Source organism: Crinia signifera, chromosome 9 (assembly GCF_055691185.1).
Source record: "Crinia signifera chromosome 9, ASM5569118v1, whole genome shotgun sequence".
Lineage (NCBI taxonomy): Eukaryota > Metazoa > Chordata > Amphibia > Anura > Myobatrachidae > Crinia > Crinia signifera.
Genome location: NC_139225.1, coordinates 54,341,681 through 54,485,859, shown reverse-complemented (window position 1 = coordinate 54,485,859; position 144,179 = coordinate 54,341,681). Strand labels below are relative to the sequence as shown.

General features: G+C 45.3%; 1 protein-coding gene across 2 annotated transcripts; it reads left to right on the top strand.

Annotated features, from left to right (window-relative positions):
- The first annotated feature begins 36,386 nt into the window (after positions 1 to 36,386).
- LOC146035561 (Krueppel-like factor 8) lies at positions 36,387 to 123,068 on the top strand. 2 transcript variants are annotated; one of them, XM_083159084.1, is made up of 6 exons: positions 36,387 to 36,902; positions 92,498 to 93,011; positions 105,584 to 105,697; positions 108,689 to 108,788; positions 118,524 to 118,666; positions 121,566 to 123,068. In XM_083159084.1, exons 1-6 carry the CDS (start codon positions 36,882 to 36,884, stop codon positions 121,745 to 121,747), a joined length of 1,074 nt encoding a protein of 357 aa, XP_083015210.1. In that variant the 5' UTR covers positions 36,387 to 36,881; the 3' UTR covers positions 121,748 to 123,068. The 2 variants fall into 2 exon arrangements, with proteins under 2 accessions (XP_083015210.1, XP_083015211.1); XM_083159085.1 differs by lacking the exon at positions 36,387 to 36,902 and adding an exon at positions 38,090 to 38,109.
- Positions 123,069 to 144,179: the final 21,111 nt, after the last annotated feature.

The window sequence follows — 144,179 nt, the reverse complement described above, 5'->3', positions numbered from 1 at the left end:
TACATCTATGCTACCATCTAGACCAGTGATTTTCAACCTTTTTACCTTGCGGCACACTAAATAAGATTTTAAAATTGCCAAGGCACACCATGAGATCCCCACAGGGCAAAACACAGTGGCCCCCACAGGAAAAATCCAAACCTATTTGCCTCCATATAAAAAAACAATCACACTGGTCCCCACAGGTAACAAAACTAAAATACATTGGCCCTTTACATGAAAAAAAGAGACCAGTAAATAACAGTTGAACTGGTGGTGGCTGTAAACTGGTCTGGGCACCTCTAGATCTGGGGGCACACTTGAGAGCAGCTGAAGGCACACTAGTGTGCCACGGCACAGTGGTTGAAAAACACTGATCTAGACCTATTTCTACCACGACAGGAGTTATGTCTCACCTTCAAATTCCTACTCCAGCTAAATTCAATGGGAACCCCAAGAATTGTAGGGGTATCATCAACCAATGTGAAATTCATTTCGAATTACAATCTTCATATTTTCCCACAGAGAGGTCCAAAGTGGCCTATGTGATATCCCTTCTTACTGGCTCCGCCCTTAATTGGGCATCTCCCTTATGGGAAAAATCAGATCCTCTGCTAGCAGACTATGCTCGGTTTATTTCAACTTTCAAAATTATTTTTGATGAACCTGGGCGTGTTAGTTCTGCCGCCACAGAAATTCTAAGACTACGTCAAGGATCCAGGACAGTGGGTCAATATGTAATTCAATTTAAAATCTTAGCAACTGAATTAGCGTGGAATGAGGAGGCCTTTCTAGCAGCATTCATGAACAGACTCTCAGATAAAATCAAAGATGAACTTGCTGCTAGGGATTTACCTTCTAAACTAGAGTATCTCATCTCTTTATGCACAAAAATTGATCTAAGGCTTCGAGAAAGGAACCACGAGAAAAGACTATCCGATCCAAAAACTTTTTTTCTTGTTAACAAGCCAACCTCTTTATCTACCGAAGAACCTATGCAGGTTAACCGTTCTAAAATGACTCCCGCTGAGCGTAAACGTCGCCAAGTTGAACACCTCTGTTTGTATTGTGCTGATCCCCAGCATTCTGTCGATTCCTGCCCTAAGAAGCCGGGAAACGCCAGAACCTGTGCTAGAGAGGGCAGGTTAAGGGTTGTTTGTACCTCTCTAAACCCCAAATATTGTATATTTCAAGTTGCCTTGCAGGTTAAACATCAACTCAGACATCTATCAGCTCTCCTTGATTCAGGAGCAGCTGAAAGCTTCATCACTGCTGATGTCGTCAAGCGTTGGCATTTGCCCACTACATCGCTGCATCGCCCTGTTTTCCTTACAGCAGTGGATGGAAGTCGTATTTTGGGAGAGACTGTTACCCACAAAACTCAACCTTTAACCCTGCAAATTGGGCTACATGCAGAAAAAATTCAATGCTTTGTGATTCCCAAGTCCTCATACCCATTGGTCCTGGGCCTTCCTTGGTTAAGGACCCATAATCCCAGTATCAATTGGGCAACTTCTCAAATTCAAGCATGGAGCACTCATTGCACGAATACCTGTCTCGACTCCTTAATACCTATTAGACAAATTTCTTTTAAAAAAACAGAAGAATTGTGTAATCAGAATCAGGGCTTATCTGAGGCTTTGTCGAAACAGGCCATCAAAGAACCACCTTCTCATAATTTACGGGACAATTCTATTAACTTAGTTCCAGCTAAAGTAGAAGCTATTCAGGCATGATCTCGCTCTCATACAAATCCTGGTGTTCACCAATTTCTCAAATTTGCAAAAAGTTAAAAACTGTTCATTAAAGACTTTTCTACTATCATTGCCCCATAACTGCTCTTACTCGCAAAGGTACAAAAAATCCCAAATGGGATATTGAAGCCTCTAATGCCTTTTCATTACTCAAGGAGAAACTCATCTCAGCACCGGTGTTGATTCAACCAGATGTCTCTCTACCCTTTACTCTTGAGGTTGATGCTTCTGCCATTGGTGCTGGTGCAGTTCTGTCCCAGGGGAGAGCTGATGGACAGTTGCATCCATGTTGATTCCTCTCTAAAGAATTCTCCCCAGACGAACAGAATTATACTGTAGGGGTTCAAGAATTATTGGCGATTAAAATGGGCTTAGAGGAATGGCAGTATCTGTTAGAGGGGGCAGTTCATGTGATTAAAATTGTTGTTGATCATAAAAAATTGTCATATTTAAAAAGTGCTCAATGTCTTAATCCCCGTCAAAATAGATGGGCAGTGTTCTTTTCAAAATTTGTTTTCAGATTCTCTGGATTTCCTGGAGAAAAAAATCGAAAAATGAATGCCTTGTCTAGATCGTGGGAGACTGAAGTGGAAACAAAGTTCTGTAGCGAAGGTCCACTTGTCGATCCAATGGTTCTTGCGGCAACCAAGGTGCGATTTTCAGTTTCACCAGGTAAAATGTTTGTCAAGGCCAAATTAAGACACCGGATTCTTCTTTGGATCCATGACTTTGCTGGCCATCCAGGGGTGCAGAAAACCTATAAATTCCTGTCACGCCTGTATTGGTGGCCAGATATGAGGAAGGATATTCAAGGCTATGTGGCTTCCTGTTCTCTTTGCAATCCATCCAAGGTTTCCAGTCATGCTCCAGTAGATCCATTGGGATCATTATCTGTTCCTAGAAAACTCTGGTCTCATCCATCAATGGACTTTGCACCTCTGCAAGGGTTTAATTCGGTTCCCAAATCAGCTGAATTATTCAGCAAAATTTTTTTTAGGATCCATGGATTACCTGAGGAGATTATATTCGATCAAGGTGTAATATTTGTAATAAAATTATTGCAAACTCTATGTAAGGTTCTCAAAGTACATTGTAAACTCAGTAAAGCACATTTCTCTCAGTCCAATGGTCTAACGGAGTAGGTCAAGCAGGATGTACAGACTTTCCTTTGTCTACATGTCTCTTCCTTCCAAGATTATTGGGTGGAGGAATTGCCATATGTCGAGTTCTGGTACAATGACCAATACCATTTGTCTTCTTCTTCAAATCCTTTCTTTGTTATTTGTGGCTCCCATCCTAGGATTCCTGAGTTCCAGCAAGTACCTGTCACTTCTGTACCGGCAGTAACTTTATCTCTTCAGCAGCTTAGACAGCATTGGAGAAGAAACAGGAACTCGTTGATAAAAGCCTCACAAAGGTATAAAAGGGTTGCTGATTGGAGAGGAAGACCTCCTTCCACTTTGAAAGGAGGTAACAAGGTATGGCTGTCCACCAGAAGTTCTCGTCTACGTGTTCCTTCAGTGAAGTTTGCATCTTGTTTCATTTGGTTATTCCTGATAACTCAAATTCTCAACTCAACAGTTATCTGCAAAGTAAAATCATCAAGTTATCTACGGATTCCTAATTATTTTCATATGTCATTATTAAAATCATGTATGCTAAACAAATCCTCTCATGCCATACCTGAATCTCTTGAAGTTTCTATCCATATGGGCATTAAGTACGAAGTGGATTACATCCTGGAATCTTACACCCGGTACAAAAACTTACAGTATTCTGTCTACTGGAGAAACTATGGACCGGAAAAAAGATCCTGGACTTATGCCTCTGAGGTACATGCTCTCAATGTGGTGAAAATTCTTAACAGGAAATTCTCAAGTAAGCCTAGAGACTGTCCTGGGGCCACTCGTAAAAGGTGGGGTACTGTCACATCCACCATGGCGTTTGCCCACAACCCCTGTGTAACGTTCAGCCCTGGATACTCTGGGTACACTAAAACGATGGCGCTCACCTCTGCTCAAGTCTCTGGCTTCACAGGGGTACATATGGTCGCGTTTGTGCCTGGCCAGCGTCTGTGTAAAGGCCGGTGCTTGCGCAGCTACGTATCATCAGGGCCGGCTAGAATCTGTCGCCCTCTCTGGCGGGCGCCATCTTCCTGGTTTCCCCAGCCACTCCCGCACAGCTCCGCCTCACTCCCTGATTGCCTGACCAATCCCGGCACAGCTCACCTGGTAGGTACTGACTGCTCAGGCTAGTTCGGCAGTCAGTACAATGATGTCCACCCTGCAGCATCATTGCTCCCATCTGCCTCTGTAGTACTCGCTACGCTCCTGAGCTTACTCACTCCAACCTGGCTCTGTAGTCCTCACTACAACCCGAGCATCTCCCGGAAGAGATCCTGCTGGCCGTTCACTGCTTCACGTACCATCGGACTCTGCTTACTGCCAATGTGGACATGCAAGGTCGGGCTCTCTAAGGGGTCTCACCTTGCTACACTCCCGACGGTTACTTCCACGGTTACCTCTGGCAGCAGCCACGGTCTCACTCAGCAAAGGACAACTCTTCTTCGTCATTCTTCATTTACCATCATTCTTCAAACAACCATCCAATCCTCCAACCATCCAATCCTCCAATCATCTAATCCTTCATTCTTCAAACAACCATCTAATCCTCCAACCATCCAATCCTCCGATCATCTAATTCTTCATTCTTCAAACAACCATCCAATCCTCCAATCATCTAATCCTTCATTCTTCAAACAACCATCCAATCCTCCAATCTTTCATTCTTCAAGCAACCATCCAATTCTCCAATCATCCAATCTCTCAATCTTCAACCAATCATCCAATCTCTCAATTCTCATCCAATCTCTCAATCTCCAACCAACCATCCAATATCTCAATCTTCAACCAATAATCCAACCTTCCAATCTGCAACCAACCATCCAATCTTTAATCCTTCTTCCAATCTTCCAATTTGCAATACAATCCTCATTCGTTCTCCAACCCATCCAATCTTCAATTCCTTCCACAAGCTAAAAGACTCTTTTTCAAGTTCCACTCCTCAATTATATTGCAATATTCTTCAAGGACCAAGCTTAATCATTTATTATAATAACTTACTGGACTATTGACTTTATATTTACATATCTGCCATATACCATTTTATATCATCATTATCACTGTTTGCAATATCTTCATTAAACCCGTTATATTTTACTCTTAGTGTTTTCTCTCTTCTGTCGTGGATGCAACCTCCATACGTCAAGGCACCCAGCTTAAGATATTCACCAGCTGGTGCTAGTCCAGACGTGACAATAATGAGTAATGGGCATCATGGTGTGTGGCTTAACATGTAAGGGGCATTCTGGTGTGCAAAATCAAGAATAGAATTGAGGAAAAGGTTTAAAAACATGAAAAAGTCGTGTAAAGGGGCGGGGCTGGGGACAGGTCAGTGGGAGGGTCAAGGGGCGGTCCACTGTCTGGGAATCTCTCAACAAAAAAGTGGTAACCCTAGTATACAGTGTAAGAAACTCTTTGGCAATAGTGCTAGACTTTATATTATGCATTGCCAGGGCTATTTTTCAGTAGGCTCCAGCAGGAACTGAGGCCCTTATTCTAGTTCACTCTTTCAGACAAAATATTTCTTAGATGGACAAAACCATGTGCACTGCAGGTGAGGCAGGTGTTTCTTGTGCAGAGATAATTAGATTTGGGTGGGGTTTTACACCTGTCTCACCTGCAGTGCACATGGTTTTGTCCATCTAAGAAATATTTTGTCAGAAAGAAAATAGCCCTGTGCATTGCCACATCCTCCAGTCAGCTGGCATAATCCCCTACCACAATTATATATTGATCAAGCAGATTTTTCCACCAGCCCCATCAGATCCATACCAATTCTCTCAAAAGGCACAGAAATTATGGGGAGCGGTACCAGGGGAGCACAGTACTCTGTCCGTGGTGCCATCTTTTGACTGGGCATTCCTGACAATACATTTTGACTGTGGTTTGAATGCCTGACTGAAAGAATCTCAATTGTATGCGTTGGAGAGTTTCCTCCTCCCCTAAATGGCTACCCCCACAGATGCATATGTGCAGCTCCAATACCAACTGCTTCAGTTTTTAATTGTTCTACTCTTTTCCCCTGTAAAGTGGTTACCGGGGTAGTAAATCATTTAGCAAAACAAAATAGGGTACACCCTCTGGTGGCAAAGCCTCAACCACTTTACCATTAACTACTTTCACATTGTCTAAGGCATGTTCCAGTTTCATATTCTTCCCCTGGTCTTGCCCAAAGTCCTGTAGGGAGACATTCTCACCCACACAGGGCTCAAGTGGGTTGGTTCCGTGGCTTCAGTAGCTCTCCCGGATGACAAACTTCCCGGATGACAAACATTGATATTCTCTGGCCATTTAATTAGCTCCGGCAATATGGAAAAGTCACGTCCCAGGATTAGTGGATATGATGGTCTGGTGGTGAAGCAGTTACCAACTTTATTTGCTAGGCTTGAATTATCATGGATAGATACACTGACATTGCCATGGATACATAAGACTCTGACTGTAGGCAGGACTCCCTGAGGAACCATGTTGGCAGACACAATGATAAGCTCACTGCCAGTGTCAATAAGTATGCAGATCTCTCAGCATTCCAGCTTTACCAGAAGATGGGACAGGGTTGACTCTGCTTAGGATATGCTTGTGGCAGCCCTGCGCTACATTCCATTGGCTCCACTTGTCTTGGGCAGTCCTGCCATACATGACCACGCTCACCATATTCAAAGCACACAGGGGTAGGCAGGGTCTTTGGCTTAACCACTGGAACCTGAGTTTTGGGCTTTGGTACTGGCACGAATCCTGACCTGTCTTTACTCAATTGCCCACCTTTGAAGGAGGTGCTTTGGTAGTCAGGGAAGTAGCAGGCTCCGTAGGTGGATGAAGATGATACTGCTACTGCGGGTTTCTTGAAAATGAACTCTAACAAACTGAGAGTGTCTATTGGGCAACTGAGGATAGCCCACCTGGAGAAATTACGTAACTGAAGATGGCCCACTTGGTGTGATAATGAAACTGAAGATTTGCCCACTTGGCATATTAATGTAACTGAAGATAATCTCCTTGGCGTGATAACGAAATTGGAGACTTGCCCACTTGGTGTGATAACGAAAGTGAAGATTTGCCCACTTGGTGTGATAACGAAACTGAAGACTTGCCCACTCAGCATGATAACGAAACTGAAGTGTTGCCCACTTGGCGTGATAGCAAAATGAAAAATGGGAACGTGAAAGCCCAGGAGACGCAGATAACCCTGAGGAGACGGGATCAGGGAATACTGAAGCCAGCTCTAGATCAGGATACACTGAAGTTGATCAAGCAACAGGAACCTCAGTGTCCTGGAATAAATCCCTCCTTAGGAACTGCCATTGGCCAGACCTTCGGCAGACGTCAGAAGAGAGCAGGGACTCAGCGCCTCCTAACCGGAAGCAAGATGGTGGCATCCACACCCGGAGCCAGCGACAGAGAGACTGGACCCACAGGGAAGCTGCCACCTATGCCTCCTTCCAGCCGGAGCAGTGCAGGGACTGAAGCCGTCAGACAGGTTTGTATGGCGGTGCTGTTCTGCGGGCCGTGACAGCACCTCCCCTTTTAGGAGTGGACTCTGGACACTTATCAGGATTTCTGAGGTGGATCATTCGACCAGAACAGGAGTGTGGACATCTACAGCATCCACCAAGACCTCTTCTCAGGACCGTACCACCCTCCAGTCCACCAGGTACTGAAGCCTACCACGGAGGTGCCTGGCATCCAGAATTTATTTAATCTCAAACTCCACACCCTGGGCAGTTTGCATATTAGGATGCTTGGGAGAAAGACTTTGAAATCAATAAAAAAATAAGGGTTTTTAAAAGAGAGACTTGAAAGGCATTAGAAATCTTCAATGAAGGTGGGAGTTTAAGACAAAGAATTACAGATTACCTACTTCAATAACCTGGAACACCGCAATTAAATGAGGAGCTAATTTCATGGTGGGAACCTTCAAATGAATATGTCGAGTGGATAACCAAACCCAATCCCCTACTTTGTACAATGGAGCAGCAACTCTTCTTCGATCTGCAGATGTCTTGTACCGATCAGAGGACCATTGTAGCGCTGACTGAATGTTTTCAAAATGTTGGTGAAAAAACATAAGGAGCTACTGACTGCTGGTAAATCAGTGGTTGGAAGTTTAGAAAACTCGGGCACTCGGGATGCAATCCATAAAATGTAAGGAATGGCGTAGACTAGCTGGAAGAATGGTAAGTGTTATTGTGGCCAAAATCTGCCCATGGTAGGAGATCGGACAAATTGTCCTGTAAGGAGGAAAGATAGAGTCTAAAAAATGTTTCTAAATCCTTATTTACCCTTTCCATCTGGCCATTTGTTTGGGAATGGTAGGCTGAAGAAAATTTAAGATTCACCTGGAGCATCACACATAATGCTCTCCAGAACCGGGCCACAAACTTGACCCCACAATTAAAGATGATTTCTAAGGGTAAACCGTGTAAACGAAAGATATGTGAAATAAAGAGTTGATCTAAAGAAGAAGCACTGGGTAATCCCTTGATAGGGACAAAGTGGACCATTTTAGAAAAATAATAGACCACAACCCAAATAGCATTATACCCATTAGAGTAGGAAAGATCCATATAGATCCAATAGACAAATGTGTCCATGGATGCGATGGAATGGGCAAGGGGCAGAGTGTTCCTACTGGAGACTGGCGAGGAGATTTGTGCTGCGCACAAATTGATCAGGAGAAAATAAAGGCCTGAACATCCTTCTTCATAGTTTGACAACTATAAGTCCTATGAAGAAATTCAAAGGTCTTCTTAACTCCTGGATGTCCAGAAAATGTAGAAAATGTGCCCACTGCGGAAGTTTCTTGCGAAAACTAGAGGGTCCAAAAATCTTGCCTAACAGAAGTGTGCAAACTTGTGTGGCCGAATATTGGTGGGGTTAAGTATTGGGTAAGAACGTTTCTCCTCCTCAATTGAGGAAAATGATTGTGATAATATACCAGTCTTGATGTTCCGGGAACCTAGACAAAAAGTTGAGAGAAAAACATTGGGCCAAACGGGGGTTCACGCCCTGGGCATTTTTTAAATATAATACTTTTTTATGATCAGTAAAGATTGTAATAGGAAACTGAGCTTCTTCTAGCAGGTATCGCCACTCTCCAAGTGCTAGTTTTATTGATAAAAGTTCCCCAATGGCATAGTTCTTTTCAGTAGGGAGAAACGTTCGTGAAAAGTATCCACACGGATGTATGGCTCCATCCTCGTATCGCTGTGACAGAATGGCTCCCACTGCTTCGGAAGAAGCATCTACTTCTAAAAGGAAAGGATGAGCGACGTCTGGTTGACGGAGGACAGGATCAGAAACAAATGTTTGTTTTAACAAAAGAAGTGCAGATAATGCCTCTGGTGGCCAATTTGCAGGGTTTGCTCCTTTCTTAGGGCCTTATTTTGGTTCATTCTTTCTGACAAAATCCTTCTTAGATGGACAAAACCATGTGCACTGCAGGGGGGGAAGATGTAACGTGCAGAGAGAATTAGATTTGAGTGAGTAATTTTGTTTCTGTGCAGGGTAAATACTGACTGCTTTATTTTTACACTGCAATATAGATCTCACTTTGAAGTAAACCCCCACCCAAATCTAATTCTCTCTGCACAAGTAACACCTGCCCCACCTGCAGTGCACATGGTTTTGCCCATCTAAGAAGGACGAGAACCCCCAAATAAATTTCCGGTAATAATTAGCGAACCCCAAGAATCGTTAAACTTCTTTTAACATTGTAGGACGAGACCAATTCAAGACGCCTTGAACTTTTTCGGGGTCCATTTGCAGTCCGTAATTTGATATCATATAGCCAATGAAGGGTACAGATTCCTTTTCAAAAATACATTTCTCAATTCTTACAATAAATTCGATTTTAACGTATTTCGAAGAGAACTTCTTGTACTTGAGCTTGATGAGAGGCCAGGTCCTTAGAAAAAAATTAAGATATTATCAACAAGATACTCCGAGATCTTCTGTATCGTTCAGTGGTTATGTATCTAACATAACCACTGAACGATACAGAAGATCTCGGAGTATCTTGTTTACAAAATTCTGCCCCTAACTCATTTATCCCGCTAACCGCCTATGCTCCCTGCTACCCGACTGTCCTTTTTTTTTTTTTTTTTTTTTGTAATTTGTTTTTATTGACACAATTCAAATAACAATACAACGTTCAATAAATGTTCGGCAAGCGGGGTGGCTTTCCAGTAATAAGCAATACTATATAAGTGCATATTCAGATGAATAAACCCTGCTTACTTCGAACCAACTGGTTTGTGTCCTTGTTTTTTACATTGGGATGGAGAAGAGGGGGGTAGGAGGAAAGGGGGGGGGGGGGCAAGGGGAAGGGAAGGAAAAAAAAAAAAAGGTAGGGTGTGACGGGTTGGGGGTGGTGGGGGGGTAGATGGGAAATCCACATATACTTCATTTAGAGCTTCTCTTGGCCTTCAACCGTTATTTTCTGCTGTGGGTGGTGCTAGATTGGAGATCTTGTATTTATAGTGGGTGGACTCCTTAAATTCAAGCCAGGGGAGCCAAGTTTCAGAGAATTCCATGGCTCTGCTCCTGGTCGAAAGTAGTATGTCCTCCATAGACATGTAGTGATCCAGCCTGGAAAACCACGACTGTATCGTCGGGGGAAGAGGGGATTTCCACAGTTTGGGGATAGTTGCTCGTGCCGCGTTTCCTAAATGCTTAATCAAGGACTTCTTGTATTTAGACAATGGGATGTCGGAGTGGTTAAGTAACCAGAACGCTGGGTCAGTGGGAATTTCGGAGGAGAGGATTATTTTAGAGATTGAAATCACTTCCTCCCAGAAAGGGCGAATGACAGGGCAGTCCCACCAAATGTGTGTTAGAGTCCCCACAGAGGAGGAGCACCTCCAACACCTATCTGATACAGCAGGGAACATAGCGTGTAAGAGGTGTGGGCTTCTATACCATCGCATCAGGATTTTATGTTGTGTTTCCCGGATTTGGATACAGGACGAGCTACACTTGGCTTTCAGATAAATGTTCTCCCACTCTTTATCTGTTAGTGTCGTCTGTAGCTCCCTCTCCCAAGCCAGTCTAAACGATGTAGGGGTATTCTTAGTGCCGGACTGGAGGAACCTGTACAGAGTAGCCACAACATGCGAGGTATCATTCTCAGAGATACATAGTTTCTCGAACTGTGTTAAGCTTCTAGAAGCTGAGGACAGGACAGGTTTTGAACTCACAAAGTGGCGTACCTGCAGGTATCTCCAGAAATCCGATGCCGGAACACCCCACTTGTCTGTAATCTCCGAGAATTGTTTTACTGTGGAGTGAGGTGAAACCAGTTGCCCTATTCTGAACAGACCCTCATTAGCCCACCTAGAAAAGTGTGGTAGTTGTAGGCCTGGTTGGAAACTTGGGTTAGTTAGAAAGGGGGTCAAGGGACCTACTTCGGAGGCTACATGTGTGAGTCTTCTCAAACGCTTCCAAGCCCTGAGAGTAGGGGAGATAGTTGGATGTTGTGGTGGTGGCTTAGGGAGGTTGGGGAGCCATGGGAATAACTCAGGATATTGCTGGAGACACACCCCCTCCAGTTCTACCCATTGTTTGGAGCGCCTGTTTCTCGTCCAGTCCAGTACTCTCCCTAGGACAATCGCCTGGTGGTATAGTTTAAGGTCTGGAAATTGGAAGCCTCCCTGATGGGGGGGTCTCACTAAAGTGGAATATTTAATTCTCGGGGGCTTTCTTGACCAGACGAATTGCTGCATCAACATCTTTACTGAGCGAAACCATGATTCCGGAATCGCGATGGGGAGGGCCTGGAGTGTGTACAGCAGTTTGGGTAGTGTATTCATTTTAACCACGCTCATTCTGCCGAGCCAGGAGAGTTGTCTATTTTGCCAGCTGTTATAATTTGAGCGCATGGCTTTGAGTAGGGGAGGGTAGTTTAATTCAAACAGTTTGGATGGGGTTTTTGTCAGCTTAATTCCTAGATATGTTATATGTGAGTCACTCCATGAAAAGTGGAAGGAGCTCTTAAGGCCAGATATGATGTGTGGGGGAGTCGAAACATTGAGGGCGCAAGATTTGGACATGTTGATCTTAAAATTGGAAAGGGTTCCAAAGGTCTCAAGTTCTTTAGTTAGATGCGGGAGAGAGGTAGTTGGGCTGGTCACTACCGCAAGAAGGTCGTCTGCGAAGAGGGCCAGTTTGTAATTCTCATCGCCTATATTAATGCCTAGGATATCGGGATTTGCACGGATTGCTCTAGCAAGAGCCTCTATACATAGTACAAAGAGCAGGGGGGACAGTGGGCACCCCTGCCTTGTACCATTTCTAATCTGAAAAGGCTCGGAGAGAGATCCATTTACTTTAACTCTAGCTGAGGGCTTGCTGTATAGCGCCATAATTCTCTGCAGGGCAGTTGGGCCTAAGCCGATATGTTCTAGTACTGTCTTCATAAATCCCCAGTCCACTCTGTCAAACGCCTTTTCAGCGTCCGTCGACAGGAGGATCGTGGGGATCTGCTTGGATGTCGCTAGGTGTAGAAGGCTTAGAATTTTGGTAGTATTGTCTTTTGCTTCCCGCCCTGGAACGAACCCCACTTGGTCGTTATGTATCAAGGAGGGGAGCAGCTTGTTGATCCTATTGGCCATGAGCTTGGCAAATAGCTTGAGGTCAACGTTCAGTAACGAAATAGGTCTATAGCTTGGGCAGGCTGATGGGTCTTTACCCGGTTTAGGTAGGACTGTGATATGGGCCTCTAGGGTTTTAGGGTTAAATGGGGTGGTGTCTGAGACAGAGTTAAAGGCGTCAAGAAGAATGGGGGAGAGGCTATCTTTGAAAGTTTTATAATAGGTAATGGTGAAGCCATCTGGGCCTGGGCTTTTACCTGCGGGGCTAGAAGCAATAGCCTGGTCAAGTTCTAGCTGGGAGAAGGGTAGGTCTAGGTGTTCTAAGTCTTCTCTAGGGAGTGTGGGGAACAAAGCCTTGGCCAGGTACGACTTTATCTGTTGCTTGTTTAGGAGGGCTTCCTTTTCTGATTGTGGCTGGCGCAGGTTGTATAAGGCTGAGTAAAATTCCCGGAAGCACGAGGCTATTTCTGGGGTTTGGAGGCAGCTAGTTCCCCGGGGATTTTTAACGCAGCTGATAAATGAGGCTGCCCTCTGGGCCCGCAGGGCGTTAGCAAGGAGGCGGCCGGGTTTATTTCCCCATTGGTAAAACTTACTTTTACACTTGCGCACTGAGGACTTAATTTGGGCAGAGGTCAACGCATTCAGACGGTTACGGGCCTCCAGTAGTTCTGTTGGGGGGGGGCCCTGTGGGGAGGACTTATGTAGGGCTTCTAAGCGGTGTATTTGTTGCAATAGGGAAGTTACTTGAGCTAGTCGCTGTTTCTTAAGGTATGTGCCTAATTGAATTATCTTCCCCCGAATTACACACTTATGTGCTTCCCAAAGTGTAAGTTTAGTAGTTGACCCGTTATCGTTGTCTTCTATGTATTCCCTGATTGTTTTCTCAATTTCCGCTTTGCAGAGGGGGTCATCTAGTAGAGATTCGTTGAGTCGCCAGGACCATTGCCCTTTTGATCTGTGAGGGACTTCAAGGGTAGATGTGATTGGGGCATGGTCAGACCACGTTATCGGACCTACAGATGCCTGTGAGAGTAACGGGAGGTGGTGATGGCTAACGAAAATGTAGTCTAGTCGTGTGTATGTCTGCCGGGGGTGGGAATAAAAGGAATAATCCCTCTCTGCCGGGTGGAGGGTTCTCCAAGAGTCAACCAACCTCAGGTCATAGAAAATCTTTCTGACCCGGCGGTGCTTGACTTCTGAGTACCGGGGGGAGGGATTTGAGGAGTCTATACTCGGGTTCATTATCCAGTTAAAGTCTCCCCCGATAACGACAATCCCATTCAGTAAATGGTCTAGTGTAGTGAGGTGACGTTTAAAAAAGATATGTTGATCCTGGTTGGGAGCGTAGACCACCCCGAGTGTGTATCGCTGGCTGAATATCGTGCAGTTCACTATGAGGATTCTCCCTGGGACTATTTTATGCGTTACCACTTCGGTTACAAGTAGCCTAGCCGAGAAGAGGATAGCTACCCCCTTGGTTTTACTATCTGGGTTGTTATTGTAGTATGCATGTGGGAATCTTACGTTTGTTAGCTTAGGTGCCCGAGGGCCAGCTCTAAAATGTGTCTCCTGGACAAGAACTATGTCGGCCCTTTCCGCCCACAGAGTCCTCAGAAGCGTAGATCGCTTCTCGGGGGTATTAAGACCCCTAGCATTTATGGATAGAAATTTAAGTGACTCCTGCATGGGTCTTGGGGGTTGTGTGAGCAAATGGTGGGGTGTCTGGCTTGGTGAGGGTATGTGGATTGGGGCAGGGGGGGGGGAGGTTGAGGGGAGGTGAGGGGGGGGGGAATGGTGGGTGTAGGTACAAAGAGAAATACAGATAGTCTACCCGTTTCTGGAGCCCTGGTGCCCTTAAAGGGGTCCCAGGCTACAGAAAACATAATGTAGTGTGCGGGTTGAGGGGTAGTTGGGGACCAAAGACATCGAGAAAAAAACATAACATCAAGTAACAGCATAAACAGTAAACTGAGCACTTGTAGGCAGTGCTTCTCAATAAGAAACAAACAATGGTAAAGTGAGTTATCGTTGGCAATAGGCCTGTTAGTCTCTAGTATCATAATACCGAGTGCCTGGCACATAGAGTTGCTAGGGGCAAACGAAACAAGGGGCAGGGGAAGGGTGGATGAAGCTAGCATTATGAGGACCTTAAGGGACACTCTACTTCAACACTGGTCCATGCTTAGTCCTCGGTTAATGCTTGACCATTTCCAGTCGGGTCTCTCCCCTGGAGTCTCCAAGATGGTTGTCGCCAGTCTCCTATCCCCACAGGAAGGACCAGTTGCCTGGTCCCAGGCCGGAGGGGCAAAGGGACTGCAAGGGAGCCGGTTGTGGGGGGAGGGGGGGGTCTTTAAGCTGTACAGAGTGGGAACTCAGTGTGTGGATTGGGCAATTGCAGAATGCTTAAAAGGTGACTGAAAAGGAAGAATTGGGGATACAAACAGAAGCAGTTTGAACGGGCAAAGAGTCTCACGTGAACCTGGAAGCAGTGTCCTCCGACTCCGGATCCTTACGTCTTCCTGATCTCGGGACTTTCTGCCAGGATTCAGGAGGTTTCTGAGGGATGGATGAGATAGCAGCCAATGTTGACTTCTGCCAGTCGGGTAGTTCAATGCTAGGCAGGCCCAGGGCGGAACAAAAGGAGGCGAGGTTTTCAGGCGAGTGGAGATTATGTGGTTTCCCGGCGTGGAGTACTTGGATATGGAATGGGAAGCCCCATCTGTATCTCAGCTGCCTCTTGCGTAGTTCATCCGTTAGAGGGCGAAGGGCTCTGCGCTGTTGTAGAGTGGAAAGTGATAGGTCTTGGTATAGCTGAACCACGGCTCCGTTAAAGTCGATTCCATCTAGCTGCCGGGCTTGCTTCATTATTTCCTCTTTTTGATGGTGGTAATGGAGTCTGCATATAACGTCTCTAGGTTTATCGGAAGGGGAACCTCGAGGTTTTAAGGCTCTGTGTGCCCGGTCAAACAAGATCTCTGCTTGGGGATCATTGCCCAGGATCTCGTTAAAAATTTTTGTTAGGGCATTAATTAGATCGGCATTTGTGACGTCTTCTGGTAGGCCTTTGATGCGTATATTATTCCTTCTTCCTCTGTTATCCAAATCCTCCAGTCTTGTTTGGAGAGATCGGAGTTCTGAGGCTTGAGCTGAGACCACTTCTATTAAGGATGTCACCCTCTTGTCTGTGAACGCTTGGCTCTCTTCCAACGATTCCATTTTGTTTGCAACTTCAGACAGATCCTGTTTGACGGAAGCCATCTCCTCCCTGATTGCAGAATGGAGGTCTTGCTTTGTGGGGAGCGTTTTAATGTATGATAGAATCTCCGCTATGTCGCTACCGAGCTTGGCGGGCTCCACCTGATGCGCGCCCTCAACCCTCGTGGGGCTGGAAGAAGCGGTGGAGGATTGCGGGGGTTCCATAGTATCTGCCGTATGGTCTGGTTCAGCGGGTGTGGGTAAGAGGAATGGTCTCAAGTTGGTCTGAGTAGCGTCAGTTCTGGGTAGGGAGGTGTCTTTCTTCTGGGCTGATTTGCCAGTTTTGCCCATAGTGGCCTGCCTGGTCGTTTGGAGTGGCTGTTTCGCTGAGAAGACTTTACATATAGGTCAAGTGGTCATCTGCGTAGGTCTTTCTCTAGTCAGTGGTCCCCATGGGTTGGCGGTCAATCATGCATCTCTATTGAGAGGTGCTGTGGGGAAGCTTGCGTTATAGCATTCTTGGGAGGGAAGATGGGAAAGTGGAATACTCCAGTGAGCGGGCAACCGGCTGGTTGTATAAAGGGGTATGCCCAGCTGCTGCCTGCGTGCCTGATGCTGATTTAACCTGATCTGAAGCAGGGCTGCCAGCAGTAGTCTGCAGAGGTATAGGGTGTCGCTTGGTATGGACAGGATAGAAGCAGCCCAGCAGCACAGGGAGACTCAAGGTCGACCGGCCCACCCGATGGTCTCTGCAGGCAGCCTACTGTGTCTGAATGGGTCTTAGAGCAGAGAGCAGGAATCCCACCTCTGGAGCTGCGCCTGGGCGGCTTATGTCTGTCGAAGGGGAGCTGCCTCCGGCAGTGTTCTAGTTGCAGGGGTGCAGATGGGAAGAGGGCCCTTAGAGTGCAGGGGCAGAGGCCGTAATGAGGCTGCTTTACTCACCCAGCTGTGTTAGGTGAGCTGGGGTCTGTCAGGCTCAGCCCCCCTGGTCGCCTGGGGCTGGTGTTGTTGTTGCCAGGGTGCTCCTTTGGGTGGTCAGGGCTTCACTGGGTGCGGTGATATGCAGGAGGGTGATCTCTTCTGCAGCTGTGCGGTAATCTCGTCAGCCGCGTTTCTGCCTAGATCTGGGCTCAGGTGACGCGGTGGACTGTGCTCGTCGGCGGGTTTTGGAGGCTGCCCGTGCCCGCTGCCGCTTCGGCGGGTTGGTCGCTCCCTCCGGGTCCCCCTTAGACTCCTGTGGGACGGGAGGGATGGTGGGGATTGCTCCCGGCGGTGTGGCGCGCGCCGTCCGGCGACGCGTCTAAATTGAGGCCCCGGCTTCCGGTCGCGGTAGGCCGCAATTCGCGGGAGCCCTAGGGAGGTCCCCCTGTTCCGCTGCCTCCGCGAATTAGTCACCGGGGGCCCCAGGGGTGATGAGGGTACAGGAGGAAAGGCTGGGGGATGCCTTGGGCAGTGGTTAAGGGTGTTTTCTCCAGGGTTTGCACCGGAGCTCCTGGATCTGCGACTTCTCCTGATGGCCGCCAAGCCACGCCCCCCTACCCGACTGTCCTTTGTTGCTGCTGTCCAGCCCCGTCACCTTGTTAATACATCCCGCCTGCTTTAGCCATGGAATTACAGATTCCACAATGCCATATCAACATTACCTAACACTGTAAACTCTCCCCTCCACCTAGACAACCATGACCCTATACCCACTCATTCACCCTACTAACCACCTATGTACTCTGCTACCTGACTATCTTAAGATGCTTCTGTCAGCCCTGTTACCCTGTTAATACAATGGAAGTGTCCACCTGCTTTATTCGTGAAACTACATGTGCTACAATGCACAATAGACATCCCCTAACACTGTATACACTCCAATCTACCTACATCCCGCCTGCTTTAGCCATGGAATTACAGGTTCCACATTTCACCTAACACTGTAAACTCTCCCCTCCACCTAGCCAACCTTGCTCCTATACTCACTCATTCACCCCACTAAACTACCCGATTATCCTTAAATGCAGCCGGCAGACCCATCACTCCTTTAATACAGCAGAGGTGGCCATTGACGGATTCAGGGGGGTTCTTTTGTAGCTGAGGATCAGGGCTTTCCAACGAGCCCAGCCCCATGTCTCTAGCTGCCTGGGAACCGGAGATATCGCCTGGCAAATCTGTAACGTTTTTCCCCATAGGATATTATGGGACCCATTAATTCCGACCCCCACCTGGTTCGGATGGCTGCCAGTTTCTCCCCTGGCATCACAGAAGCTTGTGGTTGATCTCATTCAATTCCAAATCACTGGGCCTTCAAAATTATACCATATGGTCCATATCGGTCAATAGGTTCCAGAGATATTGCGGATAAACCGATTTAAAAAAAAAATGTAATTTCATGGCTGTTCATGTTCTTTGAGGGCAGATTACTCTGGAACCAATCGTTCCAGTTTCACTGGACCAAAATCATTCAAAGCCCACTCAAAAGTGTCATGCACGTAAAAGCACCAGCTGTAGAATATCGTAAGCTGAGTGCTTTAACGTTTGAGGATGTATCCACAACAGAGTAGAGGAAACAATGAAGATAAAATATAATGAATTTAATAAAGATATTGCAAACAGTGATAATGATGGTATAACTGGGATATGGCAGGCATGCAAATATAAAGTCAAGTGTCCAGTAAGTTATTGTAATACATGATGAAGCTTGGTCCTTGAAGAATATTGCAATATACTTGAAGAGTGGAACTTGAATAAAAGTCTTTAGATTGTAGAAGGTTTGAAGATTGGATGGGTTGGAGAACAAATGAAGATTGTATTGCAAATTGGAAGATTGGATAAATGATTGAAGATTGAGAGATTGGATGATTGGTTGAAGATTGAGAGATTGGATGATTGGTTGAAGATTGAGAGATTGGATGATTGGAGGATTGGATGGTTGTTTGAAGAATGAAGGATTAGATGATTGGAGGATTGGATGGTTGGAGGATTAGATGGTTGTTTGAAGAATGAAGGATTAGATGATTGGAGGATTGAATGGTTAGAGGATTGGATGGTTGTTTGAAGAATAATGGTAAATGAAGAATGACGAAGAAGAGTTGTCCTTTGCTGAGTGAGACCGTGGCTGCTGCCAGAGGTAACCGTGGAAGTAACCGTCGGGAGTGTAGCAAGGTGAGACCCCTTAGAGAGCCTGACCTTGCATGTCCACATTGGCGGTAAGCAGAGTCCAATAGTACGTGAAGCAGTGAACGGCCAGCAGGATCTCTTCCGGGAGAAGCTCGGGTTGTAGTGAGGTCTACAGAGCCAGGTTGGAGCAAGTAAGCTCAGGAGTGTAGCGAGTACTACAGAGCCAGATGGGAGCAATGATGCTGCAGGGTGGACATCATTGTACCGACTGCCGGACTAGCCTGAGCAGTCAGTACTTACCAGGTGAGCTGTGCCGGGATTGGTCAGGCAATCAGGGAGTGAGGCGGAGCTGTGCAGGAGTGGCTGGGAAAACCAGGAAGATGGCGCCCGCCAGAGAGGGCGACAGATTCTAGCCGGCCCTGATGATACGCAGCTGCGCAAGCACCGGCCTTTACACAGACGCTGACCAGGCACACATGGCGGCATGCTATACATATCCTGCCTGGCACTGGAGCACAATACACCGGTGCCACTACGCGGTGACATCCCGGCCATATGTACCCCTGTGAAGCCAGAGACATGAGCAGAGGTCAGCACCATGGTTTTAGTGTACCCAGAGGGTCCAGGGCTAAGCATGACACAGGGGTCTTTGGGTAAACGCCATGGTGGATGTGACAGTACCCCCCCCCCCTTTTACGAGTGGCCCCAGGACAATCTCTAGGCCTATTTGGAAATCTCCTATGAAAGTTATTTACCATCCTGGGTGCATGTACCTCAGAGGCATTAGTCCAAGATCTTTCCTCTGGCCCGTAGCCTTTCCAGTCGATAAGATATTGTAACCTCTTGTACCGGATACGAGAGTCCAGGATGTGAGCCACTTCATACTCGATGCCCCTATGAGTGAAAACTTTAGGAGATTTAGGTAAGGCACGATGGAATTTGTTCAAAATTAATGGTTTTAATAAAGACACATGAAATGAATTAGGAATCTTCAGATAATTTGGCAATTTTAATTTGCAGGCAACTGGGTTGAGAATTTGTGTTATAGGAAATGGCCCAATGAAACGAGATTTCTGGTGGACAACCATACCTTATCGCCCACTTTCCAAGTAGGCGCAGGTCTTCTTTTTCGGTCCGCAAACTATATCTTTCTTTGCGAGGCTTTTAACAGTGAGTTCCTGACTTTTCTCCAATGCTGTCTAAGCTGCTGGAGTGACAAAGTTACTGATGGTACAGATGTCACAGGTAGAAGCCAGGGGTAGCTCCAGGTAAGCTGGCTCTCAGATGTTGTAAGCCATTATCATGTGGCCTTACACTGGGCTATTAAGCCCAGACATATATGTTATTGCTAATGGGATGGGTTTGGGAGTGTGGTGCCCCCTGTGTTGGTAGGGCTGGTCTGCTCCAGGTTAGCACACCCTAACACTTTATTAACACTTATTTTTTCCTATCACATTGTATATATTTTGTATTTTAATCACACCTTCACTTCCCTACATAGCACCTATGTGCTTCTTATTAACCCCTACTAATTTTCATTTGTGTGCTGCCCTGGAGTACTCAACCTGTGTCGGCATGTTGGGGCCCACACCCCAGACCCATACCCAGTATTAGGGACCCCCAGTGACAGAGATACCTTGACATACGGCCTGGGGGCTTAGCCCTATATCTGCAGATATACGCAACCAAAATCTCTGTGTTATCTGATTATTATGTAGATATCTCTCACTCAGTGTACAATTGGGATACAAAATGTTGTTTTCCTAACCAGAATTGCCCCTCCCTTTTGGCACCTGAGGGACAGACCTCTGATTGAGCAGCTTACCAACAAAAGTGTTGTGCAGTTGAGAGAGGCATAGATGGGTCAGCATTAGGAGGGATTGCTGACACTTGAGTGCCATTGGAGATGCCAGGGGTAGCTCCAGGTAAGCTGGCTCTCAGATGTTGTAAGCCATTATCATGTGGCCTTACACTGGGCTATTCAGCCCAGACATATATGTTATTGCTAATGGGATGGGTTTGGGAGTGTGGTGCCCCCTGTGTTGGTAGGGCTGGTCTGCTCCAGGTTAGCACACCCTAACACTTTATTAACACTTATTTTTTCCTATCATATTGTATATATTTCGTATTTTAATCACACCTTCACTTCCCTACATAGCACCTATCTATCTTATTAACCCCTACTAATTTATTATTATTATTATTATTAACCCCTACTAATTTTCATTTGTGTGCTGCCCTGGAGTACTCAGCCTGTGTCGGCATGTTGGGGGCCCACACCCCAGACCCATACCCAGTATTAGGGACCCCCAGTGACAGAGATGCCTTGACGTACGGCCTGGGGGCTTAGCCCTATATCTGCAGATATACGCAACCAAAATCTCTGTGTTATCTGATTATTATGTAGATATCTCTCACTCAGTGTGCAATTGGGATACAAAATGTTGTTTTCCTAACCAGAATTGCCCCTCCCTTTTGGCACCTGAGTGACAGACCTCTGATTGAGCAGCTTACCAACAAAAGTGTTGTGCAGTTGAGAGAGGCATAGATGGGTCAGCATTAGGAGGGATTGCTGTCACCTGAGTGCCATTGGAGAAGCCAGGGGTAGCTCCAGGTAAGCTGGCTCTCAGATGTTGTAAGCCATTATCATGTGGCCTTACACTGGGCTATTAAGCCAGACATATATGTTATTGCTAATGTGATGGGTTTGGGAGTGTGGTGCCCCCTGTGTTGGTAGGGCTGGTCTGCTCCAGGTTAGCACACCCTAACACTTTATTAACACTTATTTTTTCCTATCACATTGTATATATTTCGTATTTTAATCACACCTTCACTTCCCTACATAGCACCTATCTATCTTATTAACCCCTACTAATTTATTATTATTATTATTAACCCCTACTAATTTTCATTTGTGTGCTGCCCTGGAGTACTCAGCCTGTGTCGGCATGTTGGGGGCCCACACCCCAGACCCATACCCAGTATTAGGGACCCCCAGTGACAGAGATGCCTTGACGTACGGCCTGGGGGCTTAGCCCTATATCTGCAGATATACGCAACCAAAATCTCTGTGTTATCTGATTATTATGTAGATATCTCTCACTCAGTGTGCAATTGGGATACAAAATGTTGTTTTCCTAACCAGAATTGCCCCTCCCTTTTGGCACCTGAGTGACAGACCTCTGATTGAGCAGCTTACCAACAAAAGTGTTGTGCAGTTGAGAGAGGCATAGATGGGTCAGCATTAGGAGGGATTGCTGACACCTGAGTGCCATTGGAGAAGCAAGGGGTAGCTCCAGGTAAGCTGGCTCTCAGATGTTGTAAGCCATTATCATGTGGCCTTACACTGGGCTATTAAGCCCAGACATATATGTTATTGCTAATGGGATGGGTTTGGGAGTGTGGTGCCCCCTGTGTTGGTAGGGCTGGTCTGCTCCAGGTTAGCACACCCTAACATTTTATTAACACTTATTTTTCCTATCACATTGTATATATTTTGTATTTTAATCACACCTTCACTTCCCTACATAGCACCTATGTGCTTCTTATTAACCCCTACTAATTTTCATTTGTGTGCTGCCCTGGAGTACTCAGCCTGTGTCGGCATGTTGGGGGCCCACACCCCAGACCCATACCCAGTATTAGGGACCCCCAGTGACAGAGATGCCTTGACGTACGGCCTTGGGGCTTAGCCCTATATCTGCAGATATTTGCAACCAAAATCTCTGTGTTATCTGATTATTATGTAGATATCTCTCACTCAGTGTGCAATTGGGATACAAAATGTTGTTTTCCTAACCAGAATTGCCCCTCCCTTTTGGCACCTGAGTGACAGACATCTGATTGAGCAGCTTACCAACAAAAGTGTTGTTCAGATGTCACAGGTACTTGCTGGAACTCAGGAACCCTAGGATGGAAGCCATAATTAACAAAGAAAGGGGTAGAAGAAGAAGACGAATGGTATTGGTTATTATGCAAGAATGCGGCCCACGGTAATATTTTCACCCAGTCATCTTGGGAGGAAGAGACATGTAAATGAAGAAAAGTCTCCACGTCTTGATTGACCCTCTCCATTTTGCCATTGGACTGTGGATGGTATGCTGTACTGAAATTAAGCTGGATTTTGAGAACTTTACATAAAGCTCGCTGAAACTCGTCACACACGATCTCCTCTTATTGGACCCATGGATCCTAAAAATTTCTTTAATAAACAACTCAGCCAATTTGGGAGCTGACGGTAACCCTCGTAGAGGTATGAAATGAGCCATCTTAGAGAATCTATCTATGATGACCCAAATGGTATTATAACCCTCAGATGAAGGAAGATCAGTGATGAAGTCCATCGAGAGATGAGACCAGGGTTTTTTAGGAATAGATAATGGTCTTAATGGACCTACTGGAGCAAGATTGGAAGATTTGTGTTGGGCACAGTGAGGACAGGAAGCAACATAGTCTTGAATGTCTTTCTTCAGGCCTGGCCACCAATACTGACGTGACAGGAATTCATATGTTTTCTGAACCCCGGGGTGGCCAGAAAACTTAGAGTCATGGGCCCAACGAAGAATCTGTTGTCTTGAATTAGACTTGACAAAAGTTTTATCTGGTGGTACTGGAACTTGCACTGTTGTTATCGCAAACGCCAGTAGATCCACAATTGGACTTCCTTTATAGGATCTCACTTCCTCCTCCGTCTCCCACGATCTAGACAAAGCATCTGCCTTTCGATTTTTTGCTCCAGGAGAAAAAGACAATTTAAAATTAAATCTTGAAAAGAATAATGCCCATCTGGCTTGACGGGGATTAAGACAGTGAGCATTTTTCAAATACAGTAAATTCTTATGATCAGTAATGATACTAATAACATGAACCGCCCCCTCTAAAAGATACCGCCACTCTTCCAAGGCCATTTTAATTGCTAATAATTCTTGGTCCCCTATAGCATAATTTTGTCCAGCCGGGGAAAATTTTTTACAGAAGAAACCACACGGATGCAACTGTCCATCAGCTCTCACCTGGGACAGGACTGCACCCACACCAATGGCAGACGCATCAACCTCAAGAATAAAAGGCAAAGAGACATCTAGTTGAGTCAACACTTGTGCAGAAATGAATTTCTTTTTGAGCAACAAAAAGGCGTCAGCGGCTTCATCATCCCATTTGGAAGGTTTAGCATTTTTGCGAGTGAGAGCAGTTATTGGGGCAACAATGGTGGAAAAATCTGTAATAAATTTACTGTAGTAGTTTGCGAAACCCAGGAATCTTTAAATCCCTCGGAGAGTATGAGGACGAGGCCAGGCCTGAATGGCTTCCACTTTAGCTGGATCCATCTCTAGACCGGTCCCTGAAACAATTTAACCTAAAAAAGGTATGGATGACACTTCAAAAGTACATTTTTCCAATTTACAAAAAAGAAAATTTTCCCTAAGTCGGGAAAGCACCTCCTTGACAATCTCTCGATGCTTCTGTAAAGTGTTAGCAAATACTAGTATATCATCAAGGTAGACTACCACATGTTTGTAAAGTAAATCACGAAACAGCTCGTTCATATAGGACTGAAAAATGGCTGGGGCATTACTTAGCCCAAAAGGCATGACAAGGTATTCATAATGACCATTTCGTGTGTTAAATGCGGTTTTCCACTCATCTCCCTCGCGGATGCGGATGAGATTGTATGCACCACAAAGGTCCAATTTAGTGAAGATGGTAGCTCCCTTGATTCTATCGAAGAGTTCCGTTATGAGTGGTAATGGATATCTGTTTTTGATGGTGATTTCATTTAACCCCCTGTAGTCAATACAAGGGCGTAGTCCTCCATCTTTTTTCTTCACGAAAAAGAAACCCGCCCCTGCCGGAGAAGATGAAGGATGTATGAAACCTTTGGCCAAATTTTCTTTAATATATTCTGACATTGCCTGAGTTTCGGGTACAGACAAAGGATAGGTACGACCTTGTGGAGGCTTCTTCCCTGGTATTAACTCGATCACACAGTCCCATGAACGATGAGAAGGCAATTTATCAGTAGCTTGTTTAGAAAAGACATCAGAGAACTCTTGGTATTGAAGAGGTAACCCCTCTGGAATTTGAAGAGAGACTTGAGGGGTAGGTGCCCAAGTTTAAGACATGATGATGCACAATTAGTACTCCAATTTTGGATTTGAGAATTTACCCAATTGATACTAGGATTATGTATACGGAACCAAGGAAGTCCCAAAACAATTGTATATGAGGATTTGGGAATGACTGTATGTAAGCCAATTTGCAGAATTAAAGGTTGAGTTTTTTGGGTGACAGTCTCTTCCAAAATACGACTTCCATCCACTGCTGTGAGATATACTGGGCAGTGGAGTGGTGTAGTGGGTATCTGCCAACGTTTGACAACCTCAGCGGTGATGAAGTTTTCGACTGCTCCTGAATCAAGTAGAGCGGACAGCTGTCTGAAGTGATGTTTGACCTGCAAAGAAACTTGAATAATACAGTCTTCGGTGTTGAGAGAGGAAGTAAGAACCCCTAACCTGCCCTCTTCCTCACAGGTTAGGTTCTGGCGGTTTCCTGATTTCTTAGGACAGGTATCGACGGAATGCTGGGAATCAGCACAATACAAACAAAGGCATTTAACTTGACGACGTTGACGCTCGGCTGGTGTTAACTTAGAATGATGAACCTGTATAGGTTCTTCCTTTGATGAATGAGATGGCTTATTAACAAGAAAAACAGGTTTAGGTTCAGACCGATTTCTTTCTCGATCTCTTTCTCGGAACCTTAGATCAATTTTAGTGCATAAAGTGATTAAGTCTTCTAGCTTAGGAGGTAAGTCTCTAGCAGCAAGTTCATTTTGGATTCTAACTGAGAGTCCGTTCAAGGCCTCTTCATTCCACGCCAATTCGGTTGCCAAGATTTTAAATTGAATTAGGTATTGACCCATTGTCCTGGATCCTTGACGCAGCCTTAAAATTTCTGTGGTGGCAGAACTGACACGTCCTGGTTCATCAAAGATGATTCTGAAAGTAGAGATAAACCGAGGATAGTCTGCTAGTAGAGGATCTGGTTTTTCCCATAAGGGTGATGCCCAATCGAGGGCTGAGCCAGTAAGAAGAGATATCACATAGGCCACTTTGGACATATCTGTGGGGAAATATGAAGATTGCAGTTCAAAGTGAATTTCGCATTGGTTGATGAAACCCCTACAAGTTTTTGGGTTCCCATCAAATTTGTCTGGAGTAGGTAATTGGAGATGAGACATAACTCCTGTTGTAGTGGACACAGACAAGGGTGCAGATGTAACTATATTACCCTGGATTTTCTGCACCATGGTTTGAAGAACTGGAAATCACAAGAAAAGAATTGGCAACAACCTGCGCTCACACGGAACAGCTGCTAGAGAATCACACAAATTAGGGCTACCAAACCCAAAAGTTACATGCAATACAAAACAAGGAGTGGATCCCCACAGCGCTATTCACAGGATTTTTCTTAATATTTCTCTTATCCGACCATTAACATCCAGGGTATTCAGGCCACAGGGAAAAGAAAGAAAAGTCTCTTGGTTACCATCAGCATACAATATATGTATTCTTGAGTGGTTAACCACCATTACAACTCACCTAGACTGACTAGGAGAAGTACACATCAAGGTTTCTTTTATACGGCATCAAATAGGCACTCATATGGAAATAAACTCACCTAGGGTAAACACCCTATGTACATCAAAAGGTATCTTTTATTGATTGAAGTATACACCGGGACACTTGCAACTCATCCAAAGTAAACAGGTCACAATTTATTTGATAAAACAGGAAACTCCAAACCACCACTACAGCCGGCTGTAGTGGTGGTTTGGAGTTTCCTGTTTTATCAAATAAATTGTGACCTGTTTACTTTGGATGAGTTGCAAGTGTCCCGGTGTATACTTCAATCAATAAAAGATACCTTTTGATGTACATAGGGTGTTTACCCTAGGTGAGTTTATTTCCATATGAGTGCCTATTTGATGCCGTATAAAAGACACCTTGATGTGTACTTGTCCTAGCCAGGGTGTTTACCCTAGGTGAGTTTATTTCCATATGAGTGCCTATTTGATGCCGTATAAAAGAAACCTTGATGTGTACTTCTTCTATCCAGTCTAGGTGAGTTGCAGTGGTGGTTGTATGCTGATGGTAACCAAGAGACTTTTCTTTCTTTTCCCTGTGGCCTGAATACCCTGGATGTTAATGGTTGGATAAGAGAAATATTAAGAAAAATCCTGTGAATAGCGCTGTGGGGATCCACTCCTTGTTTTGTATGGTTTGAAGAATGTCCAGTCTTTGTGTCAAGCCCTGGAGAGCCTGGTAGGTTAACTCCTGAGCGGTCCCCTGTAGATCTAAACGGGCTGCCAGTTGTTGTACAGAAGTAACATCTCTCTGTTGACTTGATGCTGGATCCATGGAGTCAGTACAAACTGTCACGCACGTAAAAGCACCAGCTGTAGAATATCGTAAGCTGAGTGCTTTAATGTTTGAGGATGTGTCCACGACAGAGTAGAGGAAACAATGAAGATAAAATATAATGAATTTAATAAAGATATTGCAAACAGTGATAATGATGGTATAACTGGGATATGGCAGGCATGCAAATATAAAGTCAATTGTCCAGTAAGTTATTGTAATACATGATGAAGCTTGGTCCTTGAAGAATATTGCAATATACTTGACGAGTGGAACTTGAATAAAAGTCTTTAGATTGTAGAAGGAATTGAAGATTGGATGGGTTGGAGAACGAATGAAGATTGTATTGCAAATTGGAAGATTGGATAAATGATTGAAGATTGAGATATTGGATGATTGGTTGATGATTGAGAGATTGGATGATTGGTTGAAGATTGAGAGATTGGATGATTGGTTGAAGATTGAGAGATTGGATGATTGGTTGAAGAATGAGAGATTGGATGATTGGAGGATTGGATGGTTGTTTGAAGAATGAAGGATTAGATGATTGGAGGATTGGATGGTTGGAGGATTAGATGGTTGATTGAAGAATGAAGGATTAGATGATTGGAGGATTGGATGGTTGGAGGATTGGATGGTTGTTTGAAGAATGATGGTAAATGAAGAATGACGAAGAAGAGTTGTCCTTTGCTGAGTGAGACCGTGGCTGCTTCCAGAGGTAACCGTGGAAGTAACCGTCGGGAGTGTAGCAAGGTGAGACCCCTTAGAGAGCCTGATCTTGCATGTCCACATTGGCGGTAAGCAGAGTCCGATGGTACGTGAAGCAGTGAACGGCCAGCAGGATCTTTTCCGGGAGAAGCTCGGGTTGTAGTGAGGACTACAGAGCCAGGTTGGAGCGAGTAAGCTCAGGAGCGTAGCGAGTACTACAGAGCCAGATGGGAGCAATGATGCTGCAGGGTGGACATCATTGTACTGACTGCTGGACTAGCCTGAGCAGTCAGTACTTACCAGGTGAGCTGTGCCGGGATTGGTCAGGCAATCAGGGAGTGAGGTGGAGCTGTGCAGGAGTGTCTGGGGAAACCAGGAAGATGGCACCCGCCAGAGAGGGCGACAGATTCTAGCCGGCCCTGATGATACGCAGCTGCGCAAGCACCTGCGTATCATACAGTCATTTAAGTTTGAGGTGTGGCATCGTCTGGGGAAACAGCACCTAAATGCGGATGCCGCTTCCAGGAAGTTTTTAGGTCCCGAATCTCCAAACAATCCTATGGTGAAGCTAAGGGAGGAGATAGAGGGTGAAGTGGGCGATCTCTGGAAAGCGGTTGAGGGCTGGTTACCCAGGCGGATGTCAGAAGTAGAGGTGGGCGAGGCAGAGAGCTCGACTGAAAATTTGTTAGCTTCACCAAGGTGGTTGAAGCTAAGCTGAGAAGAGTGTGGCAGCATTCTTCCACATGAAGGTAATATGGAGAACCTGGTCCAGGCTTTAAAGCAGCAGCAGGAAAATTGATGTGATCACGGTTAGGCTTTTTAACAGCACCTGTGCTTTCCTAATATGTGTTTCCATGGCAGGATGTCTTTGGTTCTGATGGTGGAACAGCTACCCAGGTAATAGTCCAGTGGTGTGGGCAACATTAGGGACCATTGGAACAAAGGGCCTGATTAAGACCTGTTCGCTAGGTTACGTATACTCGCAGCCTAGTAAACAGGTAATAGAGGGTACATGCAGTGATATATGCACTATTTTTAGAAAATGGAATAGAAAATCAAATGGGCATTGAATGTTTTTTCTACATTCGATACAGATTAGATCCCAATGCGCACTCCTGTGTAGTGTAAATTAAATAGAAAAATAGTCTTGTCAGGCAACACTACATAGTACAGATAAAAATCAAATGCATTTTGCGTACCATTCAATTTGATACCGATTTGATCCCAATTGAATCAAGATTGAATTACCATGGGAACACCCAGCGTTCTCATGGGAACGCCCCGGAAAGGGGCATTCCCATAGGCAAATTCCCTGCCCCGCCGCTCAACAGCGGCTGCATATGCGCATACAAATCTATGAGCATGCACAGTCACATGCGCAGCTGCAAACAATTGGTGCAAATGCGCGGGGTTCCAATTTGAATTAGAATATCCCCCTGTATAATTGACTGTGGGCTGCAGTACACACAGAGTACATAGACCAAATCTAAGTGTGAGAGAATCAGAAAGTGAGAATTTTTAGGAGAGTTTTGCCATTTGTTTAAAAGCAGTAATCATTGATGCTGAAAAAAAAAAACCAGGCGATTTTGCCATGTAGTTTATTGCCACTTTCAAAAAAAAATGGTAACTCCCAAAATCGCTCACTTTCTGATAGAGATGTGCGTGCTCGGATTCCTCAGATCCGAGCCAGCATGGACGTCATCAATCCGGGCCCGGATACGAGCAGCGCTCGGCGCTTCCCGCCTTACTAGAATCCGGGCGCACGGGCAAAACGTCATCGCCCGGCGTCGGATTCTCGCGAGATCACGGAACCCTTAAATTCCGCAACCTCGCGCCGCCATCTTCACTCCAATCTCAGAGAAGGATAGGGAAGGGTGTGCTGCTGCTGTGTGTGGTCTCTGCTGGGGCTCGTGCTGCTGTGTACTGTGTCTCTGCTCAGTGATCAAGACATCACCATTGCAAGGATGACTGGTGCTGTGTTCTGTCTCTCCTTTGTGCTGGGGCCTGCCTCTGCTGAGTCTGCTCCTGTATAGTCAGTCACAGTGTGATAGTCCACTGGTGCTGCTAGTGCCATTGCCTGCCCTGCACTGCCTAGTGTCTGCTGCAGTCTGCTCTCTGCTGTTGCCACTGGCTAGTGCCTACCAGTACCTATTGCAGTATATAATTCCAGTGTGCTGTTGCCCCTGGCTATCAGTACCTATCACAGTATATAATTCCAGTTTGCTGTTGCCACTGGCAGTGGCTACCAGTATTTTATTTATTGCAGTATATAATTCTAGTCTGCTGTTGCCACTGGCTACCAGTATTTATCGCAGTATATAATTCCAGTCTGCTGTTGCCGCTGGCTACCAGTATTATTTATCACAGTATATAAAAATCCAGTCTGCTGTTTCCACTGGCTACCAGTATTTATCGCAGTATATAATTCCAGTCTGCTGTTGCCGCTGGCTACCAGTATTATTTATCACAGTATATAAAAATCCAGTCTGCTGTTTCCACTGGCTACCAGTATTTATCGCAGTATATAATTCCAGTCTGTTGCCACTGGCTACCAGTATTTATTGCAGTATATAATTCCAATCTGCTGTTTCCACTGGCTACCAGTACTATCAGTCCAGGGGTGCCCACATGTGTGCTGTATCATCCAGGGGTGCCCACATGTGTGCTGTATTTGTCCAGGGGTGCCCCCATGTGTCCTGTATCAGTCCTGGGGTGCCCGCATGTGTGCCGTATAATTCCAGTGTGCCCCATGTGTCCCATATCAGACCAGGGGAGCTGCCCTTTCTTTTAATGAAAATAAAATTAAGGTGTTTTTTTTTTTTTTTTACTGCAAGGGCTGTTAAATGCGCTGTAGTCCAGGGGTGAGCCAAGAGTGCTGTATAATTCATGGGGTGTTGCTAAGTAAGGTGTGCTGCTCTTTTTTATATTTAAAAGAATACACATTTTTATTTTTACTGCAGGAATTTGTCTGCTGTATAATTCCATGCCTGCCGCCATGTGTGCCGTAACAGTCCAGGGGTGCCACCATCTGTGCCGTATAATTTCATGTGTGCTGTATCAGGTCAGGGGTGCCACCATCTGTGCCGTATAATTCCTGGGGTAAGCCAAGTCTGCCGTATAATTCATGGGGTGCTCCCAAGTGTGCTGTATTAGTCCAGGGGTGATGCTAAGCATGCCATATCAGTCCAGGGGTGATGCTAGGTGTGCCGTATCAGACTAGAGGGGATGCTAAGTGTGCCATATCAGTCCAGGGGTGATGCTAAATGTGCCGTATCAGTCCAGGGGTGATGCTACCTGTGCCATATCAGTCCAGGGGTGATGCTAGGTGTGCCGTATCAGACTAGGGGGGATGCTAAGTGTGCCATATCAGTCCAGGGGTGATGCTAAATGTGCCGTATAAGTCCAGGGGTGATGCTACCTGTGCCATATCAGTCCAGGGGTAATTATAGGTGTGCAGTATCAGCCTAGAGGGGATGCTAAGTGTGCCATATCAGTCTAGTGTTTGTGCCGCACACTTGTGTGGCTTATCATAGTTATCCAGCTACCTTGGTGCAACCTTTTGCCCTAAAAACAATATTGTAAGGTGTGAGCTGTTCAGAATAGACTGTAAATGAGTGGAAATGAATGTTATTGAGGTTAATATAGCGTAGGAGCAAAAAAAATAAAAAATTCTGCGATTTTAGCAGTTTTTATGCTTTTTTAACAAAAAAATCAGAACCCAAAACCCAAGAAATCCAAACACAAAACACTTAGGAGGTGTTTTGGCAAAACCCATTAGAACCCAAAACCTCAAGGTAATCAGAACCCAAAACCCGAAAAGTGGCCAGTGCACATCTCTACTTTCTGATTCTCATACCCTATTACATTTGGCCCATGATATTTGTTTCCCGTTATTTTAAGGAGGTGGGCACCAAACTTCAACTTGCCCCCAAGCATTTGGGATGACCTTACGCCTCTTACACTTTCAATTTTAATAAAAGAAGCCTGCACTGAAGTCACAGATCTCTTTAGGCTCCTGTCAAACTCACACCTTGTAATGAATCTATGTATGGATCATTTGGTCTACAACAACTAGGTCGACAAGCATTGGGTCGACATGGGTCTAGGTCGATATGGGACAAGGTCGTTATGGGCAAGGTCGACTGTCAAAAGGTCAACATGGGGTTTTTCACAGTTTTTTCCCTGAATGTCAACATGGACACAGTTTGAAGTGCACCGCATCTGCTCGCAATGCTTTGGGCACTATTTTATTCTCTCACCACACCCTAGTGGATGGTAGGGCATGAAATACTGCCTGTCGGCACATGTTGGCTCAAAAAACTGTGAAAAACCCCATGTCGACCTTGCCCATGTCGACCTGATGCTTGTGTCGATCTAATGACCGTTGACCTAAACCCATGTCGACCTAGACCAGGGCTGGGCAACACCGGCCCTCCAGATATTAGTGAACTACACATCCCAGGATGCTTTGCATTAGTTTTGCTATGTGGCCATGCTGAAACTGATGCAAGGCATGCTGGGATGTGTAGTTCACTAACATCTGGAGGGCCAGTGTTACCCAGCCCTGACCAAGACCCATGTCGACACCATGCTTGTCGACCAATTTGTTGTAGACCAAATGACTGTATCCCATGAATCTTATATCACAGGTTGCACTGGTTTCCTACAGTGACTATAGGATAAAATGTGCATGGACCGCATTACAGACAAACTTGCTCCCTTCATCTTGCAGCCTATTATATACTGTGGGCCCAAAGCAATAAGAATCAAAAAGTGCAATATTTTTGAAGAAATTTTCGGTACTTGTGTAATATCAGGGCGCCCATTACGTAGTGGTGAATTGAGAATACCAATACAGCACTATGCTGGCTACGTAAATTACTTAAGTGGCTCTGAAGCCCTAAAAACAAAAATTTTATAAAGTGTGGTGAGCGCAGCGAGCCACTGAGCCCGAAGCATTGCGAGCGGCTGTGGCTTGCTGCGCTCACCACACTTTATAAAATCAACTCCACGCCGACGTGGATACTGGGGGTATGATGTGGATAGTGGGGGTAAAATGGCTGGTCTATACCAACCCTCCTCCGGCCCGGGCACCGCGTCGATCCTCGCTGACTCCCCGGCAGTCACATTCAGTCCCCCTGCTTCGGCACTCGTCACGGACGCTGTATGCAATTAGCGTAGTGCCACTGGGGGAGCAGGGAAATGTGATGCGCCACCAGCGGCAGTAAGGCTGAATTACGTACAGCGTCCTCTGCAAGTGCCGGAGCAGGGGGACTGAATGTGACTGGCGGGGAGTCACCGTGGATTGCGGGGTTCGATGCAGTGCCCAGGCCGGAGGAGGGTAAGTATAAACCACACCACCCTGCGGCAATGCCAGGCTTTGGTATGAAGGGTAACACTAGATATTGCTGCCATTTCCCTATAGAATCAGTAGGCTTCATTTTGCATCCTTACTGAGAGGGATACGATCGGATCTCTCTCAGCATCCCCGTGGCTGCCCTGCACAGACAGACATTCTGGCCATAAACACAGAAGCATACCTCCCAACAGTCCCGATTTTATCGGGACAGTCCCGATTGTCAGGGCCTGTCCCGATGTCCCACCCGCGGGCGGCAGTGTCCCGCGGTGTGGGGGGGCTGTTGGGAGTCCCCCCTGTCAGCTGCTAAGCAGCGGGGAATAAACGCTATTCCCGCAGCCAGGGGACTGGGGGCATGGCTAGAGGCTCACAGAGCCTCTGGGTCATGCCCCCATAGCGGCAAAATGGGGGCGTGGCCTCGCGGAAGAGACGCGAGTATAGGCCACGCCCCCAAATTAGGTCCCCCCCCCCGAAAATTTCGGCGCTCCTCCGGCGCGCAGGAGCATCGTCCCGCCTACAGAACTTGAAAAGTTGGGAGGTATGCAGAAGTCCAGTGACCGGTGCTCATCACAAAGGGTGGCTCTTATCGGGAGAGCTGCTCTTTGAATTATTAATCAAATATGTTAGTAACACTGAGGTAAGTGGTGGGGGAATGGGATCATTCGGCAGACTGCATTTAGGTCTACAAGCATTAGGTCTACACCATTAGGTCGACTTGCATTTAGGTCGACCTGACTGAAGGTCGACATGGGTTAGGTTGACAGGGTCATTAGGTTGACATGGGTTAGGTCGACAGGTGTTAGGTCGACAGGGTCATTAGGTCGACAGGTATAAGGTCGACAGGGTCATTAGGTCGATAGTGAAAAAGTCAACGTTTTTATTTTATTTTCAAGCGTCAACAGAGTCAACATAGCACCGCGTCCCCTCGCATCGGGCACACTATTTTATTCTCCCACCACGCCCTAGCGGATGGTAGGGCATGAAATACCACCTGTCGGCACATGTCGACTCATAAAACAGTCAAATGACCCCATGTTTGCCTGTCGACCTTCCCCATGTCGACCTAATGACCCTGTTGACCTTATAAAAGTGGACCTTATAAAAGTCGACCTAATGACCCTGTCAACCTTCAGTCATGTCGACCTAAATGCAGGTCGACCTAGTGGTGTAGACCTAATGCTTGTAGACCTAAATGTTGTAGACAATATGACCGTATCCCGTGGTTGGATATACCTCAAATGGTTGGTACATCCCGCCCTTGTGGTAAGCAATATGAAAGAAATGAAAGTTAAAATTTAATTGATTACTATGGAATACAGCATTTTTACATTTTCGAAGCTTTAGTAAATCTACCAACATAACAATAAAGTTTTAAAGGGCCCATTTATAATGTATCGCATATACAGTGCGATCTGGGTTGAATGTTAACGCCCAGGATCGCATTGTAAAATAAGATCCTAGCAATGGGATGTATCATCCCACAAGCACAGGGCTCTGAAAGGAAGTCAGGGGGAATGCGCATGCATGGTTAGCGCTGACCCCTGCCGACCGCACTGCCCCGGCAGCAGTGCGGTGTGTAGCCCAGGGTTGCCGACCCTCCCGGAATTTGCGGGAGTCTCCCGAAAATCGGGTCCTTCCTCCCGGCCCCCGGAAGGGTGGGCAACCCTCCCGGAATCAGGGGGACCCCCACTGAGCCCCCCGATCGCGGCATTTATATGCCGCAATCCGCGGGTCTCAGGGGAGGGGGCGGAGCTAAAACGGCACAATCGTGACGTTTTAGCCCCGCCCCCTCCTTGGATATCAGTTATTTAGTCTATTTCCCGTAATGGGGGTGGGGCTTAATGACGTCACAGTTAAGCCCCGCCCCCAAAAATCGTAATGAAAGCTTCCTCTCCGGGCTTCTCCCGGAGAGGATTTTCTAAAAGTCGGCAACCCTGGTGTAGCCCATAGGCTACAATGGGCTATCGCCATCTCAGAATGGCGATAGTTCAGGGAAACCTATGGAGCATGCAGCCGGCTGCGATGCAAGGGGATTGCAGCAGGAATCGGAGATTCCTGCTGTGATCCCCCTTTGGTACATTTGGATGATACTTAATATTTGCAGCTAACCCCGAAAACGGGTGTTTTGGGGGATTTAGCCGCAAATATTGTTTGATAAATGCAATCCTAAATGTCCTTGTCAGTACCACAAAGCAGAATTTCTGAAACAAACACACAGAGGGCCTGATTCAGGTTCACTTGCTAAACAGCGGTCATTCACTGCCTAGTGAGCAGGTTAATGCCGCCAAAATGCCTGCCACCCTATCCCCTCGGTACCATGCGAGGGGATGTGTATGCAAATATTGGGACAGCCATAATACACTGGGCATTCCCCTGCTACCATCCCTGCAGCGAACAGCCCAGCAAGTGTGTAAAGGTGTGTACACACGGGAGGCAATATATTGCTCAGTGTCTTCTTTTCATCAGTGACCAGAGATGGTCGCTGATGAAAGGGAACTTCTGCCGGGGGAGCCGCAGAGGAAATCAGCTGCAACCAGCAATCATAAGGGGGCTAAAAACGGGAGCGTGCATACTCCAATCGCTGGCAATATGGTCGCTCAGCAACCATTTTGCAAGCGATAAATGCCCGTGTGTATGCACCTTAACTCACCAAATATGCTTGTTGCTGCGGTTTGCACATGCACAAACCCAGACCATCGGGGCTGAATCGGCCCCAGACTTTGTTGCAGTTTTCAGAACTGTGACCAATAACTGTTTTACTCATTCGTGGGACATCAATATGCAGTGATGTGGTTTTTGGTCCCCACAATATTACTGCAAGGTCTCTTAGAGCTATAAAGCATTTCCTTTGCAATGTTGCATTTGTCATAGACCATGATATTGCATTGGTACACATCTGTGAATGGCACATTACTTGAAATGTTGATAGAAAACACAAACAGGTGTGTAGATATATACAGTATATAAGTACAAGCACTCATATCATTAATTATAATCATCAGAACTTGCAATATTACAAAATTCTTTAAAAAAATAGCTAGAATATATTGGCAGAGCAGAGTCCTAGAGGTGGCTCCCTTGGCTGGGTGGTTGTGCAGTGCAGGTCTGACTGACAAGCTGGGTGTGGGGTGGAGTTGCAGGGTGTGGTTAGGGTCAAGGCTGCTAAGGAGGAGAGGAGGAGTGTAAGGAAACAGAAAAGCAGCTAGAAGAGAGAGACGAATGAGACATTATGCTGTAAGGAGGAGGTCACCGTAGCCACAATATAGATTTGGGGAAACAGTGCAGTAAGGGCTATTAGTAGGACAGGACCCCACCCCTCAACACACCCACCACTGGGAGGACAGCACTGAGGCATAGAAAGCTGCTTACAACCTGAGCAGGGGAAACATGAGAGGTCCCCCCAAATAAATGGAGACTGTCTTGTGAATTGTTCGTGTATAGATTTTATACATTGCTTGCACCAGGGCCCCACCCCATAAACACACCCAGAATGTACTGAAGAGAGGAGGAGGGGAGGAAGACAAAAAGAGAAGGCAGCCTGGACAGGGAGACCTCCAGACATTGTAGCGGGTCCTGCACTGCATACAGGAGAGCGACATTACTCTGGCACCCGGGCTGCAGCGGAGATCCTTTCTGTGGTTGCTGGGCAGCGGGCGATGCATCCGGAGACACAGGCGGTAAGTGCTCGCTGTCACCTGCCCTGTATATGTCTGGCCCATGTGCAGGGAGCAGCTGGAAGGGTCTTTGCGCATTGGGAATATATACATATGATTTACACTGAGATGTGCTGGAACATCGCACAATCTGTAGTAGAGGATCAGGGTACATCAGCTGCCTACTCCGACACTAGACTCCATCTTGGTGCCTCTTAAAGAGACAGTACACCTAAAAGGAGGGAACCGAGTGCATTGGTTGGATGCTGAAGTAAAGGAGGGGTTAAACTTTCCCAGCTATTCATCGATCTAAAGAGAAACAAATACATACTGTAATCCCTGTGTAACATTGCATATGCATACCACTGTTGTGCCTGATACATTCCATTGCATACCATATGTATATTGCATATCAGCAGTGCATGCATTTAGCTGAATGTTTATACACAGGACATTGTGTCTATTCCAACACAGGTTCAGTAGACTGAACCATCTACATTCAATGGGCCAGCCCATGGTACTAGATTAGCATTTGTATTGCAGGCATTGTTGGCTAATAATGTGGAGGATGTGTGCTTATTTCTGGCATGGTTCTATGTATTTTACAAGTAAATGCCTCCATTGCATATTCACCTGCAGCAGGAATCATTAGAGGCATAATATGTAAATGTCACTGATAAGACTTTTAAATATATATCTGTTTACTGTTTGTTAGGCTTAGGAGGAACCATCTCATAGTTGATTACGTAATGTTCAACCTGTGTAGCTTATACTACCTCCAAAGCTATGATATATTGTATATAGGGTAACTATGCCATTGAACTGGAACATATGAATTACACCGGTTTTGTGGCTGATGGACTTTTTCCCTGCATTTCACCTGGCTTTTAAGCAGATAGAGAATATATGTAATTCATGAGTATCACCGTTTAAAGGGATTGTATGGGAAACTCTCTTTTCTAAATACACATCTGGTATCAAATACACAAAGCTATGTCTGTGCGGTTTTAGTCTGTGTTATTAATTTTATTTGTACATATACAGTATTACATCTGATTTGGCAATAATTCCCTTCCTAAGTTCTTTCTCTCCTTTCAGTACATTGATCAGGGAAGTGAAAAAGTGGGAGGAGGGATGCTTCCCATCCACATTCCCATGCAAGGTCATCTGCATATTCTGTGGACCACTCTTCTAGTTTACACCTTCCTCAGGAAGCACGGCACACCTATGGGTAAATTTACTAAGATTAGAGTTCTATTGAAGATGGGATTTTGCACATAGAACCTATCAAATTCTACTAATTTATTTAGCACCTTCTTGAAAATAATAAATATAATCTGATTGGTTGCCATGGACAACATAACATCTTTAGTAGAACTGCCTTATTAGTAAATGTATCCCTGAGATGTAGTAGTGTTCATTCTAGCACCCATCAGCTTTGAAAACCCATGCAGTTCCTTTTCCTTGCCTGGGGTGTTGCTGTCTGCTGCAGTGCTTCTAGCACACGGTGATCTGTATATCAGTACGGATATGCTTACCAGATTTGTGCTAGAAACATCACAGCAAACAGCGGCACCCCAGGCAGGGAACAGGAACTGCATGGGTTTTCAAAGCTGGCAGGTGCTAGAATGAACGCTAAGATGGAAAAGGTTCTTATTGAGGATCTAAATTATAATTTCTTCTTTCTTAGCATGTTGGAGCACAAAATCTAGATAATGTTCTTTACTCTTTTCTCACATGTTCCCCGTAGTTGTAGTAGTAGTAGTATGGGAGAAAGTTGCTACAAAGGTTAATTTTATAAGGGTAGTTCCCAGAACGGGGGGTGCGACACATGGTCATACATGTGCATGGCCTAGCGGGCCTGAGGCTATGCCCACTTTCTTATGTAAATATTACAAAGTTGGTAGGTGTGTGTGTGTGTGTAAGGAATTGCAGATTGTAAGATCTAATGGCAAGGGACTGGAGTGAATGACAGATATTATCTGCCTAATGCTGTGTAATTGGTAATGATATACAGTATAAACAATAATAATAGCCTTTTCCAGCAAAGCTTTGCAAAAAACTTCCCTAGCGATATCAGCACTTGCATATGTATTTGAACTTATTCAAAACCATTATAACTACATTATATATAATAGATAAATAAAAAGGGGAGCGGGGGGGGGGGGGGTGGATGATAAAGTGGAACAGATAGCCACATTTAGAAAACGTGGTAGTGTGCACATTGCTGACTTACCAAACCAGATGATTTAATAGCGATCTAATAAAGTAGAGCATGTGCCACTTTACCGTGTTTTTTTTTTTTCTTTTTTTTATCTGCTTTGTTAAATTAGGTGGTACTTGTTTCCTAGAACGCCCACAATCGGGGGTAATTGTATACCTTAACTTAAGGTACACGATTACCCCCGATGGACCCGATTTCCTTTGAAATCAGGTCCATTTTGCCGGCAAAGGCAAAATCGGGTCCATTGCGTCGGTCGGGTGCATTAACATGGCACGCGACCAAAGCGATGGACCCGATTTTGCCATAGGGTTCAATGTTAAAATATCTTTAACATTGTAATCAGGAAAAAAATGGAAAATGGGCCATTTCTCATTGTATATGCCCCCCCCCCCCCTCCCATTGAGAACGTCACCCCACGATTGACGCCAACCCGAAACGTGGCGAGCGGCGGCGGTACGCGGCCTCCGACCTTTTCATACCCCTACTATCCACGTGGGCGTGGACTTGAAAATATAAAGTTTGGCGAGCGCAGCAAGGGGACGCGTATACCTGTGAAATTGTTATACGCGTCCCCTCGCGGGGCTCGCTGCGCTCGCCATGCTTCGGGCTCGCTGCGCTCGCCACACTTTATATTCTCAACTTCACGCCGACGTGGATAGTAGGGGTATGAAAAGGTCGGAGGACGCGTACCGCCGACCCTCGCGGGCTCGCTACGCTCTCCACGCTTCGGGATGGCGTCAATCGTGGGGTGCCGTTGAGGGGGTTAAAATTGGGGTCTGGGGAGAATTTTACATTGAATCCAATTTAAAATAGGGTCCCAGGGACCCTATTCACATTTCAATCAATGTAAAAATCGGTGCCATCACGTCGGTCGCATTCGATGCGATTGATGCGACCGACCCGATCAAAATCGGTGTGGCCGTTCTAGGAAACAAGTACCAATTAGGTAAGTAATCTTAATAGGTATCAAAGTCTTCTTTTTGTGTACCTATTTCTATTCTATTAACTTAAAAAAAAAAAAGCCAGTATGCAGGTGAATTCTGTGCCAGCCCATATTTAGGACTACTAATCAGCAGTCATATAATATTCTATATGGGTAAATGTATTGGTGCTTAGCGCAGTGCTATATAATAACTTAGCACTTAGTATTAAAAACAGGAATGCATATATGAAGCAATGATCATCTATTTTCTTATTGCATTTTTACTAAAAAGAAAGGATTATTACAGCTTTATAAAAGTCTGTTGAAAAAAACCCAAACATTTCTACAGTGGTACATTCTGCTTGTGTAAACAATGCCACCAGCGAGCATTATAACAACTTTTTTTTAAATTTTTCCCATACACAGATGTAGGAATGGCGGTGTCTGTTTCTTACCAGTCCCATCATTGGCTCTGGGCTTCTTTGCACACACGTCTTCTGACTCCAGAAGGTGCAGGAGCAGTTTTGTGTCAGCACTATGCTGATACGGTACAGGAAAGGCAGAGCTAGACGGAGGGGCAAATTATCTTTCCACCACTTTAGCAACTTTCTGTCTTCTCCATTATGCATCCTAGCCATTGGAGAACATAGGATGTCCTCCATACATACTTCCCTGATTTGCTAATCTCACTGGACTGGTTTTCTATAAAATCCTGCAAAGCTCTCCATACATCTCTGTCTTGAGTTGACATGTAAATATACTTCTGCACATGCTCGGAAGGTAATCTTTATCTTATATAGAAGAATAGTACTTTTAAAAGTTGAATTGCTGCCATTGTATCCTATTTAAGTGAAAATGAAAAGCTCTTCCCCTGACACGCGCAAAATGCTACAGATCTGAATGCTATATTTACTGCCATTGTGTTTTGGATAATGACACATAATAATTGTGCCCTACTTTTTTTTTCTGCTACATACTCTTCTCTTTTGAAATGTACATCTGCAAACATGTACTATATACCTTACTTATACCCCTTTTACACCAACGAAAAACCCAGGTCGGACCCAGGTCGGACCCAGGTCAGTGTTGGTGTAAATGGGACCAACCCAGGTCCATTGACACTGGTCTCCTACCCAGGTCCTGACCAGGGTTGAACACTGGTCGGACCTGGGTCGTGAGCGGTGTAAATGGTCCCAACCCAGGTCGGGACATCTGGCTAGTGCTGAAAGGATACCAGAAGCACGGGACGCCTTTCCGTAAGTCAGTACCATGCATTCCACAGTGCATTGCAGCAGCAGAAGACAGCAACCCGTGCGGACAGTGCACACAGGCTGCTACCTGGCACTCCACAGGTGGACCTGCCACAACCTGTCAAGGTTAGCCATCACTGCCCTAGTGGATATTAGGGCATGAAATACCGCCTGTCTGTATATGTCGGCTCATTAAACAGTGAAAAATCCTATGCCGACCTAATGCTTGTGTCGACCTAATGACCTGTTGACCTTGTCCCATGTGGACCTTGCAGTATGTTGACCTAGTGGTGTCGACCTAATGACTGTCGACCATCTTTAGGTCGACCAACTGTCTGCTGCTGCAGGGGCAGAGGACTGAGGGGAGCACATGGGTGATGCTGCACTTTTATACCGCTATGTGCGCTTCATCACTGAATATAACTTTTTGAAAAAATATTTTGCTAAATAAACCAACCAACATTTTTCAATGCTAATTTTTTATGTCTTTGAATTTTTATTTAAATCATTGAGGGAAGGTTGGTTGGCAGTTTATCAGTCCTAAAATTGACATTTTTAATGTCATCCATAGTGAAAAGCAGGGCTGACCCAGGTTCAGTGTAAATGGTGCAGACCCAGGTCCGACCCAGGTTGAAGTGCTGTGTAAATGGGGTATGAAGCAGGATCCGACCCTGGAAACTTCCGTGTTCAAAGACCAGGGTCCGACCAGGGATTTTGGTGTAAAAGGGGTATTAATCTATAGCTGTACTCTAAAGCTGTGTACACCTGGTGCATTTTTGGCTACAATTTTAACTATATATTAAAATTAGGTTAGTAGAATAGCCATAATCATAGGTGTTCAAGAGGCTTGTGATACCGATGCATGGTCCTGTGGTGTCGGTATCACAAGGGAAAACAGACTATACAGACAAGTCTATTTTGACTATATTGCATGTATTTATTTATTTTTATAGCGCTCACACATATTCCACAGCACTTTACAGAGAATATTTGAACATTCACATCAGTCCCTGCCCCAGTGGAGTTTACAATCTATATTCCCTACCACATGTACAGGCACACACATTCACTCTTGGGTTAATATTGTTTTGAGCCAATTAAACTAACAGTATATTCTTGGATTGTGGGAGGAAATCAGAGCACCCGGAGGAAACCCACACAAGCATCGGGTGAATATGAACCCATGTCCTCAGTGCTGTGAGGCAGTAATGCAAACCATTACATTGTCCATGCCGGTAGTATGTATTTGGCCTTGGTGTGTGCCCACACCTTTTATTCCTTCAAATCTTTCCATTTATAGAAGCTTGTTTCCTCTGTTCCCAATATATTTTTTTTAAATTTGACTGTACCACATAATAAATGGTACACCACTTCTTGGGGGCATAACCAACCAATAATGTCACACTAGCCAATAATGTCACATTTTGTTATCTGGGGCGGGATGCTGTGGGGGGCATTCAGCTGTGGGGGTATCGCGAGCAAAAGCTGGCGATACCCCATAGAAGCTTATAAGCTACTTACCACATACCACGCACTCCGCATGACCCCCGCCAACCCGCGCCTCCCCCCTTTACAGGGGCTGGCTGGTTGGCAACTTTCAGCCTAGGAGGCAAGTCCAGAGCATAGGCCCATAACATAGATTACCCCCCTGGAAAAATAGATCATTGCCGCAAGTAGGCAGAGAATAATTCAGTAAGAGGGAGAGGGCGAAGCTAAGATCACAATGTGTGATCAGACTAAAAAATTGAAAACATTTGTTCCATCAGATGGGGGGGCTGGGAAAAACCCCTGTATTATTGTATTATTATCATTATTATAACAGGACACCACAGGCTGCTCCCCCTGCATAATACCAGGACCCCACAGGATGCTCCCCCTGCATAATACCAGGACCCCACAGGCTGCTCCCCCAGCATAAAACCAGGACACCACAGGCTGCTCCCCCAGCATAAAACCAGGACCCCACAGGCTGCTCTCCCAGCATAATAAAAGGTCACAACAGGCTGCACAATAAAAGGGGGACACCACAGGAAACAGCAGAAATGTTGCTTCTGCGGCTCCCTGCTTGTCTGCCCTGCTTAGTGCTTACTTGGTCGCGGCCACAGTCCCCGACCTCCGCCTGCCAGATAAGTTCCACAGCTCCACAGACGCATGGGTGGGCTAGCGGGCGGAGTCATCAGCATCTGTCACCGCCGGGCATCAGGAGGAACAGGCTGCCGGGCCCTCCTCCACATAGCCCTGGAGGCCGGCAGCCATGTTTCTGTAGATGGCGGCCATGTTTTGATAGTTGGAGGCGGCAGAGGTAATGGTGTGTACACACGTTAGATGTGCCTTAAGATCCTATCCACGATCTGATCACATAGGATCGTGGATAGTAGTGTTCCCCCTAGGAATTATGGGGGGCAGGGCGCTGGTTTGGCGGACCGGGCACGCCGACGTCACGGCGGGGGGCGTGCCCGGGCCGCCGCGTCACGCTAGGGGGCGTGCCCTGGCCGCCGCGTCACGCTAGGGGGCGTGCCCGGGCCGCCGCGTCACGCTAGGGGGGCGTGCCCGGGCCGCCGCGTCACGCTAGGGGGGCGTGCCTGGGCTGCCACGTCAATACAGGAGGCGTGCCCGGGCTGCCGCATCACCCTAGGAGGCGTGCCCGGGCCGCCGCATCGATGAAGGGGCTTGCCCGGCCATGACTACGTCACTGAGCTGCCGGGACGTAGCCATGGCCGGGCAAGCCCCCTTCAGCGATGCGACGGCCCGGGCACTCCGGCGGGCACAATGCAGGCTGATTTAGCGGGGCGCTGCTAATGGGGCAGGGCACATTTTGCCCTTTAAAAACCGGGCAGGGCGCAGCGCCCCGCTAAAACAGCCTAGCGGGAACACTAGGATAGGATCTTAAGGCACATCCGATTTGCATCCTATCTTGACTATATAGTGCAGATCTGCACTATATAGACAAGGCAGCCAAGACTTTCTGGCTTCCGATACATGAACGCGCATCGGGATCGGATCGGGATCGCAAGGGTTAAAACCCTTGCGATCTGCATCCGATGCCGATCCGATGTTGACGATATCGTCAACATCGGAAAGGAAATCGGACCGTGTGTACACAGCATAAGACAGCCGCGGCCCGCAAAACTCCTGTTAGAGCGGCCTGGGGGGCAGATGGCACCCGGCCCAGCCTTCCCCTTCACCCCTCATGAGGTAGTTTTTACTTGAATGTTTTGACAGAATTAACATTAATTGTTCACAGGTTTCATGGTCTGTCACAATCAGTATGATTTGATTTTAAATTTTTATCAGGTCTATGTTACTGAAATGGCCTATTTTTAATTGCCTATCAAAGTTCAGTTTGCGACACTACCCCACCCCAGCCTTTCGGTGCTAATTTACATTAACTAGTGATGTTTGAATACTCTGAAAATATTTTTATATTGGTTGTTTTGTTTAATTTATCTTTATACTTCTTGTGGATTCCCATGTAACCACAGTTGCTCAAACTTAGATGTATGAGTGTGCATACTTTTCTCTTTCTAAATACACACACATCCTGTTTGTAATTTGAAAGTTTCAACCATAAGCAAGTACTGAAACTGATGCCTCCAATAAATCTGTACTATTCCCAATACACATGGGGTGAGGGAAACTCTGTACTGAGCAATAATGCTTAGTACAGTTCATTCTGCACCAGCGATGTGTGCTGAGCGATCTTGCTTGATGACTAGATTTATACTGCATGCAGTATAAATCTAGCCTGGTGATGTATGGGACTGCACATCGCTGGGGGCCATATACACTGAGCGATCTGTGCTTCATTAATACAAATGGCTACAATCACCCTTTGTGAATGCCGCATTACACTAATTTTTGTTGCAATATCCACAATTTTTTGTTGTGTGATATGAACCAAGTGCTTATTATCATGAGATGTTATAGAATATGCAGTTTCCCACACAACATTTTCACAACCTACCTGACCCTCCCTGTAAGTAGTATTTTATATGTAGACCTGCCTATACACCTATGATTACACAGTCTCTCTGGACATCTCTCTGATGCAAAATCACAGCACTGAGACCATTGGAGAGGTCAAGACTACATTTCATATTGTTCACATGAATTTCTTGCATGGTTCCATTGTTCTTTGCATCAAGCTAGTGTGTACTTGCAATCAGGGATGGTCCAGGGTGAAGGGAAATTGCCAAAACATTGTCCTTATTGCCTTTTAGCCTACTGTGTACCCACCCCAATTCTTCTATTAGTAATGCATGCAGTAGTTATAAGTAATTACAATTCAATGTGGTGAAGGAAGGGTTGGGATCATTAGGTTGACATGGCTTTAGGTCGACAGGTCATTAGGTCGACATGGACTAGGTTGACAGTCAAAAGGTCGACATGTTTTTTTTTACTTTCATTCATTGTGGGGTACTGAGGTCTTATAACCTTGGGGAATAGAGGGTATCCGACAGGAGACAGGCACATAACATTTTCTTCAACCAGTGTGTGCTGGCTCCTCCCCTCTACTTCCCCCTACTAGCCAGTTTTAGAAAATGTGCCCTCAGGAGAGGATGCACACTCCTGGAGATCCAGAGAGTTTTTTCTTCAATTTATTTTAGTTTGTTATTTTCGGGTTGCTGTTTGGGCTTAACAGCTTCCCTGCGACGAGGGAAGCCGGGGGAAGGGACTGCTGCAGGCCTCTCAAGGAACCGAACTGATCCCTGCTGCAGGTCCACCGACCTGAGAGGGTGCTCTTACCGCGGGCATTGCGCTGCAGCGAGCACACCCCCAGCTGCCGCACACAGCCTGAAAACGTCGGTGGTGAGTGATAACCGGGTCCCCTCAGTGGGGATGCCGGTTTTATGACTGCAGTGTGTTTAAGGGGGTATTCTTTTCTCCAACATGGTGAGAAAAATAACTTGCATGATTTGCAGCAACAAGTTTGCTCCTAGCTCCACATCACAGGTTGCATGTGAGCAATGTATGTCACCACAGCTCAGTAACATGTCTGCGCAGTGCAGTAGCTCGCAGGCTGACTCCCAGGAACCTTCATGGGCCACTGGTATGAAAGCCATGTTAGAGACTGTCTCATCACAGCTGGCGACAAATAATTTGCAGATTAAGCAAGTCCAACAGGATTTAAAGGTCCTGTCAGCGAGGGTGGATATTCTTACACCCATGCCAGGGGTGTCCCGTAAAAGGGCACTTGATGCCGTGGCACCTGACTCCGATATGGATGATGGTGATGGCGATGGCGACGCAGATGACAGGCGTCAGTCTTGCATCCAAGGTACTGAAAACCTTGTCCTTGCTGTAAGAGAAGTACTAGATTTACCTCTATCCACACCGGTTGAGGGTGACCCATTTTTTGTGTCACACAGAAGGCAAGATATCATCTTTCCTGAACAGTCTGATTTAGAAGAGGTGTTCAAAGCTGCCTGGAAAAATCCAGAGAAACGCTTCATTGTCCAAGCGTTTTAAATCTACCTTCCCTTTTGACCCCACGGGTAGGAAGGTGTGGGAGGAGCCCCCTATAGTGGATGCTTCGGTGTCCCGCCTTTCAAAAAAGGTGGTGCTCCCAGTCCCAGGTACCTCTACCTTAAAGGACGCGGTCGATAGGAAACTAGATGGCACAGTAAAGGCTATGTATACAGCCAGTGGGGCATCTCAACGCCCGGTGCTTGCTAGTTGCTGGATGGCAAAAGCCATCTTTACATGGGCAGGCCAGATACAAGAAGGCCTGTTGGGTGACATGGATGTACCTACGGTAGCTGAAAAGCTACGTCACATCCAGGACACAGCAAAGATGATGTGCGAAGCACAAAAAGAGTTAGGTGCAATTAATGCCCGCAACTCGGCCATGGCTGTGTCGGCCCGTAGGGCCCTGTAGTTGCGGCAGTGGGTCGCTGACGCGGACTACAAATGCAGCGTAGAGAGTCTCCCCTTCACAGGGGATAGGCTCTTTGGGAGTGAACTGGATGATTTGATATCAAAAGCTACGGCTGGTAAGTCCACATTCCTCCCGTCAGCCTCCACCCCGGTAAGACGCCCTGTCACAGGGGGTTCACAGCAGTCCTTTCGGACCTCTAAATTCAGGTCCAAGGCCAGAGGAGGCTCCACCGCCAATAGAGGCGCCAGGGGTAAGCCGAGGAAGGCAGCGGCTGCTGCTACAAGAGACCGTAGCACAAGCGCAGCTACCCCTAAGCCCACCGCATGACGGGCCACTCCCACCTCGGGATATTCCCGCGGTGGGTGCAAGACTGAGGTTCTTCAGTCACGTGTGGGATGCATCCGCCCTCGACCCTTTGGTCAGGGCCATTATTTCACACGGTTACAGGCTGGAGTTCGAAAGACCACCCCCTCAGAGATATTTCAGGTCGGGACTCCCAGCAGCAGCAGAGGATTGCAGTATCCTCAGACAAGCTGTACAAAAGCTGATCCTAGCACAGGTCATTATACCAGTGCCAGCTGCAGAAAGGAACAAGGGTTACTTTTAAACCTATTTGTGGTTCCAAAACCAAATGGGTCGGTTCGACCCATCTTAAATCTAAAGTCCCTGAACCCCCTACTGGAGGGTGTTCAAATAACTGGAATCCCTGAGGGCAGTGATTGCAGGTCTGGAAGAGGGAGAATATCTAGCGTCCATCGATGTGAAGGACGCATACCTCCACATACCGGTGTGGGCCCCACACCAGGCCTTCCTGAGATTTGCAATCCTGGAGGAACAATTCCAGTTCCAAGCCCTACCATTTGGACTTTCAACGGCCCCACGAGTCTTCACCAAGGTGATGGCGGAGATGATGTCCTTACTAAGGGCTCAGGGGATAAACATCATCCCATACTTGGACGACTTGTTGCTGAAAGTGGAGTCAGTGTCTAAGCTGCTGGGGGCCATAGAGACAACCAGACATCTCCTGTCTCAGCACGGATGGATCCTGAATATACCAAAATCTTCACTGATTCCGTCCCAACGTCTCCAGTTCTTGGGGATGATTTTGTACACAGTGGAGAGAAGGGTGTTTCTCCCAGGGGAGAAGATTGCAGCAATACAACAGCTGTTGAGGGAGGTGCTAGCCCCAGAAAGAGTCTCGGTCTACCTCTGCATCAGACTGATGGCAACCTGCAGTGGTGGCTACATACACCAAATCTCCTTGCAGGGAGACGATTCGGGATCCAGGACTGGATCTTGATGACCACAGATGCCAGCCTTCACGGCTGGGGGGCAGTTACACAGGAGATGCGATTCCAGGGCCGGTGGTCATACATGGAAACACAGCTCCACATAAACATCTTGGAGCTGAGAGCTGTACACTATGCTCTTCTGGAGGCTCACTCCCTCCTGGAACATCAGGCGATACAAGTCCAGTCGGACAATGCAATGACAGTTGCTTACATAAACCGCCAAGGCGGTACGAAGAGCAGAGCGTGCATGAGAGAAGTCTTCAAGATTCTGACCTGGGTAGAGATGCATGCTGTGGCGATATCTGCCATATTCATACCCGGGGTGGACAACTGGGAGGCGGACTTCCTGAGTCGTCACGACCTTCACCCCGGGGAATGGGAGTCTGCATCCTCAGGTATTCGAAAGCATCGTAGATCTGTGGGGGCTCCCACAGATAGATTTAATGGCCTCAAGGACCAACCACAAGGTGGAAAGGTATTGCTCAAGGACAAGGGATTCTCGAGCAGAGGCAACAGATGCTCTGACCACAGACTGGTCATACGACCTAGTGTACCTGTTCCCGCCCCTCCCCCTCCTGGGGAGAGTGTTGCAGAGGATCAGACATCAGAGGGTGCAGGCAATCCTAATAGCACTGGATTGGCCCAGGAGAGCATGGTACGCAAGTCTGCAAAACATGCTGGTAGAAGAACCATGGCGGCTGCCTCTAAGAAGAGATTTTTTAGTACAGGGCCCCTTCGTCTAACAGGACTTAGGGCTTCTGCATTTAACGGCCTGGAGGTTGAGCGGAACATCCTAGCTCTGAAGGGATTTCATTCCTCGGTCATAAACACCATGACCCGGGCCAGGAAGGCAGTGACGGCCTCGCACTACCATAAGATCTGGCGTAGATATGTGTCTTGGTGCGAGCACATGAGTTTTCCGCCAGCAGATTTTAAATTAGACTGTTTCCTGCATTTCTTGCAGATGGGCCTTGATAAGGGACTCCGGCTGGGGTCTTTAAAAGTTCAAATATCGTCCCTTTCTGTCTTTTTTCAGAAAAAGTTAGCGCTCTATCCCGAAGTCCAGACCTTTTTGCAAGGAGTCTTGAGAATACAGCCTCCATTTGTGGCGCCAACGGCGCCTTGGGACCTAGATGTTGTCCTGGAGTACCTTCCGTCAGCCTGGTTTGAACCAGTGGACACCATTGACTTGAAATACCTCACCTGGAAGACGGTGACGCTACTGGCTCTGGCCTCGGCCAGAAGAGTTTCTGAGCTAGGTGCTCTCTTGTAAGAGTCCGTATCTGATTTTCCATCAAGACAGGGCGGAATTTCCGACAAGACAGCAGTTCCTGCCTAAAGTGGTCTCGGCGTTCCATATAAACCAGCCGATTGTGGTGCCTTCTTGTTCAGGACATTAAGATATTCCTGAGTCACTTGATGTGGTTAGAATCTTGCAGATCTACGTTAGAAGAACATCAAGGATCCGTAAGATGACGCACTAAAGAAAGGCTGCCCGGCATCAAAACAATCGATTGCTAGATGGATTCGTTCCACTATACAGCAAGCATATGTGGCAGCCCATTTGACTATTCCGGCCTCAGTGAGAGCTCATTCCACTAGAGCCATAGGAGCATCCTGGGCGGCTGATCGGGGTGTGTCAGCATTGCAGCTATGTAGAGCTGCCACCTGGTCTGGTCAACACACTTTCGTCAAATTTTATAAATTTGACACAGTGGCCAGGGATGATACCCAGTTTGGTCAGGCGGTGTTGCAACAGGCTCCGCACGTTCCCGCCCTTTCTGGAAGCTTTGGGACCTCCCCAAGTTTATAAGTCCTCAGTACCCCATAATGAATGAAAGTGAAAATAGGATTTTAATACCTACCGGTAAATCCTTTTCACTGAATTCATATGGGGTACTGAGCGCCCGCCTCAGTGCGGTGCTCTGTTTGCACAGGTTGTGATCCTGTTATTGCCTTCTTGCTAATTGCAATTTCGGGCATTCTTTAAAGTTATTGGTCCGTTGACCTGTTTAGGAGCAGCTGAGTTTTGGTGACTAATTGCTCCACAAAAATCTTATACAATTTATGTTTCTAATAACACAATGACGGGGTTAACTACGTTTAGTTGAGAGAGTTGTTGTGGTGTGCTGGTGCAAATCTCACCACGTTATCATTATGCTAATTCCTACCTCACATACGTTATCCTTCGGGCACAGTTTCTTAACTGGCTGGTAGGGGGAAGTAGAGGGGAGGAGCCAGCACACCCTGGTTGAAGAAAATGTTATGTGCCTGTCTCCTGTCGGATACCCTCTATGGACCTCAGTACCCCATATGAATTCAGTGAAAAGGATTTACCGGTAGGTATTAAAATCCTATTTTCACTTTTTTTTTTTTTTTTACCCGAATGTCGACACAGTCCGCATCCCCTCGCATCACTTGCTGCGCTCACAATGCTTTGGGCACAGTGCTCCACACACTATTTTGTTCTCACATCACACCCTAGTGCAGGGGTTCCTAATCTTTTTTGATTCACGGCACCCTAGAGAATCAGACTTTTTTTCACGGCACCCCTAGGTCAATTTTTTTTTATTTAGATTGGGTTTATATGCGATTCTTAGTGGCAGTTATGTGGTAAAGGGCAGGATTTGCTTCTGTCGGTACACATTCTATGATTGCCAGCTACCAGCACTGGTTTTGCTCATTAATAATAAACCATTAATAATTTGAGTTGGTCCTAGACCACCAAGCCGCGGCACCCCTGCATGTGTCCCGAGGCACCCCAGGGAGCCACGGCACACAGTTTGGGAACCACTGCCGTAGTGGATGGTAGGGCATGAAATACCGCCTGTCAGCTCAAAAAACAGTGAAAAACCCCATTTCGACCTTTTTGACTATCGACCTAGACCATGTCGACCTATCTCCATGTTGACCTAATGGTGTCGACCCAATGCTTGTCGACCTTCATGCTGTAGACCAAATGACATAATCCGTGGAGGAACCAGAGAATTTGTTCGGTACTTGTTCCCTAGCACGGCGCACAGATTTCCTACGTACTGCACTGTAGGGAAATCACATCGCATGGGCCATTATAATGGTATGCGATGCGATTTTATTTATTTATTTTTTTTTTTTTATGTAATTTTTTCTATGCTCATTGTACCCCACTATTTCGCATTGCATGTCCCGCAAAATCGCATGCGATTTTATAGGGTGTGCGATGCCATGACATAAGGTATACAATAATATGATTGTATCTCCCAAAAATATGTTTAACGCACCCCCCCCCCCCTCCCGACTATCCATGCCAGCTCGAAGCGCAGCGGAACGCGTCCTCCGACCTTTTCATTCCCACAACAACCAACGTTTCGGTGGTGGTCCCCCTTTGTCAAGGTGTGTAGGCTTTGATCTAACCTAACCAAAAAAGTGTGACCATACATCTATTTTTTGAGGTATGTAAAAAAAATTAAATAACCTATTAAGCTATTTAAGAAAAAGAAAATCATGTGTATGTGTATGTGTGTGTGTGTGTGTGTATATATATATATATATATATATATATATATATATATATATATATATATATATATATATATATATATATATATATATATATATATATATTGTAATAAAATTTTAAATATGTTATAATTGTATTCGGTATTTTCATGATATTAATTTATGAAAAATTGATATACAAGGACTTGCATCCAATGACAGTAAAGGTGCGTACACATGGGTGCGATTTTGTCCAAAATCGCGGGAAATATGGTCACTGAGCGACCATATTTCCCGTGATGGGAGTGTGCACCAGCGATATATCGCCGGGTGCGCGCTCCCGTTTTTGCCCCTGTGGTGATCGCTGGTCGCAGGAACATGCTCCTGCGACCAACTGATTACCACTGCCGGGCTCCCCCGGCAGTTTCTTTTTCATCAGCGACCATCTCTGGTCGCTGATGAACAGGAGAAACTGAGCAATATATTGCCATATATGGCTGAGCAATATATCTCCCCCGTGTGTACCGGGCTTTAGTTAAAGACCTTCTAATACAGGTAAAAATCCAGTAAAAAAAATAAATAAATAAAATTATTATAATGATCTTGTCAAATTGTTAGATACTTGAATATATATATATACACACACACACACACACACACACACACACACACACACACACACACACACACACACACACACACACACACGTATGTTTCTGGTTAATCCAGATAGTGAAATTCTACTCTAATGCTTATAGAGAAACTATAAAACCTCCCGGAATATCACAGTAAATTGAGAATAAGTATCCAGTCTATATCACTGTAAATATTCCCAGGTATGGTACTAGTCCTTTTCTCAGTAATAATTTTATCAACACACCCTGTATGTTACCTTGTAATTTGTTTTTTCTTTGCTATTTACGGCGCTGTGGACTCTTTGTGGCGCCTTATAAATAAACGTACTACTACTACTATGGTAGACTGCCGCTGATGGCTGCCTAGGTGCTGTGCAGCTCGGTGGGCATGTGTTCCCCACATGTAATGTCTTAAAGTAATGTATGTAATGCCTTCACCCCAGTGCTCGAAGTGGAAATTTTAAAGTGGGGGTATGGTAAAATAAAGGGTGCAGTTAAGCGCGCGCGCTCCGGAAAAGGGGGTGTGGCCACTGGAAAAGGGGGCGTGTCTTTAAGTGTAGTGTACCCCTTATACACATTGTACACCACACTATTAGGACCCCTTATGCTATCTAGTACTCGAGCACTGGACTACAGGATGTATAGGTGCAAAAAGGTGTTATAATTTACTTGCTCAATATGGATCCTCTATAATACAGGAAAGTGCAACACTATACAATATAGTATTAAATACAAAACCTTGTGGAAAGTGGCCATATTGTACAATTGCTACTCACCAGCTCACTGATCTTCATCTATGGGCTCCTTGGGTTGCTGTCTGTGTCCTGAAGTGGAGCACCCACTGTCCCTCTGCCCCCCCTGCACCTCGCTGTCCCCATTGCACTTCTCCATCCTCCTGTCCCTCTGCCCCCCCATCCTGCACCTCACTGTCCCCATTGCACCTCTCCATACCCCCTGTCCCCCCTGCACCTCTCAGTTATGGATCTGTTGTAAAGGTCTTCCCATGGGCTCCCCAAGTCAGCAGTCAGGGAGAGATGCAAAGTAAATGGACAACTGTCAGGGACCGAAGCTACAAACATGCCAGGCGAGGATCCTGTATATGGAGAGCCGTTAACAGCAGATACCAACTGCAGGCATCCAAGCTGGAAAATCACATGGGCAAGATGGCGCTGCCGCCTCCACGCAGCCCATGCCAAAAGGGCGACATAGAAGAGGTTGCAATGAGGCACACACTCACCCGCCACCGGGATTGAAGATGGAGCCAGCGGCACAGGAGGAGGGCAGAGGAGCACGGTCTACACAGCTGTGTTCACAGCAGCTTCCTGCTGCAGACTGCAGATCGGAGGCACAGCGACCCGCAAAGCAAGTCCTACAAGGCAGGGGACCTTCACACTGCCGCACTGACACTGGAGGTATCAGGGGGGTCACCGGGGGTTCAGCTGCACACATTGGGATACTCTCGCCGCTGTACAAATTAGTGGATGGATGTTGGCAGAGGCGGATTGGGGACTAAAAGTGGCCCTGGACAATTTCTGGAAGTAGCCTCACATAGGCAGCAACAAATCAATAATGGGTGGAGCCAGCATAACAGTAGGCGGGATTACTACATCATTATACTTAAAGACACCGGCGACAGGCAAGACTAAAACATCAATAGTGTCTGTCTAACCATCTAATGATTTTCCTCTCTGCGTCCGCATGCGAGCAGGTGTGTAAGCATACACATATGCTCGCATGGTAGTGAAGCAGTTCGGGTGGCCAGGGAATGTGCATTCTTCATTAACCTGCTCGCTAGGCATCGAATATATGCAGCCTGGCGAGCAGGTCTGAATCAGCCACTTTGTGCAGTGCAGGGAGAAGCAGCCGGTAATTCAGCTGCAATGTGACTAGAATAGTGGAAAGTGCAGGCTCCATCTATACAGCAGAACATTTACTCAGTAAGAGGCTTACGACCCATTGGTGCCCTTTAAATTACATAATGCCGGAGTGGATGTACCAATCGCCACAACAATTATTATATCAAGTGAAAGATGTGACGCAAAGTGGCATCTCCCCCTGTGTAAAACATACCCCTCCAAACGCAATACGTCCTTTACACATTATGCCACATGGAATGTGCCCCAAATTTACATTCTGACACACGGAATGAGCCCGATATTCACATTCTGACACAGAGAATGAGCCCAAAATTCACATCCTGACACGGAATGAGCCCAAAATTCACATCCTGACACAGGGAACGAGCCCGAAATTCACATTCTGATCAACATAAATCAACATAAAAGCACACACTGCAAATATGCACAAATATGCACTGATTAGATCCCTGGCACGGATTGAAATCAATTGCAGCTGGTATTGGCTAGTGGCCGAGCTTTATTTTAATTATGCGCTGCTGCTGGGCTTATTGGCGTTACTTATCTGACATCTACGGTTGTGGGTAAGGTGTGCTGGCAGAGCACTTGATCCCGATCTACCGGCGGGAGCTACATAATCGACTGGTAGATCGCGATCGAACTTTTGGCTAGCCCTGCTTTAGAGTCTCCACTCTGGGAGAGGCCCGGAGAGAAGACTCTGCAGCTTTTCCAGGGGTCGGGCTTACTGTCATGGAGCCCCACCCCTCATCCCGGAAAATGCCGCTCTTCATGGAGGGGGTGGTACTAAATGACGCAATTTGCCATTTAGCCGCACCCCCTCCCGAAAGAGGCGCAAATCTCGATATGAGGGAGAGGGTGTAGAGGCCCATGTGAAAGGCGGGGGGAGGAGGTGGGGGGAGGAGGGGGGGGGGGGTTGGAAAGGGGACCCTATTTCCGGGACCCTCCTGGACAATTCGGGAGGGTAAGCAACGCTGGAGGAAGCAGGCAGTGGAAGCATAAGAGGGCACAAGCATAAGAGGGCACAAACTAATCTACAACAATAAATCTACTTAGTCAGTGGCAGTGCTGACTTACTTACCAGTTAATTACCACTGCTGTTACTGGTACTCTTCTGTTGCTGAAAAATGGACAGAAATTGCAAGATTTTCATTCCAACCAGTCAGATTGTAAAGACAATCTGTGTTTCCAGTTAGAGATTTAAGGATATATTTTGGAGTTTTCTATTGAAGATGGCATGTTGCTATGGGCAACCAAACATATTCTATATTATCTTATAGAAGGTGCTAAATAAATAAGTAGAATCCAATTGGTTGCTGTGGGCAACATCCCATCTTCAGTAGAACTCTCATTACAGTAAATGTATTAGTGTGGTTTTTGACCTTCATAATGCGATGATAGCTTTATTTATTTATTTCTCTTTATTTAGATGTAGCGCCTCTCAGCCAGCGCTTGCCAGAATGGAGAGATGGCGCTCGCACGTCCCAGTTTCTGAGAGACGGGCAGGGTTAGATGGGGGTGCTTGGCAGGGACCTGCTGGAAGCTCCGTTGGAAGGGACGCGCGTGGGGACTGTCGGTTGGCGATCTGACCGTCAGACCCCCACTAAATGAAGCAAGCTCCATCTGTATATCGCACACATATTCTGCAGCGCTTTACAGTCCCTGCACCAGTGGGAGGAAACCGGAGTACCCAGAGTAAACCCACACAAGCATGGGGAGTACAGTATATACACTCTGCATAACTGCAGTCTTACCCTAAGAAACAATCACTAAAGCCCCATACACACTACCCGATATCATTAACAATGTATTGTTCATATCAGCTAGTTGTACACGCCATAATGTTAAGGACCTCCAGTCATCTGTGCTGCATGCACAATGTGAACTATATCAGCGATGCATGCAAGCAGGAGCTCTAGATCATTCAATCTCCTGTCGCTTTAGATGGGAGATTGTGCGCAATTGAATATGGCTCAATAAGGACATATCATTTTCATTACAAGGGTCAGCATTCTATCTTAATTGGGTATGGATCATAGAACAGACAGCAACTAGGTTGACAAGCATGACTGAAGGTTGAAATGCAGGCAGGTCGACAGGGTCATTAGGTTGACGTGAGGAAGGTCGACAGTCAAAAGGTCAACATAGAAACATAGAATTTGACAGCAGAAAATAACCACTTGGCCCGTTTATAAACATGTTACCTGAAACCATATTTGATCCTTATTTTTTCGTAAGGGTATCAATATGTCTATCCCAAGCATGTTTAAATTGTTCTTCGGTCCCAAATTTCAATACAGTCGACATGGACACTGAAATGTAGCACCGTGTCCCCTCACATTTGCTCACTGCACTCACCATGCTATGCTCGGCACACTATTTTATTCTCCCACCACACCCTAGTGGATGGTAGGGCATGAAATACCACCAGTTGGCACATGTCTGTTCATAAAATAGTAAAAAACTGCATGTCGATCTTTTGACTGTCGATCTTATGCTTGTGTCAACTCAATGACCCTGTCGACCTTCCTGCATGTCGACCTAGTGATTTTATCCCACTTAATTTTTCACCCTAGTTTCTTCTTTGTAAATAGATATTTTTTGCAGCAGCTTGAGAGGCAAGATTACCTGTAAAGAAAACCTAAAATAATGCTGCTTTCGGACCGCAAAAACTGTCTTTTTAAATGTTTCTAAAAACGGGTGAGACCGCTTAAACCCCTTTCACACCGCATATGTGAAACAGTGTTTTACCGTTTCAATGCCGTTTTCGTGGTCTGAAAGTTTACTGTTCTGGGGTTAGTTTACACCCTATGCCCTCCGTGAAGGGCCGGATTAAGGTCTGGGGGTCCCTCCCCCTTCTCCCGGATGGTGTTTTGGAAATGCCTCCATCAGGGGGTGGGAGGCATTTGAAAATGCCTCCGTGGGGGGTCCCCACCCGCTCATTAAATATTCACTGCACTGGGTTTCGTTCATTAGATATGCACAGCACATGAGCGGGACCACTATTGGCTGCGTCCTAAATACCTTTTCAGACCCGTTCAGACTGCAAAAAAAAATGGGTCTGGAACTGGTAGGACCCTGCTTTTTTACCGTTTCCAAATACCGTTTTTTTTTGGAAAAGGTAAAATCACTGTGGACCTTTCAGACCGCACATATTACCGTTTTGAAACAGTAAAAAAACAGCAAAATACCGGTTAATATGTACGGTCTGAAAGGGGCATAAAAGTACTGTGCAGCTTCTTGAGTCCTTCGACAAATTAGTGGGTGTGACTGTTTTTTTGTTTTAAAACCAATCTCTTAAAATAGATGAACATACATAGGCCAACATTTACTATGATGGGAGTTTTATTGCAGATGGGATGTTGCTATGGGCAACAAATCAGATACTATCTATTCTCTTCTAGAAGGTGCAAAATATATAAAAAGTAGATTCTAAAAGGTTGCACATAGCCGCATCCCATGTGTAATAGAACTCCCATCTTAGTAAATCTTATCCATAGAGGGGGGCGTGGCTTGGCCGGCACTGTAAGCAGATGCGGGGAGTGCGAGCTCCGAGAATATCCTGCCCCGGGTCCCGCAGATGGTATACACATACCCCCGTCATCTGTAGTGAAGCTCCTGCATCTTCTGTGCTGACCGTTGCTCTCCTGGACTGCCTGTGGAGACTTGACATGGCGAGGACTGCTGAGCCCTGGCTAGACGCGGGGGCCTTTGATGTGTGCCCGACTGTGCTGCTGCCGCTGGCCGGGTGACTGGGAGGTTGGGGGAGCCCGGTAACTCTCCGGAGATTAGCGGGAGCGAGTGGGAGTTGTCTCATTCGAGGCTCGAGCCGCACGGGGGGGCGGGCGCCATCTTTCCTACCTGTCCCCAGAGCTGCGGCGCTTATTTAGCCCTGATCCTGCACTGGACTCGGCAGGTACCTCTGCCATACATCTAGTGGTCCCTATAAGGTGGGCTAAAACTGCAGTACTGTGGTATCCTTTGATATATGCTGGACTATTTCTGGTGCAGTAACAAGAATGACCAAGTGAGGAATATTGTCACCATATCCTCTGCACGGGCATCTATTTACACCAGGGGTGGGGAACCTTTTTTGTGCCAAGGGCCGTTTGTATGGGGAAAAAATCCTTCGGGTGCCATATGTAAAAATTTCTCTTACAAATTGTTCTCCTGCAGCCGTTTCACGCTCCGGCGGCTGCCGCTGAATAGAACTGACAGTCTCTGGCCGCTGTTAATTAAGAGGAATCTCGCAAGAACTACCAACTTCTCTTGAGAATTCCCCTGTACTTGACTTCTGGCAAAGGGTGGGAGGGCCACTCAAACCGGCTACAGGGGCCGCATACAGCCCCCGGGCCTGAGGTTCCCCACCACTGATTTACACCATTTTATTGAATTCTCTTCCTGTCGGTGATTTTCTATATATACTGTACATCTGGCGACATGCTAGCCGTCGCCCCTCCATGTGTGTGTGGCTGCTTTACACCAAAGCTTTTATTGATCCTGGCGCTTCAGGCCTCAACTATTAGGCTCTTAAGCAGGTTTGATGATATTCACTATGTTGGCCCATCTTCTGGCTGTTCTGATGGTGAGGTGCAGGCTGCGGGGGAAGTGGCGGGCAGCCTGCACCTCACCACATACCTGAATCCTACTGCTCCTGTGTCAGCCCCAGATACATATACCTCTGAGACCCTGCCTGCTGTAAAACATGTATGGGTCGCTTTGAACACCTGGGACACTATGTTCGTAGATCCTAAATGTTGTCTGGACTGTCCCCGAGATCCTGAGGACGAACACGAAATCGCTTCTATACCAGTCCTGAAAGCATACACTTTTGTGGCTTTACCAGCTGTAATACTTGCTTTGGATATTAATGCCATTATAATTATGTGCCCTGACTATTTAAGTGAGGCTGGTCCCAAACACTGCAATGCAACTTTCTCTGTTATACGGAGTTGAGGACAGGCCGGATTAACGATTCATATTGTGATGCAGTCTGAGATCTCTTTTACCGTTTATATTCCGTTTCTGTTAGCAATATGAATATTACGCTTTACCAACACCGTTGCTAGTGAATATATGTATCCTGCTTATACCCCTACCTTGGGCACTTTCAGTGAATATATGTATCCTGCCTTGGGCACTTTTAATGTATACTATGAAACCTTGCACTACACATTTTACATGACTTGCGCACTATCATTGTATGAGATGATAGGGGAGTCACATTCGGACCGGTCTACACATAAGGTCTGAGACCGCTTCCCCTAACCCAGAGGTTCCCAAACTGTGTGCCGTGGCTCCCTGGGGTGCCTCGGGACACATGCAGGGGTGCCCTGGGTTGGTGGACCAGGACTAGCTCAAATTATTAATGGTTAGTTATTTATGAGCAAAACCAATGCTGGTGGCTGCCAATCATAAAATGTGTACAAACAGAAGCAAATCCTACCATTTACCACATAACTCACCCTAAGAATCGCATATAAACCCAATCTAATTAATTTATTTTTGGCCTAGGGGTGCCGTGAAAAAAATCTGAAACTCTAGGGTGCCGTGATTCAAAAAAGTTTGGGAAGCCCTGCCCTAACCTATCCTTGATATAATATCCTATAACCAGTGGGAGGGATTTAATATAGTTTAGTAGAATTTAGAATAGATTAGAGGGGTTTTCGTTGGGGGTGGGTTGTACAGGGTGGGGGGTTATAGGGAAGATTTGTTTTGGGTGGGTTAGTTTATTTTTCTGCTTTATATTATTCCTTTAAGACCGGATGCTATGCTTAGTATTGATCATTTTTTTCCAGTATAATGACCATCCTGATAGACAGTACTTTTGTATTTGATGCAGCTTTGCCATAGGTCAGTGGGACATACTATCCTGACTAATGTGTGCTATATATCCGCGGTTTTTCAAAATACCCAAATGGCGCCTTTGGGTAACTATAGTGTATACATCCTGGAATGCAATATATCATGCTTGTAATGTTCGCACTTGACGTCTGTGACCTAACACTGTGTTTGTTTTGTATATGTGGAAGGTATATTATCCGTGTCTCCTTGTTTGCAATGGGGTTTTATTTGTTATTGTAAACCAAACTCAATAAAAAATATTGAATTTAAAAAAAAAATCTTATCCATAGAGGGGCTAATGCAGTTATTAAGGTGCATACACACTATACCAAGGTTGGGTCCTCCAGATGGCATATGGTCCTTAGGTCGACATGTATTCGGGCAACATGTGTTTTTCACTTTTTTGAGCCAACATATGCCAACAAAAAAACCTGACGATACCCCATAGAAGCATATGGGCTTATTATCACAACCCGCCAACCCCCGTTGCCCTGCACTGATGCCACTATCCCCAGGGGTGGTGAGCTGAAATGCGCAAGTGCGTATAATATAACAATTAACAATTATAACAATTCAATACCACCCTATATCTAAGTTAAATTAAATTTGAGTCCTGCTCACTACTTGGTGGAGAAACCATTCTATCTGTACACAGGCCTTTATTCAGATCTGAGCTCAGTACAAATTTGTTTGGAAAATGGGCAAAACCATGTGCACTGCAGGTGGGGCAGATGTAACATGTGCAGAGAGAGTTAGATTTGTGTGAGTTATTTTGTTTCTGTGCAGGGTAAATACTAACGGCATTATTTTTACACTGCAATTTAGATTTCAGTTTCAACACACCCCACCCAAATCTAACTCTCTCTGCACATGTTACATCTGCCCCACCTGCAGTGCACATGGTTTTGTCCATTTTCCAAACAAATTTGTACTGCAATCAGATCTGAATAAGGGCCACAGTGTAGAGATGATGCAACAGGATTCCAAAGGGCCAGATGCACTAAGCTATGAAAGTGAGAAAATGGAGAGTGATAATCAGCCGGCCAATCAGCTCCTTCCTGTGTTTGAAAAATATCAGGCAGGAGCTGATTGGTTGGTTGTCTATCAATCTCCATTTTGTCACTTTTGAAGCTTACTTCATGTACTTGCAGCTTAATTAAATACTGACACTTTTACCTCTATTTTACTTGTTGTTGTAAAATTGGTAGCTATTAGTTTTTTACCTCTCTTGTAATAAGATGGCAGAAACTTAAGATGCAATGCTATACAATCTGGTACAGAAAGTATGTGCAGCACATACTTTTTGTGCTGTTCGATGTGATGAGCGCGCATTGCGTCGCACCCGTTAAATTGTACCTTTAGAATATAGTTACATATCAGATCTTTATCAGATCAGGCATAATGTACCTGGCTACAGGGGAACTGCAGAGTTTCCAGATGGGAGGCTGCAAGCATAATCCTTTGTTTGCTTTGCATCCCGCCACTCTCTGCATGCATTTTAGAGTTTAATAACACCGTATGTATGGAGCAGGAGCAGGCTGGGAGTGGGGACCGGTTCGGGGAGCGGTAGGAGCAGGCTTGGAGTGGGGACCGGTCCGGGGGAGCGGCGCGAGATGTAGCTGCAGGCAGGGAGCGGGGACCACAGCGCAGTGCAGAGCAGAGAGACCGGGGGCGCGGCAGGAGAATAGAAAGAAATCCTATTCAAAAGACAGGGCGGCCGCTGATTGGCTGGGAAGTCAGCCAATCAGCGGCTTCCCAGTCTTTTGAATAGGATGGTTTCTATTCTCCCGCTTGCCGTGGGGACCGCAGAGCAGCGGAAGAATAGAAACCATCCTATTCAAAAGACTGGGGGGCCGCTGATTGGCTGAGTTCCCAGCCTATCAGCAGCCGCCCAGTCTTTTGAATAGGATTTCTTTCTATTCTCCCGCCGCTCCCCCGGTCCCTGCTCCCTGCCTGTAGCTACATCTCGCGCCGGTCCCCCGGACCGGTCCCCACTCCCAGCCTGCTCCTGCCACTTCCCCAGATGGCTGCACATGATTTATCTTATGTGCAGACCGTCTGACATCTGGATCTGATCCGATGCGCACAGGACCGCGCATCGGATCAGATCAGATGTCATACCGTACGCAATTTGGCCAATTTCACCCGATTTCTCGGCCCAATCCTCCAGAATCGGGTGAAATTGGGGCCAAATCGCGTAGTGTATGGGGGGGCCTTTAAGAGTTTTTACTGATCTGATCTATAGCAGAACTACACTGACACCCCAGCCGCAGTGCTGAGCTGCTGGCCACTGTCCAATAGGATGTGGAGTTGCTGTCCGCAACCCAGTGATTGGCGGCTTGCTGGCTGCAGGGACGGAGTTGACTAGTACAGGTTGAGTATCCCTTATCCGAAATGCTGGGGACCACGAGCATTCCGAATAAGGGATTTTTACAGTTTTTGGAATAATTTTTTTTACATACTTACCTGTCTCCTGGTGGGTCCCCGATGGTCCCTCGGCGTCCATGGCAGGCCTTCAGCTTCATCTTTGGCGTCTCCAGCAGTCCCAGGAGTGCATTGCGCGAGTTCCAAGGCACTCCTAGGAACTTGCACTATGCACTCCTGGGACCGCTGGGACCGCTGGAGATGAAGCTGAAGGCCTGCCATGGACGCCGGAGGACTAGGTAAGTATAAAAAAAGGGTCAGTGGCGCCGCTGATGGCTTCCTAGGCGCTGTGCAGCTCAGCGGGCACGGGTCTCCCGCCCCCCTCCATCCCTGGTTGATGCTGCACTGTAATTCACAAAACATTCCTAGTGTGCGCAAGCATACATGGCCAATAAAGTTTATTCTATGCTATTCTATACCTGTGTGGAAGCCATTAGTTTCAATACACTTGGCAGTCTAGTGACCCCCCAGACCTTTCAGCTGCTGGGACAAATCACAAACCTCCACGTTTCACATAATACCACACCCCCCTATTGAGACTGTCTCCTTGATAGAGGTATTGGGGTCGGTGTTCAAACAACTCAATATCATAAATATCCCCTCCCCTCCCCCAGTGCAGCCCAGAAATTGTGCACCAGAGATACCGTGTTTCCCCGATAATAAGACACTGTCTTATTTTTTTTTTTTACCAACAAAAAAGACCATAGGTCTTATTTTCGGGGGAGGGCTTACTTTAATAGACATGCCCCCAGTGCTCCTTAATTAACATGCCCCCAGTGCTCCTTAATTAACTTGCCCCCAGTGCTCATTAATAAACTTACTGAATTGCGATAAATCAGGGTAACAGGACACACAGCACAGAACTTTCCAGCACTGCGCCACAGCCGTTCTGCAGCTGCGTGATCTGCGCAACGACGTCATGCGCAGCTTGCAATGCATGACTGGGACCGCGAGTACGGCAGAAGCGGCTTCAGTAGAAGCCACTGCTGACCGTATCTACACCATGCAGGTGAGGGGAGTTAGGGCTGGTGGACGGGAACATCAGGGGGGATTTCCTGACCGGAAAATTTCGAAATTTGGATAGGTCTTATTTTCGGGGGAGGGCTTATTTTGGACCAGCGTCCAAAATCTGGGGGAGGTCTTATTTTTGGGGGAGGTCTTAAAATCGGGGAAACACGGTAGCACTCCTACCCTTTTAACAGATTTCACAATGTATATAGATGGGCACCAGATGTATTTGCAGTGTTGGGTGCTCTGTGAACAGGGAATGGTTGCAAGTGTGGGAAAGTAGGGGGGAACCAAAACTCTGGACAGGTGGCCTCATAAGTGCGTCGGCCTCCCGGGAATCTTCAATGTAAGGTCTACTGCCAAGCCTCCCCCGAAGCCTACCCTATCTTCCTGGCTTGGCGTGAGCAAGGCAAAATAGGCAACATCAATCGCCTAGCATAAAAAAATGTGAGTGTGAGAGGAGAGCATCACATCAGTGTTCTTCTACAGCTGCAGCAGCGGATTTTTTTAAAATGGCATTTACCAGGGATTCTGCAGAATCCTAACATCCTTTTCTGAAGCCTAAACCTAACCCCTCTTTCCCTTATAGGGCCTACACACATGCCAATATTAAGGCATTTTGTAAGTGACTGTGCTTATTTTGACCAAATCGCTTAGAAAATGCCACTTCATCGGTGTGTGTAGGGGCTATAGTGACAGCAATGTGCGTTGCTGAGATTGATGGGCATCGGACAACACTGGCGCTACCAGATCGCTCAGCACACAGAGCTGACACATTGCAATGTGTGTAGGTGCCATTACTTTATGCAAGTAACCTTTATTAACTAAATATCAAATTCAGAGTTTGTAAAATTAGAATACAGCAGATGAAGAAGCAAAGTAATCTAAAAGCCAAAGGTGTCCATAAAAGAAGAATTTCAGTTGTGACTGTGTGGTACATCATCAGACCATATATGGTATTCTAACTCTGTGCCTGAATCAGAGTTGATTGCAAAATCCAACTCTTTCTCAGATGGGCAAAACCATGTGCACTGGTAACTTGTGTAGAATCAGTTCTCTGTTATAAGCCTCATTGTTAGGACAGGACTGATTCCTTTAGTCAGCACCTGCTCACCCTCCCCCTTCCCATTTTATGTCTTTGCTAATTACAATAAAGCATAATCATAGTGCAAGCCAACAGAACAATCAAGTCTTTTACTTTCTATACTTTGATATTCCTTTCCTACGTGGAAGTGAGTTGGATAAGTGACATTTTCTCTTCCTCTTTGTAACAGAGGCCAGCAAATTTTGACATTAAGGGATAAATGACATGTCAAATGTGTGGTTTTTTTTTTTTTTTTTTTACTGAGATTCGCACATGTAATAGTACGATTTTTCTTTTTTAGTAACAAAAATGTAAGATATTTAGACGTGCATTTTTTAGTAATGATAATGTGCGCTTCAGGGAGACGGGCAGGAGTGGGAGCTGCGGGGAGCCGGCAGAGGGCCCCGACAGAACTGGGCAAGCGAGAGTCTAGTGTGCATGCGGCCCCCTTCTGTCCATTGAGAGCTGCTCCATCTGTAGAATGGCTGGTTTACAGCCGACGCACCAGCTACCGACAACTTCATCATTGTGGCAGTATGGCTTTCGTTCACTAGATTAAGACTGCTCTGGTTAAAGTCACCATTTATCTGCTTCCGGCCAAATCCAGGGGCAACTTCTCTTATCCTTCTGGACCTCTCTGCTGCCTTCGACATTGTGGATCATCCTCTCTTCCTCCGCACACTCCAAAACAGTGGCCTCTCTGGCACTGTCCTTGACTGGGTTACCCCCTACATCACTGTCCACTTTGTCTCAGTGTCTTCCTTTGGCTCCACCTCACCACCTTTCATCCATTGCTGCATACATCTAAGCTGTATTGTGTATTTTATTGTGGTTCTCTTTGTTACCTACCTATACTGATTTGGGGGTATTTATTTACTGTAATGTTAAATTCTGTCTCCCTGTACTGTTCCAATGTATGCCTTTTTGTACGGTGCTGCGAAACACTTGTGTTGCTTTATAAATAAATAGTAATAATAATACCAAAAATTAACAAATTGTATTTTGTGAGGTAAAAATCATGTGATGGTGATTTTGCGCCTTAAGCTGTGGACACACCAGGGGTGTAGAGACACTGGAGGCACCAGCCTCCAGACTCTAAGCCCTGAAGGGGCACTTGCATGTAAAGCAGCACCTTTGTGGTGCACCTGTAGTTAATTGGCTCTATACCAGGAGCCCTGCTAACATCTGCATTAGGGGACAGGATGGCTCCTGCCTGGTACCACGCGATACCTCCCAACTCGTTAGTCCCAAGAATCGGGACCCTATGCTGGATAGTTCGGGGCAATTGGGAGGTATGCCACTCAGCCTGTGCTGCAGCAAGCAATGCTGCTGGAATCTGAGGTCTTATGTACAGATGAATGTTGACACACAACATATTTAGGGGAGTACCAAACTCCAACTTGCCTCCGGGCAATTGAGATGAACTTACGCCCCTGGGACATAAGGTAGGATTTTGGCTCATGGAAGATTTTGACTATCCAATTTTGGCTATCTGCACAAATACAGTCTGCATGTGATATAGTCAAGATAATCTTGCCTGTCTATTTTTCTACTATGCGATACTGACTAAATGGGGGCACGCATCAGGTCGGGAGTCTACATTGAATGTGGCTGAACACTGTGTGTGATTCAGACCAACTTTCTATTCAATTTTAACTATATAGTCAAAATCGATGGCTAGAATCACACCGTGGGCCAGATGCACTAAGCTTCAAAAGTGATAAAATGGAGAGTGATAAACAACCAACCAATCAGCTCATGCCTGACATTTTCAAACACAGCATGTGACATGGCAGGTACAAGCTGATTGGCTGGCTGTTTATCACTCTCCATTTTATCACTTTTGAAGCTTGGCCCAGTGTGTCCACAGTTTTATTGGTAACTATCAATAACTTCAAGTTTTTACATACAGCAAATTCATCTATATGTTTTCAATTTGTTTTTTTTTTTTCTCTCTTCTGTTTCCTTCCTTGCTGGTTCTCCTCTTCTGTTTCACTGACACATTTTCCTGCCTCCCTCTCAGTGTACCATGTCCCCTTGTGTATAGGAATTTCTGAGATAAGGTTGTTTTTTTTAATTCACTTTATGTAGATTTTATATTAAGCATGCAATAGCTATGCCTTTCCTTTACATTTAGGTATTTTTAAGTTTTTACTATTTAGGGCTTCAATCTGTATTTCTGAATTTAATTGTAACTTTTTCTCATCATTTTCATACACTTTTGCATCTGTTTAGGGTCTGCACCACAGTATATTTTATTTCCTGTGTGCAGACAACCCTTGCACACAGCTTGTTGTAATTTAGAGGTAACACCTGGGAGGGAACACACTGTGTAGAGTGTACTCTGTGCGGGATTGGACAAAGTGATATTTATTATACACACAGACACACATCCCTTCCTCCCCTCAAGCTAAATTTAGAGTCCAGCATTCTGCTCAAATAGGTTACCTTTAAGCTGCAGTGTCACACAGTATGCATGGGGGAGGAGAGGGTCACAGCTGTGACTCTGGGCTGGAAGCAGGAGGATTGGGTGGCTCCTGGGGTGGGGCCATTCCTGTCCCCTGGACACCGTCACCTTGTCACCTTCTGATTTTAACCCTTGTACTGCTACTAAAAAGCAGTCAGTATGCTTATTTGTGTGTGGTTGTTGTATGTATTTATAATTTTGTGGGTAATTATTTCATAGGAAACATTAGACCATTGTTTTTCAAATGTTGAAATTCATGGTCTATCTTTCCTTTCTCTGTTTTTAGAAACCGGAATAGTGGTCAAGTCTGCCTAGACTGCTTGGTGGAAACAGTTGTGCATTTTACATCCATTTGTGCTGTACAAACTCCTTTTGTATAGCATCTGTCTGCAATGCAGGGCTGCTCTGCGAGTGGTGCACTGCAGACCGAGTTAACACTCGGAGAGGAGTGGGAATGGAGCAACACGGTTTGGGCGAGGCACCCTATACTGCCACACCCTAGTACTAACCTTCCAGTAACCCTCAGCAGGAGCTGCACAAGCTCCGCTTTACAATGACCCAGCTAATCTATAGAAAGCTTTTCAGTGAATAGGTTGATGTAAAAATTAAAGCACATATTATAAATGTCTGTTCACTGTTAATAGAAAACATTTGGTACTTGTTTCCTAGCACGGCACCCAGATTTTCCACATACGCAAACATAGTGAAATCGCATCGCATGTGCTGTTTGCATGACATGCGGGGGGAAATTTACTAAGATGTGAAATACACTTCACAGGTCATGTTGCTATGGGCAACCAATCAGATCATGTCTACTATCTCCTAGAGAGTGAAAAAGAAATAAGAAGTAGCTTCTGATTGGTTGTCCATAGCAATATGACCTGTGAAGTGTATTTCACATCTTAGTAAATTTCACCCGCGATGCGATTTTCCATATTTTCATATATTTCAGTAAAAAAAAAAAAGTTACAGTTCTTAGTTAACACATCTCGTCTTTGTCTCAGATGTATAATATGGCAGGTGTGAATGTGTTCCTAAAACACCCCCACTATCCATGCCACCCCGAAGCGTGGCGAGTGCAGCGGAACGCGTCCTGCGACCTTTCCATTACCCCACTATTCACGTTGGCGTGGAGGTGATTCTATATAGGGAGACCCGAAGCGTGGCGAGCGGACACGCATTACTTTATATGTAAGTAAGTAAAATTTATATAGCGCACTTTCTCCAGCAGGACTCAAGCCGCTTACAGACTTTAAAAAACAATGCACATAATACAGAAGATGTTGGTGGTACAGTAATACCCCTTTCCCACTGCAGCTCTTAAACGGTAAATTGCCGTTTTTCCCCCACAATTTACCGTTTAAGGCTGCAGTGGGAAAGTGCCAGAGTTGAAATACCGGTTAAAGTTAACCGGTATTTCAACCCGTTTAAAAAGCAGAGTGCTACACGTTTAAATACTGTTTTTAAGGCAGTGGGAATGCCTCTTAAACGGTATTTAAAATACCACACTACTTCCCCCTCCCCTGGTACCTGCCCTGTGCCCACCCTCCCCTGATACTTACCTGCATGGGGGATCCGGGCAGCGGGGTTCACGCACTGCTGGGGAGGCATCGGGTCCGGCATGGGCACAGTACTTCGGGTCCCTCAGGATGCTGGGCCGTGGGGACGCCCAGTGGGGGTGCTGCTGGTGCAGCAGGGTCATTTCGGGGTCCATACGGCGTCGGGGCAGTCCCTGCAGCTGATGGGAACTAATAGTTCCCACTATGCGTATATCTAATGAGTGCCGTGCATATCAATGAGCCGCTTATTACATATGCGCATATGTAATGAGCGGCTCATTGATATGCGGCAGCCATTTTAGGTGCTCTGCGTAGGATTACCCTGGGTGAAATAGATTACCCCTAAAAGAAATTACCCAAAATGGATGATTTCAATGTATACTCAGGTCCATGTATTTTTCATCCCATTCACAAGTGCACCAGATGAGGCAGCCATGGTGGGCACACTACAAAGGTTACACTGTAAGGGGCAAGCCATACAAGGACCCAATGCATATATTGGAAAGCAAATACTTCTGTAGTAGTATGATGAACCCTGCACAGAATCATCCACGTGACCCACATCCTGCCCGCAGAGAAACCATCTGAGGCAACCAGATTGGTGCACTGCATAGGTCAGCGCTGGCAGGGTGTGCAATCTGCGGAGGTACACAATACAGGAAAAGCACATGGTGGGGTAGATGTGTTCTGCAGGAGAGGAGGAGGGGGTGAGAGAAAATACATGAACACACATTTGCAGGGGACTGACACCTTTACAAGGGATTGATGGGTATAGTGTTGGTGCATAGGCTGGCCCTGCTGCTTCCTCTCACAGCTCCATGCTCACGATGAGGGGTAGGTCTGGGGGTAGTCCAGGTGTTTTCAGCCGTAGGGGTGGTGGGCCTGGTCCACTCATGGCAAAGGTGAGTTGAGGCCACATGATGTTCCTGAGTTTTTTGAATATAATGCAGTCCTTCAGCAGTAATGATGGTTTGTTCTTTGCCTTCTAGTTTCCTTCGAGTTAATGCGGGTATAACGCTGCTATAAATTTAAAGATGACCCTTTATAACTAGACCCTTCAGATACTAGACCCCTGACGTCCCAAACTATACTCAATATATAAGCCTAAAAAAACATATGTCCATCCTGAATTAGCTGCCCCTCCCAATACACCTCCCCCACCAGCAAAAGGTGCTAATCAGACCAAACCAATGTAAGAGCAGTAGCACTATCCCAATATTTCTTAGTTCTTCACATAGCACAGATAAAACCACAATAGCAGCTTTTACAGATTTAAAGCGATGTTCTGCAGTAGAAATCTAAAATAGGTTTACCCCGTTTAAATCAGTGCAAACAGCTGCGATGTTCTGCAGTAGAAATCTGAAATAGGTTTACCCTGTTTAAATCACTGTATGTATATATGTATTCCGCGTCCCCTCACGGGGTTTGCTGCGCTCACTACGCTTCGGGCTCGGTGGCTCGCTATGCTCGTCACACTATATAAAATCAACACCACGCCGACGTGAATAGTGGGGGTATGAAAAGGTCGGAGGATGCTTTCTGCCGCCGCTTTCCGCCGTCGCTCGCCACCCCAGTATCCACGCCACGGGGTGGCGTGGATACTGGGGTGACACAATGGCATAGTAAGCACCCATCACATCACTTGGCATGGATTTTCCTACGCAGAATAGCCCACTAAGCTATTTGCTTAGTGCGCGCCGTGCTAGGAAACAAGTACCAAACCTTTAATCAGAAATATCCTGCTGTTTTCTGGCTTGTTGTCATAAACCTCCTTGCTGGTCATCACCTTTTGCCCCTATTATTGGCACAGTAGGTATACTTTTTTAAGATGGGTACACACTGATACCCCTTTCACATTGAACATGTAAGCCGGTATATACCGTTTTTGTACCTTTCACATTCAACCTGTTTCGCCCATAAAAAAAACTGCTTCTTTGCAATAAAACTCTATTGTGCAATTCCTGCTTGTGGGCAGTGACAACATGCAGGGAGACAACCAATGACCCTTGTGCAGATTGTCATGTGTAGTTCAAAACGGTTCTGGGCCATTCAGACTGCAGGAAAAACGGCTCAGAACATTGTAGGATCCTGCATTTAAAACGTTTTCAAATGCCGGTATTCTGTAAACGGTAAATTGACTGGGGACCTTTCACATTGCAGCGGGTACCGTTTCAAAATGCAAAAAAAAACGGCAATATAAACCGTAATATACTGGTTACAACATGCAATGTGAAGGGATTTAACTGGCTTTTGACCCGTTTTATAAAACGTTTACAAAAATGGGCTCAAAGCAGGGTTGCAATGTGAAAGCAGTATAAGTGATGGGGCGATGCAACAATATATTGCATTCCATACACACTACATGATCTGCCATATAATGCAATATATAATTTATATGTAACCTCTACGCATTGCCGTGATGACGTGCAGTCTATCATGCAGCACATCAGATCAGTAGATGCAACCACCCAATTCATCATGAATTGAAGCATTATGTAGATTTGTTTACACACCATGCAATAATCATTGCAATCCATCATGTAGCACAAGATCAAAAAGTATATACAGGTTGAGTATCCCGTATCCAAAATGCTCGGGACCAGGAGAATTTTGGATAACGGATTATTCCGTATTTCGGAATATTTTAATATTTCAATGATGTATTTTGAAGTATCTTGCATTTATGCTGTATAAACACATAATATACACACAAATATATTTTATTACCACATAAAATACACACAAACATATTTTAATTGTTCAAAAAACAAGGTTTCAAAACGTGAAACAAAATGTGTGTACTATCTCAGCACTGAATTTGAATGCCAAGCAATCATTTTCTTGTACATATATAGTGCCAGTTACATATCATGTCCCCAGTGATGCTGTTACATATGTCCCCAGTGAGTTTTTAGCAAAAAAAAATTTTTTTTTCACTTTCTGGAATGTCCGTATTTCGGAATAATTCGGATAACGGATATTCGGATACGGGATACTCGACCTGTAGTAATCTATACAGAGTACATAACTCTGGGTCAGAACCATCCTGACCAGGGCTCCCTGCCTGGAGTTATTTTTCTTATGTTTTCCCTGTGTGTTGACAAAACTTACAAACAAGGTATCAATAGTGTATTTGGACCATAAGCTCCAATTCTGCATAAAAACAGATGATGATGACACAAATGTATCATATGAATGTGTGTGTGTGTGTGTGTATATAATATCAATGTTTCGGACAATGAAGTCCTTTATAAAGGACTTTAGTGGCCGAAACATTGATCTAAGAAAAAAACCATGTGGGTTTCTCTTCTTTGATGCAGTTATTTTATGTCCTGAGTGCCTCATACTATTATACATATATTTTCCTAAACCATTGAATTGAGGCACCGGACGCGCTGGATATGCATGAGCGAGTGCAGGACCTCTTTTGCAAATATATATGAATGTGTGTGTGTGTATAATTTATTTCCACAATAAAGGATGGCACTCAGGAGGCTTGAAAAATAGTGCAAAACAGTGCTGTAAGGTTAGTCCTGAGGAAGGGGATACGTTCCCCGAAATGTAGACGACTGCTGACCTGTAAATACAGCACTGTTTTGTACTATTTCTCAAGCCTCCTGAGTGCCATCCTTTATTGTGAAAGTGTGTATATGCAGGGGCAAACGCAGGATTTTCAGAAGGGGGTTTCCAGAGGGGCGGAGCAAAGCACAGAGATGGACACAGTATATGCCGGATCAGTTAAAGTATTATAGATAGACCAAATGTATATAAATAATGGTACTTATGTAGTATCTGGGCGTCTGATTTTGTGATTGTATGCCTTACCTTAAGGCATACAATCAGATGCGATGCGATTCGATGCGATTTTGCATAGGATTCAATGTTAAGAAGGTCCTGTTCATTTCCCCACTATCCAAGTGGGCATAGAGTTGACTTTATATAGCGTGGCGAGCGCAGCGAGCCACCGAGCCCGAAGCGTGGCGAGCGAACGCATATTTCTTAAAAAGTATTCTGTGTCCCCTCGCGGGGCTCGCTACGCTCGCCACGCTTCGGGCTCGGTGGCTCGCTACGCTCGCCACAGGTTTATATCCAACTCCATGCCCACTTGGATAGTGGGGAAAGGAAAAGGACCCCTTTTTCCCATTGAATTCTATGTTAAAATGGACTCAGACCATTTTAACATTGAATCCTATGGAAAAATCTTGACCATCGCATCGCATACGATTTGGTCGCATGCGATGCGATCCGATTTCTAAATCGGACGCCCAGATACTACATAAGTACCTAAATTATATATATATATATATATATATATATATATATATATATATATATATATATATATATATATATATATATATATATCTAGTTGTTTTGGAAAAGAGGCGCCACTTGTGCTAGATAAATAGAAGTATCACAACAATATCCCCTTATATTATAAAGGTGTCAGCCTATCTTTCAATAAAAGTAATGGTATGTTACTTATAGAGTTATGGAAAGAAATGAAGAGAGATACTGGCGACCAATTATTGTGAATTTAAAGGATATGAGAAATATATAAATATATAAAAAGTAATTTATTCGGATGACAAGATATAGTAAAAAAAAACAATAAGACAGCTATGCATACATATGAATGATAGGATTTATATAAATGATAGGATTTATATATAAAAAGGAGGGATAAAAAATGGGGAATTTTGGATAAAATGACACTTGAATCTAAAAATAGAGGACCTACGGATAAAAAAAAAGGTTCAAATATAAAAAGATATATATATAAAAGTTAAGATATAAAAGAATCCTTAACTTTGTGAGGTAGTAGGAGGTAGGTGACCCAACGCGTTTCGTCGAACTGACTTCTTCAAGGAGAATGTATTGGGGCACCTACCGATCCTCCTGTGGTAGGGGTGGGGGAAGCTTTGATGACCCCCGGATGGTAGGGGTATTATATCAACCGCTCAGCATTTAGGGCCTGGATCAGTAATTTCCACTAATTACCCCTTTATTGCACAGATGGTGGGAGATGGGGTAGAAGAAGTGGGCATTGGGCTGAATGAAGGGGCCCTGATGCATAACTTCCAGGGTGGTAGAGGATGTTTAATATGCAGAGGGGTGTATAGTGGAGTGGGCTTATTATTCATACTTTTCTGGTGGGAGGACAGCTTGGCTGACTGCAGATATCTCCAGTTCCCAGAAATAGATTTCTTAGATTTTAATGGAATTAAAAACTAGAGAATCCCACCTACCAAATGGTATTGGGGACTAGGGGATCAGAGTTCAGGAGGCGAGTAATCTGCCAACGAGTATATAAAACTACATACCAGGTGTGTGGAGCTGGAGCAGTAACCAGCTGCTGGAAGGCTGATATCTCTGGTTCTGGGAACAGTAGAGACAAGCTAGTAGTGTCCATCAAAGGGGGAGAGTGTCATCTTTTGGAATATACCCTCAGAAAACCTCTGTCATACAGAACCTGAAATATCTGACTGGGAAGAGCAATTAACAGGCTTGGATGGGGCCACTGCTTTGAAGTCAGATATCTCCGGTTCCCAAGGGCCGTTTTTTTTAAATTCTTGTACCCATGGAAAGAGGGGACCCTCAGCTTTCAGCCTAGGGCCCTTAGACTCCTAGGGGGGTTTCTGGGTACTCAGAAACCCCCCCTGCGTGCGCTACTGTTATGAGGTTTATACCTCTGGGAAGGGCAATGGAGCAGGATTGCCCTGTCTGAAAATGCTACACCAGAGTGCTAGGGATCGATCGATGGATGGATCTATTCTACCTATTCTAATATATATCCGCTCGAAGCAAAAGCTTCAAAAGCTAGTCTACTACCTTCTGTGTTTGAAACTAAATCGCTTTCTCCCACATGCACACTCTGTCAGCAGAGGGCAGTGTTTCGGACACTAGACATATGTAGATGATATGCAAATGCTGAACTTCTCTCTTTCGGTTTTATTGAAAACCTTCATCATTCCTGATGACAGTTTTCAATAAAACCAAAATGTTGAAGTTCAGCATTTGCTACTTCTTTAAATATGTGAGTGCTGCCTGTTCTCCTGTATCGATAGATACTGTATGTATGTATGTGTGTGTGTGTGTGTGTGTGTGTGTGTGTGTATATATGTATATATATATATATATATATATATGTGTATATCTATATCTCTGAAGAAATTCTACTGAAAATTGGCTTTGTGCAAATCTTTCAATGGGTGGAGATATGGACACACCCTGCAAATGATCCCATTGGAACATTCCAGCTATAGGTGGGACAGAGCTGCATGGTGTGTGCACAGAAATGTAGTAGGGAGTGAGGTTTGATGTCACCTTATTACAAAGTGACATACTGTAGTGACTAAAGTAAATATGATATGAGTGAATTACATATTAGGAGAGTGGGAGAGCTGTAAGGGGATCTTAAATCTGAACCTCATTTGTAACTTAAGTAATCATCCGTATTGTACTGTACACTTATGTATAAGATACACCATAAAGAGGAGTATTTATTTGCATGTAGTCCTTACAATGATTTGTAGAGTACTTTTGTGTTACAAGTTGTGGTAATTTTGATGCTTTGAATGACAAACTGTAGCTAGACCTTTCGTCTGTCGTCAATATCTTTCGTCCAGGACACTGGGTTCAAGGGAAATGTCTTTCAATGAAATTGGTCAAAAAAACTGTACAATGTGTGTAAGTTTACATCAACAAAAAATTAAGAAAAAAAATGATGCCCTGAATTTTGTAAAAAAAGAAAAAAAAGTAACCAACATACGGCCTCATTCAGTCGCAAAAGCAAATTCTCTCTCTAATAGACAAAACCATGTACACTGCAGTTGGGGCTGATGTAAAGTGTAGTATTACACTACACTAGGAGTGTTATATTTGGGTGGGGTTTGTTCTTAAAACTTATATCTATATTGTAGTGTACAAATAAAGCAGTCATTATTTACCCTGCACAGAAACAAAATAACATCCAAATCTAACTCTCTGCACATGCACACTGTTACATCTGCCCCACCTGCAGTGCACATGATTTTGTCCATTAGAGATAGAATTTGCTTTTGTGAGTGAACCAAAATCAGGCCCATAATTGGGGAGTGCATCTGCTGGTATATCCTTGCCGCAATTATGGCATTTCTGACTGAATTTTAATTGCTGCTTACTTGCAGCCGGTTCTGGGGGTTACCTGCAAATCTTTGCTATCCTCCTCATGTTCTATGGAGGGAAGGCAGTTTCATTATCAACATAATGTTATGGGGCTGCAGTGCTGCCAGATTTCTCAAGTTGAGCTTGGCTTTGATAGGCTGATGTCATCTCCAGATGACATTACTAATATCTATCTATCTATCTATCTATCTATCTATCTATCTAGCCGGTGAGTGGCACTCCAGGGGACGAAAACACAGACTCTCTCAGGCGGCTTTAGTTAACGGCAACGTTTCAGTGCCCGTTTTATTGGCACTTTCGTCAAGCATCAAGATATATTTCAGGATCTTACCTTAAATAGCAGATACACCTCGTGAAACAGCATCCGAATCCGGAAGAGGGACTGCACGCCCGGCCGGGGGACGCAGGTTGGATGACGTCACATACAGTGCGTCTCCGTGTGAATGTGACCCATCACCTAGGCAACACATAAACAAATACAGATCGCATTTGTTAGGACAATTGCTAAGGAATAACCGATATACTTAAAATATCCCACTTGGGGAACACCTGACATACTAACAACATAGGTTGAACTAGATGGACGCAAGTCTTTATTCAGCCTCACCTACTATGTAACTATGTAACAACAAATAATGGCAGCTGTTTTGTGCAATCACAAATATGTGCATATACATTATCGCAGTATAAGGCATACTATATACACAGCTGATGGAAGCTATAGGCAGATAATACTTATAGGGACGTACTGGGCATACCACTACTACAGGTTGAGTATCCCGTATCCAAAATGCTCGGGACCAGGAGAAATTTGGATAACGGATTATTCCGTATTTCGGAATATTTTTATATTTCAATGATGTATTTTGAAGTATCTTGCATTTATGCTGTATAAACACATAATATACACACAAATATATTTTTTTACCACATAAAATACACACAAATATATTTTATTTGTTCAAAAAACAAGGTTTCAAAACGTGAAACAAAATTTGTGTACTATCTCAGATATTGAATTTGAATGCCAAGCAATCATTTTCTTGTACATATATAGTGCCAGTTACATATCATGTCCCCAGTGATGCTGTTACAAATGTCCCCAGTGAGTTTTAAGCAAAAAAAAATTTTTTTTTCACTTTCTGGAATGTCCGTATTTCGGAATAATTCGGATAACGGATATTCGGATACGGGATACTCGACCTGTATATGCAATGAATAAGCCCTAATTGTTCGTTTAGTCTGCGGGGTGCTAGTGTACCCAAGCGGTATATCCACTGGGTTTCTAGCTTTAGTAACTTAGCTCCCCTTTTGCCTCCCTTCAAGGAGGGTGGCACTTGGTCTATCATGCGGTATCGTAGAGTGCTAAGTGGGTGTTTGGTACTTGTTTCCTAGCACGGCCACAATCGGGAGTAATCGTGTACCTTAACTTAAGGTACACGATTACCCCCGATGGACCCGATTTCCTTTGAAATCAGGTCCATTTGGCCGGCTAGGATAAAATATCGGGGGCATCGCGTCGGTCGGGACCGTTAACAATGGTCCCGACGCGATGCCCGCGATTTCCCCATAGGCTTCAATGTTAAAAAATATTTTAACATTGAAATCGTGTCGGGAAAGGTAAAATATCGGGGGCATCGCGTCGGTCGGGACCATTTACAATGGTCACGACGCGATGCCCCCGATTTTTCCATCGGGTTCAATGTTAAAATATTTTTTGACATTGAAATAGTGAAAAAATGTGAAAAATGTGAAATGGGCCAATTTGACCCATTTCACATTATAGATGTCCCCGTCGTCACCCCACGATAGACGCCAACCCGAAGCGTGGCGAGCGCAGCGAGCCCGCGAGGGGCGGCGGTGCGTGTCCTCCGACCTTTTCATTCCCCTACTATCCACTAGGGCGTGGAGTGAGAATAGAATAGTGTGGCGAGCGCAGCGAGCCACCGAGCCCGAAGCGTGGCAAGCGCACGCGGATACCTTCACAGTTATACGCGTCCCCTCGCGGGCTTCACAGGTGTCCGTGGCGACGCGGACACCTGTGAAGTCTGCGAAGGGACGCGTTTACCTGTGAAGGTATCCGCGTCCCCTCGCTGCGCTCGCCACGCTTCGGGCTCGGTGGCTCGCTGCGCTCGCCACACTATTCTATTCTCACTCCACGCCCTAGTGGATAGTAGGGGAATGAAAAGGTCGGAGGACGCACACCGCCGCCCCTCGCGGGCTCGCTGCGCTCGCCACGCTTCGGGTTGGCGTCTATCGTGGGGTGGGGTGTACGACGTTAAATTTGGGGGGGTTGGCAATATTTTACATTGAATTCAATGTAAAATCGGGTCCCAGGGACCCGATTTACATTTCATTAAAAAAAAAAAATCTGGTCCAAGGTCGGTCGCGTCGATCGCATCGCATGCGACCAAATCGCATGCGATGCGATCGACCCGATTTTTCCGACACGACCACCCCGATGTAAATCGGAGTGGCCGTGCTAGGAAACAAGTACCGGTGTTTAAACTCATAGAAGTGGCGTGCCACAGGCTGGTCACTGCCACTTTTTTCAAAGGCCTTTTTAATGGAAGACCTATGGGCCGCCATGCGTTCCCGGAACATTCTTTCGGTTTTACCGATATAAGATCGCCCACAAGGGCAAATGAGCTGGTACACTGTGTATTTGGACTTGCACGTTAGCCTGTGCTTAATATGTATGGGTATGCCTGTCATGGGATGATTAAAAACCTCTCCAGCAATGAGAAATTGACAGGTTGTGCAACCACATCTGATACAACCCAAACTGGCTGTGAGAAAAGTGCTAGTATTGGGTTTCTGAGTGATATCTGGCCGTACCAGAATATCACGTAGGCTTTTGCCTCTAGTGTAGCATGACAATAACTTGGTATTGGCAAGTGGTAATTCCCGGTCACTTTGAACAATGGGCCACAACTTTTTGGATATTAAGTTAGTACCATGGCTCGTATGATTATACTGTGTGACCCATGGTAGCATAGGTATGGTGGATTTAATAGTGGTCGGTGTAAGTACTTCTGCTCTTTCACGGCTTTATTTTTAGCCTGTTCAAGCAATTGTGGGCAATAGCCCCTTTGTAGGAATTTCTCTGACATTTTCTCTATTTCCACCAGGGCATTGGTTGGACAGGACGATATCCGTACTACTCGCAAAAATTGCGAGTAGGATAAGCCTCGTTTAAGAGGCATGGGGTGAAAACTTTTATAATGTAAAAGATTATTACAATCTGTTGGTTTATTAAAGATAGAGGTCACCAACTGGCTTCCCTCAATTGCAATCATGACATCAAGGTATGCTATGGATTCTCTACTGATGTTATACGTGAGTTTTATGGGATGTTCACATTGATTGTGCCTGTCAATTACTGAAATAAGCGCTTCCTCACTACCACTCCACAAGATGAGCAGTTCATCTATGTACCTGCAATAAAAAAATTAATTTTGTACAATTTCTTCTGCTTCAAAAAATAAGAAAAGAATTTTCCATCATACAAGAAATAGTTTTTTTAGTCAAAGTTAATTGTAGCAATTGTATGTGTATGTATGTGTGTATGTGTATATATGTGTGTGTGTGTGTATGTGTGTATATATATATATATATATATATATATATATATATATATATATATATATATATATATATATGTACTTATGTAATATCTGGGCTCCCGTTTTTCTTATGAGACCGCATCCCCTCGCGGGGCTCGCTGCGCTCGCCACGCTTCGGGCACGGTGGCTCGCTGCGCTCGCCACACTATATAAAATCAACTCCATGCGTAGTTGGATAGTAGGGGTATGAAAAAATGGGGTGCATTTAACATGGGAGCCCAGATAATACATAAGTGTGTATATATATATATATATATATATATATATATATATATATATATATATATATATATATATATATATATATATATATATATATATATATATATATATATATATATATATATATATATATTTAGATTTATATTACAGGTCGAGTATCCGTTATCCGAATTATTCCGAAAACCAGACATTCCAGAAAGTGAAATATATATATATATATATATATATATATATATATATATATATATATATATATATATATATATATATATATATATATATATATATATATATATATATATATATATATATATATATATATATATATTTTGCACCTCCATGCGGAACATCATGGCGGGCCTACAATAACCCATGGACTTTTTCCACATCACCTTGCTTTATTTAGACACTGGTGTAGGATGACTGTAAGTGTATTTTGCACATGAAGTAAAAATCAGCATTTAAACCAAGCAGTGACTGGCGTCTATGATGTACATGGACAGTGTTCTATCTGCAGATTCTGACTCCCCAGTGGCACATGTTCCTGTATCTAGACATTTTGGTGTCCTTTGCCCAAAAGAGATTTGGTGCCCCATACTTTTAAAGAGGTAGCCCCCCAAAAAGGGGCATGGTTTTATCGGGAAGTGATGTGGCCACATAATAGTACCTCCAATTAAAATTATGCTGAACAGTTATTCAACATTCACATTACACCACCATGTAGTGTCTCTCTATTAAAATGACACTGCATTGTTGTACCCCTTATTCACATAACCTTACTTAGTAAAGCCCTCAATCATTTTATGTCACACAGTGAAGCCCCTTATTCTCATTATACCGCACCCTTATAGCACATTATGCCACACATAGAAATACCCTTACGCAGTATGCCACACCTCATGCCCTTAAAACATTCTCACCTCTTAACCCCCCACCCCAGGAAAAGCCAACAGCAGTCCTCCGCCTCTCCACAAACCTCTAGCCCTGCTCTCCCTACAGCAGCTGCAGAGCCCGCTGCATCAGCTCAGACTGATGTGCTGGCTCTTCTGGGCATGCATGAGATCGCTCTTCTCACGCGAGATCTCCTGCGCAGCCTGGAGCCTTTAGGGACATGACATAGTCCCCTTCAGCTGTCCAAGTCGATAGCTGACCATTCGTATATTTGCCCTATGTATCAGTTTGCTATATTTTACCAATATGATAGCTCCCCTGTTATTTAACATGTGCTGGTCCATACATGCATACATGGGTAGAATCGGTATCAGTGTACATAATGACCCCCTGTGCACTTTATTGCTAATGAGCCTTCTGCAGGAGATTTGTGTATACATTGCAAAAAATATAATACAGTGCATTATGCAGAAACTGCAGTGTATACATAATTTATTATATATTCTTTTGCTTTACTCCTATCCATAGGTATGCACCGCCCAATTTATTAGCGGTGCACCATTGGAGGGGTGTTTCTATCACTGCCTACAGGGCATCAACCTGTTCTCTAGGCTAACAGTGTACGCGGCCTAGCAAACAGGTCTGAATTAGGCCTTTTGTCTTCATTTTATGTGGTTGTACATTGAAAAATCTTTTAATCACCATAAATATCTCTCTCTCTCTCTCTCTCTCTCTCTCTCTCTCTCTCTCTCTCTCTCTCTCTCTCTCTCTCTCTCTCTCTCTCTCTCTCTCTCTCTCTCTCTCTCTCTCTCTCTCTCTCTCTCTCTCTTTCTCTCTCTCTTTCTCTCTCTCTTTCTTTCTTTCTTTCTTTCTCTTTCTCTCTTTCTCTCTCATTGAAGTGCCAAAGTAGTGAGAGAGATAAAATAACAAACAAATTGTGTCATTTTTTTAACCCATGACTGGTACTTTATGAACTCTTCACTCATCACTTTTCAAGGCTTACATTTCTTACTCTCCAGTTCATATCTCCATCACAGAAGTGCACTGCCCCCACTCCCCAACTCTGCTAAACCCTGATCCCCTGCAGTGTTTGGGTGGGAGGGGAGCAGGATGCTGGAGAGGGGGTGACCAGAAAGGAGGCATGTTTGGGAGAGAGCGCCTTTTCATTCAGTTCTCTTTATTAGGTGCAGATGTCTTATTAACCATTTCAGTGCTCTCTGTTAGTTGGTGAACTTAATTTGTAATATTGTACAGTAGCTTGCTAGATTATTTCTTTGAAGGTGCGTTTTGGGATTGCGATGTGATGCGTGCTCCCGTGTACGTCACATCACATCGCATAGTACAAACAGTATGTGTGTCCATACTTTTTGGACTAGATCGCATCGCATGCTGCTGCTTAACATGTTGCATGCGTTTTGAACTAGATGCGATGCAATCTAGTGCAAAATGCATGGTGCATAAAGCATGGAAGCTTTATAGTAACATATGCATTCTGTATCCTAGACATTTGAAACAAAATATGTACACAGTCACTAGTGCAATGCCCTGTTCCATAGAATAATGTATCTCTATATTTAGCTATATATTTCTGTGTTTGGACAGTAAAATGAAAGGATCCAAGCAGCGTTACACTGAAATGAATAGGATTTTGATGGGCATCCCTTCTGGTGGATGCGTTCCAAAGACCATAAGTTGACGTGAAAAGACATCCGGTTCCGGCATTTGCTTCTAGAAGACTGTCTGCGGACTCTCCCTCTTATTGGATGGGAAGATACTAACATCCAATTTGGTGCCTAGCCCTGGGCACTACAGATAAAATAGACTGGACTAATAGGAACTTACTATACTTACTGTATTAAAGCGTAAATTTTATGTACATTCGTAGTAACATGTTTTTAATATTGCTTTGTATGTATTATGCTGCTATGAAGAATAAAAAGTTGTATTTAATTTATTAGGATTCATTTTCAGTCCATAACGGGGAATATGGTGAGCCTCAGTATCCTGGGATATGGTCATTAGGTCGACCCCATTGAGTTGACCACTGAAGGTCGACAGGGCTTAGGTTGACACCTCAAATAAGTTGACATGGCTAATGTCGACAGAGTGTGAAGGTTGACACAAGCATTAGGTCAACACTAAAAAGGTCGACATGAGGTTTTTGTTTTTATTGATTTTTTTTTAGCTGACATGTGCCAACAGGCGGTATTTCATGCCCTACCACACACTATGGGCATGGTGGGAGAATAAAATAGTGTGCCGAGCGCAGTGTCGAACTGTGCCCGAACCATGGCAAGCAGACATGGTCTACTTTTGAGGTTCTCCATGTGTCGACCTTGTATCGACCTTCCAACCCTATCTACCTTAGCCATGTCGACCTATTTCAGGTGTCGACCTTGAGTGGTCAACCCAATGCATGTTGACCTAAATTGGGTCGACCCAATGACCCATACCCAGCATCATTTGACCATATTCTAGGTATAAAAAGCTGCATAGAAGAGATCCTCGTTATTTCCTGAGGAATACCCAGTTCGAAATTTGTTGGTGGTGGTGTTAATGAGGAACTGTCTCCTCTGGATGTGTACCTAATATATGTATATCATCTGGTTGAAGCTGTTCCTTATTCCATTCATTCTGGGTGAGGTGCATAAGGACCGCTTACTGTACCATCTTAAGGGGAAATTTTATGTAAACTATTGTTGGTTTTATATTGCCCATTTGTTGGACTAAATAGCTCTTTGGAATATTTATGTCTGGTACTTTGTCATTGAAGGGATCTAACTCCAAAATAAGCCTTTTGAGGAATGCAAGTGTTGGAAGAGGTGAGTGTTCCTCTAAGAGGGGATTCCTCTGGAGGGGGTCATTGAGAACTATAGAGTAGAAGTTTGAAGGTCCATTTTAATCATAAAACATTTATGTGCCCGCGAGTCCCATGTGGAACATCCACTAAATGGTAGTAGCACATTGTGCCTGATTCTGGTTGACTCGATAAGCTGCAAAGATGGCAACTTTCCTAGTCCCAGAGTGCCCGCCCCCCACCAGAAACCCCTCACAACCATGTTATCAAAACACATTCCCTCACATGTGCTTGCAGCATATTTAATGATTACTTCTGGGCTCGCAATTAAAAGTCAGTGGAGGCTATTTGTGGGTGCTGGGAAGAAGACAGGGTGGGTGACTGACATCAGTTGCCCGCCCCGGCAGACTTCGTCCAATTGCATTGGAACGTCCATGAAACGCTGGGCATTCCAATGTCCCATCACCGCTTCTTCCCATTGCAAATGGCCCGGCAGCAGTGTAAATTGACGAGGCCGTTTGCAGTCGGGGTTTGCACATGCGCAAACCCCGGCCATCGGGGCAGGGGCCAATTTTGGTTTATTGCAAATGAACCAGAAACAGCCCCATTAATTGTTTTGATTTTCTTCTTTGCTTTTCTGAGAATTCTAGATGCCAAACCGAAGGGAGGCCAGAATTAGAAAATATCAGTGTTCTCAACTTCTGAGACAATGTCTCGCTCCAGACTCCTAAGTCTAGGTTTTTACCTTTTTTTAAGTGTCTGTCCTACTTGGCACTTAGGTTCGCTTTTGCTATTCGTAGCTCTGGGCTGGCAAGGAAGTCCCTTTTGTGCCTGCCCAGCACAGCAATCCCAGCATGGCTTGGAAGTTCCTGTATGTGTTGCCCCACTGTGCTCCTAATTGTTTGAGTGTTCTAAACAATGGAGTTCCCTCCAAAATGCTGCTGTCTTGAATGTGGTCAGCTGATTTTCCACAGCCAATTCAGGTGCTGCTTGCTGTATGCTATAACAAGGACCAAGTCACTAGTATACCATCGTTTCAGTTGAAGAACTTCCTATTTCTGCACTCCCAGATACTGAATATTTCCTTTTCTTTGTCTGATCATACCAGTATTACTGCAATCACTTGTCTGGTAACCTTTTCCCGTGCACTCTAGTTTCCAGACCCAATCTGGTAATTGGGGGATAACTACTTTGGTTCCAGTTGTATCTTGGATCCAGTCCTGCTAAAATAGTACTCCAGGTCCAGCCAGACTACAATTGTAATTCTGGTCCAGCCTGGTTTCAGTCTGGTCACTTTCAGGGTCTCTGTTAAATATAGTTAGCATGGGAAGTAACACAGTATAAAAAGGACAACTAAAACAAAAGCTTTATATTGAAAAAGTGCTTTGGGCACGAAACACATTGCGCCCGACATCAAAAGACCACAAGCCGCACTCCCCAGACCCGCACTACAGCTGACTGCCACTTTCCAGAGACGGGGAAGCTGACTGACATCACCCGACTGCAGAAGTCTCAGCGAAAAGTTCAAATAGCGGTGGCCGGACAGAAACTGGAGAGCGACTGTCGCACAGCCTGGCAGCTCCTGCACAAGTCGCCTTCAGGCCAATTACTGCTCACACCAAGTTCTAAGTTAGTAATAGCCTTTTTCACCCTATTCTTTGAGCAAGAGATGGATCAGACCACAAAGCTTTATTTAAGAACCTTTTGCTCCTGCTTTAACACCTCCCAGGGTTAGATTGGCAATAGAAGCCACTGGAAAGAACACCGGTGCCGTGCCTATGTGGCTGTTAACTTGAGGGCCATGTTTTGGAAAGGTAGGCATTCCCCCAGTCCAGTAGTCCCCACCCTCTCCACAGACTCCACCTCCACATGGGCTGCATACAGAAATTTCCCATGCTGGTTTTCCTTGGCCTACTGTAAATGCCTATGCCTATCCCATGGAACTACCACAACACAGATCTGTTTTATGCGCCTGCACAGTAACTGCCCAGTTACCACCCAGAAATGCCTATTTCATGCAAAGATAGATCCATCAACAGCTCCTTTCTCACCTTCAATCACAATATACGTGCGTGCATGGTTCAGAGCAGTCTACAATAACTTTCTGCAGCCCATATGCATTTTGTAGATTTTTGTGGGATCAGTCTTCATTTGCATCCTACTTGGAAGTAGGACCTTAGCAGATACCATTATCAACATTTTGCAATAAAAAAATCTGAACTAGATAAGTTTTCTATACACAATATGGTTGCTTCCCATTATATCTTTGCCCCCTTCATGTCGGAGCAGATCCCAATGCCTCTAGCATACTTGCCGACTTCTCAGCTGGGCTTTGCGGGAGAGAGCAGTTTGTTATAGGAAATAGGGGGCGTGGGGAGCTCTCAAGCGTAATTTGGATAGCTCCGCCAATGGTCCCGCCCCATTTACGACATGTAAATGGGCCGGGGACATGGGCGGAGCTATCCAAAGTACATTTCAAAGTGTACTTTAGTGTTACATTTATCAAATTTGAAAACCTTCCTGCTTCCCTCCCTCCACGCTGCTGCAGCTTTATAAAATTAACTGTTCCTCTCCTCCTGCGACCTGCACCCTCATTAAAATGTTATAAGGCAGTGGGGAGGGGAACGATTTTTTATGAAGCTGCGCAGTCACTGTATTTTTTTGACAGGCAGGCTAAAGCAGGAGGATCCAATATATTCCCGGGAGAAAGGATCAAAAGGCGGGATACTCCCGCTAAATGCGGGAGGGTCGGCAACCCTGCCTCTAGTCCAGTGATGGCTAACCTTGACTCTCCAGCTGTTGTTGAACTACACATCCCAGCATGCCCTGCATCAGTTTTACCATGTCGAAATAGTAAAACTGTAGCAGTGCATGCTGGGATGTGTAGTTCAGCAACAACTGGAGTGTCAAGATTAGCCATCACTGCTCTAGGCTGCCAAAGCTGTCCCAACCTCACCACCTGCATTAAAATGTACTGCCCATTGCCCACCCCCATCTAGTTGCAAATTAAAAAAGTAGGAAGAAGTAATAAAAGTAAAAAATCATGATGCCTCATCTGCCCAGTGGCCTAGCAGGGCACACCTGCAAAAAATCCTGCTGTGGCACTCCGAAGTGCTTGCTTAAGGGCTCCACACATAGGGCGACTAGGTGCTTGCTTAAGGGCCTTACACACACACAGCGATTTACATGCATTTCTGAGCGATTTAGTAAAAATCGCTCAGAAATGCATGTAAATCGCTGTGTGTGTGTGTGTGTGTGTGTGTATATAGCACACACAGCGTTTTACATGCCCGCCCCCTCCGTTCTGAATCTGCACAAGATTCAGAACGGCCCCATTGGTAAATTCAGTGCAGTCGCTAAGATGCTCCTGCTCATCTCGCTCTCTCTCGCTTGCTCTGTTTCTCTCTCGCTTGCTCTGTTTCTCGCTCGCTCTCTTTCTCGCTCGCTCGCTCTTTCTCGCTCGCTCTTTCTCGCTCGCTCGCTCTCTTTCTCGCTCGCTCTCTTTCTCGCTCGCTCTCTTTCTCGCTCGCTCGCTCGCTCTCTTTCTCGCTCGCTCGCTCTTTCTCGCTCGCTCGCTCTTTCTCGCTCGCTCTTTCTCGCTCGCTCTTTCTCGCTCGCTCTTTCTCGCTCGCTCTTTCTCGCTCGCTCTTTCTCGCTCGCTCTTTCTCGCTCGCTCTTTCTCGCTCGCTCTTTCTCGCTCGCTCTTTCTCTCGCTCGCTCTTTCTCTCGCTCGCTCTTTCTCTCGCTCGCTCTTTCTCTCGCTCGCTCTTTCTCTCGCTCGCTCTCTCTCGCTCTCGCTCTTTCTCTCGCTCGCTCTTTCTCTCGCTCGCTCTCTCTCGCTCTCGCTCTCTTTCTCTCTCTCTCTCTCTCTCTCTCTCTCTCTCTCTCTCTCTCTCTCTCTCTCTCCTTTTCCACTAGCAACCTGGGGGCAGACCCGGTAATTTGTCCCCGGGTCAGTGCTGGGTTTCCACTGCAGTGCTACCCAGTAAATTGTCAGATCAGCCCCATTAACACTTAACCCGGGTAAGGTCTGTTTTTTCCTATAGATTACATAAGAAAAGGCCTTTTTTCAAAGGGCTCTACCAAGGGGGAGGTCACAAAACAAGGCCACCTTGACACCACAATTATTTATTTGAATTTTTTTTTTACTATCAAAAATTCCATTTGAAAACATTCAAAAGTGTCTTCACACAAGACATGGAAAACCGTTTTGCTACTGCCGTATACCTGAGCTTGGTGTACATAAACCTGAAGAAAGTGCACATAAATATGTTCAAAGTGCACATAACATTGTAAAAAGTGCAAGGTGTAGGGTTAACCAAACTGTATCCACAAGGCGGCTGATTAGACCAGGGGCCGGATGTAATAGCAGCGTCAGACTTCAGCAGCCATGTGGGATGCAGGCCAAAGTTGGATGTTTTTGGAAAGGGGTAGTCATGTACAAGGTATGGTTTGGCCTTGTAAATGATTGCCCGATTCCTGGAAAACTCCAAGTCTGCCCAGCATACTGCACAGCTGATGAATTTAGACACTATTACATTCGGCCCCAGGTGATCAAGATATACCAGCTGACCATCCTACCTGGTCTGTTCAGCAGCCCTGAGGACACAGTTTGGGAACCAGTTGCATACAGATGGTGTAATGGTTAGCATTACTGCCTCACAGCACTGAGGTCATGGGTTTGATTCCCACCATGGCTCTAACTCTGCAGAGTTTGCATATTCTCCCCATACTTGCATGGGTTTCCTCCTGGTACTCCAGTTTCCTCCCACATTCCAAAAATATACAAATTAACCCTTAGAATGTTTTTGTGTATGTGTACATGTGGTAGGGAATATAGATTGTAAGCTCCACTTGGGCAGATACTAATGTGAATGTTCAAATATTCTTTGTAAAGCGCTGCTGAATATGTATGCACTATATAAGAAACTGTTAATAAATAAATACACCCTAAAGTGCAAACATCATAATATTAGTAAAGCAATGCAATAAAAAATTGGTCGCCAAAGAAAAAAACAGGTATTTCTTAAGAAAAATTACGGTATACCATAAATTCAGGGGAATCTGGGTTTGGCAGCAGTGTAGTAGGGGTAATGCTAGGGGGGTTTGGCTTCCATGGCTTCTGGGCTTAGTGGGGCACTAGTAGCAGTGCTGGTGGCATAGCTAGTGGAAGTGCTAGGGGCATAGCTAGCACCAGTGTTGGGGGCGTAGCTACTGGGTCCTCTATATTATGGACACTCTTGGTCTGGCTGGTGTTCAGACAAAGTGCTAGGGGCATAGGGAGTTGGGGCGGGATGTTCAAACATCCGCAGCCCAGCTCTGCCCCCCTTCACTACTCAACGATGACATAATTATTGCATATTCTGTAACATATGCGATAATTATGGCAAGTAGTAGTTAATTTATTTATAAGGCACCACAAAGTGTCCGCAGCGCCGTACATAGCAAACAAAAAACAAATTACAAGGTAACGTACAGGTTGTGTTGATAAAATACAGCATAAATAGAGGTATAGCTGGTAGAACTAAATTCAGCATCAGTTCTGAAGTAGGTGTCGAAATTGTTGAGGAGACTGAAGATGAAGTAGAGGAAGGGAAGAACAGGGCAGGAGCACTGGTGAGGTAAAGAGGTAGGGTGAGGAAGGAGGGCCCTTCTCATAAGAGTTAACAGACTAATAGGGGGTGGGTGGATGAACGAAAAAACAATAGGATAAGCTCTTGCATTAAGAGCTGTCCTTTGCGGTGAGAGTCAGCGGTGTCCCATCGGGACCCGGTGGCTCTCCCCTGCCTCCCTTACCTGGCGCTGCTGCGCCAGGCTCTCCTCCTCTCTGCACCCAGAAGAGGATCATAGTGCAGGGAGAAGGCGGTCACAGGTCCGGGCAGCACAGCTCTGTGCTGTCCGAACACAGGTGAGGGGGGGGGGGTCGCTTTAGAAGCCCATAGGATTCTATGGGGCATCGCCAGATTTTTCTGGCGATGACACCCCCCCCCCCCCCATCGCAGTAACATGGCGGGGGTTTCTTAGAGCATCCCAAAATGCGGTAAAAACTCGATAATGGGGTTTTTACCTCATTTTTATTTTTAGTTGAGAGAATCTCCCCCAGAGTCCTCTATTGAATTGCCCATATCCATACTGGTGCCTGTGGAGCATGTGGCAGATAAAGTGGATAATGCGGTGAGGCGTATACCCACGAGCAAATATCTGTTCCAAGAAGGCCATTTGTCTGTACTGCATGTCTTTAATTGATTTTAAAAAAGAGTGCTGCAGCTGTCTTTCATTTTCTAAGAACTTCTACACTCGAGCATCCTTCTTGGCCTGCATGTCTGAGTCCATTTCTCACAGCTGTTCTATTACTATGGATGAGAACTCTCTTGCTGCTTGCTCTGTGCACTTAGTTTTTTTCTTCCTTGGTGGCACGTTGTAAACTGCAAATATGATAAACAAAAAACAGAATGAATAAAAAGCATAGATAAAAATATCAGAGGTAAACACCTCTGCTCTGCTGTTGCATCGGACACCCCCTCCACAGTGAACTGTGCAGTGTCAGACAAGAGTCCTATCTAGTCGACTGCACTCTTCACCACCATTATCCGAAATCAGTAGCCGAGAAGTTGGGCAGCACAGCGACGTTGCCATGTAGGACTGCGTGTCTGGTGGCTCGTGGCTACTCTCCATCTTGCTGGCCGACGAGGATGACCGTGCCACAGGATTACTCAGAGCTATGTTCCCGAATGCATTGCAGCATAGATCTTTTAATTTTTTAAGCACTTGCTGATGAGAGCGGTGTATCCCCCCTAGACACCAGCATCTGGGAGATATTCCGGTACACAACCATGTCTTTCACGGTACCAGTCACCTGGCACTTGGTTTCCTCCTCTGCCCGCACGAGCAGCAGCTCCTTGACTTGAGCATCAGACCGATTTCTGGAAGCCATGCTGGTGTTGTGCTGCTCTGTTTGTGGCACTGAAGGATGAAGTGCTTCTGAATGCTGAACAGCAGTGTGCGCTTTGGCAGCCTGCAGCGCTGTAGGCAGAGTAGAAGGTGTCTGCTGTAGACACCTTGTGGTGCAGCAGGGGAAAGTCTGGAGGAGAGAGATGCAGCCCATATGCATAGAACAATGTTCTCCCTACCATGTGCGCTGTCTGTGGGGCACTGGGTGATGACATCACTTATCAGCGCCCCAGCAGCACCAATCAGTGCAGATTTTGTACCTTCCAGGTGAAATAACCCGGGTAAGTCTGATAATTACCTGGGTTGGAATGCTGTGGAATCCAACCTGGGTTATTTGACAAAAGAGCATTTCCATCAAACCAGGTTTAATGTGTGTCCCCCTAGAAATTTCTGGGTTATTTCTGCTAGTGGAAAAGGGATATTATTTTACTGCTTTTAGCTCATACACGTTATATCAGATGAATCTGGAAGTTGTGACAGTAACCAAGGTCGCTGTCACTTTAAGAGGCGCTATCTTACTCAGTCAAATTAGAATTCATACCATTTCTCATGAAGAATATTTCATATTTATTAAACATATAATTAATAATCTGATACAATTTATCAAAGTGCACAATGATTAGACAATACAAGACAAACAACATGGAACATATATTTCTAAAAAAAGCATACAATGCTGATGGTAATGTAGTAATAATATGAGGCTTTGAATTATAGAGCGGAAAGAAATGTTCCTTTCAGAGGCAAATGACACTAATATGATAGTTACCAGTCCCGCACAATTTGTAATCCAAATATTGGCCCTTATTCTGATCGGTGCGGCCAGATCTGATTATGCGGCCAGGACCGTGCGTGCGAAACCCCGCCTTCCATACGGATCGCCAACTCCGTCCGTACGCGGTAAGAAGCTGGCCGAACGGACCGCACGTGTATTTTTCACGGAATACGCCTCCTCCATCTAAGGGAACCTCCCCCATCATTCGATGGTCGCAGACCATCGAATGCAGGACCGAGTGCTCCACCAGCTCCCGCAACCTCAGACCACACAGACATTTTTCCGTGCAAAAGCGCATTTCTCCGCCTGTATTCTGACTCAGCAGCTTCCTCAGTTTATATCAGATGAATTATCCCGAATAAATAATTTTAAGAACACTGGTAAAGGTAGTAAACACCTATTTACCCAATCATTGCTCCTTCTTCTAAAGCAGTTCTTTCATTTTTTTTTTTTCAACTTGCAATGAGGGTAATGTGAGTTCACCGTCTGACGGTCCACACCCCACCCAGTCCTAGTAGGAGGGGGTTTGAAGATGGAGAAAAAGGGTGTGTGTACAGTAGGCGCTCCCAATCCATTTAAACAAGTCGTCCCCACCCAGGGTGTGCCTGGTTTCAGCTCTACCCAGATCCCTAGAGTCACAGTACAGAATAAACACACTGGCTTTGCAGAAGGCAAAGCATTGCAGCTATCCTGCTTGTTATTGCTTTATGATTTTATTCAGTCATGCTTTCCGATAGTTACGATTATTCTTATTGATATGCTGCACACCTTTTCTATCTTTATAAATCAGTGATGTGACATTTACATCTAGTAGTCCTGGTTTTCCAGAAATATTTGCTTCAGACTGTTTAGTTTTTCTGGGCTATTGAAATACATAAATTAACACATTTACTGGAAGTACAGTAAGAGGTAATTACTGTTTCACAGAAATAGAAGCATGGGGTCCGTTTTAACGTGAACACACACAAAATGTGTTCTGATGCATTTTCAAAATGATGGGAGCAGCAGAAGATACGTGTGGATGAAGGGGTTATGTAACCATTTTGTAAATGTAAAATGTATGTCCGAAATGCTGCGTGTATATCCTACTGTGTTGCATGAAAAAAAAAATACGGAATGTATATGGGAACACTGTTTAATCGAAAATTACTTTTTATACGTCTGAAAATGGCTGTATTTTTACTTTTGTGATATATATTTTTTTGTATTGGCATTTAAATAATCTTATTTTCTCTCTAACCGATTTTTTTAGGCCTACAATTCCTCACCTGTAATGTCATCCCATTGCAAAATAAGCACCGAGAGATCCGCTCCATCTCTCCTTAGTGACATCAAGATGGAGCCACCTGAGCAACTCTTAGACAGTGACTGCAGTTTGCCACAGGCTGAACCAGTTGACCTTTCGCTACATAAACCCAAACGCTCAACTCGCCATTCTCAGAGTCCTCTGACTACTACAACACTATCACTGGGAACACCTCTGTCTGCTCCTCCTTCAGTGGTCTCGCTTTCTGGCTTTGGTTCAGCCGTTCCTGCTGTACTTTCTCCAGGTTCCATCTTGGCTTCAACACAGGGCAGTGGTGGACAGCAAATACTTCATGTCATTCACACTATACCCTCTGTTAATTTGCCCAGCAAAATGGGCGGTTTGCAAACCATTCCTGTTGTGGTGCAGTCACTGCCTGTGGTATACACAGCAATGCCCACAGATGGTGTAACTGCGTCTATTACAGTGCCACTAATAGGAGCTGATGGGAAAACAACAGGTAAGATTATTATATTGCTCTCTATGCTGACAAATTATTTGTGTTTAAAAGAATTTACTGATGTACTTTAAGGGTTTACTTTATTTGCTTTGTTTAACTATCCCCTAATATGAAATGCAACTCTTTAAGAAAAGCTGAGTACAGAAAGTTCTGGTATTTGTCCAACAACCAGTCGGTACTTCTCCATATGCTGGTCCTCCTTTTTTTGTTTTTCCATGTCTCTCTGTGTGTCATGACAAATTGGTGTGTCGTTCATGAGTGAGGCAGCTGTCCCAGGCAGCAAAGCTTGGTGGGCAGCAGGATTTCCAAATCTAATTAGAGCATGCATATTTTCTTCCTTTCATAGACAAATATACCTTTTAATAAAAATGTCACCCTTGAAAATCATGCACGTTCAGAAGTTTCTGCAGGATCTATCTATCTATCTATTTATCTATCTATCTATCTATCTATCTATCTATCTATCTATCTATCTATCATCTGAGATGCCACAACTAATACTGATTAAACCATGTATGGTGCTGATTTCAATATTTTATTACTTCCATCTTGAGATTACATTTTTTTTTTATGGGAGGATCTTTGTATCGCTCTCCAGTACACTATGGGGGTTATTCACGTTTGTTCGGTCCTGCGTGCCCGATGTTGGGTTTCTGCGCATGTGCAGACGTATGGTGCTTGCACCCACGGCAAACTTTCGGTTTGCCGGGTACATGCACCCATGGCGGTGTGCGGGGGGCGCCGGGCGACTCCATCACCATATGGGAACGCCCAGCGTTCCATGGGTGTTCCCATGAGAATGCTGGGCCTTCGCATGGTAATGAGGCAGTGACGCTGGTGCGGGCGGCGGGTAGCTGACATCACCGGATGTCAGCTGGCCGGCCATATCCATGCCAGCGTGTTACTTATATATGCGTGTATGCAACACATCATTCGATGGTTGGAGACCATCGAAAGATGTGGGCGGTTACCTGAGGCATTCGAATGGATGTTTATGCAAAACATCCATTTGCAGGGGGCGGCGGGTGGGCATCCATTCGCCAGGCGGGGTTTGGTGGACTCGCAAGGCTGCGAAATTGCAGCCTTGCGAATCAACCAGAATAACCCCCTATGCTTGCATGGTATGGTTCATTGGTGGACCAGTATTAGGTCGACATACATTGGGTCGACCACTAAAGGTCGAGGTGGATTTGGTAGAGACATGAAATATGCCCACATGCCTAATGTCGACATGGTTGGAAGGTCGACACAAGCATTAGGTCGACAATTGGTAGGTCAACATGGGTTTTTCCTTCTCGACATGTCCCGCTCAGCGTGTTCTAGTTTCCCTCCATGACCTAGTGGATGGTAGGGATTGAAATACTGCCTGTTTGCAAAAAAAAAGGGTGAAAAACCCATGTCGACCTTTTGACAGTTGACCTAGCCATTATCAACCTAATGCTTGTGTAACCTTTCAACCATGTCGGCCTTTTAGGCATGTCGACCTATTTCATGCTTCCTTCCTTCAGTGGTCGACGCAATGCATGTTGCCCTCATATGTGTCGACCTAACGACCTTCTATGCTTATACATACTGCACACCCTAATATATATTCTCATTAGCCAATGTTTAGCTACCCTTTATACTGTTAGTTATTTATATCGTACACACACATTCCACAGCGCTTTACTGAGCGTATTTAAACATTCACATCAGTCCCTGCCCCCTACCACATGTGCACACGCACAAACACACTAGGGTTCATTTTTGTCAGGAGCCATTTAACTTAAAAGTATGTTTTTGGATTGTGGAGTACTCCGATGAACCCACACCACAGGAAGAACATACACACTCCAAATTGTTAGGATAGTGGTGGTAATTCAACCCAAGACCTCCATGCTGTGCTGCAGTAATGCTACCCATTATAACGTTCTTCTGCATTGGGTTCCAAGATAGAAAAATGACTGAGAAAAATATTCCAAATCACTGTAGAATGTCAATTCTCTTAGTGCAACATTAATCTTAATAGAGCTGTTAAAAATGATATTTGCTAAGAATAATAAAACTCACTTTTGTGATGTATGTCTCTCTCATAATTACCCTCTATGTGTTCAGTTGTGCAACTCTTGCCCTTAATTGAATCCCCTTTTGAATTCAATGCTCCTCTTTCCTTGGGAGAAGCATATTTCTGTTTTCAGAAGCAAAGATCAGAATGGTATTGGCCAGTCTCCCCTTGAGCTTCTTACTGTGCCGACCTTGAAGACTGGGCGAGGCCTGTAACTCTAATGTGCTCTCCATCACCCACTCAACGGCTTCAGGAATGTGAAGCTCTTTCTGCCATCTTTCTGGTTTCCCATAGAGTTCTGCAACAGCTGATTATAGCACATGATTATATGTACACTAACACCTGTGAGGGCAGGATGTACTAAGCAAACAATGTGCTAAAAAAAACCCTGTTTTCTGGGTTTTTACCTTAATTTCATATGCAGTAAAGTCCCACCGAGGTGGCTTCGCCATGGTGGGTTACACCAGCTCTAGCTCTGGCGGAACCCCATAGCAGATATCTGAGCAGGAGGCGGTCCAGGAACAGCAGTGGGGGGTGGGGGAGGGGGGGATGAGGAGCCGAGGAGACCCGCTCATCCCCTGCCTGCTGTGTCCCAAAAAATAATACATATGTGATTAGTATGATTGCGATGTGTGTCGCAACTACTTGGTACATCCTGCCCTGAAAGAGAGATGTTTCAGAGACAATATATATATATATATATATATTTCTTTAGCATAGTGTCTAGCCTCTGGGTATACAGTATCTGCTTAAGTATATGTGCAAGAAGTATTCATGCTTGCAGTACTGCATGTGACAAAGTATCCATTCATGTATATTTCTGCAATGTGACACCGATAGGGATGCCATGCATATTTACCTTTATGGTGTGGGTGGGAGCAGCCGGGGAGCTATGTGGGTGGGCGACTGTGAGCCCGGTACTGGAGAGATGGGAGCTTGGCCGGGTAGCTGTTTTTCTGAATGTGCGGCCGGGCATCGGGGAGCTGGAGCCTGGCGCCGGGTACCTGGGAGCCGGGCCGGGGAGCTGGAGGCGCATCTGAAGCAGCCCATACACGCTGCTTTATGGGCGTGCTTTCCGTGCTGTACTAGCATGGATCACATTGCATTGCATTGCATGTGCATCCGTTGTGCATGCAATGCGATGAAACCTAAGTACAAAAAGTATGTGCAAGCACATACTTTTCACTTTCATTCATTATGGGGTACTGAGGTCTTATAACCTTGGGGAATAGAGGGTATCCGACAGGAGACAGGCACATAACATTTTCTTCAACCAGGGTCTGCTGGCTCCTCCCCTCTACTTCCCCCTACCAGTCAGTTTTAGAAAATGTGCCCTCAGGAGAGGATGCACTCTCCTGGAGCTCCAGAGAGTTTTTCTTCAATTTCTTTTAGTTTGTTATTTTCGGGTTGCTGTTTGGGCTTAACAGCTTTCCTGCAACGAGGGAAGCCGGGGGAAGGGACTGCTGCAGGCCTTTCAAGGAACCGAGCTGGTCCCTGCTGCAGGTCCACCGACCTGAGAGGGTGCTGTTACCGCGGGCATTGCGCTGCAGCGAGCACACCCCCAGCTGCCGCACACCCCTGGCTCAGCCTGAAAACGTCGGTGGTGAGTAATAACCGGGTCCCCTCAGTGGGGACGCCGATTTTATGTGCGGCATAATGGCGATGGCGGCGCGATGGCCCTGCACAGGGATCGCGCGCAGCTGTTTTAACACTGCAGCCACGCCGACAGGTGGATGCCAGGCATTGCCACTGGACCACTAGGGCATATACCGCTATGTGGGTCAATCCTTATTAAAGGGTTACCAGGCGCCAGTATAAATATTAGCATAGCCCGGGCGCCATTACAAGGGACGGGTCTTAGCTCTGAGCGCGCCTGTACACTGCTTCCTGCTTCTTCTCATGCTGTGGGCGCCATTACAGCAGAGCAGAGATCACTCCTCAGCGCAGCCTTGAAGGGAGAGAGATCAGTCAGCAGAGACCGCAAGTATAGCGCTTCTAGTGTGCTATAAGCCACTGATAGCAGTAGACAGTATTGATAATATTGGTGTCTGTGCATAAAAGCCGGTCTATCTAATAAGTAGACCAGGTTACAGGGTGCTGGTGTCCCCCATATTCCTAGTTGCTAGTTAAGCAATTTTACACTGTCATTTATATATGTGAAACTGCACATAGTGTGTTTATATACATATATACTACTGTACATTCACTGTGTGTGTGTTCAGCGTGACTGAAGTGTGTTTAAGGGGGTATTATTTCTCCAACATGGTGAGAAAAATAACTTGCATGATTTGCAGCAACAAGTTTGCTCCTAGCTCCAAATCACAGGTTGCATGTGAGCAATGTATGTCACCACAGCTCAGTAGCATGTCTCCGCAGCGCAGTAGCTCGCAGGCTGACTCCCAGGAACCTTCATGGGCTACTGGTATGAAAGCCATGTTAGAGACTGTCTCATCACAGCTGGCGACAAATAATTTGCAGACTAAGCAAGTCCAACAGGATTTAAAGGTCCTGTCAGCAAGGGTGGATATTCCTACACCCATGCCAGGGGTGTCCCTTAAAAGGGCACTTGATACCAAGGCACCTGACTCAGATATGGATGATGGTGATGGCGATGGTGACGCAGATGATATTGTAGATTCACAGGCATCACAGTCTTGCATTCAAGGTACTGAAAACCTTGTCCTTGCTGTAAGAGCAGTACTAGATTTACCTCTAGCCACACCGGTTGAGGGTGACCCATTTTTTGTGTCACACAGAAGGCAAGACATAGTCTTTCCTGAACAGTCTGATTTAGAAGAGGTGTTCAGAGCTGCCTGGAAAAATCCAGAGAAACGCTTCACATTGTCCAAGCGTTTTAAATCTACCTTCCCTTTTGACCCCACGGGCAGGAAGGTGTGGGAGGAGCCCCCTATAGTGGATGCTTCGGTGTCCCGCCTTTCAAAAAAGGTGGTGCTCCCAGTCCCAGGTACCTCTACCTTAAAGGACGCGGTTGATCGGAAACTAGATGGCACAGTAAAAGATATGTATACAGCCAGTGGGGCATCTCAACGCCTGGTGCTTGCTAGTTGCTGGATGGCAAAAGCCATCTTCACATGGGCAGGCCAGATACAAGAAGGCCTGTTGGGTGACATGGATGTACCTACGGTAGCTGAAAAGCTACGTCACATCCAGGACACAGCAAAGATGATGTGCGAAGCACAAAAAGAGTTAGGTGCAATTAATGCCCGCAACTCGGCCATGGCTGTGTCGGCCCGCAGGGCCCTGTGGTTGCGGCAGTGGGTCGCTGACGCGGACTCCAAACGCAACGTAGAGAGTCTCCCCTTCACAGGGTATAGGCTCTTTGGGAGTGAACTGGATGATTTGATATCAAAAGCTACGGCTGGTAAGTCCACATTCCTCCCGTCAGCCTCCACCCCGTTAAGACGCCCTTTCACAGGGGTTTCACAGCAGTCCTTTCGGACCTCTAAATTCAGGTCCAAGGCCAGAGAAGGCTCCACCGCCAATAGAGGCACCAGAGGTAAGCCTAGGAAGGCAGCGGCTGCTGCTACAAGAGACCGTAGCACATGTACCCCTAAGCCCGTGCATGACTGGCCACTCCCACCTTGGGATATTCCCGCGGTGGGGGCAAGACTGAGGTTCTTCAGTCACGTGTGGGATGCAATCTCCCTCGACCCTTGGGTCAGGGCCATTATTTCACACGGTTACAGGCTGGAGTTGAAAGACCACCCCCCCAGAGATATTTTAGGTCGGGACTCCCTGCAGCAGCGGAGGATCGCAGTATCCTCTGACAAGCTGTACAAAAGCTGGTCCTAGCACATTTCATTATACCAGTGCCAGCTGCAGAAAGGAACAAGGGTTACTTTTCAAACCTATTTATGGTTCCAAAACCAGATGGGTCGGTTCGACCCATCTTAAATCTAAAGTCCCTGAACCCCTACTTGAGGGTGTTCAAATTCCAAATGGAATCCCTGAGAGCAGTGATTGCAAGTTTGGAGGAGGGAGAATATCTAGCGTCCATCGATGTGAAGGACGCGTACCTCCACATACCGGTGTGGGCCCCACACCAGGCCTTCCTGAGATTTGCAATCCTGGAGGAACAATTCCAGTTCCAAGCCCTACCGTTTGGACTTTCAACGGCCCCACGAGTCTTCACCAAAGTGATGGCGGAGATGATGTCCTTATTAAGGGCTCAGGGGATAAACATCATCCCATAATTGGACGACTTTGTTGCTGAAAGCGGAGTCAGTGTCCAAGCTGCTGGGGGCCATAGAGACAACCAGACATCTCCTGTCTCAGCACGGATGGATCCTGAATATACCAAAATCTTCACTGATTCCGTCCCAACATCTCCAGTTCTTGGGGATGATTTTGGACACAGTGGAGAGAAGGGTGTTTCTCCCAGGGGAGAAGATTGCAGCAATACAACAGCTGTTGAGGGAGGTGCTAGCCCCAGAAAGAGTCTCGGTCTACCTCTGCATCAGACTGATGGGAACTATGGTGGCCTCATTCGAGGCGCTGCAGTTCGGGAGATTCCACTCAAGAATATTCCAGTGGGACCTATTAAGCAAATGGTCAGCCTCACACATCCACATGCACAGGTTGATTTGCTTATCTGTGAAGGCAAGACAGTCCCTGCAGTGGTGGCTACATGCGCCAAATGTCCTTGCAGGGAGACGATTCGGGATCCAGGACTGGATCTTGCTGACCACAGATGCCAGCCTTCACAGCTGGGGGGCAGTTGCACAGGGGATGCGATTCCAGGGCCGGTGGTCATACATGGAAACTCAGCTCCACATAAACATCTTGGAACTGAGAGCTGTACACTATGCTCTTCTGGAGGCTCACTTCCTCCTGGAACATCAGGCGATGCAACGACTGTTGCTTACATAAACCGCCAAGGCGGCACAAAGAGCAAAGCGTGCATGAGAGAAGTCTTCAAGATTCTGACCTGGGCAGAGACACATGCTGTGGCGATATCTGCCATCTTCATACCCGGGGTGGACAACTGGGAGGCGGGCTTCCTGAGTCGTCACGACCTCCACCCCGGGGAATGGAGTCTGCATCCTCAGGTGTTCGGAAGCATCGTAGATCTGTGGGGGCTCCCACAGATAGACTTAATGGCTTCAAGGACTAACCACAAGGTGGAAAGGTATTGCTCAAGGACAAGGGATCCTCAAGCAGAGGCAACAGATGCTCTGACCGCGGACTGGTCATACGACCTAGTATACCTGTTCCCGCCCCTCCCCCTCTTGGGGAGAGTGTTACAAAGGATCAGACATCAGAGGGTGCAGGCAATCCTAATAGCACCGGATTGGCCCAGGAGAGCATGGCACGCAAGTCTGCAAAACATGCTGATAGAAGAACCGTGGCGGCTGCCTCTAAGAAGAGATCTTCTAGTACAAGGCCCCTTCGTCTACCAGGACTTAGGGCATCTTCGTTTAACGGCCTGGAGCTTGAGCGGAACATCCTAGCTCTAAAGGGATTTCATTCCTCGGTCAAAAACACCATGACCCGGGCCAGGAAGGCAGTGACGGCCTCACACTACCATAAGATCTGGCGAAGATATGTGTCTTGGTGCGAGCACATGAGCTTTCCGCCAGCAGATTTTAAATTAGACCGTTTCCTGCATTTCTTGCAGGTGGGCCTTGATAAGGGACTCCGGCTGGGGTCTTTAAAAGTTCAAATATCGGCCCTTTCTGTCTTTTTTCAGAAAAAGTTAGCGGTCTATCCTGAAGTCCAAACCTTTTTGCAAGGAGTCTTGAGAATACAGCCTCCATTTGTGGCGCCAACGGCACCTTGGGACCTAGATGTTGTCCTGGAGTACCTTCAGTCAGCCTGGTTTGAACCAGTGGACACCATTGACTTGAAATACCTCACCTGGAAGACGGTGACGCTACTGGCTCTGGCCTCGGCCAGAAGAGTTTCTGAGCTTGGTGCTCTCTCTTGTAAGAGTCCATACTTGATTTTCCATCAAGACAGGGCGGAACTTCGAACAAGACAGCAGTTCCTGCCTAAAGTGGACTCGGCGTTCCATATGAACCAGCCGATTGTGGTTCCTTCTTGTTCAGGACATAAGGATATTCCTGAGTCACTTGATGTGGTTAGAATCCTGCAGATCTACGTTAGGAGAACATCAAGGATCCGTAAGACGGAGTGTCTTTTTGTGTTGTATGACGCTCAAAACAAAGGATGCCCGGCATCGAAACAATCGATTGCTAGATGGATTCGTTCCACTGTACAGCAAGCATATGTGGCAGCCCATTTGACTATTCCGGCCTCAGTGAGAGCTCACTCCACTAGAGCCGTAGGAGCATCCTGGGCGGCTGCTCGGGGTGTGTCAGCATTGCAGCTATGTAGAGCTGCCACCTGGTCTGGTCAACACACCTTCGTAAAATTTTATAACTTTGACACTGTGGCCAGTGATGATACCCAGTTTGGGCAGGCGGTGTTGCAACAGGCTCCCACGTTCCCGCCCTTTCTGGAAGCTTTGGGACCTCCCCATGGTTATAAGACCTCAGTACCCCATAATGAATGAAAGTGAAAATAGGATTTTAATACCTACCGGTAAATCCTTTTCACTGAATTCATATGGGGTACTGAGCGCCCGCCTCAGTGCGGTGCTCTGTTTGCACAGGTTGTAATCCTGTTATTGCCTTCTTGCTAATTGTAATTTCTGGCCTTCTGTAAAGTTATAGGTCCGTTGACCTGTTTAGGAGCAGCTGAGTTTTGGTGACTAATTGCTCCACAAAAATCTTAATATCATTTATGTTCTAATAACACAATGACGGGGTTAACTACGTTTAGTTGAGAGAGTTGTTGTGTTTGTTGTGGTGTGCTGGTGCAAATCTCACCACGTTATCTTAATGCTAATTCCTACCTCACATACGTTATCCTTCCTTCGGGCACAGTTTCTTAACTAGCTGGTAGGGGGAAGTAGAGGGGAGGAGCCAGCACACCCTGGTTGAAGAAAATGTTATGTGCCTGTCTCCTGTCGGATACCCTCTATTCCCCAAGGTTATAAGACCTCAGTACCCCATATGAACACTAAACACTATATAGTTAGAATAATAGACGACACCCAAGGATTGAGAATGGAGTCGTCAACATCACATGGATCGGTGGTCGGAGCAGCCCAGCACTCGATAAAAAAGAAGGGATCTTTTCCTAAGCTCCAGCCCCACTCCTCTCTCCAGATAATAGTTACCTACGCTCTGATTCATCCCGGTATTCAATGGGCAAGTGCAAAAGGGGAACGGTCAGGAGTATGAAGAAATTTTTTGTATTTCAATGTATATGTATGTTAATGTGTCAGATTCCTGTGAACCAAAACGCCTACTGTTTTCAAATGTTGTAATCAAAAGGTAAAAAAGAAAAAAACAATAAAATAATGTGGAAATTAAAAAAAAAAAAGAAAAGGATTTACCGGTAGGTATTAAAATCCTATTTTTGTACTTAGGTTTCATCACATTGCATTGCATCGCATTGCATGCACAACAGATGCACATGCAATGCAATGCAATGTGATCCGTGCTAGTACAGCACGCCCACAAAGCAGCGTGTATGGGCTGCTTGAGAGCTGGGCTGGCAAGAGATGGGAGGGTGGCAGGCAGAGAGGCTGTTCCGTCTGCGCAGCGTAACCTCTGTCAAGCTGCGCAAAGCCGCAGGCCGGTCATCAGGAACAGCCTGGCAGCATCTGAGCTCAGAGGCTGCCCGGCAATAGAATGAGCAAGTGCAGTCTAATGCCGAAATCCTGGAATTGGAAACTCCAAGCGCGGGATTGATATCCCAGCGTTTTTGGGGCCAAATCCCAGGATCCCGCCGATCCCAGGATTGGCCACCCTAGACACAGATGTGTCCTCATACACTATTGTGGCAGTTTCTCAAACCATTTCTTTACAGAACGTCAGGTCCTGGGCATCTCTGCTTGCGCTGAGTGTAGTTTTCAACAGAAAAATGTATCTTGGTTACAAATGGTTTGAAAAAACTACTTCACAAGACTTTGTGATTTATTTGTTATTGACCCCAGTCTATCTGTATGTGAATGAATCGGTTTGCAAAGCAGTACTTTGAATGGAAGAAAGACCTATCCGCTACATCTGGGCACGTCAAAAATCGATATAGAAGTTTTGCATATCAAATTAATGTGTGCTCTCATAAAGTGAAAATTTTTCCCAAGAGTGATGGGATGCAACCACTGACATGTTTAGCTGGGATGACTCCCATCTTTTTCTACATAATATATAGTGTACAGTAGAAATCTCTAGGCACCAGCCCATGAACATGACAAAGCTGATGGGACCCAGGGCCCTGTCACGCTGAGGGGTGTGGATGGGTGTATATATGCGTGTGAACATTGCTGTCAGGCACCATCTAGTGGCTGCCTGTGCACCATAAAGGTAAGGAGCAGCATTAGGCTTTTGTTCAGGGGCAGGGTGCCAAATGCCCCCCAGGCCGGTATCTACTTGCTGGGGCTGGGCCGGCTGTGTGCAATGCATCTTGTCGTGGCCGCCGCCTCCAGGTCCAGCCACAGTCAGCCTTCTGTAAGGCGACTGCCCCTCCAAAAATGGCTGCCGACTTGGAGGAGAGAAACACTAGAGGTACCTCTAGTGTCTGTCAGTGCAGCCAGCGCTACCCAGAAGTGCGGATTCGGGTAGCGCTGGCGTGCTGTTTTAAGGAACCCCTAGCCACAGGGGCGGCAAATGTTTCTGTCCGTTTTTTATTTTTGTACTACTAAAAGTTCAGCGGCGCCCCCCCCCCCCCCCCCCCAACCAGCGGCTGCCCCCCAACCCCGCCCTCCCGGCCCAGTTACAGCCGTCACAATCGCCGTTGCAGTGTGGGCTGTGACATGAAGTGTGTCACACTATGTTAAATGGGTGTTGGCTTTATGTGTAATGTGCATTACAGTGTGTGGCATTATGTGTAATGGGCATTATGGTGTGCAGCATTATGTCTAATGGGCATTACAGTGTTGGCATTATGTGTAATGGGAATTACAGTGTGGGTTTATGTTTGATGGGCATTAGGGTGTGTGACATTATGTTTGATGGGCATTATGGTGTGTGGCATTATGTTTAATGGGTATTATGGTGTTGGCTTTATGTGTAATGGACATTACGGTGTGTGGCATTATGTGTAATGGGCATTACAGTGTAAATTTTTGCAACGTGCCTACGGCACGCACTGTCCCCGTTTCTGGTGTGTGTGTGTGTGTGTGTGTGTGTGTGTGTGTGTGGGGGGGAATGATTGTTTAATCCTTGCTGCATACTAGAAGGGAGAAGTTAGGGTGGTAAAACAATGGTGATGGTGGTGGGCCACTTGCTTGTGTTGCCCCCCAGGCTGAAAGTTGCCAGCCAGCCCATGCTTTTGTTATATAGGATATGTATTCGCAAAGGCACTTGTTTTGAAATTAAATATATCTATGATAAGGAAAATGTACCAGTTATTGTTCAAAATAAATGGAGCATTAGGTTCCAATAGTAGTAGGTGAAAATAGAATATGTATAACCTTTTTTTTTTTCTCCGCTTGTGGGGAATTAATTTAGCCATGGTAATGTGGTGGTTTACCACAATGAGACATTTTATGGGCATTGGCAAAAAATGACCATGCAAAGTTGCTTATTGCAGTTTTTGTACACCCATGATGCAATCCTATTCAATTGCAAATTCACAAATACTGCAAACCTCCTATAAATATTGTGGCCAATATGAGAAAAGGGTAGGACGAAATGGGGAAATCTGCCTGGAAGACAAACTACAGTAAGATATGAAAAATGTTTAGAAGTCTGTTAGTGTTGCTAATAAAACAAAGATTTGTGTTACTTCAGTCAAATGACTGTTTATATGCATTTAAAAAAAAAAAAAAAAAAAAATCATAGAAAACTAGGTTTTTCAGCAAAATAAGTGTTCAAATTCTATTGAGGGTATATTTTTGGGTCATTTTAACCCTTTGAGTGCCAATGGAATTTGTCAAATTAGGATTTTTATTTTTTAATTAAAACCATGATCAGCAATTGCTTCTAGTCTTCTTAAGTCGTGAATGCTCAATATTTTGTTAAATAATGTTATTACTGTATTTTAACGTTATTAGTTTACAGATCTCACGGGAACTATTTCACTGCTAATAATGCTTTGATATCTAAAAACAACATTTTGAAAGACGGTCTAATGGTTCGCATTACTGCCTCACAGCGCTGAGGTCATGAGTTAGGTTCCCACCATGCCCCTAACTGTGGGGAGTTTGTATATTCTCCCTGTCCTTGCGTGGGATTTCTCTGGGTACTCCTCCTGCAATCCAAAAATATACTGGTAGGCTAATTGGCTTCCATGTGGTAGGGAATAGAGATTGTAACCTCCACTGGTGCAGGGACTGATGTCGATGTTGAAATATTTACTGTAAAGAGCTGCGGAATATGTGTGCACTATATAAATAACTGATAAATCATAATAAATATATATGATCCTTGTTGAGATGCCACCTTTACAAAAATGTCAAAAAAGGAATGTGGATTAATGTTTTGTCTTATTTTAGGGAGAACCCATAGCATTATGGTACAGTCACCCACTTCTGAAGTTGAAGACTCTGATTCAAGGGCAGACCAGTCTCCATGTGACCTTGGACAAGTTGACTTCTCACATAATTCAGGTATCTAATGATAAAGGTCTTTTTGTCTTGGTAGCTGCTTTTTTTATTTATTTTTTAAGTTTTTAGGTTTCAGCAAAGCATTAATCTGATAACAAGAGAACTGGAGAATTTGCAGCGATGGTGACTCCTTATCCTTCTTATATACTCCACCCATAATCTAGGCATGGAAGCTTGAGGATTTAGACGAATATAAACTTGTGACTGGAAACTGCAATTCTCATTTTGTAACTTGGGACTGTTACAAAGCAGGTTCTTAACCTACTGATCTAGAGGTGGGGGAGATGGAGGTTTTCATGTACAATGTGCAATGTCCGGATAATGTCTTCTTGCATTTACATTTTCTATAACATTTATGGCATGTGTCTTTATTCTGCTAGTGAAATTCTAAGACCGTAATCAATTAAAAAATAAAACAAATTCAATAAGATATACATTGTATATGCACCGCGCTCATGTGTTTTTGGCAGCTCCAATATTGTGAGTTTAGTATAAAAATGATAAATAGAGCGCTCTATGAATTAAAATAAATTAAATCAAAACGAGTGAACACCTGTAAAAAAAAATATTAGTTTAAACCATGTTTACACTTTTTTTCACAGGTGTTCACTCGTTATGAATACATTTTATTTAAATTCATAGATCGCTCCATTTATCATTTTTATTTTAAATTGAATAAGATGTTAATAATTTTATAAAGCCTTTGAAACCAGTGTATTTTCTTTAAGCAAACTTCCGAATAGAATCTATATCAGTGATGGCTAACCTTGACACTCCAACTGTTGTTGAACTACACATCCCAGCATGCCCTGCTACAGTTTTGCTATTTGGCCATGCTAAAACTGATGCAGGGCATGCTGTGATGTGTCGTTCAACAACAGCTGGAGTGTCAAGGTTAGCCATCACTGATCTATATTGTTATTCAAATAAGATAAGCAGCAAAGCACCTCAATCCAGCAAGTAAACCATAGAAGAATTTAGAGTGGTTTACGTGATATTACAGTTTTCTTCTGGTTGTGGGTAAGGGTACTTCAAAATCAACACAATATACATTATTATACAGTGTTGTTACAGGCAATGTGTGTGCGTGTGTGGTATTATCACAGGTCAGCCATGGATTTGGATAAATACATGATCCCAGAACAGTGATTAAGTGGGCTGATGGCCAGGTTATATATGCTAAACAGATTAAATTTGTGGATTCAAAGTTGGTAAATTCTTGGCATTTGGGCCTTCACTTGAGGTAAGCTTAAAGCAGCATTTCCATGTAATGCTCTGCTCCCATTTTACTTAATTCCTTATTTATTAACGGTTTCATATACAACGCAACAAGTTCCGTTGGCGTTTTACAGTTAGAAATAGCACTAACACAAACTGGGTAGTTACATAAAAAGTGGTACGCGGGCCCTGCTCGGAAGCTTACAATCTACAGGGATCACAGAAACTGTTTTTCCTGCTCCTTTTTGTATAAGCTATGGTGCATCGGGAAAGCTGATTTACATAGAGGTGTGCTCCCTTGGGGTGCCGGGCAGTTTCCCGACAATCAGTATCCCCACTGTCTGAGTCCGGCCAGTCATTGGGATAATGACTGTCAGGATCCCGACTGTTGGAACCATATACCACACCCCTCCCTTGATGGGTTTATGTGTATAGAGAAATTTTTCTCCCTGTAACCTCAGTAACCCGCACATCTCAAACACATGTAATAGAGTACAAATTTTTAGACCAAGCCAGAATGACTGCTATCCATGCCACGATGCAGATGGATTACGCCCATTAAACATTTTTTTTTTGGGGGGGGGGGGGGCAAATGAAGGGGGGGCACCCTGCAAATGAAGCTTAGAGGGAACACTACATAATGTAATTACAATAGCCAAACCTTGTCTATTCAGATCAAGGTAAGATGTATTGGTTACTGCAAAATGTCAAACGAGTTGGCTGTTTTTTTATATAAAACACTGGTGCTGGAGCAATTGGAGCAAATGACAATACTGGAAAAAGTATTTCTATGGTTCAGCTTTAATTTACCAGAACAATTAAAGATTCAGGCCGAGATGAGAAGTTTGTGTTTATCTGCTGTCATCAATGCAGCTCCAGCTGTCATAGCGATGTCTTCACTTCGTATTTTAGGACCCGGTGAAGTAATGTACATGCCGAGACCTAAAATACATAAATACATTCATGTTTTATTACTTTAATCTGTACTAATAAGTAACTTTCCTTTAAATAGTTACTTTCAGTAATTTACAGTTCAACAATTGAACAATTAGGGGGGTATTCAATCGCTGGCGACCATCTCCCAACAGGTGAGATGGCCGCCGGGCCCTATTCAATTCTGTCTTCCCCGACAGCATTGAGCAGGGTTTCTTGGCAGAACGAGCCCGACTTCACAAGCTGTCGGGTTCGTTCTGCCGGGAAGTTACGAGCTGCTGGCTGCAGCTCGCCTCTTCCCAGCCGCAACTTGCGGCCACGCCCCTTCTCCATCCCACTGCAGGCGGGACATTGAATCCCGCCTGCATGTTTGCGGTCGAGCTGACAGGGTCACGGCGACCGACACATCGAATACCCCCCTTAAGATTGCAGATTGCAGATTTTTTTTTTTATAATCTACACAGAAATATCAATCATAAAGCAGAAAACGGCCACAGATTGTCGAAAATGGTCTTGAATTCCACAATTTAGCGGATGTTTTCGACAAAACAGATCAGACTTTTTCAACATTTGTGTTTTGAAAAAAAGGTATCCTCCTAGGGCACCATAATGCAAAAAGTTTTTGAATTACTGTGTTACACATTATGCTTTGAATTATGAGGTTTTCATTAAGTTTCTGTTAGTGTCAATAAGAGATGGCAGGTTTTAGTTGCAAAATACTTTTGCAGAATGTTATTTTTAATTCAGTTATTGTTATAATTATTTACTGAAAGTACTGTTGTTAATGAAAAATGCTAATAGGTGAATTGCTACTATACAAACAAAAATGACTTATTTTCACAGTAAAACTAGAGCCAGACATGATGTCCCCAGTTGAGATAAACAGTGACAGTGATGAGAGTCTCGTGGAGACTTCCTCCTCCTTCCAGGACACACCGCAAGGGTAAGAGAAATGATTTTAATACAAATATCTGGACATTCATTGAATGTAGTCCTGTAAAAATGAAATATAAGGCAATCATATCTTATCTTACAGACTTCTCTATAACTGTGCCTCTTCCTTTATATATTTTAATTCAGACAATCGTACTCAGGGCTGCCATCAGAAATTGTCGGGCCCAGGACTGACCAAATAGGAAGGGCCCCCCCTCCATCGCACCCCACCCTGCATAGAATAACCACAGCCCACCACCGCTGTTGAATGAAGGGGTGGGAGTGCGACGCGCCGTGGCTCAGCAGCACTGTAGTGTATACAAATGGGGTGTGCTGGGGATAGAGCTGCCCGGGCTGTACCCTTTGTCAGAGCGGCAGGGCCCGGGACAGTTGTCCCCATAGCACCCCCCTATTGGCAGCCCTGATAGTACTATCCACATTATTTGCAAATAGTTCTGGTGAGCTGGCATGCTCCTGCCAGCGATATACTGGAAATATTGCATCACTACACCTTGTAATGGTGATTGATAAAATGGGGGAGATGTAATATAGCGGTGCTTATCATGCCGCTATAACACTTCCTACTTTGCCTCATGACCGTGGTGAGGCAGGAAGGGACAATGACAAGATGTATTAATGTCTAAACCCCCCTCCGGTGATGCTCCCTTGTGTGCATCGTACATCGGCCCCAGTGTTATTGGCTGTTATGAATAGTTTGTGTGCCTACTATAAGCATTCCTTTATGTATGGTAACCCAATGTCTAAATTTAGTCCAAGCAGCCCAGTATTGGGTTTGCAAGCTTTTATGGATATTTGCTGAGTGTTTTCTCAGCCTTGTGTTGAGGTAATTTCCTGATGTTTGCACTGGTCACATCCCTATCATTGTTTTTTAGGGCCTGATTTAGAGTTGATCGCAAATGCTAAATCTTTCTCAAATACGGTGAACCACAGGTTCTCAAAGTCTGTCCTCAGGACCCCACACAGTGCATGTTTTGCAGGTCTCCTCACAGAATCCAGTGAATTTTGTAAAATGTGTAATTCAGTACTGAGTGCACCTGTAGGGTGACCTGGAAAACGTGAACTGTGTGGGGTCCTGAGGACCGAGTTTGAGAACCACTGGGCTAAACCATGTACACTGCAGGTGGGGCAAATGTAACATGTGCAGAGAGAGTTACATGTGGGTGAAATATTTTGTTTCTGTGCAGGCTAAATACCGGCTGCTTTAATTCTTTTCCACTGCAGTTTAGATTTCTGTTTGAACACACCTCACCCAAATCTAACTCTCTGCAGTTTCCGAGTCAGGTACTATATTAGGCAAAGTACAAGAGACGATCAGCCGTTAGGAGGCTGTCACATCGCAGTTCAATGCAAATGCAGGCAAGGGTGGGAAGCACCTTCAACCTGCATTTGGATTGTATACAGTAAGCTGCTGCAAGCAGCTTCTATTTGATTAAAGCTGAATCAGGCCCTATGTTCTTTAATATGAAAGAAAACAACCCTGAAGCTAGTATCTCAAATAACCCTGGAGCCTGTTTAGGCTTGGGCAGTCAATTGATACTGTTGAGGGGAGAGCGGGTAGCTGCTATCCATAATTGGTAAAAGGTTATGTTATTGTAGATAATAATAAAAAAAAAAAGAAAAGAAAGAGGAGCAAAGGCATAACAAGGTTAAAGCATGTTGAAGCCTGAATCTCATTTTAGCATGTCCTGCTGCTAATCCACCACTGGGTGGCAGCAAACAATCGAAATCAAATAGCCATAGAAACAGCAGGACTTAAAGCAGGCATGTCCAAACTATGGCCCTCCAGCTGTTGTGAAACTACGTCCCATCAAGTCTCGCCATAGTTTTAGCATTCCCTAATAGAAAAACTGTAGCAAGGCATGATGGGACTTGTAGTTTCACAACAGCTGAAGGGCCATAGTTTGGACATGCTTGTCTTCGAGCATGCAGTTGTGGAGTATCTTAGACCGAAGCGAAAAAAGGGGGGTTATACAGCGCTGGGTTTTTCTGAATGATGACAATAAACACTTGGTTTTAAGAAAATACAAAATACATTTATTGTACAATGTAACAATTAAGAGAGTACTCTCTAAACATGGGAAAAGAAAAAATTCATGTCTTCATCATTTTTTCTTGGAGCCCAGTGCATGCATTACTCCCATTTTTCATCTTCTTTACCCCCTCCCCATTTTTAACATATTGCGCAATTTTTTAAACACATGAATTTTTTCTTTTCCCATGTTTAGAGAGTACTCTCTTAATTGTTATATTGTACAATAAATGGATTTTGTATTTTCTTAAAACCAAGTGTTTATTGTCATCATTCAGAAAAACCCAGCGCTGTATAACCCCCCCTTTTTTCGCTCCATATTCTATACGGGGAGACTTACACCCTCCCTCATACAGCAGCTTTAATTGGCTTCGAGGTTCACCTTCTTCTTTCTATATCTTAGACCGAAGGCCTATACACACTAGAGCAGGGCGGGGCCCCTTATACAGTGGAGGGGGGCAGCATTACCGAATGGGCAGGTTTGGGGACACAGTGAGTGTCAGCGGCAGCGTGCAGATCGGGGCGGGCGGCGGCAGTGTGCAGAGTGGAGCGGGCATCGGGGTCTGGAGGACAAACATTTGAGCCAGAAGAGCTCTACGCAGACCCCACTGCCGGTGCTGTACACTCACCAGGGCAGTCCCAGCTCCCAGGCCACTAGCACTCCATCACCTGGGACCCGACCGTCTGCGTCTCCTGTTGGAAGGTGGGAAGGCTAGCTCTGCTCCCTCCAGCGGACAGGCAATCCCCCCTTTGTCCCCTTCCAGTTGGCATGCTGGCTTAGCCACTTCCCTTGCGCACTTCCATGTTTTCACTCTCCATGGTCAGACACTTGTCAGTCAAAGTGCCTTGGCGTGACACACGTGTCGTAGGTTAGCCATCATGGGTCTAGTGTGTACACTTAATATCGTTAATGATGCATGCTCCCACACATCATTAACCCCTTCAGTGGTGTTTTTTTTTTTTGGGGGGGGGAGCGCTCCCCACTTTATGGGGAGCGTTCCCTTAAAAAAAAAAACACCACTGCCTCCCTGGGTCCGGGCAGCGCCGATGAACTGTCAATCAGCGGCTGCCTGAACCTGCGCAGCTGGTCACTGTCCCCGGCAGCCGGCTTATCATAAGCCGGCATCGGGGACTTCAATAGAAAACCCAGAGGGGAGGGGGGAGGAGGCGCGGCAGAGGGGAGGGAGGCGGGCAGCACCGAAGCTGCCTGAGTTCAGTGATTGAACTCAGCAGCACTGCTCGGCTGTAAACAGTGGCAATCCCGAGAATTTTCCAGGTTTGCCAGACTGAACACTGAGGCAAAGCCCGGAAAATTCTCGGGATTGCCACTGAAGGGGTTAATGGTCACTCCTGTTTCTTCTTCAGGGTTCCTGGTCCCACAGGGATGACATTGTGTTGTAGGCGGATCCAGAGGACCGGGACCCAATCTCCAAAGCTCCTCTCCCCTATAACCCCACCTCCTAGCACAGGACTCCAAGGTTTTTGTTGGTGGCATGAAGCATGTGCACCTGTTTTTTCTCATGGACTTCCTTCTATTTTATTTTGATTGTTACTGCAGACTTTTTTATTTTCACACTGAGCACGCAGCACCAGTAGTCATAGCGACTGTGATGCTGCTGCTCTGACACCCCCACTGTTGTCAATCTCCTCCTGCAAGCCCTGGCGAAAGGCAGATTGGACAGAGGAGCCGCACAAGCGACTAGCACCACCAGAGTGACTGCTCCTCTAGGACAGCATTACTAGAGATCGGGGAGGGTAAGAGATGCTCTCACAGTGCTGGCATAGACACTCTTCCCCCCCCCCCCCCCCCCTTCCAGGGGCTCCAGTATACCATCAGGGTACCGAGCGCAGGTGGAGATCAATCCCCATTAGGCATGGGACTGGTCTCCATTTTAACAGGTTTGCATACCAGTGAGTGATAACCAGCAAGGGGGAGGCGGCGCCTGTCTGCAATCCGGCTTTAGGCGCTAATTCACTCCGGTGCTCCCGCCTAAATGCTGCATCCATGAGCCCTCATTCCATGCTGAGACCCTGGTGTCACACTAGGCGGAGTCAGTGGAACTAGTGGGTGTAGTGGCGCTGGAGATCCACACTCTGACCATCTGATGGATGTCAAACAGGAGCAATGGTAAACTCCAGGAAAGAAGTTCCCAGTACCTAAAAAGTTCTCCGCCCGGTATCCACTGCCAGTGGATGACTGTAAGCTGTGAGAAAGTCCTGTGGATTCCCCCTTGAACCGACTGGTTAAACCTTCAGTTTTACCTGTCATGTCAGCTGCCTCCCTTAAGGATGTCAGATGACAGATGACTGGAACAGTGCCTTAAGTTTATTTTTATCTTAACTAGTGCTGCTAACAGGCCTACCATTGCAGTGTCATGGGCAGTAAGGGCAATTGAGGCCTGTCTGAAGGTCCTCGAGACAGAACTACCTGATGAGGTGTCCGAGGAATGGAAATTGTGTCTCTCGCGTATGGCGCAGGCTGTGGCCTACATAAGCGAGGCAGTAATGGATGTGAGGAAACTGTCAGCCAAAGCGTCAGCCACAACTGTAACCGCACTGACAATGACTAAAACGGCTTGCTTGCCATCAGCTTCATCCACACAAAGGGAACTACTTTTAGTCTCTCTGGCAAGGTCAAAGGACAGGTCTTTGGTAGAAAAATGGGTTCTGCAAATCCAAGCCTAGACAGCCTCCTGCCAAGCCTATCAAGCCCTAAGCCTTACTGGGTGGGCCTCCCTCTGGGAGACCCCAGAGTGGGAGGCCAATTTCTCAACTTCACGCAGGAATGGATCAAATGACCTTTGATGCCTGGGTGTGAATAGTGCCTCCACAACAATTCTTTCCTACAAGCCTCCCAAAAGATTCATACAAGAGGCTTGTCTAAAACTGGTTGTGAAATGTTTCCTCCAATCAAGGGTGATTGTACCAGTTCCTCAACATCAGTGATGGCAAGCGTACTACTCGACCCTGTTTTTGGTACCCCAACCAAACCAGTCCTACAGACCCATCTTAAACTTAAAATCTATAAACAAGTTGTGAAAGTATCCAAGTTCCGCGTGGACAATAGAACCAGGTGACTAAATGGTATCCCTTGATATTCAGAATGCATACAGTATCTACATGTTCCCATTGCTCCATCGCACCAGCAGTTCCATCATTTTGCTATATTGGGACAACACTATCCGTTCCAGATTCCTTATGACGCCAGGGCAACCTCCTATTACTAGCCAGTTCTCAGGAGGTGTTTCTCCACCATCTTCAAACCGTGGTGACCTTTCTACAAAGACCATGGTTGTTTGATAAATTGGAAGAAAGCTCTGGTCCCCCCTCCAGAAGTATGTTACATCTGGGGGCTCTGTTGGACTCGATAGTGCGGAACTCTTTGGCCTGATGGCCGAACGAAGCCTCCTGCTCAATGATGCCTCCCGCACCAAAATAACCCCCTTTGTCCTTTATGCAACATGGTTTGCAGATGTCTGTGAAACCTCTAGAGAACAAAAAGAGAATCAGAACAAACGTGGGTGGCCAGGCCACAAACAGACTATAGCTCACTGCTTTTGACTGGTCATTGCTCACGCTTAGGAGAAGGCTACTCTACCTTTTTGCCTTCTTTGATTTCGGCACATTCCACCAGGACTGTTGGTCACTCGTGGAGTTTCTGCTGAACAGTTGTGCAAGGCGGCAACGTGGTCCTCCTTCGATAAGTTTCTGAGATGCTTAATTTGATCACCAGGTTCTTCTGCCCCCCCAGGCGTCATCCACCCCTTAATTATATGGGTTTTGGACATGCACTATGTCATCCCTGTGGGACCAGGAACCCTGAAGAAGAAAAGAGGAGTTATGGTAAACCTACCTTTGGTTAGCTTCCTTTCTTTGAGGTTTCTGGGACCACAGGGCACCCACCCTGAAGCACCTGTTATAATGGCAGCATATGCGACCTTGGTCACCATTCTCTTTCCTCTCTGTATGAGTGAATGTATTGTTGTGTCCATAGTCTGTCTGTCTATCCTTCTTTGCTTAGTGCTGGGACTTGCTACCAACCTGAGTGTCCGGTGCTAGGAGGCAGGGATACAGCAAGGCATGCTGTGAAGCTCAAAAGCTTTGGAGATTGGTGCCTGGTCCTCTGGATCCGCCTACAACCCAATATTATCCCTGTGGTCCCAGGAACCTCAAAGAAAGCGAGTTAACCAAAAGTAGGTTTACTCCTCTTTTACAGAAAATGTGGGTGGATTTTGGCTAAATAATGACCCATATGTGGTCCCGGTGACATCACTGAATGATATTGTGTGACACCCATCGTGTCCCATATAGAATACATATTCTGACTGGCGGTCAGAATATAGGTGCCAGCATTGAGGCAGCCAATATTGGGGGCATGGTCTAATTGCGGGAGGCGTGGTCACCTTCAGCAATTGGGCCATACCCACAAAACTTCTAGGGGGGGGGGGGGGGGGGGGGGGTGATAAAACATTCTAAAGTCGAGGGGGGAGTGTTATTGTCACCCCCCCCTCAGCAGCAGCAGCACAGCTACAGCATTTGCTGTGCTGACAGCAGGCTCATGCTGTCAGTGAGACTTTTAGCACTGCACATGCTGTAGGCGTGTACTGCTGCCACTGCTACCAAGGTGGGACAGAGGGGAGGGAGTCAGAACAGGGCCCAGGTAAATAGTACCCCCCCCCCCCCCCCTCGGCAGTCCTGGCCAGCATCTCTGCCCCCCAACCATAAAACTTTCTTCTAGCAGCCTAACTCCCCCTCCTGCAGCCTGACCTTTACCCTTCCCACTGGTGCTGAACTCTAAACCTCCCGCACCTTACCCTAAATCCCCAATTCTTGGTGCCTAAAGCTAACCCTAACCTTCCCCTCCCTGCAGCAAAACCCGAAATCCCCCGCACCCACTAGTGCCTAAACCTAACCCCCCTCATACTTTCCTGTCTGGATGCTGGCTGTTGGCGTTCCGTTGCTGGCATCCTGATCTATTCAGAGGTCCATTGTCTGTCTTCAGAGGTCTGTCAGGATGTTACCCACATCCCTTCCACATATGTGTGAGACAGTATGGGGGAGAAAGGGCTCAATGTATCCTTCCCTCCTCTACAGAAAAAAAAAACACATTTCTTTAAATGCCACTCAATGCATTTCTATGAGCCACGGGAATGAATTGGATGCACACACATGTCCACAGGAACGTGCCAATGGCCACTGGAGTCTCTTTGATTGGCAGGGCCGGATTTGCCACTAGGCCCGTGAGGCATAGGCCTAGGGGCGGCACTTATTATGGGCGGCAGGCAGCCAGGCTGCCATGCAAGTTTGGTGCTGCAGTTTAAGTACCACTTACGGTTTTCAGGGAGGGAGGCAGGCGGTTGCAGAAAATAGAAAGTAGCAGCCGATGCTGCTGCTGATTCAGTGCACCATAGCAGGGGGAGGTCAGAGGACGGGACAAATAGCCGCTGCTGCAGCCGCCGATGTTGGGAACTCGTCACCACAACAGGGGGAGGTCGGAGAAAGGGACGAGGAACCGCACCATGGGGGGTGGGAGAGAGGCGGAGAGGACGAGTACCCGCTGCTGTCGCTGTCAGAAGCCGCCGCTGACAGTGACCATGAGGGAGGGGAGAGAAGAGGATCCACTGCTGCTGCTGGTGCCCAGGCCTGCTCCACAGGCACAGGAAGAGCCGCTGCTGCTGCTGACTGGTGCTGCAGCCTGGGGAAAGATGTAGCCAGCTGTAGCAGTCTGAAGATCCAGTGATGGTGAGCACCATTCAGTCCGTTTGTCAGTCTGTCCTCCCTGTCATTCTATCTTTGCCCCCCACCCTTCCCTCCATCTATGCTGTCCCCCTGTCCATTCGTCTGTCAGTCTGTTCCCCAGTATGATGTTTTGCCATCCTTCTATGCCCCTGCCCTGTCCATCCATCTGTGCCTACCAACTATTTATCTTTTTATCTGTGGTGCTCTGCCCCATATGTCTATGTCCCCCCTCCCACCTATCTATCTATGGTGCTTTGCCCTATCTGTCTAAGTCACCTGTCCATCTGTCTATGCCCACCACCCATCCATTTTTCTATGGTTCTCTGCCCTCTTCTGTCTGTGTCCCCTACCCATACATCTATGCCCACCACCTGTCCTTTCGATCTTACTAACAATGGTGCTCTGCCCCCATCTATGCCTCCTGCCCATTCATATATGCCCGCCACCCGTCTGTCTTTCTGTCCATGGTGCTCTGCCACTGTCACTGTCTGACTCGCTGCTGCCCGATCTGCCATAAACATGAATATTTGCGGTCCTGCGGCCCAGTTCATAGGCTCCCGGCTCCGCCAATTGGCTCACCGGCTCAGGCTCACTGCCATCCAGCATCCATTGGAATACACACAGCCGATTGGCTGCTGTGTATAGAATTGGCATGCAGGGGTGGAGATAGCTGAGATAGCCGAGCCTCCGGGTCCAGGGGGGCGGCCAAATATATTGTGCCTAGGGGCGGCCTGACCCCTAAATCCGGCCCTGGTGATTGGCGCTGTATAGATGAGCACTGCTACAGTTTTTCTGCTGTGTTTTTGAACACTAGTGTTGTTAGATGTTTGCTCTCACCCACTGAGCAAGCAGAGATACTGTATCTCTCCTGTGATTGTCCCACATGGGTAACTGGTAGGACTCATTGCATTGTTCTGCAAAGCATATACCTATACAATGTTAGTGTTCATTCTAGCACCTGCTATCTTTGAAAACCCATGGAGTTCCTCTTCCCTGCCTGGGGTTTGCTGTAGTGCATCTAGCACAGTGTGGTCTGTATATCAGCACTAATATGCAAACCAGACCTGTGCTAGAAACACCACAGCAGACAGCGACACCCCAGGCAGGAAACAGAAACTACATGGATTTTCAAAGATAGCAGGTGCTAGAATGAACACTAATACCCCTTTTCCACTAGCAGAAATAACCCGGTAATCTCCGCGGGGACGCGCATCTACCCGGGTTTTTCTGCTAGTGGAGATGCTCCCTTTCAAATAACCCGGTTTGAATTCCCCGGCAATCCTATCCAGGTAATGTCCAGGGTAGCACCTGGTTTGCACCTGGGTTCAGAGTTAGTGGAAACGCTCCCAACCCGGTATATTTAAAAAACAGAGCTGATTGGAGCTTCTGGGGTATTTTTATGTGCATTTTGTACATGTGTATATGCACTTGCTACATGTCTAGGTACACCAATGGCTCAGGTACACTGCAAACAACCGTTTTCACAATAGTTTTACGTGTTTTGTGTGAAGACACTTTTGAAAAGGTTTCATATTGAATATTTGAGACTAAAATAAAAGCAAAACTTTTTCAAATACATATTTCTGGTCTATTATTTAATCAGAAAATGTTTTGTTTAATGGTGGCCCTTTTTTTATGATCTCCCCTTTAGTAAAGCCCTTTAAAAAGACCTTTTCTTATGTAATCTATAGGAAAAAACAGGCCTTACCTGGGTTAAGTGTAAACAGGGCTGATCCAGCAATTTACCGGGTAGCACTGTAGTGGAAATGTGTCTTAAACCCAGGTCCAAACCGGTATCGATCCAGGTATAAATTACCGGGCCTGACCAAGGTTGCTAGTGGAAAAGGGGTATTAATGTAACTCTGTTTACTCTATTTTCAGATAATAATTAAATTTAGTTTTGTAACTTGTTTAATTTCATGGGTTTCTTGGATTTAGCTGTGTTTTATTCTTCAGGTCACGCCTCATCCGGATGCAGCGCAGTGGCACAGGTTCTCCAGATCTAAGAAAAAGAAGGGCTCATCAGTGTGACTTTGAAGGATGCAATAAAGTGTACACTAAGAGTTCTCATCTAAAAGCTCACCGGAGAATACACACAGGTACCTTGTGACCTAGTGATTAATGGCTCACTTTGGATAGGTGGCATGCATAACAAATATATAATTTAACAGATAACTGGGTACTTATGTATTATCTGGGCTCCCATGTTAAATGCACCCCATTTTTTCATACCCCTACTATCCAACTACGCATGGAGTTGATTTTATATAGTGTGGCGAGCGCAGCGAGCCACCGTGCCCGAATCATGGCGAGCGCAGCGAGCCCCGCAAGGGAATGCGGTCTCATTAGAAAAACGGGAGCCCAGATATTACATAAGTACCGATAACTGTAGTATAATTTTATCAATAATATATACAGTACATATATACCTATGAAGAGGTGAGCGTTTGGTCCCTCCGTTCATACTGTACATTTCAGACTGGTGTCTTTTTGTGAGACTTTACTTTGCCAATCCGTAAATAAAATATGTGTTTGTGTATGTATGTATGTATGTATGTATGTATGTATGTATGTATATATGCCTTTTCATTAGGATGTGAAGCTATGGTAAGTGCAAAGTGCAGCTTATAATGGCTTCATGCCCTGATGAAAAGGCATATTGGCCTTGAAATATTGGCAAATGGATTAATTGATTATAATATTTAATACAAGTAATTTATACCAGCATGTGGAATGCCACCTTGGTTTTTATTGGGACAGCTTGACCGATCTAGAATATGAATTAAAAAGGACGTCACTCAAGGAGTTTGCAAAGAATTTATATATGATCTACCTGTACGCCATTTCTGGCATTCCGCCCATCTTCAGGGAGGCCGAAAGATGGTGTAGATCACACTCACAATAAGGAGCAAAAGTTTTAGGCAGATGTGAAAAAACGCTGCAAAGTAAGAATGATTCCAAAAAGGGAAGTGTTAATAGTTTATTTTTTTTATCAATTAACAAAATGCAAAGTGGATGAACAATACAGCATCATGCTGTCAGTCATGCTTTAGCTAAGGGGGGACTACTAGCAATCATGCAGGACTTATTTTGTGCCTACACAGGACCACAAACTTTGGAGGTGAATGTAAACCGAGCGTGGCTGTATACCTATGCTTTGGGACATACTTGGGGACAACGTTGCTTTAGGCCCATTGTGCATTTTTGAAGCTGCATCATTTGTAAGGTTGCTAAAACTTTCATAAATGCTAATAAAAAGTTCCTGATCTCCAGTTGTTAAGTTTGCATTTTTAAATGTAAAATGTTTTTTATTCCATTTCCGTATTCACAAAACTACAAATGCGACGGAAGGCTGTGGGGTGGAGCCCGCCACATCCCATGTCCCACCCTGCGATGCGCCCACAAGACTTTGTAGGAGCATTGCTGCTGTGCGAGTGCTTCGCTATACAGCCAAGATGGACAATTTTTTGAGTTGCAGCAGCTGTGCGTGAGGTCTTGCAGCCGCCATCGGCCCCCCTTCCAAGAAAAAGGGCAGACACAAAAAAAGACTGCAGAGATGCGTCACCACCCTGTATCGCGAGTGCAGTTCAAGGCTTGTGCAAAGATCTGCAAAAATTGCAATTGCTGCTTGATGAATCGGACCCAATGTCCTTGGAGTCCTGTCAGAGCGCCTGCACATTGTGACTATCAACATCACCACTTTTGTTTGCCCCATAGAGGGTTGGGTATGGATCATTGTGTAGACCACATAATGGTCGACAAGCATTAGGTTGACACCATTAGCTCGACATGCAGGAAGGTTGACACCATTAGCTCGACATGCAGGAAGGTCAACGTGACTGTAGGTCAACATTTGGTCAACATGTGCAAGGTCGACAGTCAAAAGGTTGACATGAGGTTTTTCATATATTTTTTTTTTTTGTCCCGAATTTCAACAGTCGACATGGACACTGAAACTTAGCACCTGGTTCCCTTGCATGGCTCGCTGTGCTCGCCAAGCTTTTGGCACAGTGCCTTGCTACACTTGAGACACCATTTTCGGTACTTGTTTCCTAGCACGGCGCCCATCGCATCGCAGACCATAAGGAATACGATGGTATGCAATGTTACGTGATGGCAGCCGATGTTATACAATTTTAAATTGTATACCATTGCATTGTATACCATATACAATGGTATACCATTTAAAATTGTATAAGCACCCTAATGGGTGTTTTCAATGTTAAATGTGCCCCCAATAAGATAATTGTATAAGCACCATAATGGGTGCTTACTATCTTAAAAGCACCCCCAATGCCACCCCCACTATCAACGCCAACCCCAAGCGCGTCCTCCGACCTCTTCATACCCTCACTATCCACGTTGAGTTGATTTTATATAGTGTGGCGAGCGCAGCGAAAGTGGGGGTATGAAAAGGTCGGAGGACGCGTACCGCCGCCCCTCGCGGGTTCGCTACGCTCGCCACGCTTCGGGTTGGCGTTGATAGTGGGGGTGCATTTAACATTGTAAGCACCCATTAGGGTGCTTATACAATTAAAAATCGTATAGGGTCTTATACAATTTAAAATCGCATCGCATGCGGTCATATGGTTTGATGTTATACAACTTAATATCGTGGGCGCCTTGCTAGGAAACAAGTACCCAATTTTATTCTCCCACCATGCCCTAGTGGATGGTAGTGCATGAAATACCGCCTGTTGGCTCAAAAAAATTAGAAAAAGCCCATGTCGACCTTCCCCATGTTGACATAGTCATGTCGACCTTAATGCATGTCGACCTAATGCTTGCTGACCATTTGCTTGTAGACCTAGTGACCACATCCCAGAGGGTAACAGGAAAATGACTAATGTAGTACCACATTGTACAACTCTGAGAATTGAATATCTATCTCTGTTTGATTGTAGCTAACCTCAGTCGTGTTCTTCGCGCCACTGACCAAACTGATAAGTACGCCAGTGGGGGACATGGCACTTTATTTATTTTTCTTTCTTATTTCAGGAGAAAAGCCGTACAAATGTACATGGGAGGGATGCACATGGAAATTTGCCAGATCAGATGAGTTGACCCGGCATTTTCGTAAACACACAGGCATTAAGCCTTTCATGTGTTCGGATTGTGATCGAACCTTTTCCCGCTCAGACCACCTGGCGCTGCACCGTAGGAGGCATATTATGATGTGACACTGCTCATGAACATGTGGTGGCATGGCAGGACTGAAGGATACTTTGATTTTTCATCTACTTCTTCTGACTTCACTGATGAACAATATGTGGTTAAAATTTCACCTGGTATTTCATATTCAACTATTGCTGCCTATTTTTTTCTTTCTAGTATCTTTCTATGAATTTTCCTTTTCATTTTACTATATTGTACTCTAGTTACCTCATCATTTTTATTTCTTATTTATTTTTTAATGGTCCTGTCTGTTCCTGTCACCACACTAGCACAAAGCACAGTATTGAATAATCCTTTTCCTACTCCACCAGCATCTCTGCCTCCCTACAGGAGTATTACGGACATATACCTCCCCACCTCCCTCAGGCTTGGACATTTTATAAAGTGTAAAGAAGACTCTTTAAGCCTCTGAACTGCAGGAGGAATTGGAGCAGTGGGTGCATATTCTCACTCACATGAAGCTGGATGATTTATTTTACATTTTACAAGTTCATCATCTAAAAGTTTTCAACACATACAGTAACTTTGGGCTCATGTACACAATCTGCAGTATATAGGTGATGCAAACATGCCACTGTTTTAGGGTCACTTTAAAAATAATGGGCGTTGTCTCTTAATTAACATATTAAGAATTAGCTGGTATAATTGAATTTGTTTTTACCTTTTAACTGTTTTACTCTGTTTATTACTTTTTTTGTTTCTCTGCCACATGTTGCAAAATGGGTGCATATACAGTAGCTTCCAGAATTAGTATGTATGTATGTATGTGTGTGTGTGTGTGTCTGTTAGTTATATAAGTGTGTGTGTGTGTGTGTGTGTGTTTGTGTGTGCAAACATCCTATACTGAGGTGGACTGCAGTTATCTTTGTCTCATGAGATACAGGTGTAACATATAGGAGCATGAACTTCTCTGTGCCCACCCATATGTGTATGTACATGTATATATGTGATAATATTTTTATGTATGCTACATTACTTGCGCATATCCATCTAAATTATGGTGACCATTTTGACTCTAAAGTAATAGACCATAAACTCAATCTAAGGGTTCTTATGCCTCCTAAATTATCAACTTTTTTCTGAAGGAGTTAAGGTGTGTGGCAGCCTTTGCATTTTAATTTGTGGGAAATGGGGGATCATTTTTAACCTATCACAGCTGCTCTTCTTTCCTATCTTTTCTCAAGAAATTTTGACCTGGGAAAAGCGTAAAGAAATGCAACCAACAGAAGAAAGGGACACTTTTGCGGAACACTTAACTGTGACTTAGCTCTGCCAGCATTGGAAGGGAGGGAATTGGTATAAATAAACAAATATTATCAAGGAGAATTTGACAGTCTTTGTCATTGCTTTAAGCTTTTCTTTCAGGTTAAGTTATGGAGGGAAAAATGGGGGTTATTTTTATTTGGATATAATGAGTGGGTTTACGAGTGAATATCCACTACATACAGACATACACCTTTCACTTTTTGCTTCATTTGGCATGAAATGTTTAGCATGGCTAAAGGCCCCCATACACTAGCCGATTTTGGTCAGATTTCGGCCAGATCAGTCGGATCTGGCCGAAATCGGACCAAAATCTGCTAGTTTTGATGTCCCCTCAGATCCGATGCGCAGTCCCGTGCGCATCAGATCTGCGTCGGGTGGTCGGACCTGCTGCACGTCCGACCACCCGACTTGGGACCTAGTGGGGCGGCGCGGAGGTGGATGGAGCAGGGGGGGCTGGGGACGCTGCGGGGGACACAAGCGGCATAGAGCCGGGCAGGGGGAGCCGGGAGCTGTCAGCACTGAATAAAAAAACAAAGCCCATACAATGAATGGGCGGCCTGTGATTGTCTGAGCACTCTCTCAGCCAGTCAGCAATTGGCTGAGAGCGCTCAGCCAATCACAGGCTGCCCATTCATTGTATAGGCTTTTTTTTCTAGCACTGACAGCTCCCGGCTCCCTCTGCCCGGCTCTATGCCGCCTGTGTCCCCCGCAGCGTCCCCAGCCCCCCCTGCTCTGTAGCGCCCCCCCTGCTCGCCGGGTTTTTTACATGTGATAAATCGAGACGATTTATCACATGTAAAAAAGTGCCAATCTACTCAAGCTCCCCCGGGGAGCAGCCGGGGAAGCTCAGGGGGAAGTCGGGGGCGACTTGTCCTAAGGACAAGTCGCCCTAGTGTATGGGGGCCTTAAGACCCTCCACCAAGAATAGCAATTAAATAGATTCCCAGGTTGTTGTTTTTTTTTTTTTTTCTCCATAAAAATTTGTATCAAATAGTAAATTAAAGTAGCATATTTTGATATAAATGAGATGGCGTGGCTAAGCCACAGTTTCAGTTGCATGGCTAATTTGTCCTTGTGGCTTAAATGGGGAAAGATCAGTGTTGACACATCTGTAACATTGGCATTTTGTACATTTTATTTCTGAGAGTTTGTCACAAAGAGAAAAGTCCTAAAAGAACTTGAAATTATTGATATGAATCATGTTAACTTTACTTTTATTGCAAATTAAAAGTATCTGCCAGTGTTTACTTTGTGCTTAGGTGTACACATTTTTTCATAAGGGTTTCGTTTATTACAAAAATGGTACAGAGGAGAAAATAGTTGTTCATTTTCAGTGCTGTGTTGCTCTCTCTGTAGCAGACTAAACTAAATAGGTTTCTTTTTGTTGTTCACGGAGGATTCTGGTAATAGACCCACTAGATGTAAAGCAGCAATTTAGTTTTAATGCACAACCACAAGAAATAAAGAGAGAGTCTCGGAGTGCAAAATACAGTAGTAAAATATACATTTAATTGCAAAAGAAATTGGTAATAATATTTAATGTGGAGGTATCCCTCCAGAAAATACAGAAATAATAAAAACACTGAGAACATACACTTCATATCAAAAAAATTAAAAGAAACATAACATATCTTAATATAGTCATGAATTTTCCGTTAAACTAAAATGCAAAAACTATTCCTTTAAGCTTAATGGAAAATTCATGACAATATTAAGATATGTTATGAAATTTAATAGGATGAGAGAATTGGTAAGAAATCTACAGTTTTATTTTAAGCGGCAATGAAAGTGTAAATTATTGGCGGTTTAAAAAAACTGGAGATTTCTTCCCAAAACTCTCACTTTCTGAATCTCTCATCCTATTAAATTTCACCCGTTATGTTTCTTTTCATTTATAGATATGAAGTGTATGTGCTCAGTGTTTTTTAATGTCTGTATTTTCCTCCACATTGAATATGATTACCAATTTTTATTGCAATTAAATCTATCTTCTACTATTTTGCGCGCCCTGAGATTTTATCTATTTCTTAATATCCAGTAATTTTTCCAGATTACAACTGGGAGCTGCATCCATACAAAAGTATTTTAGGTGAATGAATACTAGAGAGTCTCATCTTTAAACTGTTTGCGCCCGATTGATTTTTTTTTTGGTACTTGTTTCCTAGCACAGCGCCCACGATTTTCATCTTATGCCATCTTTTCGATCACATCGCATGTGATGCGATCAGACCTGATTTTTGTTTTTTAAAACAACTTTTTATTAAGTTAAAGCATCAAATCAACACAAAATACATTACTGTGCATTCAAGCATGTGAATCAAGTATCAAAAATTTAAATAATTGAAATGGGGTTACGTAGTGACCATAGGTTTCCTTATTTTTATAACATGTGTACAAAATATTGATCTTGACAAAAGGGGGGGGAGCAGGTTATTCCAGGACTAGCAGAAGGTCGTTAAGTAACATTCTGTTCTTCGCACCAGCGGGTATTTTGGAAGACCTGATTTTTTTATTGTACAGGCACCCTGATGGGTGATTACTATGTTAAATGCACTCCCATTGTTAATGCCACCCCCACTATGAACGCCAACCTGAAGCGTGGCGAGCGGCGGCGGTACGTGTCCTCCGACCTTTTCATATCCCCACTATCCACGTCGGCGTGGAGTCGTTCTTATATAGTGTTGCGAGCCACCGAGCCCGAAGCGTGGCGAGTGCACTCGGATTACTTCACATGTATTCCGCGTCCCCTCGTGGGGCTCGCTGCGCTCGTCACGCTTCGGGCTCGGTGGATCACTGCACTCGCCACACTATATAAAATCAACTCCACACCGACGTAGATAGTGGGGGTATGAAAAGGTCGGAGGAAGCGAACCGCCACCCCTCACGGGCTCGCTGCGCTCGCCGCGCTTCGGGTTGGCGTTCATAGTGGGGGTGGCTTTAACAATAGGGGTGCATTTAACATAGTAATCACCCATCAGGGTGCCTGTACAATTAAAAATCGCATCGCATGCCATTGTAATGGCATGCGATGCGACATTAAAATTGGACAGCGTGGATCTTAGGACCCGAAAATCGGGTCCCATCGCATCCCATCGCATACCTTAATTAGTGGTATGCGATGGCATACGATGGGCGCCGTGCTAGGAAACAAGTACCGATATATATATATATTTTTTTTTATGAATGCACAACCAACCTGGCCTGTCTTTAGTAATTGACACTTGAAAGCTACCGGCCATATCGTCGGAAGATTGACCGGTTCAGGAAACAGGAGCTTATGAAAAAATGTAAAATTAAAGAATTATGCTGTGCTGCCTCCCTCCTTCCCTTCCATCCTCACCTCTCTAACCGTGGCTCTGTGACTGGGGCGGGAGGTGCACTGTGCCGGGAAAAGACTGCATTGTCTGGCGGCCACTTGTAGTGGTGTTGCCGGGAGCTGCTGCTCAACTATCTTCATATTACATTGTACATCGGCAAATGAACATCATATTCGCACAAAAACTTTTTTTAAACCAACTGACACCAATAGCTTCATCCCTGCCAAGAGCTGTCATCTTCCTCAATGGAAAAATTTGGTTCCAGATGCACAATTCTTACGCATCAAGAAAAACTGTAGTGACGAAGACATGTACTGGAAACAATCCACCATTGTGGCAAAAAAGATTTCTGGAGAGAATATATGACTAAAAAAGAGCTTCATTACTTAAAAGAGAAAATCTTTTGGAAGAAAAAGATAAACTCCGCCGATCCATATAGTAATTTTAAAACTTATCACCCAATATAATCAAGATAATATAAAGAGGTGCTTGGAAACTCATTGTCATCTTCTACAGATGGACCAGTTATTGATCCCCCACTTACCAGTGAAACCTAATGTTATATTTAAAAGGGCAGCAAATTTCAAGAATATACTAGCAGCAAGCAAATTGAAAGCTACCAAAGAGACTAAAACTTTTTGTACCCACCTGTTAAGTGACAGAAGAGTAATTTACACTTGCAATCGATGCATCTGTTGCAAAAACATCTATCGAATTTTAAACAAATGGCTTTACGAACACTTCATCGGCATACCTCGCCTCAGTGATGTTATCACCTGTGAGACACCTTATGTCATTAATCTATTGAAATCTAACCTACTGTATGTAGGAAAAACTAAAAGGATTCTTAAGATACGCATTCGAGAACATCTTCACAATATTAAAAATATTCTTCAGACTCACAGGGTGTCCAAACATTTTCAGATATATCACAACTCCAAAGTAAAAGATCTTTCTTTTCTGGCTGTCGAATACATTCTAGAAGATACACGGAGAGGGGGTCAATAGGGAACTAAGTCTAAATAAACACGAGTCTAAAGGAGCCCATACACGGTCCGTTGTGTATGGCTCCGTTCTGTACTATGCGATGCGCGCTCCCGCGCATCACATAGTACGGTACAAAAAGTATGTGCTGCACATACTTTTTGTACTAGCTATACATCGGATCGGATCGCAGTGCATGCACTAGGGATGTGATCCGATCCGATGTGTGCTGTTTAAGCACACAACGGATCCGATTAACGGACCGTGTATGGGGGGCTTTATTGGATATATTCCGTCAATACCCTAGCCCCAACTGGTTTAAATGACAATATTGATATCACCTCCTTTTTATGATTTTATTGTTAGTCTTTTTTAGGTCCATATCGCTTTTTTTTGTTCTTTTACCAAACGCTATTTAATTCACGTACGGCACCGTAGGGAAATCGCATCGCATGGGCCATTATAGTGGCATGCGATACCATTTTTTTTTCATGTTTTTTTTGTTAACACCACTATATCGCATCGCATGTCCCGCAAACTCACATGTGATTTTATATGGTGTGAGATGACATGACATTAGGTATACACACATCCCCACCCCCCCCCCACTATGCACGCCACCCCAAAGCGTGGCGAGCGGACACGCATTACTTTACTTGTATTCCGCATTCCCTCGCGGACACGCTGCGCTCGCCATGCTTTGGGGTGGCGTGGATAGTGTGTGTGTGGGGGGGGGGGCGTTAAACCTATTTTTGGGACATACAATCATATTATTGTATACCATCACCCTATAAAATCATCTGCGATCGCATACGATTTTGCGGCAAATGCGATGTGATGGCCCGGGGCTGAGAGAGCAGTGAATAAATTATATAGGAAGATTGCATCGCATGGCCCTAAAATGGCCCATGTGATGCGATTTCACTACGCAGAATAGCCCACTAAGCAAATAGCTTAGTGGGCGCCGTGCTAGGAGACAAGTACCCAAAGTTGTCATTAATGATCAAATTTGAACCATTAAGGTAGGGTTATAAATAATAGTCCAGTATATATTTAATTTATTTTATTAGAATATCCCCTTCCAACAACTTATTTAGTCATTTAACAAATGAGACACATTTCCAAGAGTGTTGGACCGCAAGCTGGGAGTAATGATGTGTATGTACAGCCCCCTCTTTTCCTGGTTTCGACGTTGACATACATTTCCTGACTGCGGCCTCCATTCTCGCCTGTCCCGGCGGTGACATGTACTTCTGGCTGCAGTGGAAATCAAGCTGGAAGTAGAGCGTATCCGCTCTACTCACCACATCTCAGTCTTCTCTACCACATCAGGTGGCTGTATAGTGCGCGCCTTTACACGACAGATAGAGACTAGGTACTGTAGCCCCCACTGTGGGATCATTTATTTATAATTCTGCATTGGGCTTTAAAATGTCCTAGGAAGCCTTGTGCTGTTTTTTTACTGATATTTTTTATTATGTAATTTCTTTTTTGGGAGGGAGAGGCCTGTTATTCCACAACTACTTACTCTTTTAATCTACAAGTAGCAATTTACCCAGGGGTAGCCAACTCCAGTCCAAGAGAGCTACCAACAGTTAATGTTTTCCATGTCGCCTCACAGAATTTAAGTAATTCGCTCAACCTGTGGATCTTTTAAAATGTTAGTCAGTAATGAGTGTACCTGCGAGGTGAGCTGGAAAACGTAAGTTTTTGGTAGCTCTCGAGGACTGGAGTTGGCTACCCCTGAATTAATCTAATAAGGTATACTTTATCCAGTCTGTTTCACTTATCCATTCTACCGATGGCAGGAAGTGATGTCACACTCGATAATGGAAATGCTGTAGATGTGATTTTCCTTGATTTCGCTAAAGCATTTGATACTGTCCCACACAAGAGATTGATTAATACAATGGAGAACCTAGGATTGGGTGAAAATATCTGCAGATGGGTAGGGAATTGGCTATGTAATAGAGAACAAAGAGTGGTTGTGAATGGTGCCGTATCAGATATGATACCGGTACTAAGTGGAGTGCCCCAGGGTTCGGTTTTGGGGCCCATTTTGTTTAACATTTTTATTAACGATATTGGGACAGGGTTACTCAGCAATGTATCCATCTTTGCGGACTATAGAAAACTTAGCAAAGTCATCAAATCACCAGAAGATGTCACCATGCTTCAAAATGATCTTGCAATTCTAGATGAGTGGGCAAAAAAATGGAAGATGAGGTTCAATGTAGATAAATGTAAGGTTATGCACCTTGGGAGACACAACCAGTGTGCAAGTTACAACCTTAGCAGAGAGGAACTGGGTAATTCCATACTTGAAAAGGATCTAGGAGTCCAAATAGACAGCAATCTAGGATGTAGTGCCCATTGTAATTTAGCTACAAAAAAGGCAACAAAATTCTGGCATGTATTAAGAGGGGAATGGAAACTAGGGACTCAAGGGTAATTATGCCACTATATAAAGCATTGGTGAGACCTCACCTAGAGTACGGAGTACAGTTCTGGGCCCCACACTATAAAAAGGACATCATAGAATTAGAAAAAGTCCAAAGGCGAGCAACAAAGCTTATAAGGGGAATGGAGAATTTAAGCTACGGGGAGAGATTAAGCAATTTAGGACTATTTACATTAGAAAAGAGACGTTTAAGGGGGGACATGCTCAACATGTACAAGTATATCAAGGGCCAATATAAGAAACTGTCACACACCCTATTTTCTACTAGAAAGGAATCTAGGACGCGAGGGCATGAGTATAGATTAGAAGAAAAAAGATTTCATTCAGCTAGTAGAAAGAATTTCTTTACGGTCAGAACAGTCAAACTCTGGAACTCTCTTCCCAGAGAGGTGGTAACGGCTGGCTCATTAAATGCGTTCAAGGCAAAGTTGGACAAACATTTACTGGAGAAAAACATCCATGGGTACAAATAAGAAATATAATTTGTCTGTAAAATACCAGAACCTACCAAATCAGCAATGGATATCTATACCAGGTTGAACTAGATGGACGCAAGTCTTTTTTCAGCCTTACCTACTATGTAACTATGTAACTCTGGGCCTATAAATACTGTGACTGATGTAATGCACAACACATTTGGTTTGCTGATAGTCTTTCAAAAAACCTTGTGAATCAGGGATGGAACTACTGCCAGTGCAGACGGTCCAAGGAGTTCATTATGCCGTGTGGCATAATGTGTATTGGACATTATAGTGTGTGGCATAATGTAATGGGCATTATGGTGTGTGTCATAATGTTAATAGGCAATACAGTGTGCGGCGATGTTTAATGGGCATTACAGTGTGCAACAATGTGTAATGGGCATTACGGTGTGCAACAATGTATAGTGGGCATCACGGTGTGCAACAATGTGTAGTGGGCATTACGGTGTGCAACAATGTGTACTGGGCATCACGGTGTGCAACAATGTGTACTGGGCATTACGGTGTGCAACAATGTGTAATGGGCATTACGGTGTGTGTGGCAATGTGTAAAGGGCATTATGATGTGCAACGATGTGTAATGGGCATTATGGTGTGCAGGAAAATGTGTAATGGCCACCCACTACAGTGTGCAGCATAATGTGTGATGGGGTCTGCAGGGGGAGGGGGGGGGGGCGGCAATTCATATTTTTGCACCTGGGCCCAAAACTCGCTAGTTCGCCTCTGCTAACTGTATATACAGCATTTTCACAATTCTGAAATTTCCCACAAGCTTTCCTGCACATCATCGCTAATTGGGTAAAGACACTCCTCTTTCAGCCAATCAAGCCACCACTGCCATAGATACAACATTGATTATTATAAAAAATCATAAAGATGAAGCCAGTATCTATACTGGAAATGAAGTATGATGCAGATCATTTATATTACAACAGAATATAAAAGCAAATGGAAGTTCCTGCTCAACGTGTGCAGCTTTTTCCCTGCTGCTGGTTACATAGCATAATCTACTTTAATACATTATCGGGAGTGAGGTGATCATAAATTTTAAATATTTATCCCGAAACTTTATCTGTGCACTGCTGTGGGGTTCTTTAGTTATACTCAGCAACAAATGTTCTCTTCACCAAAGTAAACCACTTGGGGGCAGCATTGACGTATCAGAAATAAGCCAATAGTCTTAAGTACCTACCATGTCTTCTTGCTCTTCCTCATGGTGTGTTGCATTACTTAGCAAATATAGAATATAGAGAAACCAAACATATGTACAGTAGTTAAGGTACCAAACTAGGAATTATAGCATCTTCTTTAAGGTTGAAACAACATAACAAAATTATAAGAAATACAGTATAATAAAAAATTGTATATGACCACCTTGGTCCAAAAGCCGGGTACACAATGGACAGAGGTGTCCGTAGACCCTCCAGAGCATTAACAGGGTGGCCAATTCAGGTAAGTATACACACTTACCGATCGGCCGATTGATGTGTTGGTCAGGACACCCAGATGGGGAGGCAGTTGAATTTGCCTGTCCGTTATACAGATGAAACTTGAAAAAGTAGAATATCATGCAAAAGTTCATTTATTTCAGTAATTAAAATGTGAAACTAATATATTACATACAGTAGACTCATTATGCCAATTGAGATATTTCAAGCCTTTATTTGTTATAATTTTGATAACCCAAAATCTCTGAATATTACATGAAAAAATAATTTAAAAAAATATTTAAATGCAGAAATGTTGGCCCTCTGAATAGTGTAATCATGCATATAGTATATACGAAGTGCTTGGTTTGGGCCCTTTTTGCATGAATTACTGCCTTAATGCGGCGTGGGATGGATGCTATCAGCCTGTGGCACTGCTGTGTTATGAAAGACCAGAATGCTTTAATTGCGACCTTCAGCTCTTCTGCATTGTCCGGTCTCATGTCTCTCCGCTTTCTATTGGCAGTGCCCCATAGATTCTCTATAGGGTTCAGGTCAGGCGAGTTTGATGGCCAATCCATCAGAGTAATCCCACGGTCATTGAACCAGGTTTTGGTACTTTTGGCAGTGTGGTCAGGTGCCAAGTCCTGCTGGAAATTGAAGTCAGCATCTCTATAAAGCTTGCCTGCTGAAGGAAGTATGATGTGCTCAAAAATGTCCTGGTAGATGGCTGTGTTTACTCTAAATTTAATAAAGCACAGTGGACCAACCAGGGCCGTATTTAAGTAACAGGTAGACCCCCCCCCCCCCCTCATCTGCTCAGAAAAGAGGACTACTAGGAGGTATGGTATCAGGATACCGGCACTCAGAAGAGATTCCAATTGCAGATTTGGGGGCCCCAGAGAAATCTGTAACAGGTCCCAAGATTTCTGTTGTCGGTCGTGAGGACCACCACACCCTTGTGCCATCTTGGAGCTATGTGTTTGACTCCATGTACTTCAACAGCCTGCAGTCCTCCAAGGAAGTCTTATTATAGATATATATATGCCAGAGCCAGATTAGGGGGGCTCAGTACCCCCAGGCCCCGTATCTTGAGCCCCCTGTGGCTATTTTGTGCAGGTTTCAATGGTTAATGGTGCTAAGCACAAGTGTGCAGTGCATTATTGGGACTTGTCTTAGCCCCATGAGACTTTGCACAAGAGCTGAGAGGCTTGTGCTGAGTTCTGATTGATAGAGCTCATCACATGCTTCTCAGGCCATGGAGGACAGAAGCAGCAGCCTTGTCATGGGAGAGTTTTTAATCCGAGGCCGTGCTGAGCCTGTGAGGTTTCCTACAGGGCAAGGTACAGAGGGACATACAGGCTTTTCACTGTATATATAACCCCCCCCCCCCCTGCAGTTATCCATTGACTATTGATCCTTTAAACTGGGCCCTTTATGGGCACTTCCCCATTACATATTTCAGATTATCAGCCTGTTGTACATTGTAGATTCCACAAGATATCTAATACTAACAAGTTTGTACGTACTTTCCCGTGTCATTTTTCCCTATTCTTTCTGACCATCTCCAGTTGTGTACCACATACACTGCTCAAAAAAATAAAGGGAACACTTAAACACAATGTTACTCCAAGTCAATCACACTTCTGTGAAATCAAACTGTCCACTTAGGAAGCAACAATGGTTCACAATCAATTGTGCATGCTGTTGTGTAAATGGAATAGACAACAGGTGGAAATTATAGGCAATTAGCAAGACCCCCCCAATAAAGGAGTTGTTCTACAGGTGGTGACCACAGACCATTTCCCAGCTCCTATGCTTTCTGGCTGATGTTTTGGTCACTTTTGAAAACTGACGGTGCTTTCACTCTAGTGTGAGCATGAGGCGAAGTCTACAACCCACACAAGTGGCTCAGGTAGTGTAGCTCATCCAGGATGGCACATCAATGCGAGCTGTTGCAAGAAGGTTTGCTGTGTCTGTCAGCGGAAGCGGTACATCTGTCAGAAGAGACTTAGGTCTACAGTCATTAGGTCGACTGTCCCCAAGGTTGACAGGGTTAATGGTCGACATGACTGAAGGTTGACATTGGCCAAGGTCGACATGGTTTTAGGTTGACACTCATTAGGTCGACATGTTTTTCACTTTTTTTCGACCCGAATGTCAACACAGTAGACATGGACACAGTTGGAGTCGGACCGCAGCCCCTCCCATCGCTCGCGATGCTTCGGGCACGGTGCCTCGCTGCGCTCGGCACACTATTTTATTCTCCCACCACGCCCTAGTGGATGGTAGGGCATGAAATACCGCCTGTCGGCTCAAAAAACAGTGAAAAAGTCATGTCGACCTAATGACTGTCGACCTAAAACCATGTAGACATTGGCCCATGTCGACCTTAAGTCATATCGACCTTGAGCCATGTCGACCTTTAACCCTGTCGACCTTGGGGACAGTCGACCTTCCGGGGTCGACCTAATGACTGTCGACCTAAGTCTGGTCTGACAGATGACCGTTTCCCCTGTCAGCGTAGTGCCAGAGCATGGAGGCGCTACCAGGAGACAGGCCAGTACATCAGGGGACGTGGAGGAGGGCAACAACCCAGCAGCATGACCGCTACCTCTGCCTTTGTGCAAGGAGGAAGAAGAGGAGCACTGCCAGAGCCCTGCAAAATGACCTCCAGCAGGCCACAAATGTGCATGTATCTACTCAAATGGTCAGAAACAGACTCCATGAGGGTGGTATGAGGGCCCGACGTCCACATTTGGGGGTTGTGCTTACAGCCCAACACTGTGCAGGATGTTTGGCATTTGCCAGAGAACACCAAGATTGACAAGTTCGCCACTGGCACTCTGTGCTCTTTACAGTTGAAAGCAGGTTCACACTGAGCACGTGACAGAGTCTGGAGACGCCAAGAAAAACATTCTGCTGCCTGCAACATCCCCCAGCATGACCGGTTTGGCAGCGGGTCAGTAATGGTGTGGGGTGGCATTTCTTTGGGGGGACGCACAGCCCTTCATGTGCTCACCAGAGGTAGCCTGACTGCCATTAGGTACCGAGATGAGATCATCAGACCCCTTGTGAGACCATATGATGGTGTAGTTGGCCCTGGGTTCCTCCTAATGCAAAACAATGCTAGACCTCATGTGGCTGGAGTGTGTCAGCAGTTCCTGCAAGAGGAAGGCATTGATGATATGGACTGGCCCACCCGTTCCCCAGACCTGAATCTAATTAAGCACATTTGGGACATCATGTCTCGCTCCATCCATCAACGCCACACCACAGACTGTCCAGGAGTTGGCGGATGCTTAAGTCCTGGGGCGGGATGCTATATAGCAGAAATGCGGTAAAAACCCCGTTTTCGGGGTTTCTACCGCATTTCTATATGCTATATGGCGCCTCCGCAGTGTCAGCGCTGCGGAGGGAATCGCCAGCTAAAGCTGGCGAATCCCTGCAGAAGCCTATGGGCTTCTTACCGCAGCGCTGTTTGAGGGATCCGTCACGGATCCCTCCCAGCGTGCCCTGCGGCCGGCGCCGGGGTCTGCGCATGCGCAGATGGACTCCCGGGTCACAGACCCGGAAGTCCAGCGCCGGCACCGCATCGCAAGGGACAGCTCTTACCGCAAGAGCTGTCCCTTGCATGAATAACGGCATATGTTATAGCATATGCCGTTATTAAAAATGCGATGTCCGGCGAAGGGGGGCCGCGGATGTTACAACATCCCGCCCCAGGTCTGGGAGGAGATCCCTCAGGAGACCATCCGCCACCTCATCAGGAGCATGCCCAGGCATTGCAGGGAGGCCACGCACACTACTGAGCCTCATTTTGACTTATTTTAAGGAAATTACTTCATAGTTGGATCAGCCTGTAGTGTGTTTTTCCACTATAATTTTGAGTGTGACTCCAAATCCAGACCTCTATGGGTTAATAAATTTGATTTCCATTTATCACTTTAGTGTGATTTTGTTGTCAGCACATTCTACTATGTAAAGAACAAAGTATTTAAGAATAATATTTCATTCATTCAGACCTAGGATGTGTTTTGTTAGTGTTCCCTTTATTTTTTTGAGCAGTGTATATTATGGGTACAATGCTCTAAAAATCAGATGCTCTGTCGAGCACTCTAACTCATGGAGTTTACATGTACTTTCTTAGCGCAATGTTCCTACCTTAGCTTTATAACATGTCCTTACGTTTGAACTTGCCTCCTACTTTATTTCAACTAGTCAGTGACATTATACATATGTATGATCTACATGCAAAGCTTTGCTGCTTACAGTATATTATCTGCTATTTTAGCATCTCTTTTTATACTGCCTTTACTTGTGTTTTGACAGTGTAATATTCTCCTGTGCAGTTGCGGCCGGTAATGCCAAGAGGCCAAGAGGGGGAGGGCTCCCCTGTCTAAATTGACCCGGTCCCCTTGAAAGTTTAATCTGGCCTTGACAGCTGCATTACTGCTATGGCTGTTTCTGGTAACATTACTGCTTTCTCTGTACGTTACACTTGGAAACGCTGTTATATTGAAAAAATCTCCAATCGTCCTAAGGATAAACTGTTTGACCTCAACTCCATTTCACATTCCGCTGGTGTACATTGTTCAACACCAATTGGGCATATCAACTAGAAATGAGCACATCCGGATTTGTTAAAGCCAGATGCGACCGAATGGCAGGAATCCGAACTGAGATCTGAGCAAAACATCATCCTCCCGGTGTCCGATTCTTGTGAGATCCGAACTCGATATAAGTCCCCGCAACCACTGTCATCTTCACTTCAGCATTGGAGTGGGTTGAGAGAGGTTGTCTTTTTGTGTCTCTTTGGAAAGCTGGAGTGGGGTGGCGACCTGATCGCAGTGGTGATGTCCTGTGCAGTCCAGTCCTTTGGTACTGTGCTGTCTGCTGCCAGTGCTGGTGTCCTGTGCTGCTGTAGAAATCCATGCAGTGGTGCTGTGCTGTCTGGTACTGCTGTTAATTCCAGTGGTAATGCCGGTAATTTCTTGTCCAGTGGTACTGCTGTAAAGTCCAGTTTTACTGCCATTAAGTCTAGTGGTAAATTTCCTATAAATCCAGTGACATTCCAGTGTACACTCTAAAAAAAAATAACAGGTTTTTTAAATCCATCTAATTTTTTCAGGCCTTGCCGTGTGTGTGGTACCCTCCTCCTGTGCCCGCACATAAATAACCCCAAAATAAAAGGCTTATTTTAATCCGTCTAATTCTTTCAGGGTTTGCCGTGTGTGTGTGTGTGTGTGTGTGTAGTACACTCTCCAGTGCCGCCTGCATATAATAAATAACCCCAAAATAAAAGGGTTATTTTTAATCCGTATCATTTTTTCAGGCTTTGCTGTGTGTGTGGGCCATGTACACTCTCCTGTGCCACCCGCATATAATAACTCCAAAATAAAAGGGTTATTTAAATCTGTATAATTTTTTCAGGCTTTGCCGTGTGTGTGGGCCATGTACACTCTCCTGTGCCGCTCACATATAATATCTCCAAAATAAAAGGGTTATTTAAATCTGTATAATTTTTTTCAGGCTTTGCCGTGTGTGTGGTTTAGATGTACACTCTCCTGTGCCACCTGAATATAATAAATAACCCCAAAATAAAAGGGTTATTTAAATCTGTATAATTTTTCAGGCTTTGCACTGTGTGTGTGTGGTTTAAAGGTACACTGTCATGATTCAAGGTTTGAGAAATACTTATTTACCATCTAGATGCTTTTCCAGACTTGCGCAGAGACTGTCACCTTCTTTCATCCTGCGGCACTCTGGTCCCTGACCAGCGCCGGGTGCACACGGCCAGTGCCTCCTGTGATGTCATCTCAGAAGGTGCGGCTGGGCCTGGTCAGTGTGGTGTCTGGCGCTACCTCCCCGCTCCAGTATAGGCCTCTCCGCATGGATGCCATCCTCTGGCATGGGCACCGCCATATTGGACCATACCACATGCTTTTCTCTCAAGCCAATCCTAGTCAGCCATCTCTGACATCATCCCACTGCAGCCAATCATCTGCGAGCTTTGCCTATAAAGATGCAGATGCTTTACTGGAAAATCAGTTAGTGCAATGTTGTCCTTAGAGAGGCAGCATTCTTAGCTCTCTGAATACTTCTGCTATTCACAAGCATCTGCAGCTTACCACTCTGCTGCAGCCTGACTCCCTCCAGTGCCCAGATTAGGATATTTCATCCTCCATTACAGTGTACCTGTTTCTACCTGATCATCTACACTACCTGCTACCCAGTCTACCTGCAATTAGTTCCTGTCTGCTACTCATTATCACTACAGTTACCAGTCCCCATTCAGAGGGGAAGCGGTCATCTATTAGAATGAACTTAGGTCTACAGTCATTAGGTCGACCCCACTAGGTCGACTGGCAGGAAGGTCGACCTGACTTAAGGTCGACATGGGCCAAGGTCGACATGACTTAAGGTCGAATTTGCATAAATGTCGACATGAGGAAGGTCGACTGGTCATAAGGTCGACATGGGGTTTTTCACTGTTTTTTGCGCCGACATGTGCCGACAGGCGGTATTTCATGCCCTACCATCCACTAGGGCGTGGAGGAGGTTATTAAAGCTGTGGTGAGCGAAGCGAGCCACCGTGCCCGATGCGAGGGTCCGATTCTCATTGCCAACTGTGTCCATGTCGACTGTGTCGACATTCGGATAAAAAAAGTGAAAAACCCATGTCGACCTTATGACCAGTCGACCTTCCTCATGTCGACCTAAGTTCATTCTGACAGATGTACCGATTCCGTTCAGAGAGACAACATCAATAATACCACCAAATATCTGCTGTTGCCATTGGTGAGCCTTTCCAGTGTCTACACTAGTGATATTTACCACTTACCTGCAGTGACTTTTTTTTTTAAATGCTATCGTTTTTATTGATTTTTCATAACAACAGAAAATCTAAACAAAAGAAAACCATAAGGAAAGTGCAGACAGGTTGTCAGAAGATTTATAGCCATTGTACATTTGTTTAGACAACCGAGGCATAGTTGCAGTGACTTCTTCAATCAGTCTCATATATTTTTGATGGATGGTGACCTCTCTTGACTTGGTGATCTCGACCGGGGAACATCCATAAAGAAACCTTTTGTGGCACATCGGGCCTCGTATAGAGGTGATTTGCAGGCCAAAGGGGCAGCTGTTGTGAATACATGTGATGAAAAGGGAAGATCCGTAATCTACTTGAGGAAAATAAGCCCCTATGTGTATATAGGGCCCATATATGAGGTCAGTATCTACTGAGAGGTAAGACACTATGGGGGACATTTAATGAGATGCACAAACCGTTGTTGTTTTTTTTGGCGATTTTTTTTTTTGGGGGAAAACACGGCCGAAAATACACATTTTTCCAAAATCGCATATTTAATGAGATGCGAAAAGTGGCAAAAAATGCGGATTTTCCCACAAAATAGCACATTCTGAATGTGTGATTTTAGTAACGCTGGAACTCACATCCAGATGTTTTCCCATTATAAAGTATACAAATCGCATATTTAATGAGATGCGAAAACGGGAAAATGTTACTAAAAATCACCACACATGCAGACTAGGTTCTGACAGGCGAATTTGCCAGAACCATGCACAGATCATTTGAGATCTGTGCATGGTCCTGTCTTAAAAAATGTGTAAAAATAATTTTTTGTTTTAAAAAAATGGCGTGAAGTCTCCCCTCCTGAGCATACCCAAACTCTTGGACCGGTCCTGGTTCCAAAAATACGGGGGACAAAACAAATCTGGGTTCCCCCGTATTTTCAAACGGCACTGGTTTCCAACAGCCCGCAGTGTCATGCCACAGCCAGAGGACACTTTTTACATAAGGTAGCTTATGTAACGCAGCAATAAGTAAGGGTAATGCTGATGGCCACCTAGGGACATCCTCGCTTATGCGTCACCTGAGGTTTGTTGATACTGTAAGTCACTGATTAGTTTAGAAACTAACTACTGTATGTCTAGGACCGTAAGCAATCCATAGACACCTAAATCCCTTTAACCTGTTGTATTCAAACGCCTGAGAACCACCAGTGGCGTAATTATAAAGGGTGCAGGGAGTGCAGCTGCTATGGGGCCCGGCGGGTTGGGGGCCCCAAAGGATCCCCTGCACCCTCTAAAAATTGTGCAATTACCGCTGCTCCAGCTGTATATTTTCTGTGAGTGGGGAGGAGGTGAACTCGCTTCTTCTATCGCTTTCCGGCAGCTAGTAGCGGCTCTGATGGTGCGCGGCTGATGGACACGGACTGATTATGATTTCACAGTCAGCCATTCACCACCAATGCCGCTACTAGCTGCCGGATTTGCTAGGAGATGTGGCCACCCTGCACTACTTATCCTGGGAATAGGTGCAGGCCATACACTCTAGAGGAGGAGGATAGACACCGCAAGCAGTTGCTCTGGTATCGATTGCTCTGCTCCTGCACTGCGTCTCAGCTACAGCTCCACCCCACCAGGCTACATCCACATCTCCTTGACACCAGCTCTGCCAAGGTGCACTGTGTGGAGCTGATTGTCCTGGAGAGCAGCTACCAAGAAGGCAATTTGTGCTGCTGTCAGCCACACTGAAAGAACTATTCACCAAGGTGCGGGCTGGACAAAGGGTTGAGTGTGGGGGAGGGAGGGTGGTCAGTGTGGTAGGGTGGGTATATGGGGGATTAGGGCATGTGTGTGTGGGGGGGGGGGGCAGGGGGTTTAGAGTATGGGGGTTAGAGTGGATTATTATCAGTTATGTGTGGTAATAAAGGGGGTATCTGTGTAATGCAGGATGGGACTCCCAGGGGTATGAGATGTAATGGTGTTAGTTTCTGCCCCCATGGTAAGAATCCAGTGGAGTCCAGCTCATGAGTCATACTATATCTCTCAGTGAGGGTAGGGCCACATTCACTGTTGCATCCAAGCAATTGGGATTCCGGCAGTCACAATACTGACTCCAGCATCCTGACTAGCACCAAGAGGCCAGCGCTGGAATGGCAACATCAATGAGGACATCAGTGCCAGATTTCCGACTGCCAACTACATAAGTATGTGGGCAGCAGCAGCATTAGGCCAAGGAAGGGGGGGGGGGGGGGGGGTTAGGTTTAGGAACTTGTATTGGACTTAGGTTTGAGCTGTGGGGAAGCACTTGGAAAAGTGGGTTGGTTAGGCTGCTAGATTAGGTGGGACCTGTACCTTGGTTTGTGGGCCACTCCGACACCCTGCAGCTCACACAAGGTGCATAAAGGCACAGAGCAGTGAGAGCCCTGGGAGATCCCTACCTCTATACCCCTGTATGTGTGACACCCTGTACTCCCCACTCCATCCGTGTGTAATTCCGTACCCCCCCCCAACTTTACCCCTATATATGTATATCACCCTTTTGTGGTAGAAAGGGGCCCTATCAAAATTTTTGCTATAGGGCCAACAAAGTTCTAGTTACACCCCTGAGAACCACTGTAGCTTATGTGTTACCTGAAGTTTGTTGATACTGTAAGTCACTGTTTAGTTCAGAAACTTACTACTGTATGTCTAGGACCGTAAGCAGTCCAGAGACACCTAAATCCCTTTAATCTGTTATATTCAAGCGCCTGAGAACCACACCAGCATGTCACAGGCATGACTGACTGAAAGTGTCATTTAAGTGAATAAAAAAATTCCACGTTTTTTAATTTTTTAATTAACTTAAATGACACTTTTTGCACTTTATTTCAACAGAGACTGTGAGCGCTTGAGCAATAGCAACAAGCCGCTCACCCGATTACTTCACTGTATTAGCGTGTGATCCCCGGAGTGGACGCCAGCCCTGGTAACCGACGGATGCCGGAAGTCATGGGAACACACTCCCCGCCGGAAGTCTACACCGGAGCTCAGCGCGCTCTCCTAGACACGTAAGTGCACTTGATTATTTAAACTGCGGTTAATACATGTTCTTGTATGATTCTGCACTGCACTTATATATGAAGGTATTGGTGGGGCAGCACTACCAAACATGCAGAATAATATGCTCCGGTGCCCTTCCTGGAAAGATGAGAAGTCTCCCAAATACAATGGCAGTACAGCGGCACCTGGAAGCAATGAGTGATCAAACGTTTTCGATGTTTACTCAGACATCGTCATGACGATGTCTGAGTAAACATCGAAAACGTTTGATCACTCATTCTGCTTGAGTCTGCATTATTGCCTCCGGTGTGCCGCCGTACTGCCATTATATATATTTCTCAGGCTAAAGTCCCCGGGGGGACAGCCAAATATAGTAACAGTCCAAATAAGAGCACTCGCCAGACTTCCAAAATTTCTGCAGTAAAATAGTTTAATACATCACCACTTGCTCAGATATCATGTCGATGTTTTGAGCCATGCCGGACCCTTTGTCAATACCAAATCTCAGATGTTTCACATCAGATGATCTAACACATTGATCAGCTGTCCTCCTTAAATACCCTGATGCCAGGAAGTGCTAACCAAAACCCTGACAATCCCAGAAACGTTTAAGTTACCTATTTACCCCCAGCTGTAATCATATGGTACATATCTCAACACCTAGTAGGGATGGCGTTATCAGCATATCATACTTTATCAAGTTGTCATACTCACACAAGCTTTATAAAGCACCAGAGCCACTAAGGAGTAAGGGGCCCACTGCTGCCCCCTGTCTCCCTCTTCCTGTCACCCACTGTTTTTTCGTGTCACACTCTGCCTCCCCTGTCACCCACAGCTGTGTTGCGTATTTTGACTTGAGTTAGGGTGAAAGGGGGCCCAAATTATATACCTGTGCTCAACACCCACAAGTTCCACCACTGCCTCAGGGAGTGGTGACGTCCAGGGTCTGAAAGGGGAAGTTAGACTCATAAATGTAGCAGTCACTGTAGTTTTAACTTTACAAAGCTTTACACATTATATGAAAAAAAAAAAAAAACAGGATTATAATAATGAATATGAACTGCAGCCTTCTGACATAGGGCACTATTGGCTAATGTCACATGTAAGAACAAGTCAAAGTTTCATTGTAAACTTAACCACAAAAGCTGAAAAATACCACACTGTATATCACAATGTGCTACTACTTTATTATGACTGTATAAACTGTGTGCAAAATATTTGTTACTATTAGTTACCTCTGTTCTCTTAGTCATCACCTATGCAATGTCCTCTTCTTTGAAGCCCAGTGGGCTGTACTTAAAGCAGTTGACGTAAATTCTTTAATCCTTTCTGTACAATTGTGGAAAATACCTGCGGTGAGAAATGTGTGGGTTTCACACACTCCTTCATTTTCTAAGTTAAGGAATCTTGTCCAACCAGACTGAAGTAGAAAGGAAGCAGGTTATAATTAGGCTATTTTTTATGGTCAAGTTGTACTTTCCATAGTGTGAACCAAATTAAAAATTTTAAAATGTGGATGTGGCAGCTGAGAACTGTCTTCAGGCTGCTTTATTCGTATCTTCTATAAAATATTTTGATAGTAATAAAGTGTAGAGCAGAAGTGGCCACTTGCACCCATACGCTCCAGCATCTGCACCTGTGACCACCAGCCTCTGCGTGCCTCAGTACCTGCACCTCTGCTGCATCACTCCGTGCTCTCAAGCACCTGTGCTCTAGTGGTCTCTATGCCGTGCTTCTAGACACCTGGGCTCCAGTGGTGGTAACCGCTAACCTGAGACTGTTACCTGCAACTAGCCCCCGTGGTCTGCGTACACTGTCAGTTTCCAGCCTCCAGCATCAGGGAACAGTAATTCATGCTTGTAACTGGTCATACTCCAGAGATCCCATGGTAATCCGTGGCTGTCCCTACTCCAAGATGCTTTTCCTATGAGAAAGACTTACATTCGGCCAGCTACTCTACAATCACCTCCAGATCGAGACTCCCAACCCTCCAGGCCTCAGACGGATTCACAAGCTACCCCTAGCCGGACAATGCTGCAATGATTCCTGTTAATAAGGTGCGCTCTGCATCTGTCCCCATGGCAACCCCAGCAGCAGCTTCAGCCAGCAGGCTGATTTGTCGCCTTGAGGCCATCGTTAGTGGTAGGTGGCCCACTGTCCATGCACGCTGTCACATCTGAGAGTGAAAGCGCACTTAGCCCATCAGCAGGCAGCACACCTTTATTAGTTTTGTCATTGTGCGTAAGCGCTGCCAGTGTGTGCATCAAATATTTATCTTCTTTTTGAGATTAATTATGGATCTGTGTGTGAACTGACAACTTAAATGCAAGTGAAATAAACATAAGACAATAGATGAAAAAATTTAAAAGAAACGGAAAGAAAATCACAAAAGAAAAAATTATAATATACAAATTGGGGAGGGGAATAATTTGTATATTTGCGCTGTGGTATTATCTCTAGTGTGGGGTTCTCAGGTAAGTTTGTCTTTGGGGTTTCACTGCAGTATCGCTGTAGGGAGATTCCCCGCAGGGTTAAAATGGTCTTTTAGGGACCCATTACAATCCCATAGGCCCCGTAAGCTGGAGTCTAAGGTCACCCCTCAGCAACTTGCAGTGAAAAAATGGTGTGTCTTAAGTCAAGGGGATGCA

What these genes read in the sequence shown, in the direction of transcription:
- LOC146035561 (XM_083159084.1), top strand. Translation starts at nt 36,882, where the DNA reads ATGCATCCGGAGACACAGGCG. An exon ending in TGCATCCGGAGACACAGGCG is followed by an intron (nt 36,903 to 92,497) that starts GTAAGTGCTCGC and finishes CGATTTTTTTAG; the next exon opens with GCCTACAATTCCTCACCTGT. An exon ending in AGCTGATGGGAAAACAACAG is followed by an intron (nt 93,012 to 105,583) that starts GTAAGATTATTA and finishes GTCTTATTTTAG; the next exon opens with GGAGAACCCATAGCATTATG.